Consider the following 144179-nt stretch of genomic DNA (forward strand, 5'->3'; position numbering starts at 1 on the left):
GAGCGTTGGCTTTTAAATGGGAGAAATCTCTTGTCTTTCAGAAGATCATGGTTTTCCTCAAAGGGTGTTTATCTGAATATTCGTCTCCTCTCAGGTAAGTATGAGTCCGAATAAGGTTAGGATCCCAGAGAAGATGATTTCCCAGTACACAGTGTCTACATCAAAGATATATCTTATCTATAAAATGAACAGTCATTTAATTATGTCATGGCCTATAAAAGAACGATATGGGGCTTATCCAGCTCTCTACTCTGTTGTACCTGTAATTAGGATGACTCTGGTATTTTCTAAAATTAATCTATTATCCTGCTTCATAGTATTTAACCTGCTGATCTTTCTATTCATTTACAGTCTCCTTAAATTTAGCAGAATCTCATTTTCCTTCACAGGACAGTTGACGTGGCTCTTTTTCTCTTTACGGTATCATAAATCTTGACAAGGACATTCAATGAAAAGGAACAGTCTGTGGAAGGAACCCTGGCTCAGGACCTTAGGGAAGATGAAACAAGCTGAGAGAAGCCTGTCCCAGGTCTCCAGGGAAATTTAGCTCAACCCTCTAAGGTTTGGTAAGGTTGAGAAAAATACTTCCTAAGTTGAGAGAACATTTTATTCATAGGGTGAATTTTCTCTACAAGGTTAAGTTTTAAAAGCTCAAAGGATCTGAATAAGAAAAACTAAAATGGCCACTCGATCCAAATGGTCATAAAAATCTGTACTTAGTAGGCCGGCATGCTAGGGTTGGGGCAAGGCTGAACCAGAGAACAATTCTAGAAGGTTAGACCTCATCGGGAGCAGCATGAACTACTGCCACTGCTGGCCATTCCACTGGGAATCAGGAATCACCAAGTTCCAGCTCTTCTATGAACATGGGCTGAAAGTTTATATGCTCTAATCCCCAAGGTGATGATTTCAGGGATGGGGCTTATGGGAAGGTGCTTAGTGTTAGACTCTATCACAAGTCTTGGGTTCCATTGATGGGATTCATGACCTCACTGACCTCAGTAGAAGAGAAAGAGCTGTCTTGCACACATGCACACTCAAGCTTGAGTGCTCTTTTTCACCTGCACACACAACAAGGACCTTGTACACACACACATCAAGAGGACAGGTTCTGAGACCAGGATGAGAGGCCCCACAAAGAGCCTGCCTGCACCTTCACCTAGGACCTCCAGCCCTCAGAACCATGAGCATACTAGCATTGTCTGCTATACAGAATTAACAGTTAATTCTGCTGCTCAATTGTGAATTCTATATAGCTATATAACTGTTAATGCTATATAGAATTAGCAGTTAATTCTATATAGCATATAGATATCTGCTGCTTAAAATCAAATTCTGTTGTAGCAGTCCAAGCTGGTAAGCACATCTGTGAACTTCTTTTGTAAGTTTGAGGGGCTCATTTTACTCTGGCTTTTGGGTATAAATCAGTAGATTTTTTACTAGATTAAACTCTAGGATCCCTTTCACATAGGATGATTCCTTCTCCATCACTCTCTGCGGCCTCCACCGAGCTGGGTCGTTTGTGAAGAAGGAATCAGGGAACCAGGAGAGGAGGACCCACCGTAAATCTGAAGAACAGGTGGAAGCATGAAGAAAACACACCAGGAACCACCTTCAGTCCGTGGCGTGGAGCCTTCGGTTATCACTTTTCTATCGCTAACACCTCAGATGTTATCAGAACTATATCATATTTTAAGGAAGCTTTTCAGAAGCCAAATAATGGATGGGAGGAAACATGGAGGAAACATGGGGTGGGGGAAAGATAGGAAAATAGAAGAGATGGCCCCGAGGGCAAGATTCCCTTAAAACAAAAATAATAAATGAGATTATGAGGGAGTAATCAATCTGTAATTCATATGAAAGAGTGATTTCTGGAGGCTACCTACAAACATGTAATTATCCAAACCACACACTTATGCAACAAATATGTGTTGAATGTTTGAATACCTGTAATATGACAGGCACGATTCTAGACACTAGATATATGATTTCATATATATGTTCTCACATGACAGCACAAATCCAACATCTAATTTTCTGTGATTTATTTACAATAATAAACATTTCTTCATATTCCATACCCTCTGAGACAATGCCCTTAATATAGGACATCTAGTAAATGTAGGATAGGTGCAATTTTTAGTGGATCTCTAATATAAAAACAAGCCCAAGAACATATGGGGCAACTGCACTCTTCAAAATAATTTCTAATACTTTGAGCTGAATCAAGAATGTATTTAACACTTGATTAGGAAAGTCATTTCTGGTATCTTCCATAATCTCAGTGTTCCGGAAACTAATAGCAGAGAAAAGTACAAAGAAGGGTTATTATTCTATTAGGTTCAAAAATTATATTTTAAGCACCTTTTCTAGTATTAGAGGTTTAGAGAGTCATGAAGATTAGAGAGACAGCAAAAATCTTATAGATTAGTATGAAAAGCAAATTTATAAATAATTAACTTATTGGCAAAATATACAAAATTCTCTTAGAGATGCATACAAAAATTTCTATGAAAGAAAACTTTTTACAAATGAAATCTGGTAAGGAATGAGCAAACTTGATGATGAAAAGAGTAGCATCCGTATTGAGTTTTCCAGAATGTTTAATATCAAAGAGCAAAAGTTTTTAAAAAATGATTTTATGAACTAAAAGGAAAGAAGGTTGATAACAAGGGTGATCTTATAGACATTTATTGAGCACTCACCCTAGCAAGGAATTATGTAGGATTTTCTTTAAATCTCACAACATCCACTTGAAACACCCAAATCATCAACTCTGCATCAATCAGAATCTAGCCAGGGAAACAAACAGCTTCCCATGTTTACAATTAAAACATAAAATGTGGGAAACTGAGGCAGCACAAAATATTAAATAAAACAGGTAATCAATGAAGTACTAAGGGGTCAGGTGGCATCATAGGATCCTAGAATCAGAATTGCACCCTCTGGGGAAGAATAAGCCACTCTAAAGATGGTACACAAGGAGGAGAATTCAGGTAAAAAGTTTTAAAAAGCAGCAGGTAAGGTATCTAGCATTGCTAGGAGGAAATCTCAGTGGGCCAAAATAGCATCACTTTCTCCCTGCCCAGATGCCATAGAAACTGGGCTACTTGATGCTATTCAGCACACTGGCTAAATCTTCAAGGCCTTCTTCCCCTCCTGGGCAATGAATGGCCACAGTGTTTTATACTCTAACAATACTGTACTCCCCGAGACCTATAGAATGCCTCGGCTTGGCCTGCACGTTCTAAACGTTATCCTAGCAGGGGCAAGAGGAGAAAGGGAGATTAATTTGCAGGTGAAGACCACCAGGCACTGAGAGGTTAAATGACTTGTCCTGGTGTCCCACAGAGGCCTGGGAGGGAGGGGGCTCCACCTCTGGCCTCTGTTCAGCCACTTCAGAAGACTTTCCTAGCAGGAGAAACAGCACCCCTATGGAGAGGCTCTGCAGCCCCTCATTACTGTCTGGAGATCAATGCTTATTAGCACTTCTCCCTGAGCACCTGCCCAACAGAAGGAGAAGCAGGGAAGCAGGCAGGCTGCAGAAGTTCCCTGATCCTTATTAACCCTTTCATCATTGAGTTTCAGGACTTCACTTATCACTCTTCCTTCTATAGAAAGTGAGATATTGAGAGAAAAATTTTAAGTATCAACCGTAAGTATCTCATTTCTAGAGATGAGAAAAACCATGGACCAGCAAGGGACTGCTGGAAGTCACATGACTAGTCAGGCTTTGTTTCCTTCCTCTCCCTGGAATACATCCAGGCCAGCCAAAGTTTAAGGAATGGCCCTGGGTACGGGTGGAGGAACACTCTGAATTGTAGTGTTTACTAATTTGCATAGCAAAGTCCCCAAATGACGATTTCAATCGAGGAAAGGCCAACCTGCTTACAAAACCCCTGAACATTTAACAATTAGTCTTCATGAGCCCATAAGAGCCAGTTGTAGTACACCACTGACTGCCATGTTGCACAGCCCTCAGTCCCATTGGCTGTAGGTCTAACCTTTCTCTGAGTCCAGCCTAAATGCAAAGCACAGTATCCCACCAACAATCCGTTCAAAACATAGTAGACAGAAGAATAAGAGCTGTTCCACAAGGCTCTTCCCAACTGCCACTGTTCTCCTTGGTGCCTAGAATTGAAATTTGACTCCTAAGATCATAAAGAGTATTTCTCTTATAAAATTTATTCTCTCTTCTCTTTTTCTCTCCCCCTGCCCCCAACCCTCCCTCTCTTTCCCTGGCAGTTTGATGTCATTCGACACTTACTTATTTGGTACATATTTGATCTCCCAAGCTAGATGCTAAACTCCTTGAGGGTAGGAATCTTGTCTTATTCATCTTTGTATCCCTGTGGGATCCTTACCTGGGTCTTGCATGAAATTAGCACTCAATGCAATGAATAAATGAATTATAATGAATCCACAATTGTCCTGGGCTGTTTATGAAAATAACTCAGTGCTGCTCTTTCCCTAATGAGGAGCTTTGAAATGTTAATGATTTATGCTATGATGTGTCTATAAGAAAATGAACTCAAGTTTCCCCTTATTTAAACAGTACCCATTACCAGAGCAAGGTAGTGGAAGGTGCTGGTCTTACAGAAAAAAAAAAAAAGCAGCCCAAGGAGCTTCCTTATGATTCGAAGCAATGAAGAGCTGCTCTGCTCTGCTCTGCTCTGCTCTGCCTTCTGTTCTTGGATGTTTCTCTCCTTATCTCCTGCTAGCACCCTTATCTCAGCTACTCACTGCCTGCTGATTTGATAGCATCATACCAAGACCAGACAATGTTTAGCATGGTCAATCATTTCAATGCTCTGGCTGGACAATGCAGTCCAGGATTCTGGCTGATAAAGATTTGTAAAAGTTTTATACACTCATAGTAAATACAGTTGACCCACCATACTCATATGAAATTCGGTCCAGGACCACTTTCAGATACCAAAACCCACAGATATAAGTCCCTTAAATAAAATGGCACTCTTTCATATAACCTACACACATCCTACCATGTGCTTTAAATTACCTCTAAGTTACTCATAGCACATGATGTATTATAGAGCACTATATAAGTACTTGTACTGTTTAAGCAATAATTACAAGAAAAGATGTCTGCATATGATCAGTATTAACAATTTTTTTCAAATATTTTCTGTTTGAATTCTATTTGAATCTACAAACATAGAACAATGAACACAGAGGATGCACTGTATAATGCAAGAATACATTTGCTCAAACATTTTAAAAATTAGTGTATTCAATAGAATGTATATATTCACTAAAGTTTTAGAAATGATTTTTAGGGATAGAGAGAAGAAATAACAAGTTCAAAAAATGTTAAAATATTTAGTGAACGTTGTTTGCAGGTATGTAAATCAATACAACACAAATAATAGCAAAATGTTTCTGCTGGCACAGTTTAGCTCTGGACATTCAAGTGAATTAATATTTAAAATAGGACCTATTAGAATTACATGCTCTCTCCTGCTTTTGATTTAAACTCTATCATCTGATTTTCTTAGAAAATCCTCATCATTGGAAGTGATGGTGCTTTGTTTTTATTTCTGCTGATTTGAAACATTACTCTTTTTTCTTTATATCATAAAAAATAACACAAAGCCCCCATATGTATCTATAGTTCACCTTGTTTTAAGTTCGATGGAAAACATATTTCATGATTTTATAAATATTCTGCCATTCATTCCGTCTACCTAATTTCTTATTTTAGAATGTTATCACACTCTACTTGCTTGCTGCACCTTTAATAGTGGGTATCCCATTTCTATCCAACACTCTTCATTCCATGGAGTTGCAGCAACTCTTAATGTAAAGGCTGTGATATGGAATAAGAAGGGGTTTGAACTTCCAAAACCTTTGGTGGAATCGATGGTGGTGTTAGCAAGAAGTTTGTCCAGGTGAATAAAAGCAGAGAGCACGTGCAGACACTTGGCAATTCAAAAGTTTTTTTAAAAAGTGTCTACAGGTACATGTCAAGCCCATGACTTTGGTGAGAGAATTTACAAAGAGCAATGATGGCAAATAATGGATGGATGCTTCTTGCATTCAAGGAGCATCCACATCTGTTGAAAAGATCTTAAATGAGTTTTATTTATGTGTTACTCAAATGGGTTAAATGTATTAAGTGAAACAGGGCTCTTTACAATGCTGTGAATGCTGTATAGCAGATATTGTCTGGTATTTGATGCATCATTAGGATAACATGAACTGATGCTGATGGAGGATAATAATTGAGAATATCGACTGAGTTCAAGGCAGCTGTGAAGCAGAGTTCAACACTGAGCACAGCATGTGTCTCAGAGAAGGGAGTCCTAATGACCCTGTGTTCAGCAATTGGACCCTGAGTGAGCATCTGGCCCAATGAGATTAATCAGTTATTTTGAAGGGACTGATCAATGATGGAAGAGAGAATGTACCTTATTGCCATCATTTGAATGTTTGTTCCCTCCAAATTCATGTTGAAAATTAACTGTCATTATATCAAGAGGTAGGGACTTAAGAGGTGATCAGGATGGGTGCCACGATAGAAAGGTGACATTATCACCCTATTGGCCATTTCTTCCTTCCCCCTCCAAGGAAATAATATAGCAAGAAGGATCTTGCCACATGCTGGCACCTTGATATTGAACTTGCCATCCTCCAGAACTGTGAGCCAATAATTTTATATTTATTAGAAATTACCCAGTGTAAGATATGCTTCCCAATGTAACCTATCTTAGTATAAGATCTTCTTTCTAGAGGAACCCAGACTATGCTAACCCTTAGTGGTATTGCATAGGTCACATCATGCCCTATCTGGAACTCCCTCATCCCTTCATTTCTGGGCTATTATTATTTTTTACGGTTTTGCTCATGTCTTTCTGGCTCCTCTTTTAGCATCTTATTCATGAGCTTTCCTTCATCCATTTTGACAGCAGAGGAAAATCCCTTCCCCTTGAGGCCAATGTTGCCGGGAACACTATTCTCAGTCATCTAGAGCTCATCCAACCAATGTCTCCACCAGCCTCTCACAATCATTCATAAATCTTGATCACTAACCCAGATCCACGGGAGTGAATAGGCATTCACTCATAATGTCTCTGCATTCACAGAGGAAAGGGCAGCTCACACTACGTCCTCTTTTTGTTTTGTTGTCCACCAATGTGGTGCCTCACATTGAACTAGTAACACAGACACGCTCACCAATTAGATGAAAGCACTTCATTCATTCCTTAATCTCAAGGGAACCTCATCCAGTACAACTTCACACATTTCTGAAGATTTAGATTCCACTCTTGCTCTGCTTCAATTATCATTTTAAATTATTTTAGAAAGTTGAGAATTAATTTTTATACTGCCATCTAGGAATTCTAAAAGTCTAGAAAAGATTCCACATGGTTCTTAGTGGTCTTCTTATTTCCTTGATGAAGGAAGTTGGGAATTTGGGACAGAGGAAGAACTGATATGGGAATATGAGGCAGAGGAATGACCTGTAGAAATTCACAATGTTGTACCTGTCAACATCACCTCCTTCTCTTCACTCCTCTAGTCTCCCTGAGTCACTGGGCAGGAGTATATTTGGATTCTTGAGCTATTTGCAAAGCCCTGGATGCTGGGATCCTAGAATTCCTACAAATTACAAACAACAACAGAAATTAAATCTAAGATTCTAAAAGCCTGAAAGAAAATTACAAGTGATTAGAAGAATTTAATTGAGCCCACAGCCTGGCTCTCTTTAATGAGTCTGCCCACTTACTCTGTTCTCTACTCCTTTAACACAGCTCAAGCCCCCCAGGTTCTTCATTCTACAAGGAAAATTAACTGAAAGCCATTTGAGCAGCCAGCCCCTCAGACTCTGGCAAGGTGTACCTTTGTTTCTGTATCTTGACAATGACTTTTTTTTTTTCCTGTTCCCAGGGTGCTAGTTTCTTAATTCAATCACGTTATAACCAATTGCTGTCTGCATAATGCAAATTCAAACTATGTTCTCTAATTAATCTATTGGGTTCTATCCAATTTGTATTATAAATTGCAGGAGCAATGCCTGTCATTGCCTCTCTCTGTGGATAGGCTTATTAGAAACCTGCTTCAGGTGCTCTGAACTGTGACACACATCCGGCCATGTTCTTTGGCCTGCCTGTCCTCTGGCTGTTTAGAAGTTAATCGTTTCTGGATCCTAAGTTAAGCTCTCCCTAGCCAAAGGTCTGTCTTCTTGGTACTGAGAAAATAAATGCAGAGCAGTGGGGAATGGATAGGAATCAACTTTCCAGGATGCTCCAAGTTCTGTTCCTAACCTCTGAAGTTGGATTTAGAGAGTTTTAGTCCTGCTTCATAATAAGGCATGCATCTGACTCAAGAAGATCTCACAAAAACATCAGGGGAGCAAGAGCCAGGTAGCCTCAGCTGTTTTTACTTTGCATTGCATTTAACATAGCACTCAGTTAAAATTGTCATGTACTTTCCAGTTCGTCACCTAAAAGCAAGATCCATGACATTTGTGTCTAGGGAAGATTGGACGCTTCCCTCTAGAGACTCATTGTTGGAGTGAATGAAGGGCCCCAGCCAACAACTCTGCAATTTCCATTCCCTGCTGACCATGAAGTGTCACTCTCACCAACTGTCAAGGAAAGGCCACTTTCCCAGATGTAGTTGACACCCCACCTTGTCCCTGTCTCTGCAGCCCCGTAACACAGGACCCAAGCTGCTTTCACCTGGCCAACCTTGACCATTCTCCCAGGATCTACTGGATGTTGCCTGATGTTCAGACTCTTCAGCCCACACAACAGGATTGACAAAGGAGTTTTCACTTAATGATGCCAATGTCACCTCCTGTTCCCCAGCTGCCACCTCTCAGAATCGCAGCCCAGCCAGTCTTTGAAGGTGAGGGCAGTCAGCCTTAGTGGTTCTCTTTGATGTTGGCCCCAGGGACAGCCATCATTTTCTTTCTTTTCTGATAATGAAACGTCCCAGGTTGCCCTTTTTAGGTGACCATGTTGTGCTGCTGTCTTGCTCCCAAGACATTTTTAAAAAGACGATTTTCACATTATTTTGAACTTATACTGTTGAAATCCCGGTAATCTCCTTTTGAGGAGAAATAATCTACAAGTCGCTACCACAGATCTAACAACAAATATAAGTGGCTCTTTCAGCAAGGATTTCAGAGAATCAGGCAAGAACAAAGTTAGGAAGGAAACTTAAAGCCCAAAGTGATGGTCTCCACTTGTATCCTGTAGGCTGAGAGCTCTCGTGCTTGCAACCATTCAAGAGCCAATAAAGAAACGATCTCTGCGTCTTTGATACATAAGGAATTATCCTGGTATGATGGATAGAATGAACAAGCCCCAGCCACTTCCCTTAAGGACAGTATAGATGAGTTAGTTTGACAATCTCTAGAAATAAAGATCAAGCTAATGGGAAACCTGTGGCATGTGCAAAACCTGAATAGAAAATATTAGAGTGATAGAACTGATGGGTGCAGAGGCTAAGCCGGAGGCAGGGAAGAATTATGCCTCAGCCCCCACTGAGCTCTGGTACCACAAATCCCTCTAACTCCAATTACTATGCCACAAACATCTCTGCTTTTAATTTAGAAAAGGGAGGGAGAGTCCACTCAGGGAAAGAAGCAGTGACATAGCAAAGGGGTTCAAAGCCAAGGGACAGTTTCCTGCAGTATCCATTTTACATAAAGATAATAGGTGAAAACTTGGACATTTACATGTATTCCTGGGTAGGATGCCAAACTCCCTGACATTTTTAAAACAAAATTCAAGCTTTCAGGGAAATTCTAAACTTTTTTGCAGAAATTATCTTGAACTTTGCCCTGAAGCTACAAGTTACTGTCACCTACTCTTATAAGCTGATTGGTGAGGAAGTTTGAGGAGCATTCTGCAGGAATATTCTCCCAAATGGCTTATAGACAGGCAGTTTCTCCTCACTCACCTGTGGGGAGGTGTCTGGCTTTAGAAGGACATTTAATCTGGAGATTTAAAGTTCAGACTTCCATTCATCATGAATCCCTTCCCAGCGTTTTCAAGCAGCCCTGACCGTAAGTGCACCCTCCTGACCTTTGAATTATACTTTCCCTTAAACATGAGAGATTTTGGGGGGTAGCTTTTCACTATTTAAAGAGCAGAGGAGAGGTTATTCTAATGCATATTTGGCAAATACATTTGTTTAAATTTAAAGTAGTTTATGTTTACAAAACTGTTGCAAAGACGTTAGAGAGAGTTCCCATAGACTCCACATCCAGTCCCCTCTAATAACATCTTATATTATCACCAGGGCACATTTATCACAATTAATGAACAGATATCAATACATTTCTATTAACTAGGGTCAATATTTCATTTAGATTTACTTAGATATCCCGACTGCCCTTTTTCTCTTCCAGAATTCCAATCAGGCTTCCATAACACTTGTAGTCAACACAGTTTCTCAGACTCTCCATGTTTTAAATGTAGCAAACAGTTTTGAAGAGTATGAGCCAGTATTTTCAAGGATGTCCCTGTGGTTCCGGCTTTTTAGGAGGATGATCACAGTTAAAGTGCCATTTTTGTCATACTGTACTGCTCCAGAAAAGCAGTACCTATTGTCAACATAACTTATCACAGCTGATGGGAGCCTTAACCACCTGGCTCAGGTTCCATTCTCCAATGCTCAGAAGGAATCCACTATGTGCCACCCACATTTCAGGGGTGAGAATTTTACCATCTCCTGGAGAGTGGAAGATCTACATATATTATGTATAATTCCTTTGATTTGGGGGATTTTATATTTCTGCCACATTTATTTATTTCTTCAATTGTTTGTTCCCATGAATATAAATCCATGAATATTTTACATATGGTGCTATAATTCACTATGATTCTTTTTTCTTTTGTTGCTCCAATCCTCCAGGCATGGGTCACAGGCAATACTTACTGTTGGCTCCTGTGTTCCTTTATCCTTTATTGTATCTCAATCATGTATTTTTTAATTTCGTTGTTTAACTTGGCTTTTTGAACACTTTTTCTGGCTCTACAAGACGCTCCACTCCCATCTTTGAGTGTGTCCTTCAGTATGCTTTCCTCTAGCTTTATTGAGGAAATAAAAATGAATGACAAATAAGATTTGTATGAATTTAAGGTGCATGACATGGTGATTTAATATAAACATTATAAAATGACTACCAAGTGGGTTAATGCATCTATTACCTGTTACCCTTTGTATATGTGTGTTTGTGTGTGTGAAGTAGAACATTTAAGGTTTCTTTTGTTTGCAAATTTAAATATGCATAAAATATTATTAACCAGAATCACCATGCTGCATGTTAGAGTCCCTAGAAATTATTCATCTTATCACAGAAAATGCATACACTTTGGTCAAATCTCTCCCTTCCCCTACCTCTCAGCAGTTACCATTCTACTCTGTTTCTATTTAACATATAATTAAGATCATACAGTACTGTCTTTTCTAATTTCAGTTAACATAATGCCCTCAGTTTTATCTATTTTGTCCCAAAAGGCAGAATTTTTCTTAATTATAAACACACCCACACATGTGTGTATACACATACATAGTATATAATATTACATAATATGATAAGTTGAATATCTACACACACAGTGCAATTTCTTTATCTAGTCATATCTCAGACATTTTTTCATGTCTTGACTATTGTGCCTAACATTGCAACAAAAATGGAAATACAGATATCTTTTTATAAGATAGTAATTTTGTTTCCTTCAGATATATACTCAAAGTAGAAATGCTGGATCTTATGGTACTTTTAATTTTTTAAGGCACTTCCATACTGTTTTCCATATTAACTATACTAATTTACTTTTCCATCAATGGTACACTATTTGCTATCACTAGTCTTTTGGTCTTGGTCATCGGATGAGTTGAAAATTGATACCTTATTGTGGTTTTGATTTGCGATTCCCAAATGACTAGTGATTTCAGCATCTTTTCATGTATCTATTTGCCTTTTGTTTGTCTTATTTGGGAAAATATCTGCTCAGGTCCTTTGTCCATTTCTAAACCAAATTGTTTCTTGCTATTGAGTTATTTTCCTATATATTTTCTATATTGACCCCTCATCAGATATATGGTTTGCAAATGTCTTTTCCCATTCCATAAGTTGTCTTTTTAGGGTATTGTTTCTTTTGATGTGCAGAATCTTTTTCACTTAACATAGTCCCACTTATTTATTTTGGCTTTTGATGTTTTTTGTTTAGGTCTCATATTCAAAAGATAGCATCACTAAGGCCAATGCCAGTGAGGATTTTTTTTTTTTTGGTCTTCTTTTAGAAAATTTACCAGTTTAATTTTTACATTCAAGTATTTTAATTATTTTCAAGTTAACTTTTGGAATGATGTATGTGAATATCCAGTTTCCCAAGCAACATTTGGTGAAGGGACTATCCTTTACCTATTTTATATTTTTGTCAAATGTTAGCTGACTGTATATGCAGAGATTTAGGACTCTTAATTTTGTTCCTTTGGTTTACATGTCTATTTTATGCCAAAACATACTGCTTTTATTATTGTAGTTTTGTAATATAATTTAAAATCAGGAAGTATGATGCCTCAAACTTTGTCCTTTTTCAAAGTTATCTTGGCTATTAATGGCTATGAGTCCTAGGATTTTTCTATTTCTGTGAAAAAAATGTCATTTGAATTTTGATAGGGTCTGCATCGAATCTATATATCACTTTGGGTAGTATGAACATTATAACAATGTTAATCCCTCCTATCCATGAACATAGAATATCTTTTCATTTATTTGCTTCTTCCACTTCTCATATCAATATCTTATTTTTCTCAATGTGCAGTTTTCACCTTCTTGGTTTAACTTATTCCTAAGTGTTTTATACTTTCTGATGCTATCATAAGTAGAATTTTAAAAAAAGTTTTCATTTTCAGCTATTTCATTGTTAATATATAGGACTGCAACTGATTTTTGTATGTTGATTTTATATCCTGCAATATCAATGAATTCACTTATCAGTTCTAACAGTTTTGTGGGAGATCCACAAGAATCTTTAAGGGTCAAGTCATCTGAAAATGAAAACTGGACACTGTTGTTACTGGCGAGCAATTACTTCTATGCCTTCTCTGCTGACAGTGAGAAAATGTGTGTGTACTACTCCTGACTATATACATATGTTTTTCTACATGTAACCATCTGTTTCTGTATTAAGCAAAACATGACTTTAAACTGAAGTCTCCAATTCTATTCATTATAACTATTATTGTAGTTCCCTCCCATTGCTCATCTATAAGTTTCTACATCACCAGTGAGAAATATCTCCTAACCTCTGATACATGTAACACCTATTCCATTCCAGTGTGCATGATCAGTACTTTCCAATCGTTTAACCAATACAGCATGGGAAACAATTATCAGTGAGAGAACTATGCTTAAGTACAGTTCATTTTTCCTTGGTCTTATTGTCTCCACTCATTTTAGGATGCTTAGATCAGCATTTCTTCCCCAAACTCCTCAGGCAGGATTATTTTACACATTTACCATAGAGGTTCTTTTGTTAGTGTCTGAATTTTATCCTGGAACACTTCAACTTCCTAAATAATATTTTTAAATTTGCGTAATACAAATTTTACTCTTTGTTCTGTAAAGTTTATGAATTTTCATAAATCTACAAGGTACTTATCTACCATTGCAGTGACTTGATGAATAGCTTTCACCACCTTAAAAAACCTCCTTTGCTTCATCTATTCAGTCCTCTTCCCTGCCAATATTCTTGACAACCACTGATCTGTTTACCATCTCTATGTTCATAATTTTGTCTATTCCAGAATCTCATATAACTGAAAACATAAAGAATGTTTTCAGACTTGTCTACTTAGTAATGTGCATTTACGATTCATTCATTATAAATGCTATTGCATGTATATAATATAGTTTATTCATCTACTAAAGGACATCTTAGTTGCTTTCAGTTTATTATGTGGATAAAATCACAAGAAACTATTATATGATGCCATTATATTTTTTGAGCTATTCCAGCTAAAGTGCATTATCTTTATATTGGCGTCCTATTAGGTGGTGGTTACAAGTGAGCATCTCTGAATACTCAGCCTCCAGTTCTTCCTCAATTTTACCTCCAAAGTTTTAAGTTAGTTCTGTATGCTAAGTTATGAATTCAGGGGATTTGACAACAAAAACAAATTGCAGCTATGACTTCCCTGGATTCACCTATATCTCTAGATCTCTGGGAAAATCATCACCCTGAAATCTTCAGTAAATCCAAGAACAGTAATTGAATATATTTTTATTTTAGTTTGTGCATGTTTTTTCTTGCAGTAAGAAATGGTAATAATATATCGAGATAAAAACAGAAACCTCAACTTACATTTTGCTATTTGTCATAGTCTATGCTGCTGATATCTAGCCTTTTTTTTGCCACGGGAAGAAATGTCATATTAGGATTAAAGAGTGCTATGTTAGCACAAGATTCATACTCTAGGCTTTTCCTATGACAGTGCTTCTGGGTCTCCATTTTCCAAATGTGAAAAATCACCCATCAAAAAGAATTAATAATACACAAAATATCAGGTACTGAATGAGGTTTTGTCGAAATTAAAAGTTTCTTATATTGCTAGTGGGAGACTGGATCAACCACTTTTGATTACTGTTGGGAAAAATGTATTCCAAATTTAGTCATATGCACATACCCTATCATGTATGCAGTGTCATTCCTAGGTATATATCTAGGAAAAAAAGTTAAAAATGTTAATAATAAACACCACCCGCATGCCACTAGAATGTTTAAATTGTAGTATAATCACAAAATGGAATATTATGCAATGAGAATTAAGGATAAATCTCAAAAACATAATATGGAAGAAGCCAAAAAACAAAAAAGTACACATTATGTGATTGAATTTATTTACAGTTTAAGAAAGCAGAGGCAAAATAAAGCCAGGGTACTAGAAGTTAAGAAGGTGGTTACCTATTATGTTGAGGGTATTAGTAATTAAGTAGGCATAAAGAAGGACACATGGAAGCTAGTAATGACCTGTATGTTCTTTAAGTAGTTCACATGGAACATTCAACATATGAAAATCCATTGCACTATACATTTTGATGTAAATTCTTGTATGCATGTTACATGTCACTAACAAGGGTAATAAACCTTTCTTAAGCAACCTTGCTCGATTATGGTTAGGTTCTCCTGGCAATGTATATGAAAATGCTTTGTAAAATGCAATCAATATAGTGATGTAAATGGATTATTATTAGCATGATCAGCATCAGTATCCTCTTCATCTATGTCTTCTCCATTATTTGCATGCCGTATTACTTCAGGCAGTCTCCACCTTTCCAAATAAGGAAAGTGTCTAGCCTCTTTAAATTTATCTTATGAGAAATGAGAAATCTGAATTCAATATGAACTTTCCCAGTACTCAGACTCTTGGATTTTCTCTTTATACTGCAACATTTTATGGAACCACAGGGTAACCTAAAGCCGACATGAAAAACGACTGTTGGAATTGCCAAACACAAGTTTCCTCATTAGATAAGACCTCATTGGATAAGAAATATAGTTCTTCCTCCTCTGCAGGTGGAGTCCTGCACTTGTGGCCCATTATCATTGTAACTTGTGTTTCAGAGCTTTTTTTCTCGGTATTCTCTGCAATCTTCCCAAAGGGGAAGAATGGAGAAAGTAATAGAGTAGTAAAACCAGTGGAAAAAAACCTTTTATGTATATTATTTAGCTATTTTGACTACAGAGGGCCCCAAATTATTCTTTAAGGGTGAGAATCGGATTACTCACAAAATTTCAGGGCTCATTTTTCACATATATGTAAATGGGGAAAGAAAGTAATGAATAAATCAGGACAGGTAAAAATAAATCAGGACAATTTAGATTCTTCCAGTGTATATTCCTTCCATGTAGATTCTAATTTAATCAAATTACAAAATTAAGACCTCTCAGGCAGAGAAAAACATTAACTTCTCAGGGGAAAAACAATCTCCTGGCAAGTGAATGGTAATCATAATATCTCTTTTGCCAGAATGGCAGATAGGTCTCTCCAACAGCCCTCAAAAGTTCCATTAAGAACATTTCTCTATGCATTCCTTTGTAGTTAAGTCATCATTGCTGATATAATACTAACAGGAGAACTTTTCTTCAAGCCAGACTGCTATATGTTATTAAAGCATGAGACAAAGAACAACATGTCCACAAGTCTGGCAATTTCTAGTCATTTTAGCAGACATGTCTTCCATTATTTTGTTTCTTTCATAAATAAAACATCTACAGAGTATCACAAAATCTAATGTTTCCTCTTAGCTTGAAGAATTATCTCCTCTTAGAGTTTATTAAACAGTTCCAAAATCTCATCTGACATTTAGTAAAATCTTTAACACTTTCCATGAAGATCTATTGGATGTTTTTGTTCTTAAAATAAGAACAAATCATGAAAACCCATGAAGAGGCAAAGGACTATAATTTTGATAGATGTCCCATAAGAGAGCCTTTTGGGGTCTCTTAGCTTCTCAGTTTGCTCTGCTCTTCTAAACAGGCTTATACATAGATCTATACCAACCCCTACTCCACCCCACGCTCAGATATCTGCAACTCCTGCAGAGTAATGAGAATAGAGTTGGGAAATGATATACAGTCCTATTTATTGAAGTTGTTCAACTATGACCTGAAGATTGAACAGGTCCTTAAACATCATGTAGTCCAACTATATCTAGTGATATTTGTTACACCATGCTTATAGTTGAATTTTTAACCAAAAAGAAGCAACTGATTACATTTCTATACAACTCCCACTGGTTTAAAGTAATTAAAATTATTCTTCCTCCATTAGGTTAGAATTCTATGCAAAAGTAGACTATGTTTTATTATCTTAGAATTATCTCACTGAACCCTCACATTGGCATCATAAATTAGTATTATCTATCTCTACTTAGCAAATGCAGGAAATGAGACTCAACCAGCTTAGTGAGTTTTCCCGGGACCTTGCTGCAAGGATTGGCTCAGTTGAGACTTCAATCATGAGTTTGTTTGATTTTCCACTTTCTTTCTTGGGATCCCGGAGTCTCTTTTCTGCAAGGCTACCAGGAAAAGTCTCCCATTCTTTCAAATTTTCTGAACCTAAGAATTTTAGAATTTTACTCAATGTTCTCAGAATGTGTCCCTATAGGTCTATTTCTCTCAATGTGTGACATGCAAAAATTCAACATTTTTAGAGTAATTTTTCTAGGACAGGGAGTAGAAAAAAATCCCCTCTTTTTCTACAACTATATCCATGGAGCATAAAAATGCATTGAATGATTTTTATTGGTGGTAGTTTTGGTGGTTTTATTTCAACCTGTATTGTGGGAATATTCAAAGAGCCTTTTAATTGTTCAGGATATTCACTCATTCTTTGATTTGCAAATCAACAATATGAGATAGGTGAGATATTAACTCTTTTACAGAGTAGAAAACCATTGCTGAGAGCAGTTGTTATAAAATCACTGGTGTGGGGGGGGCTGGGGATGTGGCTCAAGCGGTAGCGCGCTCGCCTGGCATGCGTGCAGCCCAGGTTTGATCCTCAGCACCACATACCAACAAAGATGTTGTGTCCACCAAAAACTAAAATATAAATATTAAAAAATTTCTCTCTCGCTCACGCTCTCTCTCTCTCTCTCTCTCTCTCTCTCTCTCCCTCTCTCTTAAAAAAAAAAAAACACTGAGGAAGTATAATTTGATCTATGCCTTTCCCCTGATGTCAGTCTAATGTATTCACCATGTAGAGCCAACACGTAAGCTAAAACTGAGTGTCCTATCAAAACTACCTGCCCTTTTCTCCATGTTATTTTAAAGCATAGCTGACCTAACTTCCTATTTTAGTTTTCCTTTTTTTTTTTTTTTAATTCAACTGCGGGTCTTAACAACTGCTGGACACTATTTAACTTTTGCTCCTAGGTTCAATTACTATGGTCTGTGGAACTGGCTTCTATGCAGTCCAAGGCACCAAACTTAATATTGATTTGCTATTCTAATTCTAAAAACTCTAATCTTAAAAAGAGGAATCTTCTTCCTTCTTCCTTCTTCTTCTTCTTCTCCTCTTTAAAAACTCTGGTTCCCTTGTTTTCTATCCTCCACTATCTTCATGAGAACTCTGCTAACTTTATCGATATCACTCTCCTAAATATAATAGTTCAAAGGTTGCCCAACTTTGACTATAAATGTCTAGGAACAGATATTTTAGACATTTTAGGCCAAATGGAAAAAAATGAGGATATTTTGTAAGCATTTATGTGACAATCACTTAAAAAATCCTCATTCGGCCATGGGATGTGAACTCCATTTCATATGGCACATCTGGCCTGCATGCAATAGTTTCTTAATACCACTCTAGATGCTTTCTGGTTTTTTCCTTTTATCTTTGGTTTTCAACAGTCTAAGTACAAGATATACAGTTGGTTTTTCTACTTACATGTTGGCTAAAGACATCAACCCTCAGATCTAAGAAGTTCAATGACCATCTCACAGAGGAGTGAATGTAAGATGAATTTTCAATACTGGAAAATTCTTATCTCTAATAACTATAATTTTTTTCTAGCACATTATCTCTGCTCTGATTTCCCATCTGTTAGATGATTTAAAATTTCCATGCATATGTTGATCGATCTGTTCAACAACTTGACTTATTTATTCTTTCTTGGTATTTTAGTGGTTTTTTTAACTATTTTTTTTAGTTATAGGTGGACATATATATATTGTATATGTGTATGCATAAGTACACCTATACACATGTGTACACATATATGACACTAATTTTATATATATATATAATATATATATATATATATATATATATATATATATATTAGTCATTGATGGACCTTTATTTTTATTCATTTATTTATATGTGGTGCTGAGGATCGAACTCAGGATCTCAGGATCTCACACATCCTATGTGAACACTCTACTACTGAGCTACAACCTCAGCCCGGTATTTTAGTTTTGTTACTTTCTATTAGACTGTCTTTCTCTTCACTGATCTTCTGTAAGGTTTGATCCAATGTTAAGTCCATCAAATTCTTCTTGAGTTATATCTTTCATTTACTGTAATTCCATTTGATTCTTTTATCTAGTTTCCAATTCTCCACTGAAAGTTTTCGTTTGTAATTGTTACCATCTATTTATAAACAGAAGAGTTATTTTAAAGCCATTGAGTACTAATTCAAACATCAGCACATTCTGTGGTTCTGCTTTTACTGATTGATTTATACTTTAAGTTATAATTCTCATTGTTTCCTACTTCTCTGTTCCATGATTATTTTTGTTTTTCTTCCATCCAGACATTGTGCATAAGTGCAAAGAGAAAAACAAAGCAGAGACTGAAATGAATGTTTACCTCGAAAGTCACACAACTTCTCTCAGATCATCAATAAGATAAAGCTGAGTCAATTTAATCTTTACTTCAATTAGGTTTTATTTTTCCTTTTCTTTTCTTTTCTGCTTTAGAAGGATTCAGTATATCCTGGCTTTAAGTTTTCTTTGATGAGAACTTTCCCTTAGTAGAGGTAAGGATCTCATACCACCAAGATAATAGACATGTATTTATGCTTTATAGTCCAGCCTCCAAGATTCTGTACTACAAAATGTCTTTCTTAGCTATACAGCTCAACTTTTGGGGTCACTGGGGGAATTCTCCCTCTGAATCCTCTTTGAACTTGACTTTTAGTGCTTTTGAAAAAAAATCCCTTCACCCTGCTAGCCTACCCCAATTTTTCAGTCAAGATTCAGTGTACTTCATATGGTTCTCTCTAAGCTCTTTCCTTATCTCAACCTTCAAATGGATACTGTTGTTCATTTCCTGAGGCTCATGCATCATGACGGATGGGATCTCTCCAGCCAGACTCTGGCACCGTCTTACATACATAAAAACTCCATGTGTACTGGAATAGTGGGAGGAGGGCTCTCCATCAGTTCTGCCCTGCTTTGCTTGCTGTTGACTGGCATTCAGGGAGGTCCACTTGACCTCAGGGAGGTCCTCTGCCAGCTCTCCTTCTTCCTCCAGCCTTAGTATGTTATCCCCATGCACCCAATTAAGGTGTCATGTAAATATTTGAGAGTAGATGCCAGTTGGCTTTATGTTTGTGAACCCTTGGGATTTCTATGCACCACGCCTAATTTCTGACAATCTTGAAATTTCCTTAACTGGTTTCTCCTTGGCCTCACTTATGGGAGGTTTAACTTTTTAGTTTCAATTTCCATGAGCCATGTTCAATTTCCATGTACCATTAAAATAACCATAGGACAAATCTTTCTTAGGAAAGATTTGTTGCCTTTGGAAGTAATTTATTTTGTGTTCTTAAATATTTCTAGGGTTTAAAATATATTTAAATTTATCTGGAAAAAATTATAAGAACTAGAGACCATCACTTAACTATATAACTTTCAGCAAGTTATTTAATTACTATTATCTTATTTTCTTTATCCATAAAATGATAATAATAATAACATCAATTTTAGTTTGTAATGAGGATGACCAAAGTAAATACATATAAAAGCATTTGGTGCCTAGTAGATGGTAAGTACTCAGTCATCGTAGTTATATCTGGCATTATACTGAACATTTTACTTAATTTGAATACTGCTTCTTCAAAACTCACAGCGTTGCAGAGCAATATTATTACCAGTTTACAGCTAAGGCAATTGAATCTTGGTGTTATAAGTACTTAGTAGAGAATACTTAGTACATGATCTATAAGGGAATTTAGCTTTGATTTTTTTCTTCTTCTTATGCACTTACCACTATTCACTCTGTCTTCTCATCAATGAAGAGATGGCCAGATAGCCATTTGTGACAGTGTCCAAAAGATATAGCAAGATTTGAAATGTGAGTAATCTTTGGTATTAAAAATCCTGATATAGCAGTATTACTCAGTCACAACTAAATCATACCTATTTGAAAAAAAAACTGGGTGTTGAAAAATTTGGCCAAATGCAGTACGATCACAAGTAAGAAATACCCTACTCAATCTCCTCCCAAGCCTTATATATCCCAGACTCTGGGCAACATATGAAAATCAGACAACTAATCCTTTGAAGGAAATATCCCCTAACCAGGAAGCTATAAGACTAGGATCTCTATTAGTCACATAATGCCATAATAATTCTGCCTAACCATCAAATCCCAAATTCACATTCATGTTTTGATGTGTTTAATATGTATGGATTTGCAATTAGTCATTTAGCTCAACTTCAGTTTTAGTTTGGGAGTAAGAATGTAAAATGCAGATCAAAGACCAGTGTTGTCCTTTACAGCCATATTTCAACATCAAGAATGATATGATTTCCTGTGTATACCAATTATTGAGAAAAGAGTTGAGATAACATGAAAAAAATGGCTCATTTGAGATTATAAATGAGCTAAAATGAAAAATGTCTCATTTGAGAAAAGGAGAAAACTTCTTCATAATCATCACATCTCAGTTCTTTGGATGCTTTAAACAAGAGCTATCCCAGTGTCATAGAATTTGGGTTAGGAGTCATTGGAGGAGAGTTACCCTCCAATGAGGGTAACTGAGTCATCTGATGACCAGCTGTCTGGATTCTGCATCCCATTGCAGCTAAAGGTTTTTGAGTGAGAGGCCTTGGCTTGCAGAGAGAGTGGTCCAGGCACCCTGACCTGCAGCCTTCTCCAAAGATTCAGCTGCTGGATTCCACAGAACTCAACTTATTTCTTAAAGAGATTCTATTTAGTATATATAAAATTCAGTCCTCTTTTTAGGACTGAGGCTAGAAAAGGTATACTTAGTGACCACATAGGGCACTTATCTCTTCACATAGGAAAAGGACAACTACAGACTCCAAGATCAACTTACCACCTGCCAACTTAAAATAATTGATTAGAAAATGGAACTGAAGTTAGTAGAGTATTCTGAGATTTCAGCAGGAAAAAAAACTATGTCCTTTCATCTTTGATTCTTTGCTCTGTGAGGGACAGCACTAAAATTTGATTTTTTTTCCCCTGAGAACTTACTTTAGAAAACACCATCTCTAAAACTTTAGTATGTGAAGCCATAGAGCATAAGAGCCTAAGTAAGGAAGCTTTGAAGCAATATATCAGAGAGTTTTTTCTTTTCTAGCAGATTGCTAAAAAGATAGTTTAGCTCATTAGTGACTACCCAGGTATCCCTGGGGTATTGTAGCTGAGTATTATAACACAAATGGGCCCCATAATTTGAAATGAATTATTTTGAATATTTAAAGGTAACTCCTTACTGCAGACACTTTATGGCATAATGAGGCCTTAACTCTCCCTGATTAAACACATTGTTAAATCAACATTATTGAAAAAGTACTAGGGTGACATGAATTATTTTCCAAATTGCCACAATGGCAAGAATGTGTATTTGGCTTTAGCTGCAGAAAAACAAGATAAATGACAGGTCAGGAAGATTTCCCATGGGGATGAACTGTCTTGGGGTTATTGAGAATCCATGAGATGACAGAGTAAAATTCACTGGGATGGAACACTGGCATGCATAAATGCAGAACATGGTGATTCAGATTGTTTTTTATTGTCTGAATTTAAAAGGTGGAAGAAAATATTGAGTAGCATACAAGGGAGAAAAGAAAGACCTTAGTCATAGGTTGTACTCTACCATCTCCTACTTTTTCTTAGTTTCTCCATGTTTGTCTAACATTTATATTAATACTTGCCCTATATCAGGCATGACCATGGTCTATGTAAATTATCTAAGTTAACTTTCACAATAACATCATGAAATAGGTTCTCTTATTTTCCCATTTTACTAGACAAGGAAACTTAAATAAAACAAAGAAATAAATCTTGCCTAGAGTCACAGCAAGTAGCAGCGATGTTGACTCTATGGTCCATGATCCATGGTCACAGCCACTGTGCTAGAATTTCTTTCTACTCTTTCATATCCTCATATTTCTCAACTATATTATAAAGGAGTTCTTGAATATATTCCTCTCCCTGAAAGTCTTCCTTTTTTATTTTTAAAATTTGTTTTTTTAGTTATACATAAGAATAGAGTCTATTTTAACATATTTATACAAACATGGAGTATTTCTTATTCTAATTAGAATTCCAGTCTTGTGGATGTACATGCTGTTGAGATTCACTGTGATGTATTCATATATGTTCATAGAAAAGTTGTGTCAGATTCCTTCCACTTTCTTACTTATTCTTATCCCCCTTCCCTTCATTCCCCTTTGTCTAATATACTGAACTTCTATTCTTCCCCACCAGACTTTGTTGTGTGTCAGCATCCATACATCAGAGAGACCATTCAACCTTTGATTTTGGAGGGACTGACTTATTTCACTTAGCATGATAGTCTCCAGTTCCATCCATTTACCAGCAAATGTCATAAAGTCATTCTTATTTATGGCTGAGTAATAGTTCATTGTGTATGTGTGTGTGTATGTGTGTATGTGTGTGTGTGTGTGTGTGTGCAACATTTTCTTTATCTATCTGTTGAAGGGCAGCTAGGTTAGTTCCATAGCTTAGCTATTGTGAATTGAACTTCTATAAACATTGATGTGGCTGTGTAACTCTAGTATGCCGATTTAAACTCATTTGGATATATATTGAGGAATGGGATAACTACGTCAAATAGTGGCTCCTTTCCTAGTTTTATGAGGAGTCTTCATACCGCTTTCCAGAGTGGTTGCACCAATTTGCAGTCCCACCAGAAATCTATGATTGTATCATTTTCCCTACATCCTCAGCAACATTTTTTAATGTCTTTATTTTATTTCTATGTGGTGCTGAGAATAGAATCCAGTGCCTCACATGTGCTAGGCAAGTGCTCCACCACTGAGCTATGACCCCAGCTCCCAACATTGATTATTACTCATATTCTTGTTAATTGTCATCCTGGTCAAAGTGAGGTGAAATCTCAGTGTAGTTTTAATTTACATTTCTCTAATTGCTAGAAAGGTTAGATAATTTTTTATATATCTGTTGACCGTATTTCCTGAAAGCCTTCCTTATAAAATGAAAAATCCATGTTTTTTTCTTATGATTTCTTCTATCTATACCTCAAAGTCTTCTTTTATACTCAGATACTCAAATATACCCCCCATTCATGTTTGACAGAAATACCAATTATATTTTATATGTTATATTTGAAATGTTGTGTTGAAAAAAATTCTGTGGCTACCTACTGACTTAGTAAAAACTAGAGTGTTAATCAATGATCACTATTTGCCATGGGCACAGAATCAGGGAATAGTTGTATACATACCAAATTCTATGGTAAAAATACTGTCCACCCACCCTCCCCCCTTCAAAATGTCCTGACCCCCAGGGGCTCCACTGTTGGTCATCATCCTATGTTTGTAACTGTTCTGTGTGTAACATTCCCTTTAAGCACTACAGAAAAATCATGAAGTATAATACAATGAGCTTGGCTTTATAATTACCAGATCTGTGATTAAATCCTGTCTCTCTGCTCCTGTATCCAAATAATATAATATCTCCCTTATGATATAATTATAATGAGCTAATGGTGTAAGACAGGGGACTGCAAGCTCTATCCATAAAGAATCAAAGAATAAACATTTTAGGCAGCAAATAAAATGTTAATTTTTTTTCAATGTTTAGAGTCTTTTCTTTCTTTTCAGTAACAGACATTAAAATAGGCTTGTTACTTCATTTAAAATACAAAACTTCAGGTGAACTATAACAAATTTTTTTATAATGAATTCCTTAGTAGGAATGAGTGTCAATCACAGATAACAAGAATGACAAATCTCACTGGTGTGGGAAGCACACATGCCGGCCTCCCCAACTCACATGTGGCAGAAACATGTGGCAGAGTTGTGCAGGGCCATGAGGTCTCTGGAACCTGGAGGAAGTATGGATCCTTCTCTCAAAGCTCCATGTTCTAAGAGACAAGCCAGTAGAAGAGTCATTAACCTACATTTTCTCTCCACCCATATGAAGACGTCCAGGGCCCTCTGTCCTCTGACATCAGGGTGAGAAATCTACCAACAATGCAAAGGCAGAGGAAGACATTCACCACCCCTCCTACCCCGAGTCCCTTACCCACCACCACATCCCAATGTCTGTACCTAACAGGACACTTTGGGGAAATTCCTTTTGACTTTAATTCCAGCTCTACTCCTCACATGGGTGTGAGCTAGGGCAAGTTGTTTCATCTCCTACTTCTCCTTTCTCTCATCTAAGAAATGTGACTATTGATACCTACTTCACAGGCAAATGCAAGAAACAAGTAACCTAGTTCATTTTGTGCTACTATTACAGAAAGCCTGAATCTGGGTATTTTATAAAGAATAGAAATGTATTATTGCTGCAGTCTGGCTGGGCACAATTCAGGAGCCACTTGTCAAAAGAAACGAACTTTATTTTTAGAACCACACATGCCAAACAAAACAGCTCCTCAGGAAAACCTTCAGAGCCCAACTGCCACCACCGGCTTCCCACAAGCCTCTCGACCTCCCCCACTACTCCTGCTCTTGAGGCCGATTGGCTAGGTTGTGTGGGCGGAGCCAAAAAAGTCCCCCATTGAGCAGCTCCGTAGTCTGAAAGGGCAGGGAAACAGCCCAATGAGCACCACCGCAGAGGAGCCAATCAGCTAGATGTTGCTGGGGCCGCTGTGAGCCAATCATCAGCTGGCAGTCTGAAAGGGCAGAGAAACAGCCCAATAAGCATCACCACAGAGGAGCCAATCAGCTAGATGTTGCTGGGGCCACTGTGAGCCAATCATCAGCTGACAGTCTGAAAGTTTGCTGGGGCCCCTTCGGCTGTGGCTCTCAACATATTATTACATCCCAGAGCCTGAAAAGCCCAGGAGACAGGTAGGTTTAGTGTCTGAGGAGGCTACTCTATTTTTAAGATGGTGCTTTGACCCCTGAATCCTCCAGAGGTGAGAAACACTTTGTTCCCCTTGGGCCCTTCTGCCCTGGGAAGACAAACTCCCTGTGTCAAGCCCTTCTATGATGGTACCTAGGCCCATTCAAGAGGGAGGAACCCTCCTGTCCTAACCACCTCTTAAAGGGCTCATATCTTACTATCATCACATTCGTCAAGTCTGAATTTTGGACAGGATGCATTCAAACCAAACCAAGCATTAACTCTGGGCCTGATACACCGGAAGTGCTAAATAAATCCAAGTTTCCTTCCAATTCCTCCAGAGGGCTAGATTCATAACCTCTAGCCTCAGAGTCAGAGAAAGCCATTATATAGAAATGTGAGCAGGAAATCATTTGCAGCTTAAATTTCCTTTTAAACGATTGGCAAATCAGTGTTTTCTAACTCCATTATTAATATCATTACTGACATAAAACTTGTCGCTCTAATGTGTTACATCCTACAAAGATAGAGCCACTGCCCTCGAGGAGGAAAAGGAGAAGTTGACAAGAGTTGATAAAGAGGAACACTGAGATGATGTTTAGCAGCTTTTTCTCCTCTCTGCCAATAAATAAAAATAAAAGCTATTTGTGTGGCTCCTCAATTCTAATCTTATATTTCTTGCCACTTTCATTGAGTTCCCAGAGGGGAGCCATCCTATTGTTGACATTTAATAATGCCAAACAATAATCGAGGGCTCATTAGGCCAGAGGAGGCCAGAAGAAGTGCTCAGCATTGGTGGCTGCTCCTGGGTAGGGTCCCCATTTAAACCATTTTAGGGACACAAGGCTCTGTGCCATTCATAAAGCTGTCGGGATAAAGAAAAGCCACAGCCAGGGCCCTAGTTGTAAATGAAAGGTGAGGAAGACACTGGCAACAATCCTTTGTGTTTGGGCTAGGATGGCTGAAGGTGAGGGAGCCCAGAATCGAGCTTGTCCTTGAAGGAAGGACCAGATTCAGATCAGCCAAAAGGAGGTGGAAGCATTCTGTACAGTGATGAGGGAGGGAACAGTGTATCCTGCTCAGGATATACTGAATGGACCAGATGAGGGACTCTTTGAGTTTCCATTTTCCAAATGAAAATACATCTTTGGTACAGAGGACAAGGGTCAGAACACCCCCATTTGCAAAGGTGATAGTACATTCCCCAAGGATGCTCTTTGTTTTTGCCTATGTTCAAATCTTCAGGTGGCACCGCTCTGTCTTAATCTAGAATCCACTTGAACTGTTGCTGTGTCCCTCCCAACTGGGTTTAGAAGGCTTGGGTACTGCCAGCCACACAGCTTTTTGCCATCTATCATTTTGCATTTCCACTATCAGCAAATCACGTTGGGTCAAGAGACCTAGGGAACTGGAAACCAGTGTTGAATTTAGGAATAAGGATTTTGGCAAACTGAAATTTCTATTCAACTCAGAATTAGCCAATTCAGTGCTCTACACTGAAAAACTCTCAAATAAAGGCTACGCCCACTCTTCTAGCTCTATGGATCAGCCCAGTGAAAGGTATTGGACACTTTCTTACTGATTGTGGAAGCATTCAGTCTGTAGATTGATCATTCATTTTGGAATCCTTGCCTCTCACAGCAAAAGAAAAAGAGAAAGTACAGGGAACTGGACAGATCAAGAACCGAGTCCTTGGCAACCTCAAGAAATCAAGAGGGACCATTGCTTTTACTCCTTTCTTCTTTTTAAGACTAAATTTACTAAACCAATTTATTTCCATGTGGCATATTTCTTTCCTTTGAGAGGATAAAATAGAAAACTATAGTAGATTTTGGCTTATGGAAGCTGCAGTATGGTTCATCATGGCTTTACTATGTTACAATCTTCTCAAACATGAACATTTTATTTTCTCCATATCTACATGATGTTTGACCTGAACAGTATATGGGAATAAATGCTACACATTGTAGTGATACTTTACATTCCTGAAAAGATATGGGGATAATTTGGGTTTTTTTTCAGAATATACCAAAACTTTAAAAAATGTACTAATTATGATTCAAATTGTTTTAAATACATCCTTTAATCCCCTGCCTGGTAAAACTTTACATGTGCTACATAAGTAGTTTCTGGGTAACTGGGATAAACCTCTTTATCCCCTCTACTGACCTTTAAAATTTGCTTCATCACTTTCAAAATAAAAATCTATTCAAGATTATTTGAATAAAATACAAGAATAAATAATACTTAATAAAAGATCTGAGAATATTATGTATGGGTGACCGTATTTTTACTATCCAACATATTTGAGTAAATGGAGGGACTATCAACAAATACACTACAGCAGTAAACCAGTACAGCTGCAGGCAGTTAGGGTCACACTATGGATACAGACTGTATATTGGTTCCAGCAAGTTTCCTCCTTGAACTTTACTCTGCCTCTTGACAATAGAGTTTGTTTTTTAATCAACCTATCCATCCATTTTAAACTAAAAGACTATTACCCGAGTCCTTCCTATAGGCAAAGATTTTTGTATTAGGCTTTGAAATATGCCAAGACGGAAAATAAAGGGAAAGCAGTATGGAGATTCCTTGGAAATCTGGGAATGGAACCACCATTTGACCCAGCTATCCCTCTCCTTGGACTATACCCAAAGGATTTAAAAACAGCATACTACAGGGACACAGCCACATCAAATGTTTATAGCAGCACAATTCACAATAGCTAAACTGTGGAGCCAAACTAGATGTCCTCCAGTGGATGAATGGATAAAAAAATGTGGCATATATACAGAATGTAATTTTACTCAGCATTAAAAAAAAAAACAAAATCATGGCATTTGCAGGTAAATAGATGGAGTTGAAGAAGATAAAGCTAAGTGAAGTTAGCCAATCCCCAAAAAACAAATGCCAAATGTTTTCTCTGATATAAGAAGGTTGATTCATAGTGGGGTAGGGAGGGAAACCATGAGAAGATTAGATGAATTCCAGATAGGGAATAGGGGTGGGAGGGAAAGGGAGGGCGCAGGGATTAGAAAGGATGGTGGAATGTGATGGACATCATTATACAAAGTATACGTATAAAGACTCAAATTGGATGTCAACATACTTTATATACAAAGAGAGAGATGTAGTATATATGTGTAATATATAGTATATATGTGTAATAAGAATTGTAATGCAAAAATCCCAAAGTACATGTATAAAGGCATAATTGGTGTGAACATACTTTATATACAGAAATATGAAAAATTGTGCTCTATATATGTAATAAGAATTATAATGCATTTCACTGCTGTCATTTATTTAAAAAAATAAAATCAATAAAAGGTAAAAAAAGAAGAAAATAAAAGAAAAGAAAGGGAAAATCACACTCATGGAAAGAGATCATAGTACTTGAAGCTTCTAGATATGTGTAAGTCAAGCATTTCTGCAACTGGTTTATTTTGCACATTGTTTTAGTCAGTGTTTTCACTCTGTGACTAAAAGACCTGATAACAATTTTAGGAGAGGAAAAGTTTACTCAGAGGCTCATGGTTTCAGAAGTATCAGTCCACAGAAAGCCAGCTTCATTCCTCAGGGCTTGAGGTGAGGCAGAATATCATGGTGGATGAGTGTGGCAGAGAGAAGCAGCTCACATAATGATCAGAAGCAGAAGAGACTCCACTTGCCAAATACAAAATGCATACCAATTCCCCAATGGCCCACCTGGTCCAGCTATACCCTACCTGATTTTAGTTGTCACCCAGTTAATCCCATCAGTGGACTGATTCACTCACTGATTGAGTTAAGACTCTCATAATCCAGTAATTTCAACTTGGAATGTTCTTGCATTGTCTTACATGAGCTTTGGGGGGACACCAAATATATAAACCACAACACATCTATAAACATTCCTAATTTCCTGAAACAACCCTAGATTTCTGATCTTTTAGATTCACTGAGGGCTTTGATTCATCCTCCCAAACAGACCAGTCAACCAAAACTTTGGAAATTATTACAGATTACAATAAAGACTCAGTGAACAGAGTGTTTGCTGAAGGGAAATGCAATAGCAGGGATAGAGCTTAGACAAAATATATTTGGGGCTGGAGAGTGGTCATCAGAATCCACCTATCATTCTTAAGAGGTTCACACCATCTTGTCAAGGCACTGAACACCAGGGTCTTTGAGACTCAGGAAACTAAGCATTTCAAGCTCTATTAAAGAGTGTGATGATTACAGAAAGAGAACTGTACTGAAAATAGGCCAGGACACTTACCCCATGCACAAAGGACTATGTGGTTACCTCAACCTGCTAAAAAGCAATTACCATCCAGGGAAAAGACTGACACAGAGAGACTCATGATCAACCCAAATGCTGTTTACAGAAAAAAACAGAATGTGGAAATTTCAGATCCAGAGAAGAATGTTCTACTAAGTACCGGTATTCACTCTCCTAAGAGCTCTCTGGCATGACCTTCAGTGTCTAATTATCATCTACACTGAAAGGGAAACTCATGTCCTCCTTCAGAATTTCATTCCTTGAAATGCTCCTTTGGAAGCTCTGAATTCAGTCACAGCCAGATTCTACCAGTGCCACCAGATTAAGGGGCAAGTAAAAAATCCTTTGAAGACACCCTGAAAGTGCAACTTGGGGTCATTTTTCTGACAGTGATTACTTTGAATTAATTCATTGAAAAAAAATACTAGAGTACATGGGCTTGTATTATTTCTCGGGTTCCAACCAAGGTACTTCTTTGCCTGCCCTAATGTGCTCAAAGATGGTGCCAAGATTAGAGGTGAGGGGTCTGGTGACCAAGCAGATTATGACTCTCATCCTTTGTGATTGTCTTTCTCAACCTGCATTCGGCAGACAACATGATTATTTCTGCCACCATCTCTCATTGCCCCATCGACCACTGCAAGGAGAAATCTCCTTTTGTTTAATTAAGATAGACTTGGTGATTTGAAAAAGACCTTTTTCTATTAAATGAACAAGAAAACAAACCTCAGAGAATGAACACATAGAGAAGCAAAGCATAAGTTCCCAAACTAAAGAAACCATCAGAACAACCTGGGGGAGCTCAATTAAATGCATATTGCCAGAGCCCACAACCAAATCATCAATTAAACTTTTGAGAAATGGAGCCTTTGAATCAGTATTTGTATTGATGTCCTGAGTTGAAGTTTATAAAACAGCCAGCACTATCTTTTGACCAAACTTGGCAGACATTGCTTTAGTTTTCTGATCCTGTCCAATTTAGTCTAGCCAATTCATCATTGATGCAATTTAGTTATGGCAGCAGGCCATGTTCAAACCTCATCACAAAGGGTTGCATGAAAATGTTGATAAGTTGTGGCAAGCTAGGTCCCCTCTGGGTAAATAATAAAACATATCCTAACTTAAAACACAAGTATTGATACTATAATCATTATTAGGGTAAACAGATGGTAGAACCTTAACAATGGAAGAATTTTATAGACCAAAATTTTATATAGTGAAAAATTTTGTGATATAACATCGCTTATCCTTGGGCAGCAACTGGCCTCAGCATGACTATTTCAGCTGTTCCTAAAAATCACCATTTCCAAAGTATCTTCATCCATTGATGAACAGCTTGAATTGATAAAATATTCTTTGTTAAATGGCTACATCGCTTTTATAATTTTCCAATGTTGGTCTAATTTTTGCCCTCCAGAGTAACCCAGAATAACTTGATTCCTCTATGATCATTTTTTAAACATTGGAAGACTATAAGCATGAAGCAATTAATCTTTCTAAGCATTTCTCATAACTTTTTACACGAATTATCATCAAACTATAACTTGCCTATCCTGAATACTGGGCTTTCCAAGTGCTTTTATCTTCAAGGATTATTTGCAATATTGATTCTCTTATCTATTAGGCTGTATTAGCTTTATAGCCCTGAAATCTCAGTGACTTAATGCAACAAAGCTTATTTCATGCTCACATTATTTATTCAACAAGCAGCAAGGGACTCTACAGTCACTCAACGACTGAGGCTATGATAGACTTCAACACATTCTAGGTGTACCAGGTGAAACATGAGCCTTCAGCACCCTTTGAGCAGCATATGAGAAAACTATAGAGTTTCACACCATCTCGTCCACAGGTTGCCCTCAGCTCACTGGCTGGAGGTGGATGTTCAGCCAGTAATATAAGGTGATCTGAGTAATATGGAGTGGTCATTAAGTAGTAAGTGAATACAGGTTATCCTGCCCACTCTTCTTCAGTTCATGCACTAAGTAATCAAGGAGAGACCCAGAAAAGATCATTGAGAACTTCCAGACTTCCCTAACTTCAAAGTTCATGCAGAATTGTATGGCACAGAGAAACTCCTGTGGCCTCAGGGGGAAGCAACCAGCACGCAGATATCATAACCAGCCAAGCATAAAGTAACTAGCCCCATTGAGCTGAAAATACTATATTCCTTTCAAAATGAAAGGGCCAATGCCACATAGACACATTTGCACCTAGCACCACTGGGGTCATCCTTTCTCTAGGTAGGATCCTTAAGTATTTACATGAACCTTTCTCCAGGTCACCATTGATTCTAAGGAACTCTCAGCAGATTTTAGTCCAAATATCACAATTCCCAGAAGTGAGACTTGAGATAGCTTTAGATATGGACCTGTTTATCTCCCTATTCCAAACCCTTCTGTGTATACATACATGCATATTCAGTTCATCCAAATACTGAGGCTCAGGGGAGTGGGATTATAAAGTAAATGCCACAAGAGAACAAGTGTCCCGCTGTCTGCATCTTCACTAATTTCCTTGCTAACAGGTGATGTTGACAAATACACCAGCTAATTCTGTACTACTCAGCTTTTGCTCATGCTATTTTTGTTCTGGCTAGAAGACTTCCCTGACACCTTGCCCTTACACTATTAGGGTATCCAGCCAACTTCTTTCTATAGTCATTATTTTATTACAGCTATAGCTCTTAGTACAATAAGGAATTATAACTTTATAAAACTAAAGGGGGCAAAAACTGTACAAGAGTCTGAACAGACATATTACAGCTCTGACACAGCTCACAAGCCAATTCTTCAGGACTCACTTTACTTGGAATTTGATAGCCACAGTGATCCCAGGAAAATGTCTCTAGACAGCAGAACAACAATGGAGTCTTGAACTTTGTCCATGCAGAGAAACAACTAGACAAGTGACACACTGCAAGGATACCCGAGATCTAAGTATTCTAGCTGAATAGAGTCTGTGACATGGAGTTTTGGAGTATTATTGCTATAAAATATTCTAAGAGGACTATATATTCTCAAAATCTTTTCAAACAAATTTTTCTTAAATATTTGGAGATGACATTTAGATTCTCCCTGTTTTCAACCAAAAATTCCTAGAGAGTGAGAATTCCTACCAAAGTCTTTGATTAGAGAATTCATTTTTTAGTCTAAGTAGATTACTACTAGCCTGTGCTGAATTACTGATCACCATCAAATATTTCATATGTGAACAAGCCAGACATTTATAAACAAAATAATTGAAATAAAGAAATATAAATTTAAAAAATAATTAAGGACATCTTCTTACCACCCCAACAAGTTTTCTCAGAATTATTAAGGTGAATGCTAACAGAATCATACCACGCTGGCTCTCCTGACAGCTTATCAATTCCAATGTAAGTATAATCCAGACTTAATAGATTAGCACCTGGTCATTCCTATCCTATGTGTCATTTTTTAAAATAAGGCAGAAATATATATCTTCTCCCCCATGTTACTCTTTTCAAGACTATTTTAAGAGCAGTTCTCTATGTCCGCTTTTCCTTTTACCACCTGAATTTATAGCATAGAGAGAGTAATAACTTTAATTTGTGCAGCCACCTCCTCCTCCTCTCCCTCCTCCTCTGATTAACTATTTTACACAGTTACTTTCAAGATATAATAGCAAGATTTCTGCGTCTAAAATCTCTTACATTAGAATGTTAAGGGATAAGTGAAGAATTATATGCTAGTTTTGCTGCTGTTGTTGTATTTATATACATGACAGTAGAGTGTATTGTGACATACATATTTACAGTACAACTTGCTCTGGTTTGGACGTGAGCTATCCCCCAAAAGCTCACATGTGAGGCAATGCAAGAGGGTTCAGAGGAGAAATGATTGGGTTATATAGCTTTGACCTAATCAGTGAATTAAAATGAGTGAAACTAGAGGTAGGTGGAGTAGAGCTGGAAGAAGTGGTTCATTGGGGGCATGGCTATGGGGTATCCATTTGAATCTAGTGAGGTCTTTCTCTGCTTCCTGATCACCATGTGAGTTGCTTCCCTCTGCCACACTCTTCCACATTATGTCCTGGCCTCACCTTGATCCCTGAGGAACGGAGTCAGCTCATGGACGGAGACCTCTGAAACCATGAGCCTTCTAATAAACTTTTCCTCTCCTAAAATTGTTCTAGTCCTATCTTGTAGTCACAGCAGCAAAACAGCTGACTAAAACACAACCCATTCCGATTAGCATCCCATTCTTGTGGTTGTACATAATGTGGAGTTATGAAAACCCAAAGTTCCAGCCAACACAAGGCTTGCAAGCATCTTAGCAGAATCACCTATCAGCACCTCTGCAGAACTCCCAGACTTTGCTCTGCTCCCATGCAGGACACTCAGCTGCTATCTACCCACAGCACAACTCCATTGCCCAGCTCCCCCACCTCACCGGACACTCCGGTGCTAGAAGCAGACTGCCTCCATCTTGCCTCACCTCCCTCACCGTATTTGGTGGGGGAAGCTCCCAGATCAGATCTCCAGCTAGCCAGGAGAGGCCGTGAACCCTACAAGAGCACTAAAACCTAGAAGGTTAAAAAACAATAACATCCCGGACCCACAGAACTGGAAAGGAAGACACATGAGCAACATGAAAAGACAAGGGAAGAAAGTGCCCCAAACAAATAAAGACACCACAACATTAGAATCATTGGCAGCCACAGCAGAAGAAATTACAGATAAGGAGTTCAAGATGTATGCAGTTAAAATGTTCTGTGAACTCAAGGAAGCTATAAGAGAGCAAATACAGGCAGTGAAAGATTACTTCGACAAGGAGCTACATAAACAAATACAGGAAGCAAAAGATCACCTCAAGAGGGAGATAGAGGTTCTTTAAAAAAATCAAACAGAAATCCTTGAAATGAAAGAAACAATAAACCAAATTAAAAGGTCAAATGAAAGCATCACCCACAGAGTACACCACTTAGAAGATAGGACATCAGATAATGAAGACAAAATCTATAGAAGGAACACAGACCACACAGGGATAATGGTAAGAAACCATAAGCAGAAAACTCAAGAAATATGGGCTAGCATAAAAAGACCAAATCTAAGAGTTTGTGGCATAGAGGAAGGCATAGAGATCCAAACCAAAGGAAGAAACAATCTATTCATTGAAATAATATCAGAAAACTTTCCAAACATAAAAAAATGAATTGGAAATACAAATTCAAGAAGCCTACAGGCTGCCGAATGTACAAAATCACAACAGATCCACACCAAGCCACATTATAATAAAAATGCCCAACATACAGAATAAGAAGATAGTTTTAAAAGCCATGAGAGAAAGTAATCAGATTACATATAGGAGAAAATCAATTAGGATAACTGCAGATTTTTCAACACAAACTCTGAAAGCTAGAAGATCCTGGAACAACATATACCAAGCTCTGAAAGAAAATAGATGCCAAGCAAGAATCTTGCATCCAGAAAAATTAAGCTTCAGATTTGGTAATGAAATAAAAACCTTCCATGATAAACAAAAGTTAAAAGAATTTATAGCTAGAAAACCGGCATAACATAACATCCTTGGAAAAATATTCCATGAAGAGGAAACAAAAATCAATGAAAGTCAGCAGAGGGAGGTAGTATACTAAAGGAAAAACTAATCAAATAGGCAAACCAAGTCAAGTTAAATAATAAAGATAAACAAATATGGCTGGAAATAAAACTATGTATCAATAATAACCCTAAATGTTAACTCACCAATAAAAGACGTAGGCTACCAGATTGGATTTTTAAAAAAGACCCAACAATATGCTGCCTCCAGGAGTGTCCTCTGATAGGACAAGACATACACAGACTAAAGGTGAAAGGTTGGGAAAAATCATACCAGTCACATGAACTGCAGAATAAGCAGGGGTGTCTTAGACTTCAAGCCAAAGTTAATCAAAAGGGATAAAGATAGACATTACATACTTCTTAAGGGAACCATACACCAACAAGACATAGCAATCATAAATATATATGTTCCAAACAATTAAGCAGCTATGTTCATCAAACAAATTCTTCTCAAGTTCAAGAATCAAATTGACCGCAACACATAATCTTGTGTGATTTAACACACCTCTCTCACCAATGGATAGATCTTCCAAACACAAGTTGAATAAATAAAGTATAGATCTCAATAATACAATGAATCACTTTGACTTAACTCACATATATAGAATATTTCAACATGCAACAGGCTAATATATTTTCTTCTCAGTAGCACATGGATCCTTCTCTAAAATAGACTACATAATATGCCACAGAGCAACTGTTAGCAAATACAAAAAAGTAGACATTCTACCATGCATTTTATCAGATCATAATGGAATGAAATTGGAAATCAATGCAAAAAATAAAAATTACTCCAACACCTAGAGACCAAACAATATGGTACTGAATGAACAATGGGTTACAGAAGACATCAAGGAGGAGATTAAAAATTCTTAGAAGTAAATGACAACATAGACACAACATATTGAAATCTCTGGGACACTATGAAAGCAGTACTAAGAGGAAAGTTCATTGCATGGAGTTCATTCCTTAAAAGAAGAAAAAGTCAACAAATAAATGACCTAACATTACATCTCAAAGCCCTAGAAAAGGAAGACCAACTCAACATCAAAAGCAGTAGAAGGCAAAAAATAACCAAAATTAGAGCTGAAATCAAAACAAAAAAAAATGATAAAAATGACATAACAAAAAGTTGATTTTTTGATTTTTTTTCTCTTTGTTAGCATAGCTAAGAGTCTGTCAATTTTATTTATTTTTTCAAATTACCAGCATACGTGACTAAAAAGGTAATATCACAACAGACACTACAGAAATACAGAGGATAATTGGAAATTATTTTGAAAACTTATACTTCAATAAATTGGAAGATATTGAAGGCACTGACAATTTTCTTATGTTACTAAAGGAAAATTATGTCCAATTCATTGTCTTTCCTACCTCGTTTTAATTTTCTGACATCTATGTTATAGAAAATAAACATCTAAGACCTATAATAAATGGGTATTTTTAAATAAGTCTATATCAGTGAAAACGTTTAGAGGATGGGGCTAGACATTCATAGATGCACCTCACCATATATAAAGATTCTTAGCTTTCTACCACCAAGGAGGATATGACTCAACACTGACAACTGAGGAGCTGATGGCTGGAAGTCTCAAAAGCATAAATGATTAATTGGCCTCCCCACCAAGGCTCTTCCTTGAAGGACTTCTCTACTAGGTGAAGAAAACTACATTCTCAAATTAGTATCAACAGAGTCAATGAGGGTATGAAATAAATGTTTTTAAGGAGCATTGGACACTTCAATACAGTGTGACTATAGGGTAAAAAGAATATAGAAAAAGATGAGGTAGTGGAATCTAACTAAGGCTCATTTCTAGAGGCTTTTGGCTGCCTTAGAAAAACATCTGAATGGGATCCTAAAAATGACCAAGAAACATCTCAAGTTTCAGAGGGAGAGAGGATAATAATATTAGATTTTAATTTCTAAAAGATAACTTTTACCTACACTATTCTAAATTGCTAAACTAACTGTAAACAATATCATTTCTATAAATAAATCTATATGTTATGTGTAGATATATTTGCATATATATATGTATGGTTTATATATATGGCTTATACATATGGAAAATGATCATAGTTAAAATAAATATAGAAGTTACCATCAAGAAGTAGTTTAATGGTTAAAAGAAAAGACTGGTAATCTCATATATTATTTGAATTTCTAAAATGAGCACCTATTTTCTTTGAAGAAAATTCCCTGGCAGCAATATTGAGGTTCAAGTCTGGATTGAAGAAACTAATTAAGAGGCTGTCACAGTTTAACTGTCCAAATGATAGGCAATGAAAGTCTAAACAGAGACATCAGGGAAAGAGAGGAAGAGGTGGATTTGAGCCATATTACATATGCAGACTGAGCAATGTGGCAATATTGACTATAGGGACATGAAGATGCGGAGGGTAGAGTGACTTCCAGGTTTCTAGCTGGAATAACTCAGCTACGCTAGTAGGAAGTACAGGGAGAAGCATGGAACTTGGGGAAACAAACTTCAGGCTGACAATGTTGAGTTTGCAACATCTATGGAGCATCTAGGTAGTAATGGTCTTGTGAGGGAATTGGGTTTATCAACCTGAAGCTATAAGAAAAAGCTCAGCTTCTTAGCAACAGAATTGAGTACACAAACCTTATATGCTAACGTATCAGGCAATGTCCTTGTAGGAATCTGAACAAACTCCAGGAAGTTCAAATACTGAAGGGATTAATAACAAGAGTATCAGAGAAGGGAACTAGCCCGGGAAATGAGGTATTCAGAAACTAGTTAACAGCAGATAGCTGCTACTGCTCTAAGACCAAGGGAACAAGGGGAAGAAATAAAGTACTAGGAACCACTGAGAACTACAACCATAGAGGAGCGAAACCTGCTCAATGTAACAGTAGAGGAGAAAGGCTATGCTTTCCAGAAGTATCTCCAAAGCAAAAATGAAGCAGGGAAGAAATATCCTGGCTTTCCTTTCCTCTGTTCTCCTAATATCAGTAAACAGTTCTGTCCATCAGCTTCCCAACTTTATTCTCATTACACCGCAGTGTTTGCATATATCTGTGCATGGATCAAAAGTAACCAGAAGGCAGAGAAAAAAAGCCACCCCCCCCCACACACACACATTATCCTGATATCATCTTTTCATTTGTGCCTTGTGGCCATCAGCCTTTATTTCTCTTATAATAAATTATTTTTAAATGTCTTGATAGTCTTTTCCCTTTAGAAGCTGAGTACAATTTGGCAAGCTATAAAGACAAGAACCATATGATCATCTCGATAGATGCAGAAAAAGCATTTGACAAAATACAACATCCCTTTATGTTCAAAACATTAGAAAAACTAGGGATATCAGGAACTTACCTCAACATTGTAAAAGCTATATATGCTAAACCTCAGGCTAGCATCATCCTAAACGGAGAAAAACTGAAGGCATTCCCTCTAAAATCTGGAACAAGACAGGGATGTCCTCTATCACCACTTCTATTCAATTTAGTTCTCGAAGTACTAGCCAGAGCAATTAGACAGACAAAAGAAATTAAAGGCATAAAAATAGGAAAAGAAGAAATTAAATTATCGCTATTTGCAGATGACATGATAATTTACTTAACAGACCCAAAAGGATCTACAAAGAAGCTGCTAGAGTTAATAAATGAATTCAGCAAAGTGGCAGGATATAAAATCAACACGCACAAATCAAAGGCATTCCTGTATATCAGCAACAAAACCTCTGAAATGGAAATAAGGAAAACCACTCCATTCACAATATCCTCAAAGAAAATAAGATACTTGGGAATCAACCTAACAAAAGAGGTGAAAGATTTATACAATGAAAACTACAGAACCTTAAAGAGAGAGATAGAAGAAGATCTCAGAAGATGGAAAAATGTACCCTGATCATGGATAGGCAGAACTAACATCATCAAAATGGCGATATTACCCAAAGTTCTCTACAGGTTTAATGCGATGCCAATCAGAATCCCAATGGCATTTCTTGTAGAAATAGATAAAGCAATCATGAAATTCATATGGAAAAACAAAAGACCCAGAATAGCAAAAGCAATTCTAAGCAGGAAGTGTGAATCTGGAGGTATAGCGATACCAGAGCTCAAACTGTACTACAAAGCAATAGTAACAAAAACAGCATGGTACTGGTACCAAAACAGGCAGGTGGACCAATGGTACAGAATAGAGGACACAGAGACTAATCCACAAAGTTACAACTATCTTATATTTGATAAAGGGGCTAAAAACATGCAATGGAGGAAGGATAGCATCTTCAACAAATGGTGCTGGGAAAATTGGAAATCCATATGCAACAAAATGAAATTGAATCCCTTTCTCTCGCCAGCCACAAAAGTTAACTCAAAATGGATCAAGGAGCTAGATATAAAAACAGAGACACGGCGTCTGATAGAAGGAAAAGTTGGCTATGATCTACATATTGTGGGGTCGGGCTCCAAATTCCTTAATAGAACGCCCGTAGCCCAAGAGTTAATGACAAGAATAAACAAATGGGACCTACTTAAACTAAAAAGTTTTTTCTCAGCAAGAGAAACAGTAAAAGAGGTAAATAGAGAGCCTACATCCTGGGAACAAATTTTTACCCCTCACACCTCATAGAGCCCTAATATCCAGAATGTACAAAGAACTCAAAAAATTAAACAATAAGATAACAAATAATCCAATCAACAAATGGGCCAAGGACCTGAACAGACACTTCTCAGAGGAGGACATACAATCAATCCACAAGCACATGAGAAAATGCTCACCATCTCTAGCAATCAGAGAAATGCAAATCAAAACCACCCTAAGATACCATTTCACTCCTGTAAGATTGGCAGCCATTATGAAGTCAAACAACAATAAGTGTTGGCGAGGATGTGGGGAAAAGGGCACATTTGTTCACTGCTGGTGGGACTGCAAAATGGTGAGGCCAATTTGGAAAGCAGTATGGAGATTCCTGGGAAAGCTGGGAATGGATCCACCATTTGACCCAGCTATTGCCCTTCTTGGACTATTCCCTGAGGACCTTAAAAGAGCACACTATACGGATACGGCCACATCAATGATTATAGCAGCACAATTCACAATAGCTAGACTGTGGAACCAACCTAGATGCCCTTCAATAGATGAGTGGATAAAAAAATTGTGGCAGCTATACACAATGGAGTATTATGCAGTACTAAGAAACGACAAAATCATAGAATTTGCAGGGAAATGGATGGCATTAGAGCAGATTATGCTAAGTGAAGCTAGCCAAGCCCTAAAAAACAAATGTCAAATGTCTTCTTTGATATAAAGAGAGCCACTAAGAATAGAACAGGAAGGAAGAGCATGAGGAAAAGACTAACAGTAAACTAAGACGAATGGGGGGAGAGAAAGGAAGAGAGAAGGGAAAACATATGGAAATGGTAGGAGACCTTCAGTGATACACAAAATTATAAGAGGTTATGAGGGGCAAGGGGGTGGGGGGAAAAAAAGGGGAGAGAATTGAACAACAGCAGAGGAGGTAGAGAGGGAAGATGGGAGGGGAGGGGAGGGGAGGGGGGATAGTAGGGGATAGGAAAGGTAGCAGAATACAACAGTCACTAATATGCCATTATGTAAAAATGTGAGTATGTAACAGAAGTGAGTCTGTATTATGTATTTGGGGAGTTCAAAACCCAATTGAGTCGAATGTATGAAAGATGATATGTCTTGAGCTCTGTAATGTTTTGATCAATCAATAAAAAAAAAACAATTTGGCAAGCTGTAAGTAACATACGCTATAAGGCAGTGGAAATATGCAAAAAGATATAAACATCTTCACCTAGAAGAAGTGACAAAAATCAATAATTAACTGGATGTGGAGAATAAAGAGAAGAAGAACTAATAGGTAACTGCTGTGTTTCTGATTTGGGTACATGAGTAGGCAGAGATGCAGACAGTGAGGTTATAGAAAGAGTAACAAAGTTGGAACTGGAGAAATTGTCTGTAGAAAGGATGGTAGTCAAATGATGGAGTTTTATGATCCAGTATTATGTCCAGGTGACTCTCTATTATTTGATACATGCATCTCAGAGAGTAATCTTGCCTTCAGGTTTAAATGTGAAGAGTAATGATATACAGGTGTGGGGTGAAGCCATACATGTTGTAAGATGCTCTAGAAATATCTTGATGAGTAGAAATGGAAACTAAGTATATGTAAGTATCTTTGGAAGAGATTGCAGATGAAAGGCTACCCAAAGAGATTGGAATAGAATAGAAAATCTGGAGAATAAGGCTGCTTAATTCCCTTTAAATCTCAATTGCTCAGTAATACATTTCAGAAGAGGAGAGGGAGTTGAAATTAAACTTTTCCTCCAGTAATCTGTAAAAGCCAGTCTTTTTCTCCTTTTAGATTTCAGGACCTTTCCCCATCTGCTTTCTGGCATCTATCCCATTCTCCATGATTTCTCAAAGATTACCAGAAGGTTATGTGCAAGCCATCATAATTTTTATAGCAGAAAAATCTCTTTTCCTCCTAGGTACAACAACAAGCTTTAATTTCCCTTTGCCTAAATGCCACCAAAGGAAAGAAGGCATTTAATTATTTGTATTTTAGAATGTGTTTTTCATTGCATTTGCAAAGGTTTACAAGGAATACATCTAGTGCTTAATTGCTTATAGCTAGGGAATACAATTATTCTTCTGGAGTCTACCAAATATTTATTGTGATTGCCTCAGCCTATGTTTCAGGCTCATACCACAAAGATTGAAACTAATTGAGCCCAAACCCCAAAGCTATTAAATGATGGCAGACCTGTGTTGAAAAACAGGGTTATGTGAGGCCTCTGATGTGGGGAGGTGGTGTTAATGTATTTTTCTGTGCTGCCGGAAAAATCTGATTGACAGAACTCATTCTTTGCCACGTAATTATCTATTTCTTTGTTGACCCATCTGGTCCCCTTAACAGTGTGTTAATGCCATCATAAAACAATCAGACTAAATTGGTCTTCTGGTGATCAATGGTTAATATAGTTTGATACAAATTATTCCTACACTGTGAAGCCTTTTCTATTAAAATTGTAAACAGACATTAGGTATTGACAGGGTTTTTCTCAATATTTGCATGTGTGAAAGAGAAATCATAAATCGTTTGGCATCTTTCATGTAGCATTTTTTTTTTTACAGAGAACTATTTAAACCCTGTGGCTCCTGTGTACCCCTTGCTAATCCCTAATGTTCATGACAAATAAGATTATCCATCTTTTGTCCACCTGCTCTCTACTTAAAACCACCTGGTGGTGGTTATTATTAGAATAAAAATCTTACTAATGGGAAATAAGTTAAGGAATTCTAAAGGAAGTTACTGGTCATTGTTGTTAAAGAGAAAAGAAAGGGAAGGTAGAGCAAAACCTTCTAGAACTGAGCAGAATAAAGGGCTCTGTGCCACAAAAAAGATGACACCTCCTGTGGGAACTTCAGCCATTCTATCTCCCAGCTGACCCTCAATTGTCACTGTCAACCTCCAGATGCAGAATCATGTCCTCTGCTCTCTGGACCTTATGCTGCAAGCAATTTATACTGACTGCTCTTATCAAAGCATAGATCCACTCCTGTCCCTTTCCTATCTGAACTTCTTTGATGATTTCCCATTCCTTATGATATGGAGTTTCGATTGCATAGAAAGTCATTAAGGTCTTTCATATTTTTGTCCCTACTTGCATTTGACTTATCTATTAGTACAGCCCTCACACACTCCAGTCACCGGGAAACACTCACTGGGCCCAGGCCTCCATCCGGCTAGCTAGGGTCCTTACCATGACATTCTTTGTCTCCAGCTTTCGTTCTCTCAATTTTCTTTGTTAAAACCTATTCAGGGGACTGAGGCTGTGGCTCAGCGGTAGAGCACTTACCTAGCACGTGCTGGGCCCTGGGTTTGACCCTCAGCATCACATAAAAATAAACAAAATAAAGGTATTTGTCCAAAACAAAAAAATCTATTCAATACCCACTTTGGAAAATGTTAATTACTAGATAATGTTAATCATACGCATACCTGTAAACTGAAAATTTCATTCTCAGACCTGTGCCCAAGAAAAATACATACACATGTGAAATGCTCATAACAGTGTTTGTAGAATCCCATGTCTGATATGATCATGTTTTCATTAAGAGTAGAGTGGATAAATTATAGTGCAGACATTGAACAGAATAGCACAGAGCAATGAAAATTATTGAAAAGTTGCAATATACAACAAAACTGAACCACCCTTGGGGAAAAAAAAAGTTGAACCAAAGAACACAATGTGAAAGCATATATACTGTGATTCCAGTTACATAAAATTCAAGCATGGGTGAAACCAGCCCGTGGTGTTCAGAGGCAATGGTGTCTATCAGGGGAGAAGTAGGGGTGGAGATGAGAAAGCACAATGGGGCTTCTGGATGAGCAAAGTGTGCTTCTACTTTAGAACAATTCACTGACCTGCACACTGAAGGTAGTAGCATGCTTCAGGTTGTGTATTACACATCATAGAAAATTTTTGAATTCCTATTTATGTTTTCAAGTCAAGATCAATCAGTATCTTTTATATAAAGCCCCAGCTAAACTCTCCCATTAGAGTTGGTTGCTTCCTTCTCTAGGTTCTCTTTATGCCTGATTCCTTCCTCTCCCATCCCTGCCTTCCTATTTATGTCTCTTTCTCTTTCTCCTTTTCCCTCTGTCATTTAATTAACAGACATTGGATTTTAAGCATGATTATAACTCACATGATATAGGTTAGGTAATGAAGAAAACCTTCAGTAAATAAAGCAAAAAAAAATGGAGATAATTTGAAAGAAAAGTGTAACAACTCCATTGTTAGTTCCACTTAAATTTGGTTTTGGTTGACCCTTCAACTTAGTGATGACACATAGATAAATTGACTTTTGCAGAAGGAAATGGCAAGGAAAATTGTCTCTCTTCCACTTATTTCTCATGCACATGTGCAATGTTTTTGTTATTGTTCTTATCTTGGTGAAAGAGGATGCAAGTATCACGGAATATGTTTCCAAATACTGGAAAGCAATGAGCAAGGCCACCTAGAAAACCAAGGCTGTTACTATTCACTATGGCTGAACCTTCAAAAATTTTCCAGGGCATGGTTCACAAGATAGTTAAGCTAAGCCATCTTCTGGAGCTCAGTAATGATGTTCAGTTCTCACCCCGAGTTTTTCAGGGTCATGGAGCAAAGCTGACAGGTTCAACTCTACTTAGTAAACTCAAATCTGCAGGAAATCTTTCTATTGCTCATATTCTCAGCCCAGCCACACTTGGGCAGCAAAAATCCATACCCTTTCTTTTTGTAATCCCATTTGGCCGTGATACCATATGCCTAGAACTATTATTAAGTTGACTCAGACTTTTAGATTTCTTTTTTTATTAGCTACACATGACTTTTAGATTTGACTCTCAATCCTAGAACCAGCAGTTCTCCTGAGGCAGAGGTTTTTATAAAGTCACTAGGCAGTGCTGGAGGACCGCATTATGAGCAATATTCTCCGTCCTATGGCCCCATCCACCCTCCCCCATACCCACATGATGCACTTTCAGAGGACAAGCTATCATTCGCCCCCTCCCCCCACCCCAAGCTCTATGCACATGGTAGATAGTTGTTTCTTAACCTATTCGATGGAATATGGAACAGGAAGGAAATCATGCTCATTCTCTTGGTTTGTTTTTTCTAAGAATGTGGAATGGGCAATTATTCATTGCAGCCATGACTCTCAGCTTGTGAATGTCCCAGTTGCAATTTTTCCTTGATTCAATTCTAACTGTAAAAAGAAAGAAAGAAAGTGAAAGAAAAAGAAAATGAAAAACAGAAGGCTTTCAAAGTTGCACTTAGCTACAATTCCCAAAGCTTGGGAGCATGAGTCCACTAGGTGACTGGTGACCTTTGTGTACTTAATCCATTAGAAATGTTCATACAGGCTTTCAACAATATTGTTTTGTCTGCCCTTCACTCCCTACAACTGTGTCACAAAGTCCTCAGTGACTCACACTGCCTATGTCTTTTTTCACAGATTTGAAGGCAATCATGATTTGTTTTTTTCTAGACACTTTTCCTTAGGAATACTGTAGATTGAATTCCCATGGTTTATGTTATAAACCATGGGAATTCAATCTACAGTATTCTCCTATTCTCTATTCTATTCTCCCACCTCTATTCTCCCACCCTACCCCCATTCTCCTGCATTCTTCTACTTGTTGAATAAAGCTTCTTAGTTGAAATGTTAAATTTCTCAACCACTAAATCTGATTCATTTCATTACAGCATACTTTACTACCCCAGAACTCCTTGGTTTTATAGTTGTTGTTTACAAAAGAAAAGGGGGGGGAGGCATTAAAACAGTAAAATTACTGGGTTTTTAGGTTATGTTAGCTGTTATGACAATTCAGCCCCAAAATTTCAATGGCTAAACACAGCAAGAGTGTATTTGATGTGAATATTAGTGTATATTACATATTGGAGTGGCAGCTCAGTAAACAGGATTTCTCCAAAAAGAGATTAAGAGAGCCAGGCTTTTTATATCTTGGGGTCTTGGAGACTACTGAATCAGTAGAAAGATGAAAGTGGGTAGAGAAGACAATGATTTCAGTAATAAATAAACGCAGGTCCAAAAGGTATAGATTCCTCCTGTTCACATCCTCCTGACCAGTTAACTGCTTTCTATAACCCCAGATTTTGGAAAGTTAAAAATAAAACTCTGGTTGACAGTTAGCCAACTCTACCATGTTGCCATGATGTCAGTGCCCAGAAGAACCCTTCAATCCTTCAGTGCTTCGTAGCATTCTCCACTTACTACTTCTTAATAATTAAAAAAACAAACAAAAAAAGAAAACATGCTTTTGGTAAATTATTATATACAAAGCATATTACCAGGCCCTGAAAATATATGTATCTGGTTGCTGCTCTCAAAAATCTCTCACTTAGTTATTATAGAACTTTGGTCAGTAAATATATATCACTGAAAACCTGTGCCTGAACCTCAAAGTAAGTGAAAAACAAGTAATTATTAAATATGTGATTATAAGTGACTGAAATGCTAAAAATGATAAGTACTAGGAGATATGGAAGCAAAACAGAGGGAATTAGTTTAGAAGGAAAATTGGAAAAGTAAAGAGGAGTGGACAAAAGTAGTTTTATGAGAAAATAATCCTCATAAATGGGCCAATCCCATTTTTCTCAAAATTTTTCACTTTTCTTGAAAATAATTTTTAACTTCTGGGTACATTTCCTGTAATGAAATGAATCAGATTTAGTGGTTGAGAAATTTAACATTTCAACTAAGAAGCTCTATTCAACAAGTAGAAGAATAAAGGAAAAGAGGGGGAAAAAATAGAGGCAGCTTAATGTAAGCTGTGGGAATTCAATCTACATTTTGAAGTTTCACTCTAAACTGACATGAATAAGCTTTACTTTGCCAGAAATATGCCCTTTATATTTTTTACTCAACCTATGTTTTAAAATTTTAGGTGTTTTAGGTTTGAAAGTTTGTTGATTATATATATATATATAGTGTGTGTGTATAAAACCTTACTCTGTAAAATGCCTCTTCAACTATTATGTTTATTTAAATTCCAATTCAATTTTTAAAATATGTTCTTTAGGTGTAAGAAAAGTGCTAATTATCGCATTCTGGATTTTTAAAGTATTGGTATATAATTTATGGGATAGAGAAAACTGTAGCCCTTGCCAAGAGTCAGAATGTAGGGAAGGTTTTACTACAAAATTCAATTCACAAAAATGAATTTAAATATATTATATATGTATATATATTTATACACATACACACATATAAATTTTAAGAGACATCATTAACATTCAACCACTTTTCTTTGCAGCTATTTTTTTCCTTCTGAAACTCCAAAGCTTGAATCTTAAGAATAATTTTTTTCTAAATATCTTCTCTTCTAAATTATTTTCTTTAACAATATCATCAATATTTTTCTTGAATTATTGCTACCATCTCATTTAGATCCAGCAAATTTTGAAAAGCACACTGTGGAGAAGTTATTTCCTTTCTGTCTGATGAATTATTCCATTTTCAAATGTTAGTCTAAGTGATACAGGATAATATTATACCATAAAAAGTTAGCTTAAACAATATTTTTCAATACTATTTTCACAAAATTATTCTTTTAAACATTTATGTAAATCCCAAGCATTAGAGTTAGAACTTTAAATATTTCTACCCAAATAATTAATTAATTTCAGCCTCTCCGACCTCAGTTACCCAACTTTTCTTTCCATCTCCTTGTATGTACTATCCATCCCAGAACTCTTGTGAACAAACAAGGTTCCCTTTCTCTGGGTTGTCAGACATAAGTGTAAACAAATATTGTGTTTGGTTGACAACTGTATAACTCAGTTTAATGGGTTGACTATTTCATCACAGATCCCTTACCAGCAGCGTCAACAGTAAACTGTCATTCCATAATCAAACTATTATAAAACTGATTTGTAAAATATTCATTGCCTAATTTTATGATCCCAGTTCTTTGGACTGATTATGCAATGCCAAAATGGTGTTATAGCACACTTTTCTGTAAAGCAACACAGAACAGTGAGGGCAAATTGGCCAGTATTCTCATTTACTAGAGCCCAAGTTCACATCTCTGCCAGTCTTCATGGTAGGAACAATTACCAATTTTATTAAGTGACTTAATGTGGTCAGAAGAATTTATCTAACCTATTAAAGAAACCCCTCTGATCACTTTCAAGTCAAGCATTAGTGCTTAATCCCATCTCTGTTGGATTTATGACTTTTGAGATACAGGTGTTTCTTTAGCCAGGACAGGGATCATCCGAGAAGATGTAGTACCCTGTTTCCAGGTGGTAAGTGGAAAGCAGACAGGTATCTCAACAACTTTTAATTGAACGTCTACATAAATGGGGACAGAGTGGGGAAGCATGTAGACATTGGGATTAGAGATGGGGTCAGGAAGAAATGGGAAGGTGTTAAGACTAGGAGAAGAGGATGTGTTTCAGAGTCTAAATAGGAAGAACACAGTTGAAATATATACTTGGCATATTCTAGAGTTTATCATTGGTTTGCCTCAAGGTACTGCTTAATCTTGATTTATCAAGAGGCAATTAGATATTCTCAATTTTTGATACTTTTTTGCATAAAATGCAGTTTTGTATTCAACTTAGAAACTCAAGTATGGAAAATAATGTATTTCTTAATTAAGCATAATATTGTGTTAAGCAGGTACTTGTGACTATTGAGAGCCTACTCTAATGGACTGATCTATATTAAACATTCACTGAATGCTTTTTTTAGATAAACAATATGCCTTATAATGGCCAATTATTTCTCCTCTTCTCCCTCCAGTACTCAACAAGTTTCTACAAAGTATTGTTTTCCCTAATAAGGACTCCATACGAAACCCCCCTCAAAGTTGTATTTCCTTGGGAAGTCTGACAAACCCAACAATGAACATCCTTTTTCTTCATTCTTTTTCCCCACCTAAGAGCAGCTATGTATCCTCTCCTTCAACTTATCTTTTTGAGTTTCATCAATCTTGGCTGCATTTCTAATATGAACTTTAGAAGGGAGTGCAGTATTATATTGGTTTGTCAGCTGCTGCCTTCCAGATATATCGCATTGAACTATAAACCTCCAAATCTTTATTATATAGGTTTATATGCTTTGGTGAACATAATATAGCCCCAACAGAAACATTAAATCATGTTGAGGTTAAATCTGCCGTCAATAAAGCTAGTTTACACAAACCAGAAACTTAATATATTAAGTTTCACATTGTGGGTAGCAGGGCATGCAGAACCTTAGTACATGTAAAGTGGGGTGAAAGTGAGGACAAGGGGCTGGGAATGGGCGCACCCAGGGAGAGGGAAAATCAGTGGCTGGCTATAGAGTTGCTCTTCTCCCAGGAACAGAAGACAATGTCCATTACAGTCCAAAGGGGTATTAGTTCCAAGCTTCCCTGATGCTAATGAGGATCCCATCTGCAGGACAGGAAAAGGCCAGGAGTCACCAGGCAAAGTCAGCGTACAAAGTCAGATGGGTGGCAGCATCAGAGTTTTGGGTGGTCCATTTAATTTGGAACAAGATTCCTGTCAGTGACTGGAACTAAGGGAGACAGCATGCAGCTGCCAAATTACAGGGAATGTCAAGTGCCAGGCATGTTGACAAGACCCTAGTCAATTGGGCTGGAGTTCAAGGCAAAACTCCAAATCCAGCAGGGAAACCAGAGTGCTAAGCTGAAATAAAGAGATGAAACCCACCACCATAGAGACCATCCCACATGGTTTCCACACAGCAGGCCACAGACTAGATGGACATGCAGCTCCTCACTGCATGGAAGCCAAGCTGATCACAAAGCCAATTCCAGACCTAAGTAAGGTCTCTTCAGACCTCACATGTGACTTAATCAAAATTATCGCAATACTGTCATGGAACCGAGATCAGAGGCTCAAAGCACAGACCTTGCAAATGAAGGGAGCTCTAGAAGGCAGAGGAGAACCCTTAATTAGTAAGGGGTGCATTTTGTCTCAGCTGTTAAATTTACCCTTGTTCTTCCACATGGAATCACTTGGGATTCTGACCTAAGTAGTTATCTGCTCTATCAAGTTAATTATGAAATTGCCAGAGTTACTGCTACCCTGTCCTCAGTGCATACAAACTCAAATGCTCTGTTTCACATCAGAGAAAGAGAGTGAGTGAACAGCCTGAAACGTGGGCTCCTTCCTGAGGTGATGATGACCAGCTGGCACTGCTTGAAATTTAGTGATAACATTTGTGGAAAGACCTCTCCATTCCAAACTGTACCTTCTAAACTGCACTACTGACCTCTGGGCTTCCACATTAGGAGTTTGAACTTTTGGAGTTCCTTTCCTAGGATATGACCTGAAAAGCAATTTTTGAAAGTAGAAAAAAACATACATATACATGTTATTTTATATGTGTGTGTATATAAAACATAAAAACATACATGCATATATACACATATATAAACATATAAGTAGAAATAATATACATAAGTAGAAATGCATGTTTACAAATATATACACATGTTACAGTATGTTATCAGGGACCTAGCAATAGAGAGACTAGGCTTTGGGGTTGTGAGAAAGTAATGTTAAAAAGGAGTACAAGTAACAAGAAGGTGCTAGAATGTATATGATAAATTGTTGCCGCATCCATGGTGATGATTAAGACAAGAGGGAGAAAAGGACTAAAAGCAAGCATAGACTATTCTGTGTGCTGGGAAGTTTTAATGGATGTTACACATGCTCTGAATTGTGTTTAGGTTCTTACCAACCTGGGCTTATGGGTGCTTCTCCTCAAACACCAACCTCAAGTTGCAAAAACAGGGTGAGCGAGGCGTGGTGGAGTATGTCTGTAGTCCCAGCACCTCAGGAGGCTGGGGCAGGGGGATCACAAGTTCAAAGGCAGGCTCAGCAACAGCAGGGCCCTAAGCAACTCAGTGAGACCCTGTCTCTAAATAAAATACAAAATAGGGCTCAGGAAGTTGCTCAGTGGTTGAGCGCCCCTGAGTTCAATCCCTGGTACCCAAACAAACAAACAACAACAACAACAACAAAAAAAATAGGGTGAAACTCCAAAAAGGTTTAATTTTTTTCTTTGAAAAAATTATTTGTGGTTGGGAACAAAGCCACACCTGATTCCACATATCTCCTCCCTCCTCTTCTATTACCTGAACTATTGTTACCGCTTCTTTTCTGGCACTGAAAATGCAAATCTCATTTTCTCATCCCTGTGCTCCAAAATCCTTCAGTGGCTCCCAGTTGCCTGCAGAATAATCCTAGTGTCTTAACACTGTCTGTGAGGACCCCTTCTGACTGCTACTCATCCCCCGAACCCAGCCTCATCTCCCATCGTTAGGTGTCTCACACTTTACAGGCAGCTCAGTATTGCTACAGGATAGTTTCCCACACGTCATGGCAACTTGGCACTCTACTGAAACAACTAAATGCAGTAGCGAAGGACCACAAGATTATGAAGAATGAAGGAAGAATACGTGGGAGCAAGGAGCAGTTTCCCAGGTCAGGTCTGTGTTTCATCTCTCTTCCTACTTTGAGAACATCAGTTTCACTGGAAAGACTTAAAATGCATTCAATAGCTCTTTTTGGTATTATTGGCTATTCTTGAGCATCTGCAGAATCCCTAGTTAAACATGCAGTTTGAGTACATTCATACAATCATGAACACATATTGTATTTCACATTTGACTTTTTTTCAGTACCCTTCCACAGTATAAACAAAATACAAAGCAAATATAAACTCTAAAAATTGTCTCCAGATTAATAGGATCTCCACTGATACTCAAAAAGGTTCATTCAGTAGGAAGTGGTGGAGGGGGCTCTCTTCATAGACAGTCTGAATGGCTATCTGCAAAGAAGTTCCTCAGAATTATTATACTATATCTATGAACCTGTATTTTTTAAGGGTGCTTTTGTTTGCTAGAGACAGTAAATAATCCATCAGGGCAGGACCCATATTTACCAAACTCATGATACTGATATTAATGAAAAAATTGCTCTTCTGATTTTATATAAGAATTATAACTGTGGAAAGAACTAGCCTATTTTAAATGCAACCAACACTTTCTTGCCCAAGATGCAAAGTATAACCAAGATGCCAGTTTATTAATTGGTAACGAGAAGCAAAACTGCTGAGACATCAACCCATCTGCCCTCTGCCTGGCATATGGTCTCCCTAGAGGCACACAAGGAGCACATGAAGGAGTTTCTTGGGGAGAATGAAATCAAATCAATAGTAGTTAGCTGCACAATTGGAATGTTTAATAACATTAGGCTAAGATAATGTGTTGATAGGGCTGTACCTGCTCTCAAGAACAGTGTTGACTGGCCACCTGACATTTGCCCCTTGAACTTTCTTACTCTCTTCCATAGACAATTTTACAAAGCCATGATCTTTTTTAGGAATGGTAATAAATTCGATAATTCAATCATGTCTTGGCAGCCAGGTAGTGATTTCTCTTAAAGCTGACTTCTCATATTTCTGCTCTACTCCTCCATGTGTTAATTCCTAATTTGAGCTCTCAGAGAATAAATCTATTTTTACCATTTCTAAGGTCTCAGGAAGTAGAATGAAATCTAAATATTTTAAGAGCTCTTACAGATTGATAAAGAAAATATCCTTCTACAAGGATATTTTTCTACAAATATCCTTGTCAAATTCATCATAAAATGAAAGGTGAGAGAACATATTAAAGGATACACGAAAATATACCAAAATAGTCCTTTGTCTAGGATCAAGAGTAATGCAAGTTTCAATTATGTTAAGACCTCTTTAGTTTTCCTACAAAGTTGATACACATACATTGTACACAGAGACAGAGATAGACACACACAGAGTCCAGGACTGGTAAGAATTAAGTGAAATAGTAACTCTTGTGTACTTCTTGTATGTTTAATCTATGCTTTCAACTTGGGTAAATGAATGCCCCAGACAGTTTTCCAAAAATTCAGACTTCTAGGCACCATACCAAGAGCCTCAGAATCTCTGGGTATGGGATGAAAGGGTTTTAAAAAAGCTCTTCATGTAATTCTGAGATCACCAATGCATGGACCTCTGTTTCAGGATCCATCTCTCTCACCCCCTCATAATTTTTTCAACTTGTATTCTATTTGTAATTGTAGTTAATAGATTTTTGAATATCCAAACTTTTGATAAAATGAAAATGAAGAATCATATTAATCATCATGATTATGTTTACAGCTTTATAGCCTTTGGGATGCACCAGATGATAAGGCTGCTGCAAACTGAACCAATCCTCCCACCATCCCCCCCCCTCACCCGAGTCTTATTGGACCCTGTGCCAATCATATAAACACAGCCTTTGCAGACTAGGATAAACCCATGTTGCTCCACAGATGTCTTGAGTGATATGGATCTGCACAATGATTGTGCCAGGCTTCTTGGCATCTTAATTAACCTGCTTCAGTTCTAGAGGCACATTCTCCATAAGAAATTTGGAAGCAGTAGAAATTTCAGGGAAATCCATCTCTCTCTTTCATTGGTTCCTTTTGGCCTATAATTTGCAATTAAATGATACAGTATACAGTCCCCAAAACTGGGAGGGTCAAGCCCAAGCTTATGCCTTAGACCTCTGCCTGCCTACTCCAGGCCCCTGCTCTGCCTCTCCCTTTATATTACACATTCTCTATACATTCAGTTTGGCCTCTAATAGTACAGCATTAGTCATGCAACCTTCATAGAAAGCAATTTTGCAATGATATGGATGTATCAAGAAGTTTAAAATGATTCATAAACTTGAGTAGGCAGTTCTATTTTAAGTATTTATCATAAGGAAATAATCAGTATTTTTAATGAGCAAAGGACAATTATTGCTCCAATTATTTATATAACCTCTGATTATGTAAAAGGATATGTAATGTTTATGTAAAAGGGCATTTATTGCAACATTATTTATAATATTCCTGAATTTAGAAACACCTTAATTATTCAAACATTGGCAAGTAGTTATATAAAATCTTAACATTTAGATGCTGGAAAAACTGAAGACATTAAAATGTATATTTTTGATTTATAAGATAGTAGGGGGAAATAGTCACAGTAAAACTTCAGTCATAAAAACTGTAATGAATTATAATTTCAATGTTGTTTATAAAAAGATGTGTGTATATTTTATAAATGACTTGAGGGAATATACCAAAAACTAAACAGCCTAGTCAGGGTGGTAAAATTAGGATGAGTTTTATTTTATCATTGTCTTTTTCTCAAACTTCCTATATTTAGCATATTACTTTACCCACTTACAATAAAATTTTTATTTATATTTCAAAGTAATAAACATCACAACAAATATATGAAAACCAACTGTCCTGGGAATTAAGCTACCTCTGCTCCAGCGTTGCACTTGATCTTATGGGTTTGCAAGGTTTGGTGACCTTTATATTGCTAAATAGTTTTTATAACTATTGTTTATCAATTTTAAATCTTCTCTTTGCCTTATTATGGGTGTTAATTTAGATCTCTCATGCCATATACCTACTCCTGCTCTAGCCTTATAATTCAGTTATGCCATTTTTAGTTAACATTATGAAATGTTTGATTAGGACAATTTTTGTTCACTGCAAAACCAAAAATGGGTCACAAATTTATCATATTTGCTTATTTGACTTTCTGTTCCAAGTTCCTTGTCTTTTTCTTCTTCCAAAGTCTTCCATATGATGTCTTCAGTTCTCTAACAGTCTACCAAGATTTGCTACCAGTCCTTTGTCTGAGAGCCGTCTCTCCCAGTGCCATCATCCTCATGACCCTGTCTGGGATGGCTGATCTCTGGGACTGCTCAGCCCTGTCATCACTGAACTCCGTTTCCTGACTCCTGTGCCATTTACCTGCTCTTTACATTCAAACTCCCTCATTTTTCTAAGCTCTCCTTTCAAAGAAAGACCTCAGGAGAAAGAAATGTTCTCAATTCTTACAGTTTAAAATATTTTTACGATACACTTTTACAATTCACATTTGTGTTGAGTTTTGAATGTTTGCTCTACCTTTTTAAGTAAAAAATTTGAAATTATTTCTGATTAGACCGAGAATCTGATTATGAAATGTCACACATCTATTTTATCAAATACATTATTTCAGCTCTAGTAAAGGTTGTGACTGACAACTCCAATAGGTAGGTCACTTGTAGGTCTGTTTCTATTATTTATGCCTTCTCTTGTAGCTTTTTTTTTCATATGCCTGGTTATTGATTGAATCTTGTTTGTACATGACAACCTGGAGAAGCTCTGAATGTGTCTGTCTCCTACAAAGAGTCAATCTTCTGGCAGCAGTAGGAATGCATATACATCTCAGATTAATATGGTATCAAACTGACTTGAGAATGATGTACATCTTGTAATATTCAGTCCCCTCCAAACTGATCTTATGCCAAGGATACATCCAGGAGAGAATGTGGATATTGTATGAGGGCTCCTCATTTTTGATGTCTTCTGAACATCAATTTTTATCTCCCAAGTACCATGAGAATGTTGACAATTCTATGCTATTTGGGGCCTTTTGCTTCCTGGTTATTTAGCTGTATGCCTTGATAGAGCAAATATGTTCTATAACCCATAAAGCAATTGATATCAACTTAAGGGAATCTTAAACGTTTGTAAAAGGTAATTGGGGTTATGAAGAGGAGGATATTCTAAATGTTGGGGAGTAATACAAGCAAAAATACAGAAACCATAATATGAATGCAGATTTCCATGGAAGGTGATTAAGCAGCCTGAGTAGGGGTTGGGGGGAGTATCTATCTGGAGGAATACTGGCAACAAAGTTCTAGCAAGATGACTTGACACCAGTCTGTGCACCCAGAGTGGCCAAATAGGATTCGTATCCTATTTTGGAGGCAATGAGAAGCCCATAAAAACTTTATAATAGGTGTATGGGCACTATGTAAGTAGTATTTTGGAAAGATTATTTCAGTAAAATTGTAAAAGGCCATGTGTGTTGAGTGAATTAATATTTTAAGGAAAGGAGAAATTTACAATATTTTGGATGGGAGATAAAAAAACAAATGATCAGTTTGAAAAATGTTACATAAAATAGATAGTATTTGGATGGAAAGACAACAATCATAGAACTCAAAAAAGTAACAACTCTCATCTAATGTGGAGAGTAGTAATTTTTCCATAGGGTTTCCCTATGAGACAATCTATCACAGGTTTTTCCTAAGGTAAGTATGTTCAGCAATTTAGTTCTGCTTCCGCTTATTCTGAGGCACTGTACAAATACACAGGAATTTATACATGTGCTATAAAGAAGGTATTATCCCTACAGCAGGGGCGGGGTGGGGGGGAATAACCAATCATTCACAAAACTTGGATATTATATATCTATATATGATAGATTATAGTAACTATAAATTAAAATATTATATGTATTTTAAATAATATATTTATTACATATAAAACATATCTATAGCAAAAATATGTTTTTTAATCATTTCAAAATATTTGTTTCTAAACATGTGAAAGTCTGCAGTGCTATACATCATGTTTTCTCACCATAGCAAGGGGGCATCTGTTCCTAATGGGGATATTTACTAATTGCGCTTGCTAATAGTTCTGTTTATATACTGTCAGGATAGAAGCAGGCATGACACAGTCTATCAGGGAATATGTGGACCTGAAGAGCTATCCTAATCCCAACATGGTACTGCTGACAATCACATGGTGACTTTCAATCAAAATGTATGATAAGGAATCCTTGTGAGAACATAGATACTTTAATATGAAATAACAGGCTTTACTCTCCTCCCTCCCATCAAACCCCCAAATCAATAAATATTTCATTTTAAAACACAAAAAGGCATAAAAATTGGCTTGAATATTAGTTTCAACTCTATTACTTTGTTATATTTAAAGTTGTATCTAATCTACCTGCTGATGTCAGTCTGAATTGTGATCAACAAATGGAATGTGTAGCTTATTCTCTTTGTAGCCATGCAACAGACATGCATGGTGCCAGTGTTAACTTCCTTGATGAATCCTTCTCTTCCCACAGGTTATGCCATTCTCTTCCTATGGGCTAGAGATAGTGATAAAGGTTGCTGTGGTTGTTCAACAGCTGTTGTACCTACTCCAAAGAGATCTTTCTCGCAGTAGTGAAGAATTAGCGTTCATATTTTGTTAATACAGTACTTCAGGATGCAAGGTGCCCCATTACATACATTCAAGCTATTACTACAAATTGTTCAATTAATTTGCAATTGTAGATGGATAAAAATAATGCGTTTGCCTTGTTTGTCAAAATGCTCCCTCAAGCACAATTACATTGCAATATCTGTGCAAAGGCAGTCCCCATGCATCCTCAGGTAATTGTCACTGGAGAAGGCTGCCATATGCTAATGAATTCTCTGGATCACAGAGAGACAAGCAACCCTCAAAGTCTTCTGTAAGGCACATTTATATATCAAACTAACGATAGGCCCTGCTTCATCACAAGAACCAGAAAGCTTCACGTGCTACATCATCATTTTCAGCTCATTTGAGTCATTAGCTCTTTGCCATTATCATTTGTTTCCCAGTTGCCACCTTCCCAAGGGTAATAGATATGCCATACTCTCAGGGCGCCTTCTACCCACAGACTTCAGAGAATTTCTCCCATTTCAAACGACAGGTTACCTGACGGAAGGTACAGATTATATCTGTACTAGGCCTACAAATATCTGGTTAGAGGGAATAAAGGACTGTGAATGGGTTGGCTCCATGATGACAGGTTCTTTTCTCTCCTGCTCAGGCTGCTCAGGCACCTCAGTAGGAGCCAAAAAGAAACATCTGATTCACAATATCCTTGGTGGGGAACCACTGGCTTCCTGGTCACAATGTACATAAAATATCACTTTAAATGTAATATGCTCTCTATATATTAACTTATAGCACAGTGAAGCTAGTTGAACATGCCATATATGGCAATGAGAGAGAAGTAATTGGCTAAAAAACTTAATGATAAGCAGTGACAATACAATGTTTTGATAAAGCACTTGAATTGTCCAAAGTAGTTTTCAAAACGTAATGTCATTTGGTTTTGGCCATGGGTGATGACTATGATGGCTTTGCTTATTCTTGGGTTGAGCTCCCACTCTGTGTCAACACTCTTCAAACCATTCTGTGCATCAAAAAAAAAAAAAAAAACCCTATATGGTTACATTGTAAGCCTAGTAACTTCTCCACTACATTATGCTCCCAATAAACCATCTTTTGAGCTAGGATAACTAGGAAATGAACTGGTCACCTTCTATTCAAGATCTGTTCCTAAGATATTATACGTTTCTCCCAGAAATAGATTCTCGGTATCTCCCAATGTGGCACTCTTAGCATCACCCAATGAAGCATTGCTTCATAGTGTTTTGGGCTGCTTTATTCATTTGGAACGTGAATTTTTACTAGTCCCTGGACTAGTCTACAAGTCCTTTCAATCCTTTGAGTACATAGAAAAGTATGGTGGTACACAAGGTTTGTGAATATCTTCACCATTTTTTTCCCAAGCCTGGCTATACAACTATATAAGCCAAGGTGATAAGAGATTGACTCACTCCTTGTGGAAGCTGAGAAGTCCTTCAATCTGACATCTTCAATCCAGATGTTAGAAAAGCCACCAATGCAGTTCTAGTCCAACTCTGAGGACCTGGAGAACTGAGGAGCCAATGATGTACATCCCAGTCTGAGTTCAAAGGTCTGAGAATGAGGAATGCCAATGTTTGAAGGCAATAGAAGATAGATATTCCAATAAGGCAGAGAGAGCAAATCTGTGCTTTTTTACTGCCTTTTTAATTTTTCTTCTTTTCAGACCTTCAAAAGATTGGATGATGCCTAACTACATTGGTGAGAGTGAACTTCAAAAGACTGGATGGTGCCAACCCACATTTGTGAGAATGACCTTCTCTATTCATTCTACTGATTCAAATGATATCTTTCCCTCTAGAAACACTCCGGAAGACCCATCCATAAATAAAGTTTTACCAGCTATCTGGGCATCCCTTGGCCCAGTCATTTCAACACACAAAATAAACCAAGACTATCTTTTGTCAACTAGACACCCGTACACATCTTCTTAAACCATACTTATTTCCAAATAAAGACAATAATGAAGTTTGAAGTTTTAAGTCTCTTATGATACAATTATCATATACAGAACCAAACATGTATTAATCTCTTTTATAGTAACTATTCCTTAAATGTTTATTCTTCTTCTGATACCTTGAAACTTAAATATTATGGTATTGAACTAATAAATCAATGAACAAACCTTCATTACTGAAGGGTTGTGGTCATTAGTAGTCCTCCCTAACAGATGTTGTAGTTTTCCATTGACCTTAATCACAGGGCACAGTAATACAGGACTAGGAAAGGCTCTAAGGGGTCTCCTATATTACAGACATACTTTTCATTACCTATGTTATGAGGATGCTGTATAATTTTATCAACCACCTCAGACAAAAACATAACTCCCTTCTTTGCCTGTTGACTCAGGGGGCAGGAGGAATCTAAAGTGGTTGGCCACAGTCTGAACTTCTAGTTCAATGGAGTCTTTTCTGTGTCTCCTGGTGAAAGTATTTCTTCCTCTAGAGCTAAGTCCCACTAGACCTGTAGAGCATAAAGTCTTAGGAACAGGGAGCAGAAATTTTGCTAGTGGGTCACTAGGGAGAGTAGCAAGTAGTCCTGTTGCCATTTATACTTCTGATTACCCAGTATTGTGTGCACTTCTTTTATATGTATCTTGAACAGTCTTATCCAAATCCAGCCATGCAGCAAAATCACTAGATGAACTGATTCAAAAACACATTTCCAGGGCACATACACACATTCTGTAGAAGATGATCTGGAGATGACAGCCTAGAATCTGTATCACTTTTCAGTATCCCAGGGATTTTTGAGCCATTGGATAATGGCTCAAAATGACAAACATTTCACATCCCTGTCTTTCCATCATAAAATTCCTGACCTGTTTTCCAATAGCAGCTAAAAATTTATATAATAAAAGCCCTGGTAACATGAAAATAGAGTTATGTATTAATCATAATCTTTCGCCTGTGCATACCAATTTAAATTCATTGGGTTTGTCCTGTTCCCTAGCCCTGGGACCAGATGACAAGGCCTTGGCAAATTGAACTAATTAACTTCTTTCAATCCTTTTGGACTCTGCCCCAGTTGTACAAACAGAGCTTTTGCAAGTAGGAACAAATACCAGTTAGTTACACCAAAATTTTGTGTGGTGTTAATCTGCTCAGAAATTGTGCCAGCCTCTTAGCATCTTAATTAACCTGTTTTAGTTCTCTGGGAATATTCTTCAAGCAATGTGAAGAAGTAAAAAGTGCACCGCAGAGTCCCCTCCATTATTGGTCTTATTTGGCATTGCTGGTAAGTGGTATGGAGTGAAATCCAACATTGTTTTCTCCACAAAGCCTAGCCTGGGTCATTCAAGTCCCTCAACATCCACCTGTCCCTGTATTCTATAAAATGGACTTTCAGTGCCAGCCAATGAGGCTCCAATAATGCACGGCTTTATAGTGCTGTTGGCCATTGCATATGATGGAAACATGTTCATTTCATGGTGGGGTTCAGCTTAACATGGACTTGATGACAAGTTTTTGAAATTCTCAGTGTATGGTACAGTGTTGTATCTACAGCCAAACACTTTATCAAATGAACAAATGTGCATTATTTCATTCTTTACACAGTGGTCCCCCTTATCCACTTTTCATTTTTTGCAGTCTCAGCCATGATAATGGCAACCAGCATCATCATGGCTCAGTGACTTTCTTTCTAATACATGGTCAGAAGGTGAATAGCAGCTCAACATTATGTCACACAGCATACCTACATCATCCACCTCACCGGTCTCACAGTGTAAGCAACTCATCATCACAAGAAAGGTGAGCACAATCAGACAGTTTGAAAGAGAAACCACATTTACAAATTTTTTAATAGTATATATTGTTTTAATTGTCCCATTTTATTATTGTTAATATCTTATTGTGGCTGATTTACAAATTAACTCAGAGGTATGAATATAGAAGAAAAAACATACAATATAAAGAGTTCAGTCCTAACCATGTTTTCAGGCATCCACTGGGAGTCCTACAGTTTTTCCCCATAATGGGGGGCTATTGTACTAACTGCTGCTCATTTATTTCACTAAAACTGCTGTTCTTCTTTATGATTCCATTGTCTAGAATTTATCAATAATACGTTGTCATTGGACATATATTCTACCTTATATTCAGTCAATAATAATTTCTTGTTATCAAATAAGTGTAGGGGTATAAATGCTGAAAGATTTTGCTCTATGATATTCAAAATATTGGTATGTGATTATATATTGCATACTCTCGGTCTATATCTAAATATAATCCTAGATCTAATTTCTTACCTAAAAATATTGTCACAATCTATACCTCTGTGTTATGTTAAAATCATCTAACAGTTTACTTATATAGAACAGTAATTATAAAGCATGATTTTTGAACCACCAGTATCAAGAATATTTTGTGAACAAGCTAGACATACAAATTTTTCAGGCCCATGACCATAGACATTCTGGGGGTGGCTTCTCACAATGTGATTTATCAAGCCCTGCAGGTGAGTTTAATGTACCCAAAGTTTGAGAACCACTGCCCTAGATAATAACTCTGAAGTCTATAACTATACTGGGTACTATATTAAACATTTTGAGGTCAATTCCATTTTTTCAATGGTCATATTGGTTGGTGCCAAGTGGTAATTTCTATTTGGCCTGATCATTTACTGTCTAATCAATCTGGTCATCAGAGCTACAAAATTGAATTGATCATTTAATTCCTGAAAATGTGTCAGACCACCAGTTTGCCAAGGGCCAAAATGAGTGAACATAGAGCCTTCCTTCATATATCATCTGAATCATGAATCAGGAGACTAAACCCTAAGTACAATTCTTCATTCTCAAATAATGCAAAGGATGGGTTTTAAAGATAATTCCAGCTGGATAATGGACCCACTGAAAAATGTTCGATTCACCCATGCTCACAAATGTTCCCTTGTTTAAGGATCTCAGAGTTTTCAGAGCTTTGCCTTGCAATTCACTCAAACTCATACCTCTTCTCATTTGTTCTTCCCTGAGTTCTACTGTAGGGTGTCTCAGTAATATGACTGACCCCTTAACCAACATCCTGGAAATTGTATATACGAAGGACTGTTGTCCTTCACTGCTCAAAACACACTTGCTTAAATAATCTATCAGCAGATTAATTCATATATCTAAAGGTAACTCACTTTCTTAAAACCATCCGTTTAGTTATAATAATTCAATTGTGGAAAATAAGATTAATAATCAAAGATGATATCATTGGTCATCACGGCCTTTCTGGATGAAAATATGATTCATTTTGTCTTGTGTTTTGAAATCTGGATTTTAGGGTCATTCTGACACCATTGGGGCCACATATATCTTCTTTTAAAAGTGTCTTGTAAATTCCCAAGCTTTAATCCTTTGGTTAAAATATACACAAATTCGTCCTTTGAATAAATCTTTATTGAGCTTCATCACTGAAACTGGCATCATGCTAGGTGGAGAACTATAACAGTAATCAAGGTAGACAGAGTACATATCCTTCTAGAGCTTATATTATATATTTAGTAATGCCTCTAACATTTCATGTTTCAGGCAGGGTGAGACTACTGACACATTTTAGTGACTAATGGTAAAATTATAATTGTAGAAATTGTAGTTATTCCTCTATAATTAGTCCACTTTGTACCCAGTTATTACATACAGGCAGATTGAAGCGAGCTATCATGCCCAGCCTTACATGTCAATGTAGACAGCAAGAATAGCAAGGCCCATGAAAACTTAGGCTAATCAGTATTATGCTAAGCTTCCTAAAAATGGAATGCAATCACATGGGACGACCACAAATAATGTTACTATTATCAAAAGCATCAAAGTGCTTCATCTGTTTTTAATTAATTTAATTCTCATCATACCCCTTGAGGATGTGTGCTGTTATCCCATTTTACAGATGGGGAAGCTTAGGCATGAGGTGATGAAGGAACTTGCTGAGGTTATATAACCCCAGAGGTCAAGAGTCAGTGCTCTTAGCTGTTAAACAATTTACTCTATTTCTTTAATGACATGGCAGTTAATGAAATATGAATTTAAATAAGGCATTCATTACTTAGAGAGCTTATATTATTGCATCTGCAATTAAACTATCAAAATCTCTCCTCACTCAAGAAGTAGTGCAGCAATTAAAAGGCCAATAGTCCAGGAAAAGCAGATCTATCTATGCCTTTGGTTTCATTATCTCCACTGTAATGGCCAGTCTTCTTCAACTACTTATCCTGTAAAGACTCCCATAACTTTGACTCCTGTTTTCCTGATGTACCATTAGCTCTCACTGTGTTTGTTTGGATTTTTTCCTATTTCCTTGGGTGTTTGGTTTTAACATGTCTTGTTTTTTTTTTTTTTTCTGTTAGGACATTGCCCACCCCACACATTATCCACCCTACTCAGACTTTCCTTCTCTCATTCTACTTCTTTTTCTATTTGAATTCAGTGTGGCAGGAGCTGTCTCTACGTCCAAGGATAACCATTCTTTGATTTGCTCACAGCATGTGCTCTTAATAAGATCAGCATCCTAAGTTTTAAGGTCTGGATGTGTGGTGTCCCCCAAAGGCTCATGTGAGATAATGCAAGAAGGTTTAGAACAGAAATGATCAGGTTCTGAGAGCCTTAACCTAATCAGCAATTTAATCCCCTGATGGGATTAAGTGACAGGTGACTGAAGGCAGATAGAGTGTGGCTGCAGAAGGTGGGTCATTGGTGATGTGCCTTTGGGATATGTACCTTGTATCTGGCAAGTGGAATCTCGCTCTGCTCCCTGATCATCATGTGAGCTGCTTCCCTCTGCCACACACTGCCGCCATGATGTCCTGCCTCACCGTGAGCCCCAAGGAATGGAGCCAGCTGTCTATAGGCTGAGGCCTCTGAATCAGTGAGCCCCCAAATAAACTTTTCCTCCCCACAAATTGTTCTTGTCAGGTCTTTTATTCGTATCAGCAAAAAAACTGTCTAAAACACTAAAAAATAACTACTTTGTGCCTATTGACTCTGGTTTCTAGAAATTGAAAAAGTTTCCTCACAACAAATTATGTCAAATTTCTAATCAAGAGTAAACAAAACCGAATCACCTGAAGCTTTTCTATTGTGCAACATAAAACACGTTTTATCGGATATTAAATAAACCTGTGCAGTGTTACCATGGGAACCATCTTCTAGAGATGGTCATCACTTACCCCTTCCTTTTCATCAGCTCTGTTCAAAGTCACTTATTTATTTCCTATACGCAATGAGACTCTCTCTTAACCAATCTTTAGTTGCTTTTAAGACCCCTTATCCTACTTAATTTTCTGTCAGAGAATATGTCACCATCTGAATATTCTTGCTTATCATGGGTCTTCAGCTCCTCAAAGAGAAGGAATTGGCCCATTGTATGCAATATTGTATCCATAGTGGATGGGGAAAAAAAATGCTTGTAAGGTAGTCAATGATCAATAGATATTTATTTAAATACAAAAATACTCTATTGTTCTTATCTTCAAAAAGATTTCAACTATCAACAGGAATTAACTTAAATTATTTGCTTACTGTTTCCCAAACATCTATTTGCTGAGTAAAGCAGAAAAACAAAATCTCTAATTTCTAATTTATCAAATTAAACCACTTAGGTAACTTGTAAGTATTATAGATCTTTAGAAATAGGACTAATACTGGTGGAGAATGCTTCCTACAGTGAGGTAGGATTTGCATTGACTCTTGAAGGAAGATGCATGGGGTGTGGGGTGAGAGAGATGTGGGAATGAGTTCCCTTGCACAGTAGACACTGTAGGTCTGGCCTGTGCATTCCCCTTGTCCTCACACTATGCAGCTAACGAGATGAACTTTCTGATTCAGAATAATAGAAGACAGAGAGGACCGTATCTCCAAGTCCTATATTCTTTGAGTTATGATTCCAAATTGAGGCGGGTGGCTTGGGGGATAATTTCTACTCTACCACTAAAAGTATCTTAGGACACCTCTAAATATTGAGTATATGTTTTCTAAATCCCAGGGCTCTAATTGTGTAAGACAGCTCTGCATCAGTAGCAGTCATCCTGACTTAGGGAACAGGACCTAGTAAAAAGGACCTTGGGAATGGACAAGAATTTCTTTCTAAATAAGAACACAAAAGCACAGGAAAATAGAGCAAAAATATAAAAAAAGAGGATCATATCAAATTAAAAGCTGCTAAACAGGAAAGAAAATAGTCAATGAATAAAAAGACAGCATACATGATAGGAGAAAATATTTGAAAAGCATACATCTGACAAGGGGTTATATATTGAAATATATTTCAGAAAAGTTAGAAGAATTTTCAATGTTTTCACCACAAAAAATGGTAAATGATTGAGTCATGTTTACCCTGTTTAGTGTATTATGCAATGCATGCATATATTTAAATATTGCATATGCCTCATATATATGTACAATTTTTACATGTAAGTTTAAAGTATTTTCTTAAAAAGGACATTGGTATTAAACTTTACATTGATTCTTGTTCCAGCTCCTTAAGTACTAGATTACACCAGTCTGTAACTCATTAGTAGCCTTTGTCCCTATGATCCACATGTAGGTTATGACAGTAATTCAAATTCACATCAAATAGCATGTGACTTATACAGCCTATTTATGGTAGTGAATTCAGTCTTCTGAAAAAAAGCAGAGATGGTGCAACTTCAGATGAGAACTCTAGATGTGAAAAATATACCAAAAAAAAAAAGAGGCAGCAAATAGTATAACCCCACCTTTCTTTAAGAATAAGATCAAGTTTCATAATTCATTACTCTGCTGTCTTATAATTCAATGCCAAAGTGCATAATATTGGCTATTTTTTGAATTGTTTCTTTGTTAAATGACAATACTAATACCTGTACTACAATTATGTGAATAAAAGGAAATTCTTTCAGTATCATTGACCTTATAGTGCTTGTGGACCACAGAAATTCCCAGCCCAGCATACTTGTTTTACAAAAAGAAAGTTGAGAACCAAAGACATTCAGTGACGTATTCAAAAAATCACTAGGCTACAAAATGGCAGAGACAGGATCATGCCCTAAATTTTTAGACATTTAGGAAGGAGTTTGTTTCAAACGCATGAGAATACTCAATCAAATGTGCTTAGAGATAATTTGACAAAGTAATTTCACATATATTCAGAGCATAATTATAGCTCAATTTCTTATATAAACTGAATATCTGGTGAAGTCATAAAAAATGAACTCATTCTCAGGGTGTTGTCTGAATTGTGTAAAGCGGAAGGGAAGGTAATCTTCACGCACAGTGGATGTCCTCCAAAGCAACAGAGACTTTTGCCTTTGGCCTGGCACACAGAAATTTATGAAGAGTATTACTGCCATCACACAAAAAGCAGCAGCTATTTTAGCTATCAAATCATAAATTTTCTTGAACCCATCAGAGAGCTTATTATTGTGGCTATGAGGACAGTCAGGTGCTGGCCTACTTGAGATAGAATATAATATGTTTACCATGCAGGTAAACACAGGAAATTAGCTTAAGAATTTTAATGGATTGTTAGATGTCCAATGTCTAATATTGAAAAAGTATGAAAACTCTGGTTTTGAAGTGTTTCAAACTCAAATGGGTTGCCAATGACTGGCAGGCTTTTGTCTACCAACATTGACTCTCGGCTTATGGAAAAGGTTGGAGAGCCAGACACAGTGGGGCATGACTTGGGAGGCTGAGGAAGAAAGATTGCAAGTTCAAAGTTAGCCTCAGATACTTAGTGAGGCCCCGTCTCAAAATGAAAAATCAAAAGGACTGGGGATGTAGCTCAGGGACTGAGCTCCCCTGTGATCAATCTCTGGTGTTCTTTAAAAAAAGAAAAGAAAAGAAAAGAAAAGAAGAAAAAGAAAAGAAAAGAAGAGAGGGAGGGAGGGAGGGAGGGAGGGAGGGAAGGAGAAAACATTGGAGGCAATGCAAGAAAGCAGAGAAAATCTTAGCAGTGAGAACTTTGAAGAGAGGAATGCCTGCTACAGAAAAGCCCATGTGGGCCCTTTGCCCCTCAGAAACAAAGTTCTAAAGATGCAGTGGGAAGGACATCAAGCACCCTGGCCCCAGGACACAGTTGAGCTCCCCTTGTGGCAGGAGGTGAAGAATAGAAAACAGAATGGGAGAAAGGCAAGGATCCATCCTGAGTTCTCACCATGATTTCCCACCTGCTTGGAGGAAGGCAGGGTGGCTGAAGATGCCTTGCTCCTGAGACAACCTGCACAAGATAACCTCTTAGCCGTCCAGCCCCAATATGGTGAGCAAGCACACAGTAACAACCAACAGCAATCTTACCAGAGAAAAGTCAGGAATATACAGGTCTATTGTCTATGGGTAAAGTGAACAGAGGAGACCTCAAGCCAAAGATGAATCAGGAACATTTGGTTAGCCTTCGCCTCTACCCTAAGTACAAAGTTAGGATTAATCATATCAACAACAAAATCCGAAGCCAGCTCAGGACTGACTAAATGTAGTCAACATTCCACGCCAGAAGCCTAGCAAAAGGGTCATGCCCAGTCCAGTAATACACATTTCTTACCTCAGTCTCTACTTTTCAGCCAAAACATTAACATTCAAACAAACATTAAAAAAATCTTAAAAAGCTATACAAATAAGTACAAGAAAAAAAAAAAGAAAAAAGAAATGAAACCAGAAGAGCCAGACCCAAATATGTCCAAGATTTTGAAACTACCAGACATGAGATTTAAAATAACAATTATTACCATATTAATAGGTTAATGAATGACATAAATGACATAAAGGTATACCTCATCTTATTCTGCTTCCTTTTATTGTGTTTTTCAGATATTGGATTTTGTAGGGTGTTTTAGGGGTTTTGTTTTTACAGATTGAAGTTCTGTAGCAGCTTCGTAAGTAATTGGGTCTACCATATGTATTACTTTTCCAGCAGATCAGATGATCATTACATTTTTAACAAGATATTTTTCTCCTCAAAAGAGATACACACTGTTTTTTTTAAAACACAAGGCTATTACATATGTAGTAGACTACAGTATGGTATAAGCATAACTTTTATATGCACAGGAAAACCAAAGATTTGTGTTTTATAATTGCAGTATTTACTTTATTGCAAGTGTTCTGAAATTGAACCTACAGTATCTCCAAGGTATGTCTATGTATGAATAAATAAGAAAATTGAGCAAAAGTTGTAACTACAATAAATCTTTAAACAAAAATGCTACACATTAGAAAATGAAGCAAAGATGAAAGATTCTTCCCACAGGCTCTTTAGTAGACTCAAAACAATGAAGGAAAGAATCAGTGCATTTAAAGCTCCAAGTCCAAGAGAAACTCCACAAACTGAGGGGAAAAATGAAGTGGGGGAAACAAAGGGCAGCCTCTAGGCTCTGAGGTATAGCATCAAACATTCACATGTGTAACTCGAATTCCAGGAGAAGGAAAAAAAAGAAAATGTGGAAAAAGAAATGTTATAGAATCTCAACATCCATAAATAAGGTAAATATCAAAGTAAAAATATAAAACCTTCTTATTTAAAGTGCTAAGACCCTAAGATATAAAGAAAATATTTAAAGCAAGCAGAAGAATTAAAAAAAAAACATGAAAAAGAAACCAATTGACAATCCTTGACAGTTCCGCTTATAATTTTTCAACTTTATGATGGTACAAAAGCAATATGCATTCAGTGGAAATTATATTTTAGATTTTGATTTTTTATCTTTTTCCAGGCTAGTATAATATGATACTGTCCCATGATGCTGAACAACATCAGTAAGCCACAGCTCCCAGCTGGCCACATGAGGGAAACCAGCTGATGTTCTATAGTTTGCTGTGTTGCCAGCATTTTTTGGATATAGATACTAATTACATGAGATGCAATATTTTATTATAATATGGACTTTGTGGAGATGACTTTGCCCTATTTTAGGCTAATGTGTTTTGAGTCCACTTAAGGAACACTGGACCGTGCTTTGATGTTCAGTGGGTCAGGTCTATTAAGTGCATTCTTGACTTAACAATACTTTCATACTTACAAAGGATGCATCTGTTAAAACCAGTCTAAGATTTCATTTCACTCTGGTCAGAATGGCAACTATTGTAAATATAAACAACAATAAGTGTTGGTGAGGATGTGGGGGAAAAGGCACACTCATACATTGCTGGTAAGACTGAAAATTGATGCGGCCAATATGGAAAGCAGTATGGAGATTCCTTGGGAAACTGGGAATGGGACCACCATTTGACCCAGCTATCCCTTTCCTTGGTCTATACCCAAAGGACTTAAAAACAGCATACTACAGGGACACAGCCACATCTATGTTTATAGCAGCACAATTCACAATAACTAAACTGTGGAATCAACCTAGATGCCCCTCAGTAGATGAATGGGTTAAAAAATGTGGCATATACACAATGGAAAAACAGCAATAAAGGAGAATAAAATCATGGCATTTGCAGGTAAATGGATGGTGTTGGAGAAGATAATGCTAAGCGAAATTAGCTAACCCCAAAAAACCAAATGCCGAATGTTTTCTGATATAAGGAGGCTGATTCATAGTGGGGTAGGGACGGGGAGCGTGGAAGGAATAGACAAACTCTAGATAGGGCAGAGGGGTGGGAAGAGAAGGGAGGGGACATGGGGTTATAAATGATGGTGGAATGTGATAGACATTATTATACAAAGTACATGTATGAAGATACAAATTGGTGTGAATATACTTTGTATACACCAGATATATGAAAAATTATGCTCTTTATGTGTAGTATGAATTGTAAGGCATTCTGCTGTCATATATAAAAATAATTTTTTAAAAATATATATATATGAAAATCAATGACCACTTTTTTTTTTAAAGGAAACCATTACCAAGATACCTACACAGAGACCTGGATGTATATGAAAATAGGTAGAATTATTGCAAGTGTTTCAAAAGTTAAATAAAAAAGACTTTTTTTTCTTATTTTTAGATACTTTAGCATATAATTGACTAAGGCCAAAAGAAATCAGTTAGTTTGGAGATATATATTATAGAAAAATAAAGTGTATGATAAAAATAACAAAAACTAAGAAAATGAGCAATTGGAAATGAAGTATTTAATGTTATTATACCACATGTAATATAGTATCTTAAAGATAGATTATAAATTAAAATATATGCTATAAATCCCAGGAAAAACACTAAATTTTTTTTGAAATGGGTTTTTAAAAAGTTGGCATTAATACACAAGATTTATAAAAATAATATATAATCAGATAGAAAAAGAAAAAAGGGACAAATATTCAGTTAAGACAAACAGAAAAAACTAGCAAGACATTCTACCATCCATTTTACCTTAAATGTTGTAACACTTAAGACAGGATTTTCAAAATTAATAAATATGTGGTGCCTATTTTGCTGTCTACAAAGTTATTAAAACATAGTTATAAACAAAAACATGGAAATGTACACACTCCGTATTAACTCCTGTTAAAACACATGTGAAATAAATTCTACTCTCTATGTGAATACTACATAGATTTGTGATACACACCAATGCTTTGAAGCCCACAGCAAATGCCACTTCTTCTGTAACTTCTCTAAAACTCACTAATTAGACTTGATCTCTCCTTCTGCTATGCTCTCACACCTAATTTGAACCCTTATCATAGTTCTTGTGACCTCTTTGTGGTTAGGTGGGGACTCATGACTAATTTTAGCCCATGAATCATGAGCTGATACAATGTGTGCTCCTTCTGGCTCCAAGCACTTAATCATTAGGGCAAATTAAAAGGCCTTTCCTTCCTTTTGCACAGCAACAACCAATACTCAAGGTGATGACAGTTCCACCTGGGTTTCAGAAGAAGAAATACAGAGAAGAAACCACAGTGACCCACAATGGTAAGACATCATAAAAAAGAAAGCCTTTGTGACTTAAACTAAATGCCAGCAAGTAATAACATGGGCCAAATCACTCCAGCTGCCTGATGTTGAAAATAAAGTTTTATTGAATACAGCTCTGAACATTCACTTACATATTGTCAATGGTGCTTCTGTGCTATGTTGGCAGAGCCAAGTAGTTGCCACAGGGACTGGATGGCTAGCAAAGTAAGAAATGCTTACTAACTGACCCTTCAAAGCAGGGATTTGATGAGGGTGAGGTGAGTAAGGTACCTGGGGTACAAAATTGAAAAAGGCACTCGCTATTGGGGTCATGGGGTACTAACCTTGCATTTGACCTTGGTAGCTGGAATTACCAATCCCAGAACAATACCTAGATTCAGAAAGGAATGATGTCTTGGATAAACCTTGTTTAATATTATTTGGATCACAGGAATAAATCACTACACAGCATAAATGTCATATTGTAATTTCAATATACTATTTGCTATGACTTATGGTTTTCACTGTCACTTAACGCAACGCCTAGACCCACAGACTGATGTGAAGAATTGGCATCATGGTTGGTGCACATCACATCTAAATTTACTTTGAAACAACTTTAAAATAAGTTGTTCAGTATTATAAAAACATTCCTATTCCATCATATAACTATTAAATGATGATTAAAGATATTGTATACATCCTTGAGTGCTTCTGAATCTACAGATGAGACCACAAAGAGAAATGAGGAAATGGACACTTGGCACTCTTGGGAAATGATGGTTCATTAGGAAAGAATTTATTGCATGCATGCTGTCTGAGAGGAAGGATTTGACAAATTAAGTCGTCTTTTCTCTTACCTAAGCACCTCTGCTCAAATCCTTCTTGCATGCCAAAGCAGAATACGTCTATGACACCAGTCACATCACAACTAATAAATCTTCAAGTATTTCTTTGTATTATCCTTTTGTTTTGAAGATACAGTGCAAAAGGTGTGGAGAAACTTTCCACTTAGGGCCTGAACAGGGATAACCGAAAGGGTAAATGTTGAGAATTCTAGGTTATGCTAGATCCGAATGACAGAGGTAACCAAGTGTCTCTAAAATTTTATATTTTGTATGAGTCTATAATTTGTGGAGCCCTATGCAGTTCCATGGTAGTCCCCCCTATTGCTTTAGCCCCTAGAAAAGGGGTCGGTGTGGTCAAGAAGCAGAATCTCTCTGAAGGAGATGGAGTCCTAGGCAAGGACTTGAGATCAAGTCATGGGATACTAACCTTGCACTTGACCTTAGCAGCTGGAATTACCAATATCAAAGCAATGCCTAGAATCAGAAAGGTATAATGTCTTGGATAAACCTACTTTATGGCTCAGCAGAGCTGGACCCAGAAAAGAGCTCTAGGTATGACACAGTTGTAGCACAATGGGTGACATTAACTTAGCACTAACTCGCCACCATCCAGGTCTAGAACTTCTGGGCTCCTTATCCTTCAAGTTCATGTTCAGAAATGTCCTGCATGACTCCATAAAGAAAAACTTTCCTTTAGCTCTGATTTCTACCCAAATTCCTGTGCCTGGCTATAGTCCTCTTTGCCCTGTCCTGAAATTCATCAATTTACTCATTTGTGTGACTGAACAAGGACCCAACTCTATCTTTCTTGTGTAAAGTCAGGATCAAAGCTCTAAAAAGGACACAAAGTGGATGAAACACCATTCCTCTTCCTAGGAGACAAAGAGAAGGGAGGCACCTGCCTTGCTACTGCATTGTGCTGTTTTAGTTAAATCCTCACAACAGCCCTTTCATACTTAAAGGAACTGTGGCTCAAAGAGGTCAAGGTTACACAGCTAAAGAACAGTGGGCCTACAACATAACCTGAGATCTCTCTGGCTCCAAAGCTTATTTTTATCACATTATATTTATAGGTTAGCAAAATGTCTTTAACAGGACCTACACGCAAATATAATATAAATAGATGTGAATGTTGTAGAATTTGGGTAGTTGAGGCTTATTAGTGGGAGCAATTTTTCCTGACCTTCCAAATGTCAGTAGTACCAGAAGGAAAGGGAGAGACCTTTCTGCCTCATACCAAATAATGCAACCAATCTAAGAACAGTCACTGCATCTTAGCTCTCCTTTCTAAATGCTGATCAAATGAGAGACATCGGGCACGGGCTGCAGAACTGAATGAAAAGCCAAGGGTAAAAGGAAATGAGCAGGAGGAAGCAGTGAAGATGGAAGAGTTCTGGGTTTGGATCAGTTAGGGCTGTGGGGTTTTGTCTCAGCAAACAGGGAAGGGACAAATGTACAGGGAGAATCCCCAGCTGGGTCCCAGGGAATGAGTCTGAATCTGCTCTTACTTTGTGGTTTCAGTGACTGAAAATCTGTGAAAGGCCCTTCCCCCTCCTGTTTCTAGACAGAAGGAAATCTCTACCAGCAGCTTATCAGTTTATGAATAAGATCTCCTGCATTAAAGAGGGTGGAGCAGGGAAACACAGTTGAGGAAGGCTCCTTCAGGCCAGGATGACTTGAAAAATCATCAGCTGAGTTTATTTCAGGACAGCCAGTCCCATGCTCCCATCAATCATCGGGGCAAGTTTTGAAGAGTCGTTGTAGGTACAGGTAAGCCTTCAGATTGTGACCCACACTCCTGGGCTGAATAGAAGGCAGACTTTGACCTAGAATTTTAGACTGTAACACCCTCTTCCCTGCCTCCTTTTGGGTCAACCTACTAAGGAAGCCACAACATGGCAAGATTCAAACTCAACTTTGGAATCTCCCACTGTGGTTGACCTCTCTATCCCTTTCCATTTGGGGGCAGGGTTGATACTTAGGTGTACAGAGTTGGTAAGTTGCCATAACGTATTAGATTCTGTGGGGGAGGAGGAGAATAAATTCTGTGTCCTCTTTCCTATTTGCTTGTGTGAAGCCCAGCACTTAGCACACAGTAGCTGCTGAAGAATGATTATTGAATGAATGAATAAATTGGAGAGTAGAAGTCATTTCTCATTAGACATTCTGTGGTGCTTTCAAGAATTGTTTTTTGATGATACCTTGCTATTTCAACATGAAAGGGATGGTGGACAGAAGCTCACAATAATCCATACTGTGGCTTGAATATATAGACTACTTTTCACAAAACAAAACTTGGTGGTTTCTTCTTTTCTCTTCTCTTAGAAACAGGCTTTGTGTCTATTCCTCTATTCTATGGGCCTGAATGTGTACACCATTATTCTTCATTCCATCCGTATCTCCCTAGATCCAATCCCTGGGTTCAGGCATATCCAGGTAAAGGCATCCAGGTAAGGCACCTTGGGCATGAGTAATCTCAAGACTCCAGCTATGCATGGCTAGAACAGAGCAGGAGACAAAGCTCAACTTGGGATGAAAACAGCGAGTCTGATACACAGAACCACATCTGCACTGATGGGAAAGAGAGAAAGAGTTGGCCTCTGAGAGTATTGGGCACAGACAGGACCATGTGCTATGTTTTAGTCTGCTTTTTTATTACTGTGGCCAAAAGACCTGAGAAGAACGATTAAGAGAGGAAAAACTTATTTAGGGATCAGAGTTTTAGAGGTGTCAGAAAATAGTTGGCCAACTCCACTGCTCTGAGCCTGAGGTGAGACAGAATGTCAAGGTAGAAGACGAGCCTGAGAAAAACAGCTTAGGCTTTGTCACCAGAAAGCAGAGAGAACTCTACTCACCAGGGACAAAATATATACTTCCAAGACACACCTCTACTAACCCACCTCCTCCAGCCACATAGTTCCTGCCTTCAGTTACCAGCCAGTTCATTCCTATTAGTGGATTAACTCACTCAGTGATGACTCTTATCTAATCCTTTCACTTCTAAACGTTCTTGCATTGTCTCATACTTGAGCTTTAGAGGGACGTCTCGTCTCTCAACCATAACATGTTATGAACAAGTCAAATGGAGAAACTCTGAAATTATGCCATGACCAGCAAAGATGAGTTGGGCTATCCCCTGGGCAGAGCCCATCTGGCCAATGTGAGTGTGCTGATCAGACGTTCTGGCCCTGGTCAGCATCCTCCACTGCACCTACGGTTCAGGCCCATCTGCATACTAACCCAACCTGCTCCTTCCTGTCCTGGGATGTGCTAGAACCTCGTAATTTCCCTTTATCACCTCTGCTCACCATTATTGAGCATTTGCTAAATATTGATAGTATCCTACATGAGGGGCTCAGCCATGACCATGGCAGGTGTAGTCCCAGCCCTCTCAGGCAGTTTCCTTGGGATTCATATAAATCATGGTGTCCCTCTCACAGACCTAAAGGGTTCCTAAGGCTGCCTGTACCCATTTTATTTCTTTGGTGTCCCTTCTATTATCTGACTTCCTATTTCCTTTTCTGTGAACTTCCCACTCAGCCCCCTTTACTCTTTTAGGTTTTACTGCCAAGTAAGCCTGTAAAATGCTACTAGGTTGTATTAAACACCTAGTTTGTGGTAATTTTTATGACAGCCCTTGGAAACTAATAGAATCCCCAAATCCCAATACCTAGTGATATTGGTGGTATCTACCATTTCTGAGCAGTGTGACTCTTGGCAGATCACATTATTTTCAGGTCTAAAAGAGATAATAACTCCAGAATTGCTGTGAGAATTGAACACAGCAAGGTTATGAAAGACACTTCATAATATTTAATAAGCAACATAAATATTAGTTATTGGAATTATACTTATAAAGAAGAAATGAAGAAAGAAAAGATGGAAGGGAGAAAGAACAGAAAAGAGGGCAAGGTAAAGAAAGACCGGAAGGAAAGAAAATTCGTTCTAGGGTGTAATGCTGTTTCTGTCAATCCCTTGAAATTTTTATTATTTTGCAAAAATAGTATTCTATTAATTCCAGATAATTAGTCTTCATTAAAGACACTTAGAAAGGGAACTAACAAAAACACAAGACTAGGCATGACTTTCTAGTAGCAGGGAGTCAAAGATTAGAGTTAACATCTAGGGAATATTTTCTAGATCCTAGACATTCCACGAAGCACTCATCTTTAACATCTTATTTAAGTCTCATGACTCTATGAGACGGACATGACGTGTGCACATGAAGGAACTAAAGACACAGTTGGCTTCACAGTTGGCCCAGAGTCACCGTCAACCCAGTTCTGACTGACTTCCAAACCTGCACACTGAAACTCTAAGATGACTGCACTCTCACAACCAGCAAAGTCAGAACACACACCTGCCCCATCCCACCAGGGCCACCTCCCACTGGGGCACTTACACAACTCATTCCACAGCCTCCCATGAGGACTCACTCCTTTCCCCAAACCCCCCCCCCGTTCAATGGCAGGTGCGTCACTGCCCCTCACCAATGTGCACTTCAAGGCCGTCATTAACCTGCTGGAATCCGAGCAGCCGCCTCCTACTTGGGCAATTTTCCAAGCATTTAGTGGCATAATCATCAGAGACAAGGATGTAAACATTTCCTCCCCACAGCCTGGGAAGAGGGCCAGAGGACTCGACCTTGGTGAATTCCCTGTGGGAAGCTGCTCTGTGGGCAACTCTGTAGAGTCAGCCTTGTCAGGTGGCAAGTTTGGAGAGGTTGAAATAATTTATTGGCCCCCATTTCCCTGTAACATCAACAGAACCCCTATCAAAAGCCAACCAAGATTTGGGAATAAAATTCAGCAAAACACTGAGCAAGCTACAATGTGGATAAACCTCCAAAACATCATGGCAAATGAAAGAAGCCAGACATGAAAGCCACACATTGTATAAATGCATTTTAATGAAAATGCCCAGAGAAGTAAACCACAGAGACAGAAAATGGATTGGTGATTCCTCAGGGCTGGGAAAAATTCTGATGACTTCATGGAGGTGCCCTAACACTGGGTTATGCTGGTAGCACAACTTGTAGTACTTGCAAAAAAAAAAAAAAATCACTGAAGTGTGTACTAAAGAGAGGAGAATTTGTGGTATATAAGTTATGTCCCAAAATTTTGTTTAATAAACATTAACTCAGACTTACCAATATTACTAAGTTGAAGGCTAACTGAAAATCCTACAAATAGCTTATATATCAATTAGCAAATAACTTCTCCAAAATCCAAAAGGAGATGTCTGATTTGAGAAGCTTTGCTAATACTACAGAATTTTCTTCCAACTCAGGAAATGTACAAAAAAATGCCTTCCATTTTACAATACTGCCTGATTCATATGCTTCCTGATAATAACATGGATTTCTTAAAATTTCATGCAAATTGACTATTTGGAGTCTAGTTCCAAGCCTATCTTTGGGTTAGGCAAAAATTGAAAAGTTTTTTGTTTGTTTTGTTTTGGGTTTTATTGTTATTGTTGTTGTTAGGTCTCTGGGCCTTAAATCTTCATCTGCAGAGAATGTTGGTCGACATTACTGACTCTTAAGATTCCTTCTAGTTCAGGCATTTTATTATAATAATGTTTACTGTATGCCAAATGCCACCATGTTAGGCAATGTCCATAGACTTTCTGTTTTATCAATAACCTTAAAGAGGAAAATTGATTTACTCCATCTTATAAATGAACAGACAAAACCTCCAAGTAGTTGCATTTCTTATTCACAGTTAGATGACTGATAAATAGCAGAACCAAGACTCAAACCAGGATCTTCCAACCATAAACCATACTATTCACAATTTACTTCCAATCTCAAACAGGTGATAGCACTATGTTATTAAACTCCCAGAATGGAAGAATATTAAAGACTTAATATTTTCTTTTAGAATTCCATATGACTTCCATATAGACACAAAATACAAATACTGGCTTATAAGAGATGACCACACTAGACTAAATACTATCCAGTGTTCCATAAACAAGGTAGAAGACAGATGCAATAGTCCCCTATGCCAAGAACAGAGAATCTGGGGGTTAAAATCCTATGGCTAAAAATAAAAGTATATTAATACAAATATAAACATATATGTATATATACATATATATAGTGCATGTACTCATACACCCAGCTAAAATTGGGAAATAGCATTCAATAAAGAGTCTTGGTGTCTCATATAAGGTAAAAGTCGATATGGAAGATGTAAATTGCCTGGTAACAATGCAAAGCTTTCAGAAGTCTTGATTGGCTTATTATAGGCAAACATCAGAATTTTATTCATACATATTCTGAAAGGAAGTACGGCCTCATACATGTGGCTCTGAAGCCCACAGATAAAAAAGATTTTCACCTAACAAATGCTGAGTCACTCTGGAGCATTTATTTAAGGAAACCTTCCCAAGTGTTTGGATAATAACATCATAGTCAAAACACTGGGCAAGAACTCTCACACTCACTTCCTAGACTCCACAGCTGTCTCAACCCACAGAGAACACAATTGAGACAAGAATCACCATCATCACAACTACTCCACACATTACTGCTATTCTACAAATACAAATTTTAATTATATTACAATCTAATGCAACTGGGTACTTCTGACCAGAGTACCTGCATTTTTTTAAAGTTATAAATGATGGTTGAAATTATCCAATAGACCCTGGCTTTCAAGATTTAATCTCAATGGGCTACTGGGCTGTCAGTCACAGACAGGTTCAATGCTCTAGTCAAGGCAACCCCCAGATGAACCAACCCACTAGAAAGCTGGGTCAAGAAATGGTATTAGATGGTAAACCATCATGAAATTCTGTGTTTTGGGACAGTCACAAATATTGGTAAGATCAGGGACTCCATGCCCTGCTCCGCTAAGATTAAAAAGACATTTCCAGATCCCCTACCTGGCCTTTTTTCCTATGATATGGGTTCTCTGTATCTTTTGAGATAGTCAGTGACAAAAGAGCACCCTATATTCTGGGCATGGACATACCCTTGTTTTAATAATTTTAAAATAATCAACACATTTTTTGCCTGCCAATTTTCTCTTCCATGACATTAGTAATGTAAGAATCTTTTGATTTGAGGCCAATTTTTAAAATTCTGCATTATTTCTCTGCCCATGGATCTTCTTTCTCTTGGGTCATACCTTTTACTCAAATCATGACCAAAGCCTGGGTGTGAAGTGGGAATTTCACTTCTTAACAGCAAGAATCACTTTCCTAAGATATCAATGAAGGTGGTTCAAAGCAATGTGTTCCCATGTCCTTTGGATAAGCAGCAATAATATTATTTCCATATTATTACTAACTGAGCTGGTAAGCCTGGTTCCCTGAACCTTCTAGAAATTCTAGAAAACCGTCTTTTAGTTAATTCTTTTGAAGATTAAGTCAGTTTATATTGATTTATGTTGCTTTTAATTAAGAAACCTAATTGATATATGCAACAAGTCCTCAGGAAAAGGGCAAAATAGGACCTTGGGAAAAATATTAATTCATAAATCTGGCAGCCCAGGGCATGTAATGAAGAATTGTAAGTTATCTTCTATGATCACTTAGATAGCGTATCCATTGGAGACAAAGCTTGAGAGAACCACCTGTCTTCTATTATAACACCTAAATGAAGAGGTAGAACAATTCCAGAACTGTAGAATCAGGGGAATACTTCAGAGCTAAACAACTCAAAGAAATAGGAGGACAACATCAAAATACCAGATGCTTGGCTCAAGGCACAGGCTCCCCCCACACCTCCCCACCAAAAAATTTCAGGAGCTCTCTATGGCTGTACTAAAATAATATCTCTTACAGCTGCAGGGTTAAAATTGAAAAGTCAAATTCAGTGTTTGATCCTGCAGCTTGCTGAAATATGTCAGATCAATTCACTGAGTCTCTTTAGGAAAGTTAAAATACCGAAAGGAAAGAATGGAATCTAGAGAAGGGGAATGGGGGAATATGGCAGAGGTGAACCACGTGATGTCCGTGATGTCCTGCCACTCCACATCTGCTATAATTTCCCTGGCAGAGAGGTAATTTTTTCTTCCTTCATTTTAAAGCAGTTTGTCACTTGCTGGATAACCCTGCAATGACTCAGATTGTGACATCTATTTTAGAAAAGGGATCCAAATCTCATCATGTTCTATCCAAATGCAAACACATAACTAAAGTGCCACAAGGGATAAAATGAGAAATCAGACCCTGAAGGAAAACACTTAGTCCGAGATAGAATCTTATAAAATATGGATAATTCAAAATCTTAAGAACATGTATGTGTAGGGAATGGATTTTGAGGACAGCAGAAAAAGGAAGAGAAAATGGATTTGGGTGGCTATATCAGTAACAGTTCAATTACTGGTAGTACTGGCATTAGCCATTGGAAATGGTTCTGATTATTTGATTTTTAATATCAGTTGGTCAACCCAAACCTGTATTCAACACTGGTCCAGAGTAAGTGAAATCAAGATACTAAAAATTCCTTTATAATATACAATAAGGAATGCAGAATTCAGAGAGAAGGAGAGTAGGAATGAATTTATCAATATGAGACACCCATTCCCTCCCTTATGTTTCCCAACTTCTTCCTCCAACAATACATTCAAAAATATTCCGTTGTGAAGAGCACCAGGATCTTGAAAATTATAGGAAATTATTATTTCCTACGTACAGAGCTAGTAGCGAGTTGTCACAGTTCACATTGGTATTTTTGTTTCAGAGGAAGTGTTAACATCTTCCAGAGGCGAGAAAGGCTGGACGGTGTAATGCTAGGCGATTTCCCACGAAAAAGACAGAAGATGGACCACTCTCATCATCTTTCAGGGTTATACCAGCTATCTGGGTCTGTATATAAACTAGTTTGCAGTCATCCTCATAATCTCACTATACCCACAAAACATCATGTTTATCCAAATAAGGTGATAACTTCACACTAAGAGATCATCAAGAAACAGTAACTAATCGTCTCCTGTGTGCCTTGGTCTGACATGCTGGCAAGTAGGAGATGATAGTCCGGTGAGAATGCAAGGGCCTGCGATTTCAGCAGACTCTCTGGAGAAATGATCTGGTCTATGTCAGCGAAGTATACTACTTGTCCTTCCCTTCATAGTGTAACTTGGATACTCTACCATCTTAATGCATCTCCTTGGCAATATATACCATACCTGTACCTTCATTTCTGACCCATTTAATAGATGGTACAAAACTGACAACCCAAAAATCTAGACAAGAAAAAATTAAACTCAAGTATATATTAGAATCACCGGGAAACATATTTCTGATTGGGAAGGATTGCAGATGCAACACACCTCTGCAGTTTCTGATTCGGTTCTGGGATTGGTTCAATAACATGCATTTCTGATAACTTTTTATGTGATACTGATGCTATTGGTCCAGGGATCACATTTAGGCCTAAAATTTAAAAAAAATAAGTAAACAAAATGTTCTTCATCGGAACAACTCCAAGATAAGTAACTTTGCTATTTATGATCTAACAGACCCAATGACTCTAAAATAGTATTTGTCACAAGTCAGAATGCAAATGCTGTTACAGAAGTTACGGTGAGCTAAAACCAGAAAAATCAAAGAGGTGGCCCCAAGAGCTGAGAGAAAACACATGCCCCTTTCGGCATTTATTAATACTGTTTTTTTGTGAGAAAGCTCTTGATAGAGACTGTACACTTGACCAAAGGAAGAAACAAAGCTAGGGAAGTTAAGCAAATATATTTCAAATTAATAAGGACTAAAGTCAGGGTTTAATCCCAAATGGTTAGATTTTAGCACCTTCCTTTCATCTGTAATATCTCTTGCCTCTCTGGGATTTCACATGCAGCACTTGTCTTACACTTGTGGTTGTAGTAAGATGACTGGTCTATTTCTACTTCTCTCTGATAAACTTGACAATGAGATATTTTAGATTTTGCATAATTTCAAAGAATTTGCATCGCAAAGGCCAGGCAAGAGATCTAACTCCAGCTCATATTTTGGGTTCATCTTCCTCACCTATACAGGTAATTATATTTAAAGCTGAAGTTTTGTCCTGCAACTAATTTTTCTGGGGTATATTCCTCAGAATATGTACTATGTACTATGCTCCCAACCCTCAAAATATTAGGTTCTCCATTGATATCTGCAATGCTTCCAAATGTTATGAAAGCACTTTACATTTAATTCTTGCTGTGCCATATTCAGTAACAGTGACAAACTCTACAATGAAAAAACAAGGGGCTATTTTTCTGTAGTTTTCAATTGCATTAATTACCTCTCTCTAAAAGCTCCAGTGAATTTTTCTAGGTTTGAACTTAAAATAATTTATACTTTTTATTTTCCAATAGATTTCATATTTTAGAGCACTAAATCTGTATTCTGCCACAAAGATCTTCCCCAATAAATGAGCTAAACTTAATGCAACACTGACACTTCTATTCCATGGGCTGTAAATAGTTGCTAAGTATTAACAAGAACTCAGATGTCTCTACTCAATAAGACTCAAGACAAATTCAGATGGTGACATTTTCCTCTGTAATTCTTTTATTTCTGTACCCATTTGAGTGATTTTCAGAGCCTGCTAAATGTCATCTAAGTTACCTAAAGCTTGAGAAACTATTTTGAAGAGATTTTTTTTAATGCAATTATACCTCTATTTGACAACACCATCTGCTGCCAGAATCTCACTTGTCAGCTTCTGGTTCAGTTAACTCCTTCATCACTGCAATTATGTGAATGCCGATAGCTTTTTGCAATTCAGACCAATCAGATTCAAAAGAAGGAGAGGGGCTTATGTACCCTGATAGGGGTCAAAATGACCATGGAATTATAACAAACCCAATATTTCTGTTTCCATAAGAATATACCAGTTTATCTTTCTGTTACTTAGTAACTATGGCATGATATTACTTCTGCATTATTTTTGGAGGTTGAGATACTGGCTTAAGATGGCCTAAAGAAAAACTATTTTTGTGGGAGAATTCTGATAAAAAATCCCCTTATATACAATATTGGGAAGTAAGGAAGATGATCACAGCAACATCACCCTAAGAATGAAGACAGAAAATTCTCACTTCACAGAGAAAAGAGAACACCCAGTCTTATTGATGCCCAAACACTTCTTCCGACCAAGGAATTTCTGAATCTTTGTCCAATCAAGAAGGTTATGGGTGGTGCTAAGGCTAAAACTCTGATTGTTAAATATCCTAGGACTGAGATAAACATTTTCTCTCAAGTAGGCCTAATTAATACACTTATACCTTTTTAAAGTGCAGATACTAGTCGTGAAACATCATGACTATTCATGAACATTTTCAGGAACCAAGACTGTCTTCTAGGGAGAAGTTGAAATGATACACTGAGAGATAAACACGGCCTTGGGACCCAGAAGTAGTCTTCATTCCAGAAATTAACTCACCTGTCTTAGAGAGCCCCGGGTACAATCAGGAGAGTTTAAGCTGCTCTAAGATGCAAGTCAGACTCTAGAGCACCTTGGACCTTGGTCTATAGCCAAGGACTGCCTTGGTGATAATAATGGGTATAGTCTACACCACTAAGATGTCATATACCCTTATTTAAAGAGAAGAAGCACAAAAAGCACGTTCTAAGAGATTAGAGAAATAATCACTGGGATTTGGGAACCATTTCCACAGTCTCTCTAATTTTCCACTGCTTCCATCTATCACTCTAGCCAGGAAGGGAGTTGGTTATGGAGAAATAGGCACCGATAGCTGGGAAGTTCATCAAGATCAAGATGGTGAAACCCCCATCTTATCCAGTAAGACTCCACTGGTGCATCAAAAACAGACCAGGGACCCCCAGATAGAAAAGACTGAAAACACTTTTTTTTTTTCAAGATTATGTGACAGTAACAAACACTGGCCATGAAATCCCAGAAAGATCCACTGTAGAGCAAAGAACAAGGAGGATAACCTAATGTTCTTAAAGTAAAGGTTTACATTTTCTTCAGGTCTCTATAAACTGGGAATTCTCAATTGGATATTTTCTCTACCTTATTCCTATCTCATTTAAACATGACTCAACATCCAGACTATGTCCTCTCTGGAGCAGTGAAGGCTCTTGGCCGCCTAATTCTCTCTTGCTCAAAGCATAACCCACTAAAATGTGACCTCCAGTTATGTCAGTCCCTCTCTCTTTCATGATCACTCAGAATAAAAGTAATAAAAGGTTCACAAAGCCTATGAGTCTTTACTAGATTTGGGGATTTTTATTTTTATAAAAAATGAATTTTGGGGGTGGATATACTGAAACTGGGAAGACTCGAATATAGTCTGGACCTTAGAAAATGTTGGGGTAGTGCTATTAATTTCCTAAAGGTGTGAGAAAGATATTGTAATTAGTTGGCTTTAGTGCCTATTTTAAGATATATATCAGACATATTTAAGAATAAAATTTCATAATAATTACAATAAAAATGGTTCAACATAACCAATCTAGATGCCCTTTAGTAGATAAATGGGTAAAGAAACTGTAGTATAGACACACAATGGAATATTATTCAGCATTAAAAGAGAATAAAATAATGGCATTTGCAGGTAAATGAATGGAGTTGGAGAATATCACGCTAAGTGAAGTAAGCAAATCCCCAAAGAACAAAAGCCGAATATTTTCTCTGATAAGTGGATGTTAATATATAATGGTGGGGGGGACATGAGATTGGAACTTTGGGTTGGGCAAAGGGAAAGGAGAGAAAGGGAGGGAGAAAGGGGGTAGGAAAGATGGTGAAATGAGATGGACATCATTACCCTAGGTACATGTATGAGTGCATAAATGGTGTGACTCCACTTTGTGTACAACCAGAGAAGTAAAAAATTGTCCTCCGTTTGTATACAATGAATCAAAGAGCATTCTGCTGTCACATATAACTGATTAGAACAAATAAAAAAATGTTTCAACATAAAAGGTAAATGGTCAATGAGCAGAGAAAAAACAGAAAAGAGAAATTAGAGAGTGAGTGACATAATGTTATCACTTGCTGGTATTAACAATGGTTGAACTGAAGCTAATTGGATCACAGGTGAAAGCTGCACTAATCCTTTCCAGGAAGTGTCATGACTTTAAGATTTATGGTCAGGCTCTTTAGGCTAAGAACATAACACCAATAGCATACACATGTCAGACTATACACCTTGTGCCCCAAAATGTAAATCCTATAAAGAAAAACAAAAAAGAAAATAACAACAATTATACTAAAATCACACTGCTAAAATTGAAGACAAGGGCATGTTGAGACTTTATAGGCAGAGATGTTAAATATGTACTCAATGATTCCTCTTCACATATCTAAATACATTTATTAAAATGATGCAGAACACTATCTTTTCCAAAAACTACTGGTTATTCAGTCTATTCAGCAGCCTAATAGGGAACTTATTAGAAAAAGTTATCCAAAAAAAGTTACCATTCATACCTAACTAATTTAAAATGTATAATCTGGTTCAGAAAATGGATAGATCAGAGAGGAAGACTGAAATTTTAATACCTAGTGTCCCTTTTAAAAAAATGCAATGTTCAGCTTTAACAATGCAAAACAGGAATTTCATCATTTTCTTTGAACCAAGAATTCTATGATCTTTTAGACCACCGTATGATTGTGTGTCTGGAAGACATTTATGATACATACTGATATCCTAGACAAGATATTGCCCAAGTTCACTTGGCATTGTCTTACCTCTAAGAACCCTGACTCTATGCAGAGTTTGAGATATGGATATTTGATCTAACCCCACTAGGATACTGGGATACATTTCCTTTATGGTGTCTAGATAGTTTCACAAAATATCAACACAATCTTGAGTTGATATCTTTCTAGTCTGCTCTAGGGACATTCAATCCTTTGTAAAACTTTTCAGGGCATAAAAACCGATGTATTAGATATTTGCCATATTAATCACTACCCTGACTTGCATAATAAAACCTAAGTATATACTGATTGAAATAATATAGGCACTATCTTAAAGTCCAATTTGTAACTTCAGCCACTCATTGTTTCTCTGTATATGTGGTTATATTTCACCAGTAATGTGAAATTCTTCTGTAGGCTTGTGATGGTCATGTCACCTCACTGAGGAAAAGAATCTTCCATGGTTCAAGCAGTATTCTGTCAAACCAGCATGACAGGAAACTTTTATTTGTAGTATGTGTCCATTTTAATTGTGTACATACCTTCATTATAGCCAGTTTCAGTTACCAACAGTTTAATCACCAGCTTGCAAAATGCCTGAATAATTGCTTTTCCAAACTGATATTAGCCATTTCTAGCATTCCAGCATTCCTGAGCTGCCTTCTGATTTAGTTCTGCATCAAACCAAGTAACTCTAAAAGCTGTTATTAAATATAAAATCTGTACTTTAAATCTGTCCACAATGCTTGGGAAGACCTTGGCATCTCAATTTATATTCATTCAAACATTTTCTGAGTCTTTGAGTTCCAAAGCGGTCAGCATCTGAAACCAATATAGAATCTCTGAATCACAAGAGAACCTGTCCTATACATAGATCCCATACATTAAAACATTTAAGCAAATTCAGCTTCAGTTTTATATATATACACATATATACATATATACATAAAATGATTATAAAAATTAAAAATAAACTTGACAATTAACTATTGTCAAACTGTCATATCACACACCACATGCTTTTCTACAATATAATCCTTTCCCACCAGACCACATCATCAATATATGGGGTCTTTGTCCCTTTCCCTTGATTCTAAGCAGGCTTGTGAGCTCCTCTGGCTAATAGAGTATGGTAGAAGTAACATTATGACATAAATATATTCTCTGCTTATGTTTTTATTCCTTTACTTTTCCTCATATTCATCATCATGAATATATGTGATGTGTATATCTGATTATACACATGAATGTCTGAATATATAAGAGACTTTAAAGGTTATATTGGTAAGTGGTCAAAGGGTATGGAAAAACCTTCCATAAGACTTTAAATGTATAGTCCTTCAAGAAGTATTGCAATGACTATTTTCAAGGAGATGTTTGACACAACTTAGGAGTACTGGTCCTTTGAGGTCTACAGCTTCATGAGGACAAGATGGTACATGCTGCGTTCCCCACTGTACTTCTGTAGTTTATCATTGACTTACAGTTGGTAGGCACAACAGTTCAATGGACCATGGCCCAAGATAAGAATAATAGTTTACTTTGGTCGTTCACTCACTGGGAGCTCTCCTAGGTGCTGAATCCTACCCTGATAACAATACATATTATAATTACTGTATTTTTTATAATTTGTAGTTTGTGAAGCTGGTCATTCTAGTGACCTCTCAAGGAATTATATGTGCATTTTTACCTTCGTCCATTAGTTCTCTAAATGTATTGTCTGAGGCTACAAACTAGCAGGCATGAGTCTAGGACTCAAATACAATATATTTTATGTAATTTTATATATTTTAGTGTCCTGTCTCCCCACTGAATTTCAACTAGCCTCAATTACTAGTCTATCTGGCCACCAACTAATGACATTACTTACTTTACTCTACGTGGCAGTGGCACTGGCTCTGTCTCCGGAAGCAATTGGGTAAAAGTTAGCACTCCTGAACAGGCTTTTTGTCACTGGAGTTTCAGGGCATGGAAACTGGTTCTATTGCCTTTGTTTTCCTACCCTGAGACAAGAAAAGCAAAAAGGAATCTTGCCACTTTTTCTTTCCTCTGTATCAGTCATCTTCACTGCACACAAAAATAAAAAAAAGCATTTTTTCCCATTTAAACCATTCTAAGCTACCATAACATTCAGGAATTTAACCTCCATATCCAAGTCATGACATCATCATCTTTACCACAGGTCTTCCAAAATCAGAGACACATGCTAACATTTATTCTATTCTTAACTACCTTGGGATTTTAGTGCACTGAAATAGTAATAGTAAATCCCATGTGAAATACAAGTTTAGGCAGAAAAAAAAATCTAAGGAAATACAGCAAAGACTCTGCAAGATATGAAGGAATTAAGGGCATCAACAACTGTCGTAAGAGCCACCAGGTAACGAATACTTATTGCATACAGAGTCCCGAGGGAGAAAGCCTGGTATGTAGTATCTCAGTTATCCTTACATAAAACTTACAAGGTGTTTTTACTGAAATATATACCTTCAAACAAAAAAAACCTGAGAAACATAGATCTAAAATAGCTTATCTTTTTCTCATCTTTCTAATAAAAAGAAACCAAGTTTCAGATCTGGGCAATCTAATTCTAAATACTCTGCTCCCCTCCAAAAAAGTTAGCCACAAGGAAGCTGTGCAACTTTCAAGTTTCCAATACAGTAATCAACACATTTTATTCATCCATGTAAAATTAATTCTAAAACTTAACAATTATCTTGTTTTATAAGTATATAATCTATATATATAGAGAGAGAATCAATTGGTTAAAGATAAAGTCAGGATTATTCTATATTGCTTGAGATCACTTTGGTGTCTAGAACCATGTACGGCCCCTGGTGGACATACTAAGTAAATATTTATTCACTGTAATTCTTTTCTTTTTTAATACTTTTGTAATATTTATTTATTTAGGTACTGGTGATTGAACCTGGGGCATGCAAACATTGAGCCTCATCCCCAGCCCTATTTTTTATTTTATTTTTTTATTTTGACATAGTGTCTTGCTAAGTTGCTTAGGGCCTCACTAAGTTGCTGAGGCTGGTTTTGAATTTGCAATCCTCTTGCCTCAGTCTTCCAAGCTGCTGGGATTACAGGCATGAGCCACCGTGCCCAGCACCAGTTAATTCTTAACCAGCATTGGAACAAAGTATTTTGTCTCGTAATTTTTAAAACTAGGACTCATTCAATTTTACATTGAAAAGTTTTCACTTCTGTACAACATGAGAGAATAACTAGTCACAGAAAAATAGACATGACTTGTACTCAACCAATTAGAGGCAAAGCCAAGAAAATCACTAGAGTATCAGGCTACTTTAGTAGATGGTGAACAACAACTTCTGCTCGTACAGATAATGAAAGGAGAGTTGGGGGATATCAGAGCAACGAAGTAGGCAAGCACGTGGTTTGAACTAGGGAGCACTTGAGGAGAGACAAAAAGAAACCTAGAGGAACTATTTGATAACTGGCATGTCCCTGTCTTGGATGCAGTAAAGTAGCAAAAGGAAATGACACATTAATGGGGACCCTGGTAAGAAGCAGCTGGCACACATTTTTCTTGAACTAATAGCTTAAATTATCATTATCATTCTTTTAAGAATTCAGATAGCAACAGATTTCTACAGCCCTTGGTGGGTTGGTGTTTACCCTAAGCAAAGATGAACTGGTGATCAAGGAAGATGTTAAGAAAGGAACCTGAGAAGGACAGAATATATTCCAATATGGATTCCAAAGAGGATGAAAAATACTAGTTGAATATCACAGAAAAGTAGGTACCAGCCCATCACTGATAAGAACATTCTCATGAATGTGCATTCCAGAAGGTATTACCATGAAGAAGTGAATGACCTCCTGCTACTTCAAGGTTGTCAGGAATATAATGAAGCAAATTTCAATACCAATATAAGGTGTCAGGCCATATAACTTTTAAAGTCTGTTCAAATCCACAGATTCTAATGCTTTAGAATCAACTCATATGACAAAGTACACCCCAAACTTATCCTGGGGAATGCAACCCCATTCTTTTGAAGCCCAAGCAAAGTTTTCATCTAGAATAGTTTCAGACCATAGACTAAAGAAATGAACACATCTCACATGTGGAGATAAATTTATTGTTTGCATAGCACTTTCCCCTCTAGGATCTCTGATGACCCCACAGAACCCTAAGAGAAGCATTGCTGATGCATTATCATTATTTCCCATTAGATACCAAGACAGGAGTGCTATTCAGTTAGCTAATGATATGATGTTCCCACACTAGGGTTTGAATATGTGGTATCCCTCAAAAGCTCATGTGTGAGACAATGTAAGAATATTCATAGGTGAAATGGTTAGAGTATAAGAGAATTACCCTAACCAATAGATTAATCCACCAATATAGATTAACTGGGTGGTAACTTCAGATAGGCGGGGTGAGACTGGAAGAGGTAGGTCAGTGGGGACATGCTCCCCTAATGAGTGGAGCTCACTCTGCTTCCTTGTTGTTCTGTCCTGAGCTGCTTTCATCTACCACATCCTTCTTCCATGATGCTCCTCTTCACCTAGGGCCCAGAGCAGTGGAGTCAGCTGACTATGGACAGCAAGCTCTGACACCATGAACCACAAATAATCTTTCCCTCTGCTACATTGTTTTTATTAGGTATTTGGTCACAGCAATAAAATATATCCCACTACATGGTAGACACAATGCTGGGCGTTGGAGATACAGAGATAAAAAAGAAAAAAAAATATTCCTAGACTCTTGTCTCACAGAAACTACATTCTTGTGGAATAAGACATACAATAAAAAATAAATGCATATTTTCTATTTAGGAGATAAAACTTTTTAGATAAAAATGATTCAGGGTAATAGGATAAAGATGAATAGTATTGAAGGTATTGAAGAAAGACCTAAGACTTTAGGGTGCAATGGAGTAAGACTGCTGGATACCTAGAAAAAGAATAAGAAGAGGTAAAGGTAATTACAAAGGCTCAGAGATGAAGGCATTTGGAAGCATTTTCAAAGAATGAAAATATATGAATCTGGCTAGACTGGAGTGAATAAGGCAGTAAAATATAAGAGTAATCAGATCATGTGGGTTGTTGCAGACTAGTCAATGGATATATATCTTTTTAGTTATATATGACAACAGAATCCATTTTGATATAATTATACAAGTATGGAATATATATTATTCTAGTTAGAGTCCCCTTCTTATGTATGTACATGCTGGTGGGATTCACTGTGTGTGTGTGTGTGTGTGTGTATGTGTTTGTGTGTGTGTGTATGTATATATATATATATATAGGCAAGTTATGTCAGATTTATTCCACTGCCTTTTCTTTGCTTATCCCCCCTCCTTTTCTCCATTCCCCATTGTCTAAACTACTGAATTTCTATTCTCCCCCTCCCCTTCCCTTATTGTGATTAAGCTTCCACATATAAGAGAAAACATTTAAACTTTGTTTTTTTAGGGAGATTGGCTTAAGAGTTTCAAAATTGCAGGCAGTAAAGATATGGAATAAACCTGTGAGCACATTAAAAAATTAAGGCATAAAGAAAGTACTGTGCACATACATAGTACAATATTATTTAGCCCAAAAAAAGAACAAAATGTTGTTATTTGCAGAAATGTGGATAGAAGTAGAGGACATTATATTAAGTAAATTAAGTCAGTTATGGAAAGACAAATGCAATGTTTTTGTTTGTATGTGGATGCTAAAACTTTGGTCCTCTAGAAGTAGAGAGCAAAATATTGGTTGCCTGGGAAGATTGTGAGGGAGAGGAATGGAGAGAGTATAGTTAATGGGACTGGCAAGGGGCAGTTGGATAAGAAGAAAAACTTTTAATGCTCTAGAGCACAGTAGGATAACTATGACTGACCCCAAGTTAGTTGTATACTTTAAAATAGCTAACAGAGTATTTTTAGTGTTCCCAATACAAATTATAAATATCTGAGGTAATTAGTATACCAATTATCCTGATCCAGTTATTATACATCATATATGTGTATTGAAATATCACACTGTACTTCATAAACAATGACAATTAATAAGTGAATTAAATTTGTTTTAGAACTTAAAAAAGCTGAAAGATGCTGGGGTCAGGTCAATAGCAGTGAAGGTGGTAGGCAATGGTTAGGTCCTGGTTATCGTGCAGGTAGAGCACTAGAATGGATGCTGGGTGAAGATACATTTTAACACATGTCTTTGCTTCTAATGAAAGTTTCTTGTTTCAGTCAGTTTTTTCACTTCTGTGACCAAAGAGATGACAAGAACACACATTTAAAATATACAACTAACTTGTGGTCAGTCAACTGACAAGAACAATTACAAGAGGAAAACTTTATTTGGGGCTCATGGTTTCAGAGGTCTCAGTCCATAGACAGCCAGCTCCATTCTTTGGGGCCCTGAGACGAGGCCCTCTATTTAGTGGAAGACCGTGGCAGAGGAAAGTGGATCAGGACATGGTACCAGGAAGGAGGGAGGTGGAGGTGAGGGGTGGAGGAAGGGAGAAAGGGAGAGGGGGGAGGGAGGGGAAGGAGGAAGAGAGAGAGAGAGAGAGAGAGAGAGAGAGAGAGAGAGAGAGAGAGAGAAATGCCTCTACTCACCATGGACAAAATATAAACCCTAAGATACAACCCCCAGTGACCCACCTCCTCCAGCCACACTCAGTCTTCAGTTACCATCAAGTTAACTAATCCCTATTAGGGGATTCATATACAGATTAAGCCAAGACATTCATAATCCATGCATTTCACTGCTGAAGTTTCTTGCATTGTCTCACACACGAGCTTTTAGGGGACACCTAATATTAGAACCATGACAATATCATAAGTCATTGACTATGGGCAAGTCATTCAACTCTCTATACATCATTGCCACTCAATTTAAAATTGGGAAGTTCATAGCACTTGCAAATTTGGGAATAAATCTGACCAAGGAGGTAAAAGACTTCTACAATGAAAACTATAGAGTACTGAAGAAAGAAATGGAAGAAGATCTAAGAAGATGGAACAACTTCCCATATTTGTGGATGGACAGAATTAATATTGTCCAAATGGCCATGCTACCCAAAGTGTTACACAGATTCAATGCATTTCCCACCAAAATATCAATGACATTCTTCACAGAACTACAAAAAAAAAGTCTTAAATTCATTTGGAAAAATAAAAGACCAGAATAGCCAAAGCCATCCTGAGCAAGAAGAGCTGGAGGTATCACAATCCAGACTTCAGATTATTCTATAGAGCTATAGTAACAAAACACCTGATATTGGCACCACAATTGACATGAAGGTGAATGGAACAGAAGACACAAAGACAAAACCACATACACATAGTCATCTGACACTCAACATGGTGACAAATATATACACTGGATAAAAGAGCCTTTTTAAAGGATGATAGGAAAAATGAATACCCAGATGTAAGAGAACGAAACTAAGTCCCTATCATTCTCCTTGCATAAAAGTAAACTCAAAGTGGATTAAAACTTAGGAATGAGATGAGAAACTTTGCAACTGCTAGAGGAAATGTAGGCTTAACATTTCAACAAAAATCCTAAAGCAAAAGAAAGAAAACCAAGAATCAATAAGTGGAATGGCATCAAACTTAAAATACCTGCACAGCAAAGAAGACAGTTAAAAACATGAAGAGAACACCTAGAGAATAGGAGGAGATTCTTGCCAGCTGCTCCTCTGACAGGGGATTAACATCCAGAATAATAAAGAATTCAAAAACCTTAACACCAAAAAATAAAATAAAAAAACAACTAACCCGATCATTAAATGGGTAAAAGAACTAAATGGATTTTTCTCAAAAAAAAAAAAAGAAAAGAAAAGAAAAGAAAAGAAAGAAAGAAAGAAAGAAAGAAAGAAAGAAAGAAAGGGCCAACAAATATACAAAAAAAATGTTCAACATCTCTAGTGTGATGGAGATACAAATTAAAACTATACAAAGATTCCATCTCACTACAGTACAATTATCAAGAACACAAATAACAATAAATGTCGGTGAGGATGTGGGGCAAAAAGTATCTCACACAATGCTGGTGGAACTGCAAACTTTTCCATTCTGGAAAGCAGTATGAAGAATCTTAACAAAAACAAACAACAAAAACAACTAGGAATGGAAACCCCATATGATTCAGCTATACCACTCCTGGGTATTTATCTGAAAGAAATAAAATTAGCATACAGCCATTTCAATATTTATAGCAGTACAATTCACAATAGTCAAATTATGGCATCAATCCTGATGCCCATGAATAGATGAATGGAATAATAAACCATGGTAAATATACACAATGGAGTTTGCTGATAAGTGGATGGAAATGGGAAACATCATGCTAAGTGAAATAAGCCAGTCTCAAAAAAATCCAGGATTGAGTCAGTCACAATGGCACAAACCTGTAATCCCAGAGGCTCGGGAGTCTGAAACAGGAGGACTGTAAGTTCAAAGCCAGCCTCAGCAAAAGTAAGGCACTAAGCAACTCAGTGAGACCCTGTCTCAAATAAAAATAGAAAATAGGGCTGGGGATGTGGCTCAGTGGCCAAGTGCCCCTCAGTTTGATTCACCACTACAAAAAAAAAAAAAAAGAATTGAATTGAATTGACATTGGTAAAAGAACTAAATTGACATTGCATGACTGAATATTTTCTGTTAAATGCAGAATGTTGCAAAAAATAAAGGAAATAAGGAAAGGAGGATCAAATATCATAAAGATATAGGGAAGATAATTAGAGTGGAAGTAGATTGAAAGGGAGAAAAGAGGAATGAAAAAGTGGAGGAAATGCAGAATGAATTTTTAAAAATTATGTCATGTGCATGTATAAATATACCACATGCTATAGTGCTAACAGCCATTTCAATGTTTAAATATACCACAGGGAATTTCACCTTTAAGTTAAAAAAACCCAATAAATATAAATAGACTAAATAATCAGAAGGAAAATCAGCAGAGTATGGAAAGGAGAATGGATGTGGGAGAGGTAGAGGAAAGGGGGAGGATAAACTGAAATTTAATTCTATGAATGTACAAGTTTGTTGAGATGAACCCAACTACCATGTGTAAATATAATGCTCTAATAAAAATATTTATCAAAAAATCACAAATAATAGCAAATGCTGGTGAAGGTGTTAGGGAAAAGCACATTCATACATTGTTAGTGGGACAGCAAATTAGTACAACCACTTTGAAAGCAGTGTGGAGATTCAAAGTCTAGGAATAGCACCACCATATAACCTGGTTATCCAATTTTTTGTATCTATCCCAAAGAACTAAACTAAAATCAGCATACTATAGTGATACAGCCACATCAATGTTTATAGCAGTATAATTTACAATAGCCATGTCATGGAACCAGTTCAGGTTCCTGTCAACAGATGAATGGATAAAGAAAATGTGTTATAAGTACACAATGAAGTTTTACTCGGCCATAAAGAAGAATGGTATTATGGCATTTGCTGAAAAAATGGGGAAAAAAAACTGTAAACATCATACCAAGTAAAATAAGCTGGATTCAGAAAAATCAAGGTTATAATGTTCTCTCTCACATGTGGAAGATTTACAAAATAAGAGGAAAAAAGGTGTGTAGAGGGGGTAATCCCATAAAAATAGAAGGGCAATCAGTGGAGGAAGGGGTTTGAGGGAGGAGGTGCAGGAAAAGGGAACAATACTACAATTAAATTGACCATATACAGATTGCAGTACACACGGGAATAATAAGAAATCATACCCCATTTGAATCAAATGTATGATATATGTCAAGATCAATGTAATGTTTTGAGCAACTAATAAATTTCTGATGTTTAAAAAATTGACCATATACATGTACATGTACTATGCCATGTACATATACAAATATACCTCAATGGATTTCACCTTTATGTTCATATCACCAACTTTAAAAGATCTATAAATAAATAGAAGGAAGATCAGTATAGTAGAGACATGGGGAAAAGTTGGGGAGGGAGAGTGGAGGGAGAAGGGGAGGGAAAGGGTAAGTACAGGGACTGAAGTGGAACAAATTATATTCCATGCTTATGTGATTATGTCAAAATGAACCCCGATATTATGTATAACTATAATGTACTAATTTTTTAAATATGTAATGCAGCTCTTTTTCCAATTTAACATATTTTAAGTGCCATCTTATAGGCTCTTCTTTTTATATAAGGTGAGGATAAAGACATTCAGATTATTTTGTTATGCAAATATGGATTATTTTGTCCTGCTTCTTGGAGATTTATGATTCCTCACCTATTTAGAAAGAAGTAACACCTCCCACCACTACACTCAGAGCATTTAGAGACACACAATTACACAGCGCTCGCTGCATGCTCTTAGAATTGGGGTTTCCTGCTTTCATCTAAATGTGTGCCTGTAATACCCACAGGATCCCTGGGAGGTAAATTGGCTCATGGAGAGACAGGCAATGAGACATGAAAAGCTGGCCTATGGTCACTGAGATCTCAGTGGGAAATAGTTTTAATCTTATGCTCAATGCTATCCCTTCCTAGTCATTCAGCAGCTCTTTTCCTAAAATGCTCTACAAAAAAAAAAATTCATCGAGAGAACCAGATGGATTCATCACAATTGACATTTTTGGGTTTAAAAGTAACTGAGAGACGGTTTACACATTCCATAAAATGAAGGGGCGTTGAGCTTGATGATTGTGAAATGCTTTGCTGGTGGCAGTTTGCTTGCTATGCAATTAGAAATTGTTTTTATTGTTGCAAGTGAGATTTACAATCTGTACTTCTGAGTAAAATTTCAAAAAATTATGCAGGACCCAGTGCAATTGAGAGCTCATGTTAGCAAACTGGTAAGTGGAGTTTTTCACTTCTCTTCTGTGCATGCGTCTCGGGAAAACATTCTCAATAAAACTTCTACCCAAACTAAAAACTAATTCTAATTTATGCTCAATTCCTTCCTTCTCATCTTCCTTTTCTTTTTCTCATCTTCTTTCCCAGCATTCTTTCAGGATTCCTGGGTTGCCATCAGAATAAACAGTCACAATACACATTCATGGAATGCCTTTCCTGGCTCCCATTGTTAAAAGAGAATCTGAACAAAGCAATTCTGAACTCAAAAGAATAAATCTTATGTGGTCAGTATATAGGTTTTCCAAACTTCATGTTTACTTGGAAACTCAGAATGTGACCTTATTTAGATATAGGGAGTTTGAAAATGTAATTGATTATGTATCTCAAGATTAACTGTTCAGGATTCAAGATGGCCCTCAAATCCAATGATTAATGTCCTTATATGAACATAAGAGGAGACAGGAAAAAGCCATGTGATCATGGAGGCAGAGGTTGGAGAGATGCTACCACAAGCCAAGGGTCATCTGGAATCACCAGAAGCCATAATAGGCTAGGAAGATTCTTCCCTGAAACCTTCAGGAAAAGTATGGCCATGCCAATGCATTGATTATAGATTTCCCAGAACAATAAGAGAATACAATTCTACACTGTGAAGTCACTAAATCTGTGGCCATTTGTCATGTCCTAGAAAATAAATTCACTAGTATTCAAGGCACCATGGAACTTTTAGAATTGACAAAGATACAGGGAGGGGAACTTCACAGAGCCCATCAAATCATACCAGTATGCAGAGAACCTCAGTTGTCAATATTTAGAGACACACAGAAAGTTCTGGTTAGTGGCCCAGTCTTTGTGACTCAATGCCTAGACTGAATCTTAGACCACCACATTCTAAATATGGAACTTTACAAACAACACCTGTGTTTCCTAGTTTCTTCATCTGTAATAAAATAGTATTAATATCATACTTAAAAAGGTGTCATGAAGATTAAGTCAGAGACTCTATGTTCAACTCTTAGAATGGGGGCTAATACACAATAAGTGCCAAGTGCTCAATAAATGCAGGATAGTTTTCTACTAAAAGAGGCCAGACAACGGCCCACCAATCCTGAGTTTGCCATTTAGAGTCATTTTACTTCGAATCAAGCATTTAGTTAATTGTGTATGTATTTTTTTGTCTTAAAGTAGAATCTTCTTCTTTGTTCCTCAAAGAATGGTCATTAAAGGACAATATACAAGGAAGAAATTCCCCCGAGAGCAGAATTAAGAACCTCCAAATCAGCTCAATGAGGGGCCTTGCTCCCATCCAGTAGATACAGAGCTACTCTGCTGTTCCTATATATATGTGACAGGGCAATTTTCAAAGCAGTTAAAAATTTTAGGGGAGTGCAGAGAGTTACAACCCTGTAATGTTTAATCTTTCAAGAAAGTCACTGAGGCAAATATGTCAAAATTTAGTGTTTGATAGCACGTCTGTATATTATATGTTCCTGTCTTTCTGAATTTACACTTATTATTTGAAAAAAAATATTCCAACTAATATTTTAGGAACAATGATGAAAACGGGTGAACCAAGAAGAGTCAAGATAGAAACACAAAGAGAATCAAGGCAAACATTGAGATCAAAAAATTAGTTAGGCAGTAAAAAAAAATTATTACAGAAACAAGGTAGAAAATAGACTCACAGAACCTCTGGCACTTCTCTATTGAATAGCAAAAATGATCTCAAATAAGTAACCATAACCTAGTCATGCATCTCAACGTCTTAGAAAAACAAGAGCAAATGCATCCAAAACTAGAAGGAAAAATATAGTAAAGATAATACCTGAAATACATAAAATAGAGAATGAAAGATCAATATAAAGCATCAATGAAACAAAGAGCTAGTTCTTAGAGAAGATAAACAAGATTGATAACCCCTTAGCCAAACTAACCAAATTATACATACTGGTATAATTTGATGGGCTCAGTGAAGTTCTTCTAATATATCAGTAAATATATTAGAGAATAAAATGGGAATATTACAAGAGACACCACTGAGGACAGAGGTTCATTATAAAGTGTTTCTTCAGAAACCTTTATATTCCAATAAATTGGGAAAACTAAAAGAAAAATTTCTGGACATATAAACCACCAAAATGGAACACTGAGGATACAGAAAATTGAAACAGACCAATAACAAGCTATGAGATTGAAATGGTAATAAAGAGCCTCCCCAGAAAGAAAGGCCCAAGGCCAGAAGCATTCACAGCTGAATTTTACAAGAGCTTTAAAGAAAACTAACACCAATGCTCTTCAAATTATCCCATGAAATAGAAAGGGAAAAATGCTTCCAAAGTCACTCTACAAAGCCAGTATCACTCTGGTTTCAAAACCAGATAAGGACACATTAAAAATAAAGAAAATTACAGATCTATATCCTTGATGAACATAAATACTGTTTTAGTCTACTTTCTTGCTGCTATGACTAAAAGACATGACAAGAACAATTAGAAGACAAAAAAAGTTTATTTGGGGCCTCATGGTTTCAAAGGTCTTAGGTTGTCGAAGCTTGGCTCCCTTCCTCAGGATGAGGCAGAATATCATGACAGAGAAGTCTGATAGATGGAAGCTACACAAGACATCACACCAGGAAGGGGGGGGTGGAGGGAGAGAGAGGGAGAGAGAGGGAGAGGGAGGGGGAGAGAGAAAGAGAGAGAGAGAGAGAGAGAGAGAGAGAGAGAGAGAGAGAGAGAGAGAAACACTGACTCCAGGTGACAAGTACAAAATATATACTCCAAAGGCATATCTCTAATGCTCACCTCCTCCAACCACACCCTACCTGCCTTCAGTTACCATTCACTTAATTCCTATCAGAGATTAACTCACTGATTGGGTTGGGTTAAGGCTCTCATAATCCAATCATTTCACCTCTGAATGTCCTTGCATTGTCTCACAAATGAGCTTTTAGTGAATACCTGACATCTAGACCATAACAGATGCAAAACTCCTTTATAACACACTTGCAAACTTACTTCAGAAAAACATTAAAAAGATCATACACCATGCTGAGTTGGTTTCCTCCCAGGAATGCAAGGATGGTTCAAGATATGCAAATCAATAAACATTAATATTTCATAAACAGAATCAAGAACAAAATCCACATGATCATCTCAATAGAGGCAGAAAAAGCCTTTGACAAAACTCAACACCACTTCATGATAAAAACACTAAAAAACTAGAGACAGACAAAACTTACTTCAACATAATAAAGGCTATATATGACAAACCCAAAGCCAACATCATACCAAATGAAAAAAAATCTGAAAACATTTGCTCTAAATTCGGGAACCAAACAAGGATATCTTCTCACACCACTCCACTCCTGTTCAATGTATACTTGATATTTTAGTCAGAGCAATTAGGCAAGAGAAAGAAACTAAAGGGATGTGAATAATGAAGTAAGTAAAAATATCCATATTTTCAGTTGATTGTATATATGTAAATACACACACAAACACAACACACACAAACACACACACAAACACACACACACACACACACGTACGTGTGTGTATGTATATATATATTTTTGGTACCAATGATCAAACCCAGGAGCACTTAACCACTGAGCCATGACCCCAGCCCCTTTTATATTTTATTTAGATACAGGGTCTATGTGAGTTGCTTAGGACCTCACTTAATTGCTGAGGTTGGCTTTGATCCTTGTGCCTCAGCCTCCCAAATTTCTGGGATTACTGGTATGCACCACTGCATCTGGATAGATGATATGGTTTATACTTACAAGATCATAAATGCTCCACCAAAAGCTTTTTAGAGCCAATAAGCAAGCTTGACAAAAAAAGCAGGATACAAAATCAACAACCAAAAAATCAAAAGCTAGGGCTGGGGTTGTAGCTTGGTGATAGAACACTTGCCAAGCATGAGTGAGACAATGGGTTTGAGTCTCAGCATGACATATAAGTAAATAAATTCAGTAAAGGTCCATCAACAGCTATTTTTTTTAATCAATAGCTTTTCAAAGTTTTAGGAAGATCATGGAATAGAGTTCACTTTCCATACTACCTGGCATGAGACCAATATAGCAGATAGACAGCTTCTCAGTGAGTGGAGTAAAAGAGGGATTTCACTAGGCTTTAATGTTAGACACTCACAGCAGCAAGGGAACTCTGAAGGATAGATACAATAAAATAATAAAAAAGCCCACTGCCTGATTCAGTGGCAGCTGCCAGAACTGATTCACCAGGGCCAAAGTGAGGAGTGGGGGAGATGAAGGGAAGCCACATTTCAGGTGGCATCATGGTGTATCTTGGTTTGGAGAAATCAATGGCACTGCCAGCCTGATCCAGAGGCTATTTAGTTTAATGCCACATATTGTTTGCATTTATTGTTGTTACTATTTGTCTCCCCCTAAACTATGAGGCAGTAAAAATTTTCAGGGATACAATGAGTACATTAGGCAGAAACTCTGCTGCTTCAGATTCATACTCATAGATGGGTAGACACAGAAACAATATGAAAAGGCAAGGGAAAAACAAGCCCAAACAACCAAAATGCCTCAAAAACAGACTCCATTGAAACCACAGTGGAGGAAATGTCAAAGAAGGAATTTAGAAAGTTCACAGTTAAACAGATCTATGAGGTAAAAAAAATGATGTAAAGAATGAGATCAGATAAAAAAATAAGAATTAAAAGACCACTTCAATAAGGAAAAAAACATTCTGAAAAAGAACAAGTTGGAAATTCTAAATATGAAGGAATCAATAAACCAAGTTAAAAATTCAATGGAAATCATTACCAATAGACTTAGAACACTTAGAACACAGAGTTTCAGACAACAAAGTATAAAATCTTGAAAATAATGTTGACCATGGAGAAAAGACATTAAGAGACTATAAACAGAATATTTTAAGAAATATGGGATAACGTGAAAAGGTCAAATTTAAGATTCACTGGGATCATTGAGGCTCTGAAATATAAACTAAAGGAATGTACAATCTTTCCAATTAAATTATATCAGAAAATTTTTCAAATATTGAGAATGGAAAAATTAATTACAGGAAACATACAGGACTCCAAATACACAAAATTATAATAGACCTACACCCAGGTATATTATTATCCAAATGCCTAATATAAAGAATAAGGATAGAAACATAAAATCTGCTGTAGAAAAAAACTCAGACCCTAAAAGCTAGGAGGTCTTGAAATAATATAACCAAGCTCTGAAAGAAAAGGAATGCCAACCAAGAATACTATAGCAAGCAAAATTAAGCTTCAAAATTGATAATAAAATAAAAACCTGTGACAATAAACAAAAAATTAAAAGAATAACTAGAAAGCCTGCTTTACAAAATATACTCAATAAAATATTTCATGAAGAGAAATGAAATCACCACAGGAAAGAATTACACTAGAACAATAATCAAAGGAAAATCAAATTCAAATTAAAACTAGAAATAAAATCAAAATTACAGGGAATAAAAATCACCTTTTAATAACATTAAATGTAAATCCATCAAAAGACATTGGCGAGCATAGTGGATTAAAAAATAAGACCCGGAGACACATCTGATTGGAAAAGACATACACAGGCTGAAGGTTAAAGGTTGGGAAAAAATATACCATGCACACAGTCCTCGTAAGCAAGCAGGGGTGGCCATCCTCATATCGAATAAAACAGACTTCAAGATTAAGAAAATCAAAAGGGATAAGGAAGGACATTATATACTATTAAAAGGAACCATTCACCAACAAGACATAACAATTATCAATATTTATGCAAATAATGGTGTTTCGACATTCACAAAACAAATTATCCTCAAGTTCAAGAATCAAATAGACCACAACACAATAATTATGGGCGACTTCAACACACCTCTCTCACCATTGGACAGATCCTCCAAACAAAAGTTGAATAAACTATAGAACTCAATATCACAATCAACAACCTAGACTTAACTGACATATATAGAATATATCAACCATCATCAAGTGGATATACTTTTTTCTCAGCAGCACATGGATCCTTCTCAAAAATAGACCATATATTATGCCATGGGGCAACCCTCAGTAAATATAAAGGGGTGGAGATAATACCATGCATTTTATCTGATCATAATGGAATGAAACTGGAAATCAATGATTAAAGAAGGAAGGAAAAATCCTACATTACATGGAAAATGAACAATATGTTACTGAATGATCAATGGGTTACAGAAGACATAAAGGAGAAAATCAAAAAATTCTTAGAGATAAATGAAAATAGAGACACAACATATTGGAATCCATGGGACACAATGAAAGAGGGAAATTCATCACCTGGAGGTCATTCCTCAAAAAAAGGAAAAAACCAACAAATAAATGAGCTCACACTTCATCTCAAAGCCCTAGAAAAAGAAGAGCAAAACAACAGCAAATGTAGCAGAAGGCAAGACATAATTAAAATCAGAGCAGAAATCAACAAAATTGAAACAAAAGAAACTATTGAAAAAATTAACAAAACTAAAAGTTGGTTCCTCGAAAAAATAAATAAGATCAACAGACCCTTAGCCATGCTAATGAAAAGAAGAGAGAGAACTCAAATTACTAACATACAGGATGAAAAAGGCAATATCACAACAGATGCTACAGAAATACAGAAGACAATTAGAAATTATTTTGAAAACCTATATTCCAATAAAATAGAAGATAGTGAAGACATTGATAAATTTCTTAAGTCATATGATTTGCCCAGACTGAGTCAGGAGAATACACACAATTTAAACAGACCAATATCAATGGATGAAATAGAAGAAGCAATCAAAAGACTACCAACCAAGAAAAGCCCAGGACTGGATGGGTATACAGCAGAATTTTACAAAAACCTTTAAAGAAGAAATAATACCAATACTTTTCAAGTTATTTCAGGAAATAGAAAAAGAGGGAGCTCTGCCGAATTCATTCTATGAGGCCAACATCACCCTAATTCTGAAACCAGACAAAGACAACTCAAAGGAAGAAAACTACAGACCAATATCTCTGATGAACCTAGATGCAAAAATCCTCAATAAAATTCTGGCGAATTGGATACAAAGGCACATCAAAAAAATTGTGCACCATGATCAAGTAGGATTCATCCCTGGGATGCAAGGATGGTTCAATATACGGAAATCAATAAATGTTATTCACCACATCAATAGACTTAAAGATAATAACCATATGATCATCTTGATAGATGCAGAAAAAGCATTTGACAAAGTATAGCATCCCTTTATGTTCAAAACATTAGAAAAACTAGGGATAACAGGAACTTACCTCGACATTGTAAAAACTATCTATGCTAAGCCTCAGGCTAGCATCATTCTGAATGGAGAAAAATTGAAGGCATTCCCTCTAAAATATGGAACAAGACAGGGATGCCCTCTATCACCACTTCTATTCAACATAGTTCTCAAAACACTGGCCAGAGCAATTAGACAGACGAAAGAAATTAAAGGCATAAAAATAGGAAAAGAAGAACTTAAATTATCACTATTTGCGGATGACATGATTCTATACCTAGAAGAACCAAAAGGGTCTACAAAAAACTATTAGAACTAATAAATGAATTCAGCAAAGTGGCAGGATATAAAATTAACACGCATAAATCAAAGGCATTTCTGTATATCAGCGACAAAACTTCTGAAACGGAAATGAGGAAAAACACTCCATTCACAATATCCTCAAAAAAAATAAAATACTTGGGAATCAACCTAACAAAAGAAGTGAAAGATCTATACAATGAAAACTACAAAACCCTAAAGAGAAAAGTAGAAGAAGATCTTAGAAGATGGAAAAATATACCCTGTTCATGGATAGGCAGAACTAACATCATCAAAATGGCAATATTACCAAAAGTTCTCTATAGGTTTAATGCAATCCCAATCAAAATCCCAACGGCATTTCTTGTAGAAATAGATAAAGCAATCATGAAATTCATATGGAAAAATAAAAGACCCAGAATAGCAAAAGCAATTCTAAGCAGGAAGTGTGAATCAGGCGGTATAGCGATACCAGATTTCAAACTATATTACAGAGCAATAGTAACAAAGACAGCATGGTACTGGTACCAAAACAGGCGGGTGGACCAATGGTACAGACTAGAGGACACAGAAACTAATGCACAAAGCTACAACTATCTTATATTTGATAAAGGAGCTAAAAGCATGCAATGGAGGAAGGATAGCATCTTCAACAAATGGTGTTGGGAAAACTGGAAATCCATATGCAACAAATGAAACTGAATCCCCTCCTCTCACCATGCACAAAAGTTAACTCAAAGTGGATCAAGGAAATAGATATCAAATCAGAGACTCTGCGTCTGATGGAAGAAAAAGTTGGCTCCTATCTACATATTGTGGGGTCGGGCTCCAAATTCCTTAATAGGACACCCATAGCACAAGAGTTAATAACTAGAATCAACAAATGGGACTTACTTAAACTGAAAAGTTTTTTCTCAGAAAGAGAAACAATAAGAGAGGTAAATAGGGAGCCTACATACTGGGAACAAATTTTTACTCCTCACACTTCAGATAGAGCCCTAATATCCAGAGTATACAAAGAACTCAAAAAACTAGACAATAAGATAACAAATTACCCAGTCAACAAATGGGCCAAGGACCTGAACAGACACTTCTCAGAGGAGGACATACAATCAATCAACAAGTACATGAAAAAATGCTCACCATCTCTAGCAGTCAGAGAGAAATGCAAATCAAAACCACCCTAAGATACCATCTCACTCCAGTAAGATTGGCAGCCATTATGAAGTCAAACAACAACAACAAGTGCTGGCGAGGATGTAGGGAAAAGGGTACACTTGTACATTGCTGGTGGGACTACAAACTGGTGCAGCCAAATTGGAAAGCAGTATGGAGATTCCTGGGAAAGCTGGGAATGGAACCACCATTTGACCCTGCTATTGCCCTTCTCAGACTATTCCCTGAAGACCTTAAAAGAGCATACTACAGGGATACTGCCACATCGATGTTCATAGCAGCACAATTCACAATAGCTAGACTGTGGAACCAACCCAGATGCCCTTCAATAAATGAATGGATTAAAAAAAATGTGGCATTTATACACCATGGAGTATTACATATCACTAAAAAATGACAAAATCATGGAATTTGCAGGGAAATGGATGGCACTAGAGCAGATTATGCTTAGTGAAGCTAGCCAATCCCTAAAAAACATACTAAATGTCTTCTTTGATATAATGAGAGCAACTAAGAACAGAGCAAGGAGGAAGAGAAGGAAGAAAAGATTAACATTAAACAGAGACATGAGGTGGAAGGGAAAGGGAGAGAAAAGGGAAATTACATGGAAATGGAGGGAGACCCTCATTGTTATACAAAATTACATATAAGAGGTTGTGAGGGGAATGGGAAAATAAACTAGGAAAGAAATGAATTACAGTAGATGGGGTAGAGAGAGAAGATGGGAGGAGAGGGGAGGGGGGATAGTAGAGGATAGGAAAGGTAGCAGAATACAACAGTTACTAATATGACATTATGTAAAAATGTGGCTGTGTAACCAATGTGATTCTGCAATCTGTATTAGGGGTAAAAATGGGAGTTCATAACCCACTTGAATCTAATGTATGAAATATGATATGTCAAGAGCTTTGTAATGTTTTGAACAACCAATAAAAAAAAATAAGACCCAACAACATGTTGTCTCCAAGAGACTCATAGGCAAAGACATCCATAGACTGAAGATAAAAGGATTGGTAAAAACAGCATTCATATGGATCTTGCAAATAAGCAAGGGTTACTATTCTCATATCAATAAAGTAGATTTCAAGCCCAAGTTAATTAAAGAGACAAAGAAGTTAATTTTATACCACTTGAAGGAATCATACAACAATAAGAAATAACAATTGTAAATATTTATGCCCCAAACAATGGAGCATCTATGCTTCATCTACATACATCAAAAAACCCTTCAATTTTTAATTAAAGTCAGAGCTCAAATCAATTAATTTTTTGCATTTTTAATCTCAACTTAATGAAAAAGTTGATTCTCTTTGTAATAATAAACAAAATTTATAAACCCTTAGCCAGGCTAACCAAAATAAAGGGGAAAACTTTAATATTAAAATTTGTGATAAAAAAGAAAATATCACCATGGACACTACTGAAATATGGAGGATAATCAGAAACTATTTTGAAAATCTGCACACCAAGGAAAGAAAATCTGCAAGACTACCAATAAAGTAAAGCCTGGTGGCAGATGGAATATCAGCCAAGTTCTACCAGACTTTTAAAAAAGAACTAACTCCAATCCTCCTCAAATTATTCCATGAAATAGAAAATGAGAGAACCCTTTCAACCTCATTGTATTATCACCCTGATACCAAAACCAGACAAAGACACATCAAGGAGAGAAAACTTTAGATCAGACTAGTATCCTTGATGAACATAGATGGAAAACTTAATACTGGAAAATCACATACAGAAACATATCAAAAGGATAGTGCACCATAATCAAGTAGGGTTCATCCCAGGGATTCAAGGTTGATTCAACAAATGGAAATCAATAAATGTAATTCACTACACAAATAGTCCCGAAGACAAGAATCACATGATTATCTCAATAGATGCAGAAAAAGCATCTTACAAAATATAGCATCCATTCATGTTTAAAATACTAGAAAAAAAACTTCAGGATAGAAGGAACATACTCAACATTTTAAAAGCTATATGCAACAAACCCAGAGCCAACTTAATACTAAAAAGAGAACAAGTGAAAGCATTCCCTCTAAAAACTGGATAAAGACAGGGAAACCCTCTTTCTCCACTTCTATTCAACATAGCCTTGAAAATCTTGCTGGAGCAATTAGGCAAAAGAGAAAAAATAAAGGAATACAAATAGGAAAAGAAGAATTCAAATTATCTCTCTTTGCTGAAAACATGATCCTATATTTAGAAGATGGAAAAAAAAACTCCACCAGTAAACTTCTAGAACTCATAAATGAGTTCAGCAAAGTAGCAGGATACAATGTTAACACCTATAAATCAATTACATCCCTATATATCAATGATGAATTAGCTGAAAGAGAAACTAGGAAAACTCTACCATTTACAATAACCTGGGGTGGGAGGACTTGGAAATCAATCTAACAAAAATACCTTTACAATTAAAACTAAAGAAAAAAAATTGAAGATGACTTTGGAGATAGAAATAATTCCCATGTTCTTGGAGAGGAAGAATTAATAGTCAAAATGGTCATACTACCAAAAACACTATACACATTTAATGCAATTCCCATCCAAATTCCAATGTATTCTTCATATAAAGAGAACAACCAGTCATGAAATTTATTTGGGAAAATAGGAGGCCCATAATAGCCAAAGCAATCCTTAGAAAAGTGAAGCAGGAGGCATCACACTACCAGACCTTTATATTATACTTCAGAGCCACAGTAACAAAAACAGCATGGTATTGGCACCAAAGACAGGCATGAAAACAAATAGAACAGAAGTCACAGACTAACCCAAATAAATACAGTTATCTCTTACTAGAAAAGATGCCAAAAATATACATTGGAGAAAAGATAGCCCATTCAACAAGTGGTGCTGGGAAAACTGGAAATTCATTTGCAGTAGAATAAAATTTAATCCCACTCACCCTACACAAAACTCGATTCAGAGTGGATCAATGACTGACCTAGATATTAGACCAGAAACCCTGCAAATTCTAGGAGAAAATGGAGGCTCAACACTCCAACCTATCAGCTTAGAAATAAACTTCCTTAACAAGACTCCTAAAACACAAAGAAATCAAGAATCAATCAGTGGGAAAGATGGTAACAAACAAAAAATTGTTTTCTTCACAAAAGAAACAATCAAGTACACAAAGAAAGAGCCTACAGAATGGGAGAATATCTCTACCACCTACACCTCAGACAGGGCATTAATTTCCAGGATATAAAAAGAATTCAAAAAGCTTAACACAAAATAAACAACAACAACAATAACAACAACTGAACCAATAAAAGGGCAAAGGAATTAAACAGACACTTCTCAAAAAATACAAATGATCAACAAATATGGAAAAAATGTTCAACTTCTCTAACAATTAGAAAAATGGAAATCAAAACTACAGTGAGTTCTCACTCCAACAAGATGGCAATTATCAAGAATACAACAACAAATTTTGGAGAGGATGTGAGGTGAAGGGTACACTCATATATTGCTAGCAGAACTACGAATTGTTGCAACTACTCTGAAAAGCAGTAGAGTGATTCCTCAAAAAACTAGGAATAGAATCAGCATTTGATCCAGTTATCCCACTCTTTGATATATGGAACAAACCTAGATGCACAACAAATGAATAGACCAAGAAGTTGGATTACATATGCACACTGTAATATTACTCAACCATAAAGAAGAATGACTTTAGGACTATTGTTGGTAAAAGGATGTTTCAGGCTAAGTGAAATAAGCCAATTCTAGAAATACTAAGGGCAAATGTTTTCTTTATGTGAAGAATTTAACCCACAATAAGAGTGTATAAGGAAAGAAGAGAAGATACAGAGGGAATAAAGGGAAGAAGGAATAGAAATAAGAAAGACAATGGAAAGGATCTGACATAAATTTCTTATGTACATATATGAATATACTACAGTGAATCCCATATCATGCACATCCACAAGACTAAAACCTAATTAAAATATATTGCATGCATGTATAATTTCATCAAAATGGACTTTACTGTCATATATAACTAAAAAAGAACCACTAAAAAAATCAATAGCTTTTCTATACAGCAGTGATTAACCCACTGAAAAATAAATCAGGAAAACAATTTTATTCATAACAGCTTAAACATACCTAGGAATAAACCTAGCAAAGGAGGTGAAAGATCTCTATAAGGAAAATTACAACACAGTCATAAAATAAACCAAAGAGGACATTAAAAGATAGAAATTTCCTCCCTGCTATATTCATGGATAGGCAAAATTAATATTGTTAAAATGGACATATTACCAAAAGTGATCTACAGATTCAATGAAATCCCTATCAAAATACCAGAATATTATTCACAGAACTGGGGGGAAAAATCCTAAAATTCATATGGAAGAACAAAAGACAAAGAAGAGTCAAAAATAATCATGAGCCAAAAGAATAATGCTGGAGGCATCAAAATTCCTGACTTTAAATCATTCTGCAGATCCAATACTAACAAAAACAGCATGGTACTGGCAAAAAAAAAAATCAGATATGAAGACCAATTTAATAGAAAACTCAGAGACAAACCCACACAGCTTGTCATCTGATTCTTGACAAAGATACCAAAAATAAATAAATAAATACAACCAATATGTTGGAGAAAAGTCAACTGGATGTGTTCCTAGGTCCCTGGTGTGGTTGATGGTCATGGGGGAGGTGGGGGGAGGGTAGAGACGTGGTATCAAATCAACACAGGGACACTGGGAGCTGGTGAGAGCCGGCGGATGAGAAACCGGAGTCGACATTCAACAAGCTCCGTGGACGTTCAGCCAGCTCAAGCTCATTTATTTTGGAATGCATACAGCAGTTATAGGGTTCAGGTAGGGCGTGCCCCCCAATCACACATAAGCACTTTAACATCTATAAGCCAATCATCTTATGCCTAATGTAACCGCACTATGAGGAAGCACTAAATATTGCTGTGGTGATGGAAGGCAGTCTGGAAAGGTCTTTGTCCCTAAAGGAGGGGGGCTTTATGAGTAGGGGGATTTCATGCCCTGAAGCACTTGACTCTCCGTTTCCTGACCTGGTAAGTCTGGTAGCTTGGCAGCGCTGACCACCAGTGCTGAGGATGTGGTTTCACCCACGGCTCCCTAGAGCACAGCGCCCTGACCTGCAGGTGCTCCTGTCGGGCCTGTAGGAGCATAGGTTTTCCTAGCCCTCTGAGCTGCTCCTAGCCACTAGCTGTGAACCGAAGGTTATTCCAACATTAACTCCCTTTCTATTAAATTTGTTGCTGAAGGAGAATGGTGATGAGAGGAAGAGGGAAAAGCATAGAAAGGGGAAAGACCCAAGGAAGAGAAGGGAGAAAACATCCAGACATGGCCCTTTCCTGTAGCTGCAGTCGTTTCCTGCTGGGGTGAGGGGGCAGCTGCTGTTGATTAGGTCTCTGTCACTCGAGTCCCAATCTGAGCTGGGCGTGGGGAGCAAAGCAGCCAGGGGGCAGGAGACGTCTCTCAGAAGAGGTGAAGACTTAGGCCTTGGCCCAGGTGGGGGGGTGAGGTTCTGTGCCTCACCTCTGTTGGCCCCAAGTTTTCTCCTGATGGCCCCCTCTGCGACTGTGCCTGTCTTAGGTTGTCCCTCCCTTGAGGAATCTTACCCGTCATTGACTAACCAGCCATCCTCCAGGGCCTAACAGGGTGATGTGGAGTGTGCAAGGCATTGTCCCGAGAGGGTTCTCTGTCTCCTTAATAGATAATGCCCCCATGGCCTCCACGCCAGCATTTACCTTAGGATCGGGAAACTCAGGTTTCTTCTCCATGGAGGGCCCAGCTCACAGCACTGGGCTGGTGGGGATGTGTTCAGGAAGGAAGGAGACAGGCCATAGACAAACAGTAATATAGTGACAGAGCTGAGAGACACAGACGAAAAAGAGAGCAGTGCTAAGACTCAGGGTATGATCTCTCAGAGAACTGGCTCTTAGTAGGTACTGCTTAGATCCAATCCATAGCTGCCATCCATACAATGTGGGGGAATCATTTTTCTCTTTTGGACTTTCCTCACATGCATGAACTAACATAACTTGTTTTGTTTCTACTTTATTGAGCCTTTTTTGGAAGCATCTTAAAAGAACATATACTAAGACAAGAAAAATTATACCAACATCAGTGAGGATCCAATTAACAGGGTCAATTAAAGCTGACAATTTATCCCATAGTCACTGTAAGATTGAGGGGGTTAAGTATTAACTTTGCTCTGGTTTCATTTAGGCTGAGAATCTGAGCATGCAGCATCATAGTGAAATTTCTAAAAGCCGTATACCAAGGTCCCTTAAGTCCATTTGCTAGTTCAAGCCAAGCTTCTGTTACATTTTTTACTAAGACAGGGGTTTGACAAACATACAGAAATTGAGGACTGCAGGTGACCCTAACATTCAATTGAAGCATATCAACTTTTTCATCAATAAGGTCAATCTGTTGTTGTATCATTAAGATACCTCCTTACAAGGCCAGGTTTAGTCACTCCTGGGTGGTCAGGGCTTTGGTGGAGCACAGCACTACCTGATTAATGGTTGCAGCATTTGCTGTAGACTGGGTCAAAGCTACACTAGCAGCAGTAGCTGGTGTAACCTCAGTGAGAGAGGCAGCTATGATGACAGCAGAAATCCCCAAATCTTACCTCTGATAAGGGAAATATCTTTTGTAAAATGAACCTCTTGAATGGAGGAGTCATCCTCCATTGGAAACCATACCATGAGGGGTATTCTCATTAGCACTACTATCTTAACAGAGGAATTCCAGCAGTTGGTTAACTCACATTGGGAATCATTACAATAGTCAACCTCTTTAACAAATGTGCTGGGGAAACTTGATATCCTTACGTAGAAGGATCAAACTAGATCCCTGTCTCTCACCAGAAATTTTCAACTGATAGAAGAAAACATACAGGAAACATTTCAACATATAGGCCCAGAAAATGACTTCCTGAGTCAGACTACTATGATTTGGGAATAATAGCGAAGATCAATAAATGGGATGGCATCAAATGAGCTTCTTTATAGCAAAAGGGAAAAAATAACAGTTTAAAAAGCCTATAGAAAAATGTTTGCTAGCTACTCTTCTGACCGAGGATTAATATCCAGACTGTAAAAAGAAAAAAAGACACCCAAAAAAAAATAACCTATTCAATAAGTGGGCAGCTGAATAGAACAGACAGTTCTCAAAAGAAGTACAAATGGCCAAAAATTACATGAAAACAATATTCGACATCTTTAGCCATCAGGGAAATGCAAATCCAACTACATTGAGATTCCATCTCACCCTAGTCAGAATGGCAATCATCAAGAATACAAATAACAATAAATTCTGGCAAAGATGTCCAGAAGGAGCATTTATACTCTGTTGTTGGGAATGTAAATTGGCACAGCCACTGTGGAAATCAGTATAGACATCCCGATCCCTCAACAAACTTAAAATAGAACTAACACTGTACTCCACGTTTTCACAACACAATTCACAATGGCCAAAGTATCCATCAATAAGTGAATGGATTAAGAAAATGTGGTGTGTGAGGGAGTGAGTGATCGTGTGTGTGTGTGTGTGTGTGTGTGTGTGTGTGTGTGTGTGTGTACAACAAAGAAAGAAATTATGACATTTTCAGGAAGCTGGATGGAACTAGAGAACATCATATTAAATGAAAAAAAGTCATAATCAGAAAGTGTTTTCTCACACATGGAAGCTACACTGAGAAACAAAAATAGTGGCATGAAAGTAGGAGGGTAGAGGAAAGGAGGTACTAAGGAGTGAAACTGAATTATGCTATATACATGCATGAACATGCCACAAAGAAACACACTGTTCTGTATCATTAACATGCAGAAATAAAAGAGAAGAAAGAGTCTCCATCAGTGCCAAGACTACTTTAGATTTCCCAGTGAGGAAATTGTCATGAACATCTTTCCAGGACAGAGACTTAGAATGTCACCTTTTAAAGAGAATGAGGGTGCAGATGGATTCTAGGCTCCTATCAACAAAAGGTTGTCCTTTACAGTTTTTAGGACATAGTTGACTCTATAAATGGCTCTATAAGTGTTTATTGCATTGAAATGATAAATACCCCTGAGACTGAGCAGAAATCTGAGCCACAGCCATGCCATGGACCTCTGTGCTTGAAAAGACTATTTTAGTGCTGCTTATTCTGGACTGAGATGAGGCTGGCTGCTCTCTGAGCTCTGGCAAGATGGCACTAGTCAGATTGCTGCCCCATAGGTTTTAAATACAACCTTCTGCTCCTGGTCAACACACTTGGGATCACAGAGAGCAGTTGTTTGGGTTCCTGCTGTTACCTTTCAGAGAAATGGTTCTACGGAAGCACACGTAGTGACAGGCGTAGCCTTAGGGTCTGGTGCTGACTGCAGCCAGGGCTCTGAATAGCAACATCCTTTCTTGCCATATCCTATTAAGTATAACGTACAGGCGATGCTTTTGAAATTACTCCAGAAGCCAGATGGGATGTCTGTAGCCAGCAAAAAAAAAAAAAAAAAAAAATCTCCATCCCCAGGATTCAGCCAACTGGGGAATGGCCCTGGGCATAGCAACAGGGATAGTTCTTTACTCATCAAGTTTAGCCAAGTGAAGCCCATGCATATCCTGATAATCAGCCTCTCTCTGCTCCTCAGTGGAAAAGAGAAATGTTTCTCCTCTCTTCCATACACTGTGACACCGTTTCCCGTGGAAAGCTGCGTTGAACTCACTGAATGAAATGCTTGACAAGAAACACATGGCCCTTCATCCGTCACAACATCCTGCTACCAGGATCCGAGAAATCAAGGGGAAGAGGGCTCCCCACCCCTTTGGAATGGTATGGAACAAGGCATGGGAAGCTGATTACCCCCAGGGATCCCCCCAGGGAGCAATGCCAAGAATATCTGTTGCTCGAAGGACTAGAACACAGGGCAGGCTGTGCCAGAAAAGTTCTCCCATGCCTTAGAGGGCAGCTGCCCCCCACTTCCCCAGTAACCTTAGTGGCTTCCTTAGCTTCGCTCACCTCTCCCTGTTCTAAGGCTCGGCATAGAGTTGGTTTGCCTTCAGACTTCTGGGACCCTCAGAACTCAAGGATGTGACCAGACCTCCTCATTAAGCAGGTGGTGCAAGCCCACTCTCCTGAGTGATGGCTGATTCTCTGGCACTTGCCAGGACTGAGACTGGGAAACCTGAGACTGCTGAGCCATTCTTGTCAGCAGAGTGGTCTACTCCTTGTCACTTCGTAACAGCTCGGAGCAACACCGTACAAAAGTCCTCAAGGCCATCTGCTTGCTGCATGATCCACAAACCCATGTGCACATGTCTACTTCCTGCTTTGCCATAGCTGGTACCAAATGACAAACGCCTCTTCTCCTTTCAAAGTTGTCCTGCTAAAAACTTCTCTAGCTGCTTCAATCCTCTCTTAGTGAAAGGCACTGAACTGAGGCTCAGGAAAGTTGAGAATGGCTTGTCAGAGCCTTGGATTTTTCACTTCTGCTATATCTTCACGATATCATGATAAGCTATAGTTACAAGTAGTTTCTCTCTTTAATAAAAGCAGATCAAGTGATCTATCCTTATTGTAATATGCTGCACAATAAATGGGTTTCCTACAACTGATTGCTGTCTCAAAAATCACAGTGCCTTCGCCTAAGGTGTGACGGCATCAATTCTCCTGTGGGTCTGTTAGGACTCTATGAGTTCTTCCCACTTGCTGTACTCTTTGTGAGAACAAAGACAAGAGAAACTGGTTTATTCATGCTTTGCCTACTGTGTGTTTAGCTCTCATATGTGATGGATAAAGAATAAATGCACCAATGAATAAAGCAAAAAGCCTGATAACTCTAGGTTGAGCTGATCCATGGGGAATGCAGTCCAAGACTACCAAGGATTGCCTGAAATTAAATAGTTTCAAAATGTATATGTCTTGTTTTTTCCCTATGTAAAAATACTTATGATAAAGTCTACTTCAGAAATTGGGCACAGTGAGATATTAACAACATCTAATAGAACAATTATCATAAGATGCAATAAAATTATTGAAGTCTTGTGAATTATTTATTTCTGAATTTTCCATATTATATTTTTGGACCATAGTTGAGTACATACAACTGAATGCACAGAAAGATTACCCATGAATAACAGGACACTGCTGTACAGAGCTAGATTTTGACCCATTTTTCATCTTTTGGCTTTTTGTTCATGTGTCTGTCTGGGTTTGAATAAGTGATTCTAGGGTGTAACTGTACTGAACTGGAAGCTCTTTAAGTGTGGGAGGAAAAGGTCTGCAGAACCGAATACAGCCAGAGTTCACCTACCAGAAGCAGAAGTCAAAGACATTCTGCTGCCCTCCTCCCGAGAGGACAAGTAAGATAGCGACTCCACCAGCATCATGGCTGGCCCTGCAGTGGCCCAGACACACCTCAAACACCCCACGACCAGTCAAGAAGCTTTTTCCTGCATCACTTCTTCAAATGCCAAGGGAACATATTCTTCTAATGTCGACTTCAACAATTCTCTGCTGCCACATTTTAGGGATACTTTGGCAGGAAGATTCTGTAGTCAGAGAAATCGTGAATGAATCAAGCCCTCCATAAAAAAGGGACATTCTGACACACATCCACAACTTCAGCCTCCAGGCAAATTCAGGTTTAGGCCACTGTTGCCCCAGATGCAGAGCTGGCTGGTAGCCCCAGTTTGTGCTCCAGGGTAAGGGGAAGGCAGTGTGTGCAAAGACGGGAGGTTCAACTCCTGAATGCCAGTAGTGGGTTAATGACATTCTTACTCCTGTCCAATGGCGGCAGCTCTCCCCAAGTACATGGGGGGGAGACACAGTTGTACAACCACTTGAAATTTACAGGCCAGTCCAGCTGGGCAACTTGACCCTGACAATGACCAATGTTGGTAGAAAAAGCCTCCATAGGAAGGGAAAGAGGAAAAATGTGCGAGAGAGGAATGGTCAATGGAAGTAAAAGAGAGAAGGAAAGAGAAAAAGGGAAAAAAAGCATCTCTAAGATAACACTGACCCACCTTCTTTTCTAGCTCCTTCCCCTACCTGTAATTCAGACTCCAGAGGCATCTTATAACCTAAAAATTTACCTGGAGACACTATCTACCAAGTTCCCATAGAAGTACTCTAACTCCTGAGCTCAAGGGTTGCACGTGACCTCCTGGGTGGTGCTCCTCTCCCCCGCCAACACTGGTGGCAATAGACACTGTAGGTGTGTTCCTCTCACACACCACTTTATTACATAGATCCTCACAAGCCCCGTGGGACACAGAGAACCAGAGTAGTCTCCATTTTAAAGTTGAAGAAACTGGGATTCAAAGATGTAAGTTTTCTCCCAACATCATGCAGGCTTCTCGGCTGGAGTTGGCCAGTCTGCATGCTATTTCTATAGACAAGGGACCTGGTGGAACCTATGCAGGAGTCCTCCAGCTGTTATTGGAGTGCTCAAGATGTAGGCCTTAGTTGCTGGCATTTACTTGGTGTCTCTAGCTTTGACCATAAAGGCACCTGCTAAATTACTCGTTGTCTTGGAAAGAAAAGGATAAGGTGAAGCAGCCCTCTTTTCTCTTGCCCTCAGCTTCCAAAAATGACGTCCTTATAGAGTAGCTACAATGTCACCTTGACGGGTTCAAAAGGCCTAGAGAAATATACTTCATCAAGTAAGGATATGGTTATTCTAAGAGAATGCAATGGGGGCTTCACCTAAGACAATAGATCCCAAAGAGGTGGCCAGAAAGGAGCCCGTTCAGAGGGAGGGTAAACGCCACAGTAGACCTCCATAATTAGCCATACTGTTAGCTACGCATATTTGCGTATGTCCGAGTGTATATTCAATATAGAAGAGGCACCAAAGAACTTGCTCATGTAATTTCAGCTTATTGAGCAAGATTACAGATAGAGCTCTCGTTCTTAAAAATATCATTTTTTATATTACCGTAGCATTCCCAATGATACCATAAGGTGTTCAACGCCAGTCCCTAGATCATTTCTCTCTGTACCATGCTGCCTTGGGAATTATGGAAGAGTTCTCAGTGGAGTCAGAATAACTGGACTTCAGTTAGTTATGCGTCCTTGGACCAAGCATGCTCAAGCGTGAACCCCAGCTTCAGCATCTCTAAAATGACTGGATTTGGTCTCAAAGACCCCTTCCAGCTCTCACATTCAGTGATCTCATTATATACCTTGTCCTGTTATACCCCTGCGTCTGCAAAGCACACAGAGAGATAAGCCTTCTTTCTCCCACTAACTGCTCGCCACTCCCTCCACAGGCAGCCCCACCCCTAGTGCTTCAGTGGACAAGAGAAAGTTGATCCTGGGAGGTGCAGTGCCTGCTCCCCCACCCTGGATCCCCCTTCCTCTCCATTTTCCCACCCACACCTGTCTCCAGACCCCCAGCTTCCTGGGTCACAGTGGGAAACTCCCACCCACCAGCTGGGTTGGTTTTATTTTTGAGAAAAGAGAACAGCTGGGTGATTTTAAAGATGGAACTTAAGATCCACTTAACTAGTCAACTCCAGTTGTCAGACCCTGAAGCTGCATTTAAGGACAGGAGTTGTGGATGTGACATGAAAGCAAAGAGACCCAGATGCTTTGTCCTTCCCCAGCAGGAGAGGCTGCATACTTGATGTGATTTTTCCAAAGAACTTCTGCTGGGTTGCTTTGGTCTTATTCTTTTCTTTATAAAAGGTATTCACTGGTGTCTGGTCTTTTGAGCCTTTTGGCTTATGAAAGAAAGAGGGTCAGCAAGTTAACAAATTAAACATGTTCCACCTGGCCAGGCCATCCAAAGCTAATTTTACTTGGTCTCAGCCTAACCCATCCTCAGATCCTGATATCTATCTAAATGATGGAAAGCCCTGTTCAAATTCATAAAATATTTTACAGCAGAGTAAAACAGATCTAATAGATCCATTTCTCATTAAAAAGGTCAATGCCAGGAACATCTGATGCTATATAACTGTCTGATTCAATTTAACAGGTCAAGCCTGACTAATCCCATCTTCTGATTGGGGCTGAATTCATTTTTTTTTTTCCAGGGAAAAACAATTTTCCCACAAGCCGCCAGATTATGTACTCTAAACTTATATTTTTATAAGACATTATTATAATGTTGATCAACCCCAACTCATCCACTAAGCAACACTGAGGAAGAATCCCACATGACAAATTAACATTTAGAAGCCATAAGCAAAGAAATCTAAATCCTATTAGGAATTACATCATGTCCTCAAACAGCTGAATCGCAAAGAAGCCACAGAGGCAAATCTGTCCAGAGTTCACATGTTATTGAGTCCACAGCTGCTATAGTTGGAGAATAGAAGAACCTGCTTTTAAAAAAACTCTCCTTGGAATCAATAGACTAAGACAAATAATGCTATACAGCACAAAGACCACTAGACCCCGAGTCAGAGCTCTCTCTCCTCTCACTGTGTGACACTGGGAAAAGTCCCTTTCCCTCTCTGGCCCTAATTACTTCATCCATCATATGCAAGTTTTTAAATTGTCTTTTTTATTGCATCCCACAGAGCTGTTCTTTGGCTCTAAATTTAAATGTGTTAATTATGTAGACAGACTTCTAATGTGGGCCTTAGGTATTTAGGTATCTATTCCCAAAATCTCTCACACATACACACAGTCACCTTGTTAAATCCGAAATCATCTTTAAGGATGCTGAATGGTCTCCCATTTTAGAGTGTTGCTGTCATAACTGTATACTTCTCCCATTAATCATTTTTGTGTGTCATTCTCAGTATTTTCCTGGGTGAATTATTTTAATAATATAGGATTTCTTGTGTGTTCCCCGAATATCTCCATTCTTCCTTTGGGTACCAACAGTCCATGTCCATGCCCTGCTAGAGCAAGGGATGACCTATGGCATGCTTTAGTCAATGCAATGTGAAAAGGGATGAAAACTTGCCTCTGCTCCAGCTACTGGTAACGCAATGCACAATGGTTACACCATTGCCCCGAGTTCAGGAACAGATAAAGCAGGTGGAGCTTCCAACCAACAGGAAACGGGAGTACAAACCCAACATTTGGGGGAGCCACTGAGATTTGATTGATAAAAAATAACATTTGGAAGAGCTGTCAACAGAAGGAAAGTGAGGTATAGACAAGTACATACTCCAGCCATTTACAACAGAAACACTGTGTGTTAAGGGAACTATGTCATGATATTGTTTTGTGTTTGCAAAACAGCAACATGAATGGTGACTCTGGGTGTTGCAAAATGAACAATCACCAACAAATCAGAGTCTTAGGCTCTATCAAGAAAGAAGAGCAGAGAAACTGAATAGTCAAACCACAGAAGCTGAGTCACAAAAGTAGGTTAAGGTATAAAGCAAATCACTCCAAGATGCTCAAAAGGTAAATTATAAAGGGATGCACAGGCTGAGCACAAAAAGTCCTACCAGGATGCGCTTCGCTATTGCATTCTGCCTGGTTTGCAGCTTTGCCGTGTCTCAGTAAAGTGATCATAATTTTGGGTTCCTTTCTGTCGGCTGTAACCCACTGAGCAGCCTTGGGAAGCAGCCATGCATAAAACAAGCTAAAAGGGGGCAAGTCAAACTCATCAGGAGATATGCTCTTGATTACTGGCATCGATATTTTTTTATCCTTACTTTGTGTTTCATACAATGCAACGGCATTAATTTTCCCCCCACAAGTGTAAACACCATTAATTGCTGTAAGTTAAGCAAAGAAACACCATTAATTCCTAGTCAAAACAGAGGGAGCAACAAAATGTGCAAGTACCACTTTATTTATTTAATTTTTTTGAACCAAAGTCAGGGCCAAGGACAATGCAGTGGAGGAAAAGTGGGGGTGCTTCTGCCAGCCTTTCGCATCTGTGCTTCTTTAAGTATTTCCCAGCCTCTGGATTTCCTGTTAACTACAACCCGGTTTCGACACAGTTTGCGGGCGGAAAAAAAAAACAACAACAACTTGGGGCAGGTGTATAACTGATGTTTTGCATCAGACAAATGTAATTAGTGCCAAGTTCTCTGGCCTGCAAAATGAGGTCATAGTATCTGAATTGCAAATTTCCCCACCTGCTTCTATTGCAGCCTTGAAGGTGTGACTGTTACAGCCATGGATTTTCAGATCCTAAACAATTGTTCTGTGAACCAGATAATGAGACCCTGGCTAGAGCTGTGGATGGAAAACTCCTCTGTATGTTAAAATCACCAGGAGGGGGGGGGGGCTTTTAAAACCTGGCCACTCAGGCCACACCCCAGACCAATTACTTCAGCATTTATGAGAGTGTGACCCAATCACCAGTACTGTTTGTGTCATTTAATCTTGATCCTCACCAAGTGATTAAAAAAAAAATGACACACACGGTCCTATCCCCAGAGATCCTGATCTAATTTGTATGGGAGCATACAGCATTGGGAATTTTTCAAAGCTCTCCAGGTGATTTTAATGTGTAACCACATTTGAGAATGATTCATACAGAGGAGTCGTTATATTTGTATAGGACATAAAGAAAAGCTGGATGTGCTCTCTCACTAACCCTTGCCTCCCGAAGATAAACAATACAAAGCCTCTGGGGTGGCTGTAAAAGTAAAGTGTTTGGATGAATGCATTGAATTTATCACTCCAAACATTTACCAACATCTGACCATGAGTCAAACCTAGGCCCAGGGGATGCCAAATACAGAAGACCACAGTGGGATCCAGCTCAGGCATTATAATAATGTATAATAAGTGAGATGGAGGAACTAGAACTCAACTTTCTGGTAGAGAATTCAAATGGTATAGCAAGTCTGGAAAAAAATTTGTCACTCACTTAAAAAATCAAATGCGAACTTACCTTATGACTCAGCATTTCCACTCCCAGGCATTTACCCAGAAGAAATAAAGACATAGGACAATAGCTATAATTGCTTGTGATTCATCAAAGCAGCTGTTTTTGTAGTTGCCAAAAACTGAAATAAACCACCATGTGTTATGTTTTCACTACCAGGTAACCAGTTAATATAAATTTATAGGCTTTAAAAAATGCACGCTTATTATTTCATAGTTTGTATGGGTCAGGAGTCAGCAGGGCTCAGCTGCTTAGGTTTGTACATGCCTGTAAGCAAAGTGGTAGCTGGACTGCAGTCTCATCTGGAAATATAAATGGAGAAGAATTTGCTTCAAGCTCACGGAGATGATTGGCAGAATTCATTTTCATGCCTCTGTAGGACAGAGGACCCCAGGTTTTTTATTGTCTGTTAGCTGGAGGCTAGCTCCAGCTCCTCATGGCCACCCCAAGATTTTTACTATGCAGACTTGCTCAACACAACTGTTTACTGCATCAAGCTAGCAGAGAGCTTCTAAAATGAGTCTGTTCACAAAACAGGTACCATACCCATGAGCAGCAGTACTTTTGTCATATTGTTTTGGTTAGAAATAAGTCCCAGGTTTTACCAACACTGATGGGAAGGAGATGAGTCACAGGCATGTACACTGGGAGGCAGGGATCATGCAGGCACCCTAGTCTGTCCACCACAGCATATGTCCATCAACTAGGGACTGCACCATGGACTATATTCACATACACTCATGAAATGTGATGTGACTACAATGAGACATCACTCAGCAGTTAAAGTATAAACCAGAAAGACATGCAGAAGAGGAGCAGGGGATGTGGCTCAGTTGGAAGACTGCCCAAGGCCCTGGGTTCAATTCCCAGCACTTGGGAAAGAAAAAAAAAAAAAAAAAACATGCGTGGTACTCAAATCCAGTGTGCTAACTAAAAACATCCCCAATCAAAAGGTGACATGTGGGAGGCCAACCTTACAGGTGACTGAGTTCATTCCCCAGCTGGGTGCTGAGGCGCTCAGTCACAGAAATGGGTGTGTCTTGCTACAGCCCCATGGGTGGAGCTATGCTCACCTGTTCCTTTGTAATATAACCCCTTGCCCTGTTTAGGGTAGAATCTTCCATGGAAGTGCCTTGTATGTGACCCCTCCTCTTACTGTGTCCTTGGGTGTGTCCTACCCAGGTGTCAGTCAACCTGCTGACAGTGGACATCATGAAGACAGACTCAGCCCCCTGAAACCTGACCCCTTGCCCCATTTGAATAGCTTCTCCTCAATAAAAGGGGTCAGCGCGTGCTCTCTCTTTCTGCGGATCCTTAAGGTCAGAGGAGCCGTCACAGCAACTCCAAAGAAAAAGGTATTTGTGTCTCTTGTGTGGTTATTTCGTGCAGCCCAGATAGCCCAGTTTAACTAGAGTGACCCCTGAGCCTTTTAGAAACCCAGCAGTGACATTTATATATTTATATATAAGACAACACACTAAAAGGACCAAAAGATTAGCAGTTGTCAGGGGCAGAGCTTGTAAGGAGGGATTGATTATAAAGAGACTATACTACAAGAGGCATGAAGGAATTTTTCTGAGCAATGAAAATAATAAAATTATCTATATTTTGATTATAGTGGGTGGTTACATAAGTATGCATCTCTGAAAATAATGGAGCAATATATACAAAAGATAAAATTTAATATGGATAAATTAATTTCAAACTCAATAAGTGTGGCATTAAAAAATAAAGGGACTTTAAAAATACATTTTGAAATAAAATTTTAAAAGATTTTTCAGCACATGGGGAAAATCCTTTTGATCTGGTTCCCAGAGCATGCCCTGATGAATTTCAATATGACCAATACTGGATGGTTATCATTTTAATACATTTACTAATAGGATACTTGCTTGTGTAAGGTGAGCTCACATGCTGCTTTCACCATGAAAAGCACATTATATATAAGTCAGAGTTTGAGGTTGCTTAAAATTGAAGGGTGGAGTTGATCCTCTCATTAGCTAAACTATTAAAATGAAAGTCTTCAATTAAACTACAAAAAACAAAAGAAAAAAATGTTCCCAAATAATTTCTTCACCCAAGTTACAACATGAGCCAAGCACCACAGAACACCGTTCAAGTCATCTGGAAGGTGTTCTATCCCTGTGCACAGGAGTGTAACCAACCCTCCTAGCATATTTCAGGGTGCAGCCTTTAGTGAAGAAGGGCAGGAGAGGCCTTTGGGGACCTCCTGTTCCTGGCAGTGGACTTACACCATCCTTTTGGCCAAACATCTATCCATAACCCCCTGAACTTGTATGTACTATTGAGACTTCTATTAGCTACAAAATGAGAGAAATTTTGACTTAATCCAACAAAAGGAGGGCCACTGAACCATAAAAACACAGGGTGGCAGAAGATGATCTGTGATAGGATATCTCTTTAAGTGGCACCGACGATGACCGTCTGGGGACAACACTAGAAGCAGGGTGGTTAGGATGCTGTGAGACAACTCCATGACAGGGGAACCAAAGCAGCCATGTCAGAAAGAGGAAGGATTTTTATTTAAATATCATTAAAGAAGTAGAGACAACAGAAGGTAGTCCATGTGTCTTGTTTAGGGAACTTTATAAGAAAAGACAAAGAGGGAAATGGAGAGAGTAGGAATTTGTTTAGGAGGCTCCAATGGAGATTTCTGGTAGGCAGGTGAACACAGTGTGAATTTCAGTTAGGAATACAGACTAGAGAAAGAACTTAGTGCCACTTTATATGGGAAAATAGAGACTATGGGTTGGTTGGCCTACAAGAAAGCATGAAGGTCACATTAAGTCAATTGGGGAGTGAATGTGGAATGAAGAGTGGAAATAATTGTGGAAAAGAGGGGAAATGCTCTGCTAGAAGTAATTTGTCACCATTTTATTAAGTGTTGACAGGGATTCCTTTTTTTTTTCTCTCCAAGAAAATACAGATGCATTAAGGGAAAAATGTCTGGGGGGGGCTGTATGATAAGATGTTCCTCACATCCAAGTGGAGATATAAATTACTCCAATTGAGAGAAGGTAGAAGGCCAGCATGTCAAAATAGAATTACAGCATAGGGCAGAGAGGATGGTGCAAACTTAGCAGAAAGTCATGCTCGTCTGGGCTGTCAGAATGCTAAAGCTGTGCTCTAGTAATAAAACCTGGAAGGAATCTAAATCTCTGTGAAAGTTTACTCTTGGTTCTATTTCTTTGGTAAACTTGCGGTGCATCCTCGCAAGCAGAGATATTGCTCATCTATTGGTGAGAGGAATGGGGCTCTTCAGAGGTTTTCCAATTGGATTGAGCATACTGTGCAGGACAGGAACTTGAACAGCCCCCTACTTTACCTCTTTGTCTTTAAGGAAAAAAGTAACAACACCAACTTCAGAGGCATGTGTAGCACAAGTTCTGGTCTGCAGAGAAGCTGCCAACTGATGACCCTGAGATGTCCTGTGGGTGGCCGCCACATCCCTGCCCCTGACTGGGTAAGCATGAACAAGCTACTAAAATGTGCTGGCCTCAAATTCCACATCTAATACTAAGAAAGGATGCCTGGTTTTGTAGTTACAAGAGTACCTTCTGGATCTAAAATTTCATTTCTTTCTGTTATCTCTTGGTTGCTTAGTGTTAGATCTTTAGAATCTTCACCTTTAAAACTCCACCCAAGAGTTACGTATCATATCCAAAAAACTTTGGGGTATGGATGCCAGAACTTCTATATTTAAGGTAGCAAAGCAACATACAATTAAAAAGTACGACTAACAAGTCATATAAATTTTATAAGGATAATCAACAGTGCTTTGCGTTATCAGAGTGACTGCACAGGAAAAACTGGTTCTTGACCTATTTTACAGTATTTCTTATAGTGAATTATGCATACTACATTATATCCACTTAACTATCATATTGCAGGTCTGGGGCACTCAGGTTGAATATTTCTATCAATTGCACTACAGTGTGGATTAGTATTTCTCTATGAATTAGAATTCAGCAAAATCAATGCAAGGCTCATTATAATAGTTACTCTAAGAATACAAAAGATTAGGATTTTGGTAACAGACTTCAAGATACCAAAAATAAGATCTCTAAATATTTGTCAGATGTTTATTTTATTCATGTCTCTTTGTGCAAACTATTATAGAATTTCAATTCACTAATTTTTACTTGACAGGAATTCTTAATATATTTCAAGTTCTTAAACTGAGGCTTTTCTTGGGTCTACCAGGGAAGTTAACTGTCGATTTGTTATCAGGAAATACCGTGAGCTGCAAGTATCTCTTTACATTTAGGTTACTCTTTGATAACATATTAGGCATTTGCAGTTCCTGCTACAAAAGAAGTCTTTTTAAAAATTTTATCTATAAACAAAACAAAAGCAAGTCTTCCCCATTTTCCTCAGATGCTTTCTTCTTCAGCAAGCAGTTTTGCTCCTGGTTCCCTTCAGGTGGGCCTCATTCTTGAGAGCTGTGCTGACATTTGCTGTTCACAAAGCCAAGAAAGTTTCTTTCACCATCTTGTTTTGTTGTTTCCTATCAAAGCCAGTCAATGCCCATGCAAGTAACAACAGTAGTAAGTAACCACACTGATGCCACCTACCAGGCTCCTGGAACAACCCCAGGGAGAGGCTACTGAAGCAGCTATCTGAATATCCTGAAATGGCTTAAAATTGTATTCTATCTGGTCTTGCTGGAGAGTTCCCAAGCAGACGATAGTGCTCTGCTTCACACTGGGCAAGTGTATGAAGACATTGGTACCTGGAGAAGCCACACTGCAGGCTGGCCCCACTCCAGCTCAGCCTTGCTTGTCCAAGCCTGCACCTCTCTGCCATTAAATAATTTAATGTTGGGAGAAGCATGTGGGGGTCGGAGAGAGGGGGTCAGGGAAGGGTCTCTGAAGAGTTTTGTACAACTCTAAACTACTCTTTGTAATCTAGTGAGTTTGAATCCTTAGAACATGGCTGAACAAACATGAGCATGACTGTTTCAGTCGGGGGCTTTGCTTCAAAGGGACTTTGCTCTCTGCCTGTGATAAACCCTTGAATCTTTCAAATAAAATCTTGTCTTTAGACTCCCATTTTATGGTATTTGAATGATTGCAGCCCAACTTTGGGGAAAGTACAACTATTAACAAGTCTTTTGTAGAGACTGTGTTAATAAACGACGTCACAGAAATAGTGCCAGACTTGGACTCGAGACGCTTGAATTTCAGCCAGATTCCTTCCTCTTGCCCAGTGCACATAGCAGGAAAGCTCATTTCACCTCTCAGGACTTGGTGTACCCAACCATAAAATGGGGATAGAGCTGTCATAAAAATTAATACAATGCCAGAAATATAATAACACTGGGGATATTGATGGATAGTCCAAGGACCCAAAAAGCCTTTGGCAAGTGTAAAACATTTCCTGATCAGCTTGGTGGCCAGGGAGCTGCCGAGCCCTGAACACACGCCACTATGCTTCTGTCTGTCTCTCTCTGGAATTCTTCATATGGCTCATTTGAGGAGCCAGCACTAAATGCATGTGTTTCTCTTCCTTCACTGCACTGGGATCAGTTTGAATGTTCTTTGCTGTTTATTTCCCATAACACCAAGTGTAATCCCCATACCCAGCAGGCATTCAATAAATACTAATTGGTTGATTGATTAAACTTGAATTTTAACACTATCTCAGCACCTTCCAGAAATAGAGAAATACTTATACAAACACTAAAGCCATTTACCCTGCAAGAGAAAGTTTTCAGAGAGCTTTGCTTCTGTGCAAAGAGCATTGGCCCTGGACAGTACACAGCTGGGTCCACTTTCTGGTTTGTCAAATTCAGAGTGATCTTGGGCCAGTTATTCAGAGGGAGGTAACAACCACCATCTCACAGGATTGATGTAAGAATTAAATAGGATGACCTAATGGAAGGCATCCGCTACATCATTGGCATTAAGAATTGTGAGGTTTGGCTGGGGATGTGGCTCAAGCGGTAGCGCGCTCGCCTGGCATGCGTGCGGCCCGGGTTCGATCCTCAGCACCACATACCAACAAAGATGTTGTGTCCCCCGAGAACTAAAATAAATAAATAAATAAATACTGAAAATTCTCTGTCTCTCTCCCCTCTCTCACTCTCTCTTAAAAAAAAAAGAATTATGAGGTTCTATGGAAATAATGATAGCATGAAAGATAGCTAGGTACTAAAACAAAAAAAAAGAATAGTTTCTTTTAATTCCTCAATAAAAGGACAATTTTAAGTACAATTTATTAATATACAGAGTTTCACATTGCCCATTTAAACAAGGGTTTGCAATGTAACTTGGCCAGGAGCTTGGAGGGAAAATTTAGGATTATGGATACACTGAAACAGCTGGTACATATAAGCAACAAATTCTCCAAAGTACCTAGAGCCTTCCATAGATATTAGCTTGAGGGCAGGTATTCAGGCTTCCCAGGATAAGGATAACCATGATAACTGGCAAGAATACCACTAGCTGTTAACAAGTGCTTCCCTTCCTGAGATAACCTTAAGAACCCACATAATAACTTGGGACAATGCCTTAAAAGCAATCTTTAACACTGGATAATTCCAAAGATCAAAATATTTGAGTCAAAAAGGAAAAAAAATGGAGCACATATTGGATGCCTGATGTGTACTGATCATTGTGCTAGATATGTAAAATGGTTTCCTTATTTGATTTCTTATATTACAGGTAGACAAATGTAGACTCAGGGAGTTCCACTTGTCTCATATCAGTAAGAGTAATTATTAGTGATGGGATTAGAACTCAGAGACTAGTCAAGAAGTCCCAGACTCTTCTTTTTAGTGCAATGTCTTACCATCAAGCAGGAAAAGCCTTGTTTGGGCTAATTCCTGCTGTACCAGTGCAGCAAAGATAGTTCCTCCCTTCATCAACATTGTTAAAAGAATCCTGAAATGGTAACAACTCCCACTTACACCTCCACAGCTCTGCTGAAAGATGCTACACAGAAGCTGATGGAATTTAAAAACACAAAAGGCAATAAAAAAAAAATCATAAGGAACAAAGAGAACATCTAACCAATTGTCTTCATTTTATACCGGGAAAAATTGAGGCTCAGCAAAGCTAATTAATATGTCCCCAAAGGCACCCAGCAGCACAGTAGGACACACAGTAGGACACAGCAGCCCTATCTAGCCCCCATATTCTGGGGTCTACTGGGAAAGAGACCAGGAACTTGATTTTTCTGTTCTTGAAACTCAACAGATCAGTGCTTCTCAAAAGCAAATGTCAGAATCTGGAGAACCTGTTAAAGAGGATATGAATGAAGCCAGGCATGGTGACGCATGCCTGTAATCCCAGCAGCTCAGGAGGTTGGAGGAGGAAGGCAAGTTCCAGGCCAACCTAGGTAACTTAGTGAGGTCCTAAGCAACTTGGCAAGACCCTGTCTCAAAATATTTTTTTAAAATCCCAGGGGATGTAGCTTAGTGGTAAAACACCCCTGGGTTCAATCCCCAGTAGCAAAGAAGAAAAGATGAGTTTAATGGGTCTCATCCCAGAGTGTTTGGTTAGCTTAGTGGTAAAACAGTGGACTGGGGTCCAAGACTATCTTTCCAGTATGTTCACAGTAATACTGACATGACTGGGCCACAGAACACATTTTGTGAACCACTTTTGCAGAACTAATGCTTCAGCATTTTCTCTATTTTGGAACCAGAGTTCCTCCTTCCAATCTCTTGGGAAGATGAATAGAGTTCTAATCAGACGTTTGGGAATTTCAAATGTGGGGAGAAATATTCCTGGACATTACTTTTACTGGGAAACTTTTGGACAATCTGTGCAAACCATGGCAGAACCTAGAAATTGATCGGATCTTTAATTTTGTCTAAAATTCCATTTTTTTTTCAGAGCAGCCACTAGCAATCTGTTAGAGCACCCTTCACAGTCTCTCTTGTGTCAGGACATACCTCAAAAAGGATAAAGTCTGTACCATACTAGAGTAAAAATAGAAGTTCCACATGGCCCAAACTAGCCTGCCAGGATGCTTCAGATACCCAGACCCTCTAGGTGCCTGGCCACCCACATGGTAGGGTGATGAGTGTCTTCTCCCATCTCAACGGATTCATGGCATGTAATTGAGAAGCTCTCAGTTGCAGAATCACAGTGGGCAGGGCAGCTGTGACTTCAGAACTAATATTAGACTGCCTAAACATAAAGTGATCACCAGTATTACTAGTAGTTTTTGAGAGTTGCAGTGGATTCCCACTTTTAAAAAGTAAAAAAAAAAACACTCAAAAATCTTCAACAAGGAGATAAAGGGGGAAGGTCACTTCAAAGGGTGAATATCTTAACTAAACAGTAAAGAGACTAGAACTTGGGATTTCATCTCACTCCTTAGCCTCTATGCCTGAGTCTTAGAGAGTAAATGATAATAATTTTGATTCACGTTTCCTATGATCAAAACCCCCTTGCTGCTTCTTTCACTGAATCTAAGAAAACATTCATGTTGGATATACCATTACTGGATGTGTCATTTAAAAAATAATTCTGCCAATAAAATAATACATACCCATGCTTTCTTATTAGCCAAGAGTGGACTTTTATGCTTATAGAGGCAACTCTCTTACACTTGGGCAATTTACATATATCACTCTGGGCATGCATAAAAAAATAAGCTAATCTCATCACTACTTCATAGTTTGCATCTGCCACATATCAATCACGGCGTGACTTCTCCATGACACCTGTCCTTTTCCATTCCGTGCTATTCCTTAGTTCATCACTAATGGTGATGCATCGTTTTAAGAATCTGATAAACTGTTGTCTCTACGATCTTTTTCTAGGCCCCTAACACTCCATTCTGCAAGTTTTGATGCTCATCTCCCAAAATGACCACTATATTCCAGGACCATTGCTATATTATGATTACAAGATGAATCCTAAGTCAACAGATGCAACAACTTTGTTAAATATGTCTTACAGTTGATGCAATATGGAAACCCTTTTTAACATCACTAAAAGCTCATGGAGAAACAAAGCCTGAATTTTGAGAAGACCACACTTGTATTTTAAGGAAAGATACCCTACCTCAATATAACAAAGCATGCTGGTAAGATTAAGAAACCCCTCTCTTAGGGCCTACCTTTGTAGGAAATTCTTAAGTTTGAGTAGACGCAAATTGTAACTTAAAATCCTGACCTACCCTTATCAACTGCTACTTTTAGAATAGTCACTGACACAGATGAATTTAATTTGCCTCTTTAGATGAGTACAGGGGTTAGCAAACCATACCTTTTAACAGTATCAGACTTATTTTTTTATATGCCATATATTTACATGTCAAACTCTCTTCTAATACTACAAACATAACCTAGTTTGTTGTAGAATCCTTCTATTCCACTTCACTTACAGTGGGACTCCCAGCTGAGAGCCATGCTGGATATCACTCAGGAAAAGAAACTTTTCTAAGAGGAGTGAAAATCTGGCTCCTAGAACTTTTCATTCAAATTAGTTCAGCAAGTACTTTGTCTATGGAGTACCAATCCATGTTCTCAGCATACGTTTTTAAATTTTATTTTTTAGTTGACAAAAGCATACACCTTTAGTGTACAATATGACTTTGGTATATATATATATATATATAAATACACATATATATATATATATAAATATATATATATATAAATACACATATATATATATAAATACACACACACACACACACACTGTGGAATGACAAATTCAACCTAATCAACCTCATTTCACCATGTTCTAATTATGTGTGTGTGTGTGTGTGTGTGTGTGTGTGTGTATGTATAGAACATATAAATCTACTCTTAGCAATTTAATTATTCAACACATTGTTACCATAGACCTGCTGAACTTATTCCTCCTAACTGAGGTTTTATCTTTTGACGACCACCTGATCCAACAATTCCACTTCAGGGTGTGTATCTAATAAACATAATGGCATATTAATTCATTCTTCAAAAAAAAGGGAATCCTGTCATTTGTGATAACAAACGTAAATCTGGAGAACATTGTGCTAAGTGAAATAATTCATGCACAGAAAAACAAATACTTCCTGCTCTCCCTTGTGTGTAGAATCCAGCACTCTTAAATCCGAGTGCTTGGAGTGAGGGCTATCGATTATCATGGTAGAGCCTCCCCACAAGAAGTCCTCCCCACAACTTTTCCTTTTTCCCCTCTAGTTTTCACATCAAAGAGAAAACATACCACCCTTGACCTGATGTATTAGCACAAGAAAAAGAGTTGGACACAAGATAATAAATGAAAAATAAAATAGAAATCCCACATCTATCAAAGTCAGGAAATACTAGGAATGCCAAGAAGTAATTGCTATGAGTAGTGTAGGTTCACTATTAGCTGGAGTTATCAATAAATGTTTTCCATTTTTTTGGTACATATGATTTGTTATTACATATTCGTACATGCACACAATATAATTTGACCAATATCATTCCCCAATATTTCCCCTTTCCTTCTCCTCCTCCCTTCCCCTGTCCATTTCCTATACTGTACTGATCTTCCATCAATTTTCATGTGATACCCCCCAACTTTTCCTTTTTCCTCTCTAGTTTTCACATAAAAGAAAAGACATACAACCCTTGACCTTCCAAGTTTGGCTCGTTTCACTTAGAAAAAAATGGATGGAACTTGATACCATTATATTAAAAATGGCATAATTCTTTTTGAATGAATAAAACTCCTCCATAAAGGAATAAAACTCCTTTGTGTATATATACCATATTTTCTTTATCAATTCATAATGGACTTGGCTGGTTCCATAATTTGGATATCGTGAGCTGTGCCCCTATAAACAAGCATGTATTGCTAAAGTTATGATGACTTTAATTCTTTAGAATACCGAGGAGTGGTATGGGGCTGGGTCATATGGTGGTTCCATGCCGAGTCTTTTGAGGAAATGTCATACTGAGTTGCATAGTGAATATACTAACTTACAGTTCCACCAATAGCTTAAAGGTGTTCCTTTTTCTCCACTTCTTCTCCAGCATTTATTATTGTTTGTACTGCAGATGATTGCCATTCTGACTGGATGATATGAAATCTCAGTGCAGTTATGATTTCCATTTTCCTAATTGCTAATGATGTTGAACTTTTTTTGTATATTTGTTGGCTATTTGTAGTTATTATTTTGAGAAGTGTCTGTGTAGTTCATTTGCCATTTATTTGGGGTGGGGATTGGTGTTTTAAGTTATTTTTATATTCTGGATGTTAATCTTTGGTCACAAGAATAGCTAGAAAATATTTTTCTCCCACTGTATAGGTTTTCTCTTCAAAATCTTAATTGCTTCCTTTGACATGCAAAAGTTTTTCATTTGACATCATCCCATTTAGTAATTCCTAGCATATTTCCTAAGCTTTTCGGGTCCTACTAAGAAAGTTGCCTATATCTATATGTTAGTGTGACACTGTGTTTCTCGAAGAACTGCATAGCGTCTGGTCTAATTCCTAGGTCTTTGATCCATTGTGAGTTAGTTGATTCTTAGAGTGAGACAAGGGTATATCTCATTCTTCTACATATGGATAACAAGTTTTTCCAGCACCATTAAGAAGACTATTTTCTCCAATGTATGTTTTTGGCAAGAGATTGATGACTATCAGTGTGGATTTGTCTCTGTCTTCTACTCTGTACCATTGACCAATATTCTATTGTTATGCCAGTACCATGCAGTGTTTATTACTATAGCTCTATAGTATAATTTGAAGTCAGGTATTATGATGCCTACAGCATAGTTTTACTGAATTAGAATTGCTTTGGCTATTTTGAGTCTTTTGGAAAACTGGGAACGTAACCACCATTTGTCCCAGCTATCTCTCTCCTTGGTCTATACCCAAAGGATTTAAAAACAGCATACTAGAAGGACACAGCCACATCAATGTTTATAATAGCACAATTCACAATAGCTAAACTGTGGAACCAACCTAGATGCCCTTCAATAAATGAATAGATAAAAAAAATGTGGCATATATACACAATAAAATATTACTCAGCAATAAAAGAGAATAAAATCATGGCATTTGCAGGTAAATGGATGGAGTTAGAAAAGCTAATGCTAAGTGAAGTAAGCCAATCCCCCAAAAACAAAGGCCAAATGTTTTCTATAATATGCAGATGCTAATTCACACTAAGGTGTGGGGAGGGCATTAGATAAAAATAGCATTACCTTAGATTAAGTAGAGGGAAGTTAAGGGAGAGGAGGGGAGGGGATATATAAGGATAGGAGAGATAGTAGAATGAAACAGGCATTATTACTTTATGTTTATATGTGACTGCATGACCAATATGATTCTACAACATGTACTCATAAAAATGAGAAATTATATCCCATCTATGTATATCAAATTACATAAATGCATTCTAATATGTATAATTAAAACAATTTAAAAAATTAAAATTAAAAAATAAATGAGTACAGAGCTATAAGAATATAACACAGATATTATTCCATGTTAATACCCTGCATCATCCTGGCCAGAAGAATTGAAAATTATTAAATAAATATCTGCAAGATAAGTATCATAAAATACAGGACTCTTTCTGCATCCATAGTCCTGGCATCTGCTCCACGAAAGCCCACTTTAGCACCTTACTAGGGAACTGAAGGATTAAAAGTTCCATTCTCTTAACAAATAAAACTGGAGTGTCCTGATGCCAGGCATTTCATATTATAAAATAAACCACCATTGTTAAATATCCCCAGTGTTAGGTTATTGGCTTAATAGTTCACAACCAGGAAGAAAGTCCCACTGGAGATACTTGGGAATGCTGGGGGATATGTTATTTGTCACAGATGGAAAGGAGGTTACCTCTGGCATCTGATGTTACCTAGAGGCCAAGGATGCTGCTGAAGATGCAGCTAGACAGTTCATAGGACGAACTCTACTACAAAAAGCTATCAGACCAAAAATTGTCAAGAATGCCAATCCTAAGAACTTCTGCTCAACTCACTAGTTTACATGCTAAAAATCAGCCACTTCTTCTTGCCCTATCATAGATGTTTTAAGAAAATTCTAAGAAGTTCTATAAATTTTCTTTTTTTTTAACAAATGAATAGTTTTAGGTACAAGAAATGATACCTAAAAAATTATAGCATTTCATATTTTTCAAAAACAAGGGTGAATTTTCTAACATTATAAAGTGTATGTTTTATAACTCAGAAGTAGAGAGCATTGAGTTTCCAGACTTCTGATATTGTGTGCATGTGTGTGTGTGTGTGTGTGTGTGTGTGTGTGTGTGTGTGTGGTGCTGCTCTCCCTTCATAATCACTGTGGCAGCTATAAAATGCCCTTCCCCCAGAGCTATCTGCCTCCTAATTCCTGGAACCTATGGATATTACCTTGTAGGACACAAAAGAGTCTTTGCAGGTATGATTAAAGATCTTGAAATGGAGAGTTCATCTGAGATTATCTGGATGGGCCCAGCATGGAATCATATGTCTCCTTGTAAGGAGGCGGCAAAGGGGGTTTGACAAACTCAGAGGAGATGTGAAGACAGAGAAGGGGAGATTTGACAATGCTGTCCTCGAAGACTGGGTCATGTGTCCATAAACCCAGGAGTGTCAGTAACTTCCAGTGGCCACCAGAAGCTGGAAGAAGCAAGGATTCCCCCACCTCACATCTCCAAAAGGCATGGACTTGCTGACACCTTGACTTGGCACAGTGATACTGACTTTTGACCTTTGTTCTGCCAGAACTGAGAGATGATAAATCTTTGTTGTTGTAAGCTTCCAGGTTTGTGGTAATTTATTACAATAGCCACAGGAAACATTATAGTCACAAAATGCCTGACACAGGTTCAGGTATCGCTTCCACATGCAACTGATTCTAGAAGAGAAGTAAAACCTCTTTCCATGCATCAATAACATCCTTCCTTCAACAAACGAATTTTTGTTACAGGTCCACAGCTTAATCACAAAAAAAAAAAAAAACCAAGATGATGATGATGATGATTCAGATTAACCAGGGTACACCTTCTGGGTCCCAGGGACAGCCTGCCTGAGTTTCTTGTCTCTGTTTACAATGAAACTTGTGGACAAGAAAGAAGGGTCTGAGGGCTATCAGTGGGTACCCAACAGTGGCAGCCTCTTCCCCTTCCCTGAAAGACCTAACTGTCATGGTTGTTCTGATACCAGGACTGCTCACAGGAGCTAACTGTTGACACAGTGGCTGTCACCACTGCCACTGAAAGGAGCCCTCTGATATGTCCCTGCTTTGTCCTCATCAACTGTACCCCAACCACAGAAATGGATGAGACCATTGTGCTGGACTTCACAGTCAAGAAATAAACTTGTCCTCATCATGGGGAAGCTATGATTTGAGAGGAGGGTGATTTATTACCAGGACAGAGGTGAGGAGGAAGAAGGATCAATACGTTAATTGGATTTACTTTTACTTATATTTGTTTTCTACAGATCTGGATTTTCCCTGGAATTATTTCAGCAGCAGCAACCCAATCTACACCAAAACTCACTTGGTCTACTGCCAACGTGTCCCAGGTCCAGCAGTGGTTAAGATTCATCTCTCTCCTTCAAAACTCTTCATTATCCTTCAAGTTCTCACCCACAGCAGTAGCATAGCATTAATAAAAGAATCGTGTATGTATGATTTTCTATTTTGATTCTGGACTGCAGGTGTCTAGGTCTAGTTATACCAGAGGCTGGCTTGGTATAACTCTGCTCCCCAACATTGTCTTCTCCCACCTGCACAAGGAGGGAATCGGGCTGGAGGACACTGGCAGAAGGCAGTACCCTTTAAATGTAATATGTCTATGAAATTACAAAAGCGACCGGCATTTCTAAGGTTACCATGACTTAGCTGCTGTGAAGTGGTAAAAGAAAAGACATTTGTCTACAAGGTGATAGATCACAGGCAAGAGACTAGGACCCTGTCAGAATCTGCAGTATACCCATTTATTAAAGTCCATCATAACAGTATAGGACCTTGACATATGTTAGAATAGTCTTGTAAATAGACCTCCTTGCTGAGAAATCTCTTTCCAGCATCACTATGATAATTAATGCCTCTGGACAGATTTATCATTCTTTCATCCTGTGAACGTATTCTGTGCAAGGAACTGTGCCAGGCACTGAGATATGGAGAGTCTCCAGGCAGGACCTGAAGAACCCTCTAGAAGTTCCCAATTCACTGTTGTGCTCCTTCAACTTTTATTTTTAAATTCTTGCTTGCCACATTCCTGCCTACCAGAGAGTTTGCATATCCCCAAAGAAATTTCTGTCAAGGGATAATTTCAGTAATTTGTTTTAGAAAAACAATAGGAGTACTGAATTTTTAAAAACGTTTCGCCAAACTTTACCCTGCCCACTCCCGCAGTGATTCCGATCAAGGCTCTCTGGGTGAGCTGGGTATACTCCTTGTAAATCTCTGGACAATGAATACATTAAAGCTATGGTGCAAGGAAGCAATTTTCCCCAGGTTCCCATGTGCTCATTGGTCTCCACAGGATGGAAAAACCTAGCAGGGCACTTCCTCCTTCCAGGAGGGGATGCAGAGCACCCGCCATCCTGCTTACAGCCAAACACTGGGTTCTCTGATCACTCTGCATTCAGTCAGAGATCCAGGAGGTCAAAACCCAGTCAGATAAATGCAGAGAAGCTCAGCAGTGACAGCTTTAGCAGGCGCTAGTGGTAAGGTCTTGGAACCTTCCATTGTCCCCATTATGGAAGCATGTGTTGTAGCAGAAAGAGCACAACCTCTGGTGACAAACAGGTCTGAGGCCACATCCTGCATCTGTCCCTTCCTGGCTGTATTTTCTCAGATAAGTTGGTGTTTGCTCTTTGCTTTGATCTTTTCATTTCTTCATGAAATGGGAATCATCATCATCATATCTACAGTCGAATCCACGGATCAAAGGCCTTTGTCAGGTCTGTCACTCTTAATCTCAAGCAGAAAGTCTGAAAGATTACTGAAAACATTTTATGTACAGGAAGCATCTGAGCTGCAGACACTTCTGCAGTATTGTCACTGGTTTTTGAGGTTTGGGCCTTTTTTCATCATTTTTATTTATTTTTTTCCTCTCTCTGTAATCCTAGAATCCAGGAAACCTGCTCTCTACTACCACATATTGGACATTACTTTTTATTTAGCTTCTTGCATACCACAAAGGAAAGGAAATTTTTAGCCTAATGATTTCTTTCTTTCTTCTATATCACCAAGGCTGATTCAACATGTAACAGAATGTACAATTCCATAAAACACGCAAAATTCTTTTACCTATAATGTAGCTCTCAAAACGTGGCCTCACCCCTAGTTTTGGATTCTAGAGGCCTAGGATGGGACCTAAGAATCTGCACTTTTTATGAACACCAATGACATGCTGATAGTTTGGGGACTACACTTGGATAAATGTTAACATTCACCATCTCAAGACTATATAAAAGAATCAGGCAACTACTACCTGCATTGCAGGATATCATGAGTGACATGGCATTGCACACATTCCTTCTATTTATGTATTTGGCTGAAGTCACTTCTTTGAATTTAAACAGCATTTCTACTAAAGTAATAATACCATGTTACTTGTGACCAATGGCTCCAATAGATGCAATTGTTACTGTCATAATATATCAAACATTTTTCATTTAGATTGGCTTGGGATCAGGAAATGTTTTCTTAAAGAGCCAGAGAGTGGCTATTTTGGGGTCTATGGAACCTACAACATCCGTCACAGCTTCTCCACTTTGCCTTTGTAGAACAAGACAGCCATAACCACTGGGCAAAGGAAAGACTGTATTTCAATACAACTTTGGGCCTACAGGCCAGTTTGCCAAACTCTTCAATCATACTCAGGGACCTGAGGAACACACAGAGAGGGGCTGAATTCTTATCTTGATAGGAGGGGCTTATATAGGACTCTAAGAGGAGCCGGTATGATCATAATTAAATCACCAATAAATTTTATAGGTAAAGAACAGAGTCCCTCAGGAAGGAAGTGTGAAGAGTGCGGGTGAGTCTGAAAGGAAATGTCCTCCTTGACTGACCACCGGCTATAGTTTGAATGTCCCCACCAAAACTCATGTTATAAATTTAGTCCCTATGGAGGTATTAACAGGAGGAAAATAATCCTACTATGGTATTTGGGGTGGGACCCATGGGAGGTCACCAATGTTGAATGAGGTTGTAGGGGTGAGGCTCTAATCCAATAGAACTGGGACTTTACAAGAAGAGAAAGACCTGTAGATATTCAGTCTCACCCTATGGTGTCCTGTGTTGCCTTCAGGACCTGCAGAGTCCCTACCAACAAGGACCTTGCCAGATGTGGCTGCTTGGCCTTGAAATTCCGGGATGTCAAAATTGGGATCCAAATAAATCTTTCTTCTTCATAAAATACCCCATCTGTGCTCTTCATTTGGAGCAACAGAAAACAGGCTGAGATGCCATCTCCTTCCAGTGACTTTTGAGCTTACATCTATCAGAAAGGAAACTGTGTGGTCCCGCTTCAGGTACGGTTCAGATGTAAGTTAAAAGAGGAAAGGAAGCCACAGGCCCAGCAGCTGTGCCTGGCCCCAGGTGATGGGAAGGAGGAATCACTACAAACCAGAGACCTCAATCAGGAGGCCCCACCCACCAGCAGGAGAGGGTTGAGGAGAAAGAGAAGCCTGCAGCAAAGCAATTAGCAGTACTCTGGACTCACTGTACTCCAACAAGAGCACTTACTAGCAAACCTCAGATAAGAAAATAAGCAGAACAAATACCTCTTTGAAATGCTAAAGAGCCCTAAAGGATGTCTTACTTGGATAGATAAAAACATAATAATTATTTTACAACAGAAGGCTGCTCAGAGAATCATCCCAGACTTTATGAAGAGTTTTCAGCCCCCCCCAAATGGTACTGAGCAGCAAAGCCCAAGAAGGACTACCAAAGGGGCCCTTGGGCACCTTTAGTGTATACCTTGTACCTTGCCCTGGGCTTCATGTTCACTGAAGGAAGTCTACCACCCCAAGGACAGACTAGCTGTCCTGCAGCCCAGTAGATTTAGATCTGGACTTTCAACCAAATGAAGGCTTTAAAGAGATATTTGAAGGTACAGAGATCTCAGAGATTCAAATAAAAAAAAAAAAAACTGACTCAGAGAATATCATCAAATGTGGCCATTTAACTGTGTGCTTCAGAGGCCAGATGCACACTGGTGTCTGTACTGCCTCCAAAGCCTTCTGTCCTTCTCCTATCCCACGTTGCCTAGGGGCAGAGGCACTTGTTGTAATACTTAATACAATGTTTTGGCCTCATTTAGGAATTCCATTTTTAACTCGGTTAACAGACCTGAAGAGAATTATAATATTTCTAATATAATCTAAACTGTCATTTATTGAGTATGCCATAGGGAATTTAAATTTTCTTTCAGATTTGTATTTGCCCACTGAATATTTAATGGAAAAGAGAAATTATTTTCTCCTTTCTTGGTTACAAACACTTCAGAAGGGTGCTGTAATTCAGAAAGGCATTTGTTGTCAAAATGCTCTCCCCCTCCCCAAATTAGATGAATATTAACCCCAATCAGACAGGAGTTCCGAATACCCGAATGTTTGTGTTCTTAGAATGGAAAAAAAAAATGTGTATTTGAGGCATAGAAATTCAGAAGACTGAACAGTGAGTTTGAGGGTGGGGAACTAGTCTTTCCTTTACTCTCTTGTCTTCTCTCATTTTAGAGGAACTTAAATCTGTTATGGAACAGTCTTTAAATATTTAGAGTAAATCATTGTGCTAAGCACACCTGAAATTAATAATGAATGACATCAATAGCTTACAATATATTTTCCTCTGAACTAAAGTTGATTTGATTGACATTAAACAATTTATATACATTCACACAAATATGCACATGGTATTTACATTTGTTCTATATTACCTAGATACACTACATATGTAATATATAATGTATATGGAAGCACAAATAGGGAGATATGGTATAGTCTTCAACTGTGTTACATAGACATACTAATGTGAAAAAAAATCACAGCATCACTTGACAAGAAGATTGAATAGGAAAATATAAAAAATGCAAAGTAATCAGTGTTTATATTTATTCTCATCTCTCCTTAAATTATTGTTCAATTGCAAGTCATCTACCACTATTTGGAATACTTATATTAATGAAATGGCATTTGCACCATATACAAGATAACTTAAAGTTTTGTTTATACTTTGAGATAAATATATAAAGAGCCCTACAATGATTTGACACAGGAAACGTGGGTGTTGGGAAAAGAATGTCCTAAATATACCCAAGTTTGCCTAGCTTTGAAAAATCTAAAAAGTTGAGGAAAAGAATTTCCACATGCCAAAAGATCAATTTTAGAGGAGTTTTATGCCACAACTTGAAGATACTTGGGAAATTCTCCCATTACAAATCGAATTTCAAAATATCAGAGATTATTCAGTGTCTGAGTCACAAGAAAAGTATTGCTGAGGACCAAACCCTGGAAACCATATTTCATAAGGAATAACTAGAATATCCAGTGAAGTGCATCCTGGAAAAGAGAACTCTTAGTACAATATGACAGGTGTCTTTAAATATCTGAAGAGCCACTTTTAGACAAGATTTGTTCTGTTGGCATACAGAAAGTAGAACAAGGGCCAGTGTGGAGACAGAGTTACCTAGTAATGATATCGACTACTTTGGAACTTAGTATTTCTTGCTTTGTGTTATTGGGCATATTCTAAGAGATATTGCCAGTGACTGGTGTTATAAAAAAAGTTCAAAATGTAAAATCTTAGGTCACACAAAAGTTCATTGTCAGTTCAACTTCACTTCTTATCCACAAATCTTCTCCATAAATGTCCTGCCAAGTGGTCACTCAAAAAAGGACAGAAAAAGTAGAGGAAGATGGAGGCAGAATTTATTTCTCCGTGAAGATGTGGCTTGATGGTCAAAAAATGCCACCCCCTCCACCAGCCTCCTCAGCCACCAGGCCTGGGCCAACCTCAAAACTCCCCTTCCCCAAAAAGCATTTTGGATATCACTCTGATGCACATTATAGCTTGAAGCCCATTGACTAGAACAGCAGGGAGATCTCTTTGTTGCTAAGATGCTGTGATAAAGAACAGTGTGATTCTCAGTTCTCTCTCCAGGATTAATTTAGTGCTATAAATGTATTTTAAGTAAATTGACATTAGCAAGCTTTGGGGTCATAACAACCTAATATTTAATTATTTGCTTCTTTCTTTTTATAAGAATTCATGAATCTTTCTCTAATATCAGTTTTTTGTTTGTTTGTTTGGTTGGTTGGTTTTTTGGTTTACTTTGTTGTTTGTTTGTTTTTAACCTGATGTCCATGGATTGGAATACACTGAAACTCCCTCCTCCCTTAAATGAACACATCCCTGTTTTTCTCTCTCTCTCTCTCTCTCTCTCTCTCTCTCTCTCTCTCTCTCTCTCTCTCTCTCTCTCTCTCTCCTCTCTCTCTCTCTCCCTCTCCCCCTCTCTCTCTCTCTCTCTCTCTCTCTCTCCCCCCCACTACTGGAAAATGCCAGTTTGCTTTCTTGGATTGTGAAATAAAAATTTAAACTAGAAATATTCTTCTCACCATTTCCATCCTTTTGGATTTCCTATCTTTTTTTTTTTTTTACCTCTTTATGAATTTATTTCATGGGAACTTAAACAAAAATTGTATTTTGGGTTGGGGCTGTAGCCCAGTGGTAGAGTACTTGCCTGGCATGTGTGAGGCACCAGATTCAATTGTCAGTACAACATATAAATAAATAAAATAAAGGTCCATGAAAACCTAAAATATATTTTTTAAATAAACTTGCATTTTTCTATCAGTAGAGGCCTTGATGTGTATCTGGTATTTCATTAATAATTATTTCAGATAGTGGGAGGTGACTTACAATTAAATAATAACAAGCAAAGATGAGAGTGAATATAAACACCAATTACTATGTATTTTTCACTAAAGCTGAAGAAATAAAATCAAGAATCACTAAATGGGACAGCAAATTCAAAAGCTTCTGCAAAGCAAAGAAAGTGACTAAGAGTGTGAAAAGAGAGCCTACAGAATAGAAGAAAATCTTTGCCAGCTATTCCTCCAATAGAAGATAAATATCTAGAATATATAAAGAACTCAAAAAACTTAACACAAAAAATAACAAATAACCCAGTTAACAAATTGATGAAAGAACAGACACTTGTTAAAAGAAGAAATACAAATGGCCAACAAATACTTGAAAAGATGTTCAACATCTTTAACAACCAAGAAAATGAAAGTCAAAACTACACTGAGATTTCACCTCGCTCCAGTCAGAATGGCCATTATTAAGAATAGAAATAGCATACTTCTGAGGACGTGGGGGGGAAAGGTACACTGACATTGTTGGTGGGACTACAAATTAGAACAAGAATTTCAAAAAGTGTTTGGAGATTCATAAAAAGACTAGGAATGAAACCACCATATGACCCAGTTATTCCACTCTTTGGTAACTATGAAAAAGAACTAAAACCCACGTGCTGTAGTGATAACAGCCACATCAGTGTTCATAGCGACTTATTTTAATTCACAATTGCCAAGTTATGGAACCAGCCCAGGTTCCCATCAATGGATGGATGGTTAAAGAAAATGTGGTATATATACACAATAGAGTTTTGCTCAGCTATTAAAAAAGAATGAAAAAATGCATTTGCTGTTAAATGCATGGAACTAGAAATCATGCCAAATGAAATAAGCCAGACTCACAAAGTCAAGGATCAGATGTTTTCTCTCATATGCAGAACCTAGAGCAAAATAAGGGGAAGAAAGGGGTCTCTGGAAATAGAAGGGAGATCAGTGGAATAATAGAAGGGGATTAAGGGGGAGGAAAGAGAGAAGAAAGAACTACAGAATGGAATTGAACAAATCATGCTATTTACATATTTGAATATACCACAGTGAATTTTACTTCTATGCATAAGAAATGTAAAAATAATATAATAAGTAGAGGGAATACCAGTAGATTAAAGGGAACAGAGGGAGGGAGAAAGGGAGGAAAAGTAGAAATGTTGGAGACTGAAACAGAGCAAACTATATTTCATGCATATATTATGTTGTCCAAATGAACCCCACTATTACATATAACCATAGTGCACTCATTAAATCGTTTTTTAAAAAACTGAAAGAGATCAAATTTGACCCCTTATAGACATTTAGAAAGACACTTGGTTCTAGTCACTGTGAGGACCAGGTCCATCCTGACCTGGTCATGGGGTCATTTCAGTCAGGACATTTTAAGTCCTGCAGACTCTGAGCCCGACACCCCACTCATTCTTGCCTCCCCTTTTCCTCTTGTCGTAAATGTGACTTGACATGAGAAATCACGAATCCTACTCCAGGAAGGTTGAAAACTTCCTCTTCTCCTTGCGCAATCGTGGGTGGACCCCCAGCGTTCAGCTGCTAAGAGCTCTATGTCAAGTTTGTGTTTATTGAGCACTTACTTTACACTTGGCATTGTAGTTTTAGATCTGCAAAGAAGAGAAGGCCCGAGTCAAACTTCTGGAAAGAAATGCAGTTCTTGGGTGCCGATTCCTGTTGCTGTCATCTTTAAAAGTCCTCCTTTCCCAGAAGCAAGTCATACTTTAAAGCATTCCTCTTTCTCAAAGTTGATTTTCTCCAAAGGCTGCCCTTCATCCTACAAATAAAAAATTGACACCTCGTGTTCAGTTGTCCCAGGAAAGCAGTTCAAATCTCCAGGAAAATGACCGTTCCCTTTATTAACCAGGGGGGTTCAAACATTTGAGTATCATTGTGAATTTACTGACAGTGTCAAGAGGTGCCTGGTGATAAAGCCAGGCTGGTTTGTCACCCAAAATGGGTGAATTTAAAGTATTACCTAAGGATTGTAAATTTGAACCGAGAAATTGACTGCCAATTCTCTGTGGAAGCAACGGTGAGAAATATAGAGCACTGGAGCTCCCAGTGGATGTATTTCCAGCTCTGCACAAGAACGGAGTATCAATAAAGAAGCACACAGAGAAGCAGGAAGGCCTTCTATATCTAGTAGCACCGAAGCACGACTGCACGTTTGCCCTTACCACACTGTGATTGGATACAGCAAGTCCAGTGTGTCCCTTTCTGGTTTAGCTGGTTTGAGCTTATTTCTTTTTCTTGCAGCCAAAAGTGTTGCACTAACCAACAGGGAATAGAAACACACCTAGAAACTGAAGTCCTATTATACACAGACCCATAATACCCCCAAATACCCATGTATTAGGTTGTCTTTGTCTGGGGGTCAATGGAGAATCCCCTATCACTTTGCAGATCCCATTATAATGTAAGCTCAGAAACTAAGTCCTGTGGCTAAGGGAATA

The sequence above is a fragment of the Ictidomys tridecemlineatus genome, chromosome 13, assembly GCF_052094955.1.
Source record: "Ictidomys tridecemlineatus isolate mIctTri1 chromosome 13, mIctTri1.hap1, whole genome shotgun sequence".
NCBI lineage: Eukaryota > Metazoa > Chordata > Mammalia > Rodentia > Sciuridae > Ictidomys > Ictidomys tridecemlineatus.